The following is a 129807-nucleotide window of genomic DNA, read 5'->3' on the forward strand; positions in this document are numbered from 1 at the left end:
GGGACGGATTGGCAATCTGTGCATTCTGGAAAAGTCCAGAACGGCCGTTCAACGGAGGGCCGTAACCCGGCCGACGGCAAAAAAGTCTAACAACGCAATATGAACAGCCAACAGCAGAGGCACTAATACAATCACTTATATGCTGCTACGTGTAAAAAAAAACAAGGAAGAAGAGTCGGCCTACTAGCCGTGATTGGTCCATGGATTCCCAGAATTCGCGAGCGTCTATATGGTCTATATGTTCACGAGCCTGCCCTGAGTATCCACAGCCTGGTCATGATGAGGGACAGACCGAGTTAACTTCACATCAGCAAGAGCTAAGTGCCAGTAGTAGCAGGACATGTGACATTTTTATAATATACACAATATAAATAAAACTTGCGTGAAAATTAATGTAATGCGCAACTACTGTTAGAGAGAGACGTGATGTGTGTGTCTGTGTGTGTGAGAGTGTGAGAGAGAGAGAGAGAGAGAGAGAGAGAGAGAGGGAGAGAGAGAGAAAGAGAGAGAGGCGCGGGCACGATTGAACAGAGGAAACGTAAAAACAATGCATAATCCGTCATTTTGTTCATATGGGACATCATTCAAACTGCAAAGTGTTTGCTTATATTTGTGTGCAGTCGCAATAAAACAAAACCTTGTGCTTTTGTCAAACTGTAAACTCTTGTCAAACTGTAACTTACAACTGTCATCTAAACAAAATCACACATACCAAAGCAAAAAATATTAATCCAACCCCATATAAAAACAGTCTGTGGGTGGACATCATCGTATTGCATTGGTTTTCATTTCTTTCATTGACTTTATTGTATATGATAGGTTGTAGTGAGCTCACATTTTCTGCAACAATGAAGACTAAATGGATGCTACCACTCTAAACGTGCTAATATACAAAACAGGGGGCTAAATAATTGACCAAATATTAGTTTAATCAAAAAATCCTAGCTTGCACTTTCTGTCTGAGTGCAGTTTTTCCTTTTCTTTTTTTTGTCTTTAGTATTGTGGAATTGACAAAGACCTGGTGGTTGTTTGTGAAAGTGCCCGTATTATGAAAAACTCACTTTTTCTGGGTTTTGGGGTGTTCATTTGTGTCTCTGATGCTCCCACACGCATACAAACTTGGAAAAAAATCCATCCATGCTGTTTTGAGTGAGATACAGGTTTCTGAATGTCCTCTGCCTTGAGTCTCAGATTGCGCGAGTTAAAACTCAGCTCCGTTGTGACGTAACAAAAAGTTTCGTCACATTCAGTTTGAATTTTCCCGCCCACAACCCCACTCGCAGGTCTCCACCCACCAGGTAGCTAGAGAGCATAAAGCAGTCACTTGAATGATACCCTCTGTGCTGTTATCATGTCTCACGGAAATAACAGCGCTATTTGGATATTATGGATTATACTCCCGCCTACTTTTAAAAACAAAGTTTTAACGCGTGATTATTGGAACCCGGAGTATCTTATATACAGTGTGTTACGACGCAAACAGTCCTCAGATTGTAGGCGATAAGACCTTCATGCGAAATCTGATGTAAACAACAGACTATGTATCTATATTTCACGGATTATACGCATTTGTGGACAAAAATGGTCATTGGATGTATTTTATTGGACTTTCATGGATCATTCACACATCTGAAACAGACTGGATTCGATTCGCGATCGCGTTGTTTCATCACAAAAGGTAATAAGTCACGTTATATTTTGCATGTTGTCATCTTCTGTCACAAAATACTACATTTATGATGCTAGAGCTAAAAGCTTTTTGCCAAACTAACTGAGACCGTACGCCCCGGCTTTTCTGACGAGGCGAGCCTCTAATAACTTTACGGTCCGCATAGATATATACACGGTCCGGACCTCCCGCTAGCTTCTAGCAATTAGCATGCGGTCCACAAGCAGTATACATCCCCCACCGGGTCTTAATTTCTGTAATTTGCGAAAATAATGCGTTTGAAAATGTTTATAACGGGAATATGTTAGTATTGTCCAGGGAAAATGAGTGTATTGTTGAGACTGCTACATCACAATTTACGCTGGAATCTTTGTGTGTCATGATGAGTTTGACACACCGAGACCGGGCCTTACAGCCCCGGCTTTTCTGACGATGCTAACCCCCGAGCCTCTTATAACTTTACGGTCCGGACCTCCCGCAAGCTTCTAGCAATTAGCACGCAGTCCACAAGCAGTATACATCCCCCGCCGGGTCTTAATTTATGTAATTTGCGAAAATAATGTGTTTGAAAATGTTTTATAATGGGAATATGTTAGCATTGTCCAGGGAAAACGTGTTTGTTGTTGTGACTGCTAACGTAACATCACAATTTACTCTGGAATCATTGTGTGTCATGAGTTTCTTCTCCTGTAGTGTACTTATTAGTGATACTTTTCTGTATGATTTGTCTGTTGGCAACATAAACCGTTAATAATAATAATAATAATATATAAAATAATAACACAGTATGGTCTGTACTGCTCACAAGACCACTGAGCATGCCCACGGGCACATGACGTAAGTAGTGGGGCGTGATCAAAGGAGCAGCAGCTCATAAATATGTAATGACTAGCTCAAAACGGCACAATCTGAAATGCCCTGAAACAGAGGCTCCTAGAGATGGGTAACAATCTTTTCCTACAAGTTATTTCGAGCAAACAACTTTTGAAACATGCTTTATGGAACTCATACACCTATATAACTTGTGGAAAAGCAGTCATAAGATGGACACTTGAAAGCTTTACATACAAAATTAATAGGGCCTAGCAATTTTTATTATTCCACAGCCTTATTATACATCAAAGTGTAATATGACATTGACAAAATATTAAATAACCTTGTCTGATAGTCTGACAGTATTTTGGCAGTATCAGGACATCCTTGTGTCAGTTGCGAAAGGCCGGATGATGGGCCTATTTGGGAAAAAGTCCAGGGCTGTTTTCAGCACCAGTCCGTCCCTGCTCTCAGAGATTTAAATTTTAAACATGAGGGATGTTTTGCTACAACTCCTTGAAATGCATATCATAAACAGGATTACTACCTAGTGATCTGACTTCAGACAGAGCGCAGCTCTCTGCATGTGCGCGAGAGTGAGAGAGGCGCCAATATGCAGCGGGTTATATTTTAAACAAAAGGGATAGTTTGCCTCAGCTCGAATGAAACGCATAAAACTGAACAAATAAGTAAGGATTACTACTTTAGTTTATGCTTAGACTTCGGCAGATGCGAGTCTATAGCATTTTTTGTTTTTCAAAAAAAAAAGATTAAAAATTGAGAGTCGATTGAATTGTGACCTTAAAATCGAAAATGTAATCGAATCAAGGATTTGGAGAATCGTGACACCCCTTCACACTACACAAGCTACACAATACCATACCAACTTTATTTGTTAAAGGGATAGTTCACCCAAAAAGGAAAATTCTGTCATCATTCACTCACTCATGTTGTTACAAACCTGAATAAATTTCTTTGTTCTGATGAACACAAAGGAAGATATTTTGAGAAATGTTTGTAACCAATCCGTTGGTGGACCCCATTCACTTCTATAGTATTCGTTTTTCCTATTATGGAAGTGAATGGGGTCCACAAACAGTTTGGTTACAAAAAAATTCTCAAAATATCTTCCTTCATGTTTATCAGAACAAAGATATTTATGTGGGTTTGTAACAACATGAGAGAGTGTAAATGACAGAATTTTCATTTTTGGGTGAACTATCCCTTTAAGCACTTTACAAAAAACAGAGTTGACCAAAGTGCAGTACAGAAGAAATATACATATTAAGACCACACAATAAAAACATTCTTAGAAACAGGTTAAATCAATAAAATCACTTACTGGGTGTCAAAGGTCTAGGAGAAAAGATGAGTTTTAAGAAGGGTTTTAAAAACAGATAAGAGGCCTGCTTAACATGCAAAGGCAGATCATATAGCTTAGGGGCAGACACAGCGAAGGCACGATCTCCTCTGAGCTTACGCTTAATTTTGGGCACAGTCAGGAGTAGCTGATCATCTGACCTGAGAGAGCGGGCGGATTTATAAGAATGTAGGAGCTCAGAGAGGTATGGTGGTGCAAGACCATTTAGTGATTTAAAAACAAATAACAGAATTTTAAAATGTATCCTAAATTGAATAGGCAGCCAGTGCAAAGAAGCTAAAATTGGGGAAATGTGCTTGTGTTTACGTGTGCCCGTTAAAAGATGTGCTGCTGCATTTTGTACCATCTGAAGACGGGTGATGGAGGACCCACTAACCCCACATATAGTGAATTACAATAGTCCAGCCGTGTAGTTACAAAAGCATGGATTACAGTTTCAAAATGCTGTCTTGACAAAATTGGCTTTATTTTTTATTTAATATAGTTGCGAAACAACATCTAAAGTGCATTACAACACCAAATAGTTCAGAATAAACCTATATTAGTCCATTCTAATATTGTTAAGATGTTTTATAATAAACGGAGTATTTAGATTTATTACATCAGCTTTAGTAAACTTAAGCTGGGCGTATACGGTGCGAATTCTGACAGTCTGAACGCCAGAGCTCTCACACACAACACGAGTGAGTTTATGCGAAAATAATTCGGAAGCAGTAACACACGACAAGATTTTACTGTAGCCTACTACTTCAATTCTGACATAAGCATTTTAGGTGTGTGTGGATGAACTAGGCTACTTTTCGTTGTGGCAGAAATAAAACAAGAATACGGCAAAGATATTGGCTTAAGTGCAGAGAACAGCATGTTCTTTTGCATTTCGGTTTATGCATTTCGACATTGCAATAGGTCTAGAGGGCTGAGGAGGTGAAGGAATTTCCTTGCCAGCGATTTTTCGTGACTAACTAGCACAGTTTACCAACTTAATAATAGCAATATATTTACTTTGCACTATACAATCATGATAAATTATGTAACATTGTTGCTTTTTTGATAAATATGATAGTTTAAAAACAAATTAAGTGGGCATAATTATTTATTTGTAAATGCAGGAAGAGCAATGTAAGGTACGCTAACGTTACACGTCTTTTCCCTTTATGATTAAAGTATTTAGACAAGAAATCTAAAGCCAAATATTATTTTACAAAAATAATTTAATATAATATAATGCACATTGTTAAGGCTTGTTAGCTCCAAATGTATGGACCGTCGGTCAATACGGTGTCATAATATTAAGCCGTATTTGTTCACCTGTAAATGCACAAAATAAATGCCACATAAACATCGCATATTAATATAGGGCATTTTTCATAGTATATAAATTAACTATACATATTTTAGTTACAACTATAATTATACAAATATAGTATGAAAACAAATTAATCATTATTTAAATGAAGTTTCAGGGATAGCCTATACATTTTTAGTCATTTGAATTTTGTCAGAAATTCTCAAATTTCATTTCAGAACAAGCTAAGGCTACCATAACAATTTACATTATGCTATATAATGTGTTCTTTGGTCGAAAATATGTATCACACACACGTAAAAAAATACCTAATATAAACGTTTAATATAGTCAAATCTATTAATATAACATCTTAACTCTTGTGTTCGTTGACAATTTATTTCACATTATTATACGTGTATAAAGTGTAAAACAAAGGCATAGCTTTAATTAAACATGGACATTTTTATTCTCTGTCGACAGCCCTTTTACCATCTATTTATTTATGAAACTGTTTACTGTACAGCGACTTTGGCACAGTCTGGATTACACAAAAACTCCGACATTCTTTGTACAACCTGTAATGTATATCCCATGGGTCTCCGCACGAAGTCTAAGAATTTTAATACGTATTACATATCTTTAGTTGGCTTTTTTATGCATGTTTACATTGCAATGATAAAACATTAAAACAAAAGTTTTGATATCAAAAAGTAGCCCTCAGTTTTATGCATTGTGGTAGCCCTCGCTCGCCAAAAGTATATAATCAGAACAGCAGTAAAAACAACACTTTTTCTCGCACATACAGCTGTGACCAGACATCCCAAAAACACAGGTTTTTCAGGCAAAGAAGAGGTCGTCCGATAAATCACAAGGAGAACATAAAACACGTTAAGTTTTAATACCGTTGTTAATACCCGTCGGCAAATCAAACAACGTATAACTCCCAAAACTGAACACCTACAAAACTGAAACTTTCATCATTTTGTCCAGCTTTATTTGTGATTTTTTCACAGTACAGTTTTTCACCGTAACTTTTACGTTTAATGGGAAAAAACACCTTTCAACGTCTTCTTTAAAAGAATACGCAGTCAGAAATCATGCCAATTTACTTTAAGCTACTTGAATTTTGAGATAGCCAAGATTACTCTATACTCCAAATATATTTTAATATATACAAAAAAGGCCCAAATATATATTTGCTGAAATTTATTTTGGAATGTTTACAAAAACGTATTTTTCATCGATATATTTTTTGGCCATTTTTGTAAATGTTTAAATATTTTAAAAATAAATACATTTTAAAGCATTAAATATTTTTAACCCTCCATATATTTCAATCCAAGGAAATATATTTATGTCCATTCAAAAAAAAATGTTACGAACCTGTAAACGTTTTAAAAAGGTTTAAATTAAATATTTTCAACTTCAAAAATATACTTTATAAAATTAACTTGTATTTATACTTAAAATATATTTTGGCAAAGAATACATTTTGTATACAAATGTATTTGCTTACCTTGGAAAACCTATATTTTGAAATATATGTTGATATATGAAGGTTAAAACTACATGGGCTATATTTCCAAATTAAAAAAATATATTAAACTGACCATTACTTTCTACAAAATGTATTTAGCATACATTTAAAATATATATTTTGGCCACAGAAAGGTTTTTGTTTTTTTGCCGTATGGGTGTAATGGATCCATCTACACACTCAGACCATTTAAATGAGAGTTTACTCGTCTGTGACTCGTAGAAATGTTTTGTCCGTTTGGAAATATTGCCTTGTGAATGCGAACCGAACGCAAACACAAACATGCCTTGTTTTCAATCCAATGTTAGTGATGGTCGTTTTCGAAGCACTGCTTCATGAGGCTTCGTAACATTTACGAATCTTTTGTTTCGAATCAGTGGTTCGGAGCTTGTTTCAAACTGGCCCAAGCACGTGATTTTTCGAAACGTTTCGAAAAACCAATGGTTCACCACTAGGTGGAGTTGATCACATGACCAGTGTCTAATATGTTTAGGTGAACTCGGGTCAGTTCATAAAAAATGTATCCTTCTAATAACACTGCCATTTTGTCTACTTTTTGTTTATATACAGATTTAATGACAAAAACGTGCATAATTAAAAGGGTAGTTAGTTTTAATGATTTGTTTGCCCTAAATAAAACTAAAAACACATAATAGACTTTTAGCTATGTCTTAATTAAGTTAAATATTTTTTAAAACATATTTTAATACAAATCTTGCTATTATTTTGTAAAAAAAAAAAAAGTGTAAAATGGACATATCTGCTTTTACACTATTTTGACCAGCAGCAATTGGTTCAATTGATTCGAAGCTTCGAAAAGCTTCAATTCTCCCATCACTACCCAATGTCTTCTTTCCGAGTTTATTGGCCGTCGGCAAATCAAACTTAAATTGTGCACCGGAGTTGTTCTGTGAAATAAAAAAAAACAAACTGAACATAAAACACGTTATGTATAAATACCTGTATTAAGCGTTTGTTGGCGTCTGTTCAGTTGGTCTTTCGGACGTGTTTCCTCTTCGGCTGACCAAACACGACTGCGATCAGCGGCCCGGCTAAATAATGCCAGTGTCGTTTCACGCAGGCGCAAAGCAGGTGCAAACCGACGAGTCTATTTTTTTGTCATAGGTGGGGGGGTACAAAACTGTAGATTACTTAAAATAATCCTACTTCTTTGGACCCTTTTAGACGTAACTTTATAGAATATTTAATCCCTTCAATTTTATATGACTCCATCATTCAAAATAATCTCACCTCTGTGCTACAAGACCTACCTTTTGCGAGTGCTACCTTTTGCAAGCAGACGTCACACTTATGTCAGTTGGTAAACATTGTGACGTATTTGTGTGGGCGGGGCTTAGCTGGAGGCAGAAAGAGCCACAGAGGCAATGTTGACAAGCTTAAACTAGCATGTTTTAGGAGGGATTTATTAAACATGGATGCAGAAGAAGTTTCGAATCTGTCCGAATATGTACAGTCACTGATTCTGCGGGACCGTGACAGCTATTTTTGTAAATTAACTCTCAAGATTTTAACCAGGTTTTGGATATTTCCTAGACAACATATGAATTACTTTCGGGTGGTTTCGGGAATTTTGTCAAGGCTTATTCTTATTGTCTAATGTCACCTATCGCTGGGCTAACTATGATTAGCAATTGAGATTATTTTAAGAGATCATTCAAACGATGGCACACACATCTATCGCTGTGTATGTTTGTTTAACATTTAAGCTAAACAATAGCGCGGTTGGTGACTTTTCGCCTATAAAACAGAAACATGCTGATTTGTACTACATAACCAGTACATATGCATAGATTATATTACCTGATATGAAGTGTGCACTGCAAACACAAGCATTATTTATAATCGTCTCCGTCCAGTCTGTACGCCGTATTGCATTCAACCACAATTGTCTTCTTGATTTCTGTAAAGGAATGTCTGCCGGGATCCGGTAAAACTTTAGTTTTGAACCAAAAGTGCTGTTCCTTCTATTCTGGCAGCCAAAAACACATCAAGATAACATTTTAAAGTCAAAACCTCAAACTTTTAGCGTGCCGGCTATGAGTTCCTACTTATTTTTTTTAATATTTTTTTTTATTCAAACAATTAGATGAGATTTACAATCACCTTCAGGAGAACATTGTCAAATAAAAGAAGATATGAGTTCCTACTTATTTTTTGCCTCCAGCTAGAGCGATGACTTCACAGTGACGTGGGCGATTAAGGGGTCTATACAAGCTCCGCTTGCAATGTGGTGGCAGAAAAACCTGGAAATGAATTATACACGAGTAAAGGAGCATGATAACTCACTAGAAAATGTATTGTTGTGCTGTCCAGTGTCAGAATAGGAATGCCAATATAATATTATTTTATAGAATATGGTAGTCGAAGACACCATTTAAAGATAATGGTTGCAATACGCCCTTAAACGGGCAGACTGGAGTGATGAAATCATCTGGAAATCTTTTAATAATTAAAATAGAAAATAATTAGAGAACCTGTCCAGTGTTCTGTCGAAGTCTGTTCCCTATGTGTGTTTCTTATAGCGTTTTCATCGCGTTATGTTTATTTAGAAAGATTTGAATGGCCCTTACAAAAAAGAGTGGTAATTAAATATGACAGGATTACAACAGCACTTTTTGTTGTACTGTATCACACGAATTTACCATTAGATGCCATATGTGTTTTTTTTCTGTTGTTTTTGTGTGATAAAACCATAGCGTTTGGACAGAGCTAAATATGACAGAAGGTTCCCCTAAACTTAAGCCATCATTCTTTTTGTTTGTTGTTTTCAGGTCTCTCTCCCTCTCTTATGAATGCTAATTAGCAGAAAAGCTCATTTAAAAGAATCTCTTAATAAAACTTTGCTTTCTGCTTAAATCTACGTGAAGTGGTTGTTTTCACTGTGGGACAGTGGTTAGAAGTGTGTCAATTTTCGGTTTTCCTTTACAAAAACCTTTGTCATTTTCCCCTCCTGACCCCTAGACTAAAAAGGGCGAAAATGTAACAGCTGCTTTACATACATTCTAAATCAAAATCCTCTTGCAGACGTCTTCAATATGTCTATATGACATCTTTCAGGAAACGTCTCAGAGACGTATTGCAGATGAGCAAACAATCTAAATAATACGTCTTGCAGATGTAAACACAGACATCAAATAGACGTCTCCGAGATGTACGTGTGCTATCAGGGTTAGAATTATTTAAATGACAGTATAATATGTCCAGTTTAAAATGAATATAATATGACAGTATAATACAGATTAAGCATAATTTCTTACTGCTAATGCCTAATTTTAAATATCCTACCTTGTTATAATTTCAATCTCATCATGGTCCCCTCAGCGCTCCTGACCTGCATCTATCACAGTCACATCACTGCCAAACAGCACCCACTGCTATCATGTTAGGTTACTTATAAGCATAAAATGTAGTTAAAAATGGTTAGCATCATCAGGTCTATAACATAAAGTAACTTAGTATGATACCGTTTTTGTATAATGATTCACCATTTGCCTATTCTATTTGTCCATCTGCTTGCTCATTTTAACTTTTTTTACTTCGTTTTTTTAGTCTGACTCAGGTCCATCAACTTCTTTGTCATCAATCCAAAAATCAGTGTATCAAAGAATAATGCAGACAGGTAATAGTCTACAGAATCATAAAGTCTAGAACACTCATTTATGCTTAAATATACACACAGCGGTGGTTTCCCGGACAGGGATTAGCTTAAACCAGGACTAGGCCTTAGTTTAATTAAGAAACGGAGTTGATGTAACTCTCTCTCTCTCTTTGGCTCTGGCAGCTGCTTGCTGCTGAACCGCGTCATAGCTCATTACCATAAAGTTAAGCTTCTCTCAACTTTCTGATTGACACTCTGGTCGCTCAAGACTCCCAAAACGCGACGCCGATGGATTTTACCCTCCTTGCAGCTGAGAGAATTAGTGAAGGCAAAATGAGACTTCTCACGAAGCTACATTCAACATTGCTCCCTAGTGACATCTAGCGACTGTTTAAAGAAATAGCAGATGAATAAAATGCATTTATTCACTGACCTAAGCAGAAATTTGTTCATTATCTGGTTATATAATAAAAAACAATTATATTTTTCTGTGTCAATTTTCCTGAGATGTCATAGACACAGTTACAGTAAGTATTCATTTAATTGTTTGAAGAATGACAGTATAACCTATACCAGTATGACTTTGTTTAGTACAGTAGTCTGGGGTGGGAAAAGTGTGTGTGTGTGTGTGTGTGTGTGTGTGTGTGTGTGTGTGTGTGTGTGTGTGTGTGTGTGTGTGTGTGTGTGTGTGTGTGTGTGTGTGTGTGTGTGAAAAATGTGGAACCATTTGTAGTTTTAGTGCTGTAGTGCTTATGGGACTGAGGGTACAATGACGAAAATTGTGGTGTTTTATATCGAGTTATTTTTAGTTTGTACTATGAGGCCTAATGGTAATTGTTTTGTGCATTGTCTTTATGCAGAAGTGATTTTAATTCTCCATGCTGTTTCCCTTATTTCAATGTGCTCTCCATTGTGCAGGTATGTTGTAAGATGTGTTGTTTTAATGTGTTTAATGTATTGTTTAATTGTTTAAATGTAATTGCATATTTTCACCACTAGGTAGGGATGTTTACCCTCCAATCCAATTTGATCTAATAGAATTGTTAAGTTTTTTTATTGATTTGTGATCAATTCATTGAAAATGTCTATTGAAATTGTCAAATTGATAATGAGATAAAAAGTCAAAGAGATAATGAGACATGCTGTGGAAGTGATTTTTAAACCATGCTGTTTCCCTTATTTCAATGTGTTCTCCATTGTGCAGATCAGCAGAAAGGACCGCCCAGGCAAAATCATCCTGTGCTTTGCAAGACCCCAGTATTTACCAGGCATTGCTTATTCAAGCAGGGACTATCACGGTTAATCTGTGTTCTGTTTGTCTCTGATTGTTGTCATATGGACATTTCTACTGATCATCATCACCACCTGTGCATCGTTAGCCTGTTTGTATATATACCCCTGTCTGTTTTATGTCCAGTGCTGGATCATTGTCTCGGTTATGTCTCTGTACAAGTGTATGTCTTAGTTCCTGCTTGCCTGTTTTTTTTGGGTCTCGTGTTTTTGTTAAATACATGTTATTTATAAAGAACTTGCATTTGCATCCTCCTTTCCTATTTCCCGAATATGACAGAATGATCCAGCCACATTTTCTGTCACCCTGGGGATGGAGTCTAGAAGCGGATCTCATCCTAGTATTTTTTGGGGGGAGCGGGGAGTAGTGAGAACCAAGCTCTGCAGGCTGTAGGCCCTCTGTTCCCTTATGAGCTGACCAAGGGCGAACGCTCTAAACTCCTGGGCTGGCACAGGATGGCCACTGCTAGGCCTGATTCAGTTCCCCGAGATGGTCGCCGCCATACACGAGTTTGTTCCCCCGAGGTGATCAGAGTCTGTTCCCGTGATAGTCGAATCTGAGTCGGTTCCTGGGATGACCGCCACCATTAGGGCTGCAGCTATCGATTCTTTTTGTAATCGATTAATCTAGCGCTGAATCGATCGATTAATCGAGTAATCGGATAAAAATTTTGTGTGTGTTTTTAAACAACCAAAACAAATAATGCACAACGAGAATGACGTGGCTGTAAAATGTTCAAGCATTTGGCTTTTATTTCTAAAAAAAAAACAGAGGTATTTGGCTCCAATAAATAAGCCTATTTATTTCAATTTTTACCCATTTAGTGTTTATAAGTGCCAGTGCCAACAATTAAGCACTTTAATTTATTAATATGCACAACAGGTTTCATGCTGTAATCTAGCCCTGACATCAAAGTAAATATCTGGTTTATGTACATTTCTACACCTGCAGCATTTACCATTAGGCTACTAACAAATAATATCATTTCTGGGGTGAGCCTATTTGCTATGGTAACAACCTGTGTGTGTGTGCGCACGTGCACCTGTGTTTGTGTGTCTGTGCGTGAGGAAGAGTGACACCCCAGTCAGACGTTCAGTTGCTTCATTGCATTTGGGTATGGCAGAAATACATACATTCATTTTCAATAGAACGCTGCATTTGGTTTGCATCACTTGCATTGCGGTGCATTTTAGGTTAAGAATCCGTTCGAAAAATCACATCATCACGTCCCGCTGTATACAGTGAATGCATGCAGCTGAAATTATTGTTGCGTGGCTACATAAAAGTTTAAGCATATGCAGGGCCGCATTAACACTGTAAGGGGCCCCTGGGCTTTACCCTTTTGTGGGGCCCTTCATCCACCAGAATTACAGCCTACATTCACACAATCTTTATAATAACCCTGCTGATAAAAACAGAATCAAACCAGCATGGACCAGCATGGGAATTATGCTGGTCTATGCTGGTTTAGCTGGTGGTCACCAGCATACCAGCACCAAAACACAACATATGCCGGTCTTGCTGGTATGACCAGCTGGTGCTAATGCTGGTTTGGTGCTGGTGCTAATGCTGGTTTGGTCCTTGTTTAGCTGGTGCTAATGCTGGTGCTGATGCTGGTTTAGCTGGTGTTGACTAGCAAACCAGCACCAAAACACAACATATGCTGGTCTTGCTGGTGCGCTGTTTTTTTTAGCAGGGCACTAAGTGCAAGTTGTCAGGCTTTTATTTTGCTGGAAAAAATGCAATAACAAAATATTAAAACCATATCAGAATGCCCACAATATACACAAATATCACTGCATAACATATGCACATAGTCCTATAGGGTGACCCGAATAGTCTAAGATTCGATGCTTTGACAGGAGAAGCTAGCTTCGACTACTGCACATTTGAATCGTCGCAAATGTGTTATAAAATGAGGATCATTTAATTTTGACTGTATAAGAGTTTCACATATAACAGCTTTCTCCCAATATAAAAAATATACAGCCTATTATGATAATACTAAGTAAATAATATGTGAAAAAGTATCTTTTAATAAATATTTTTAAAGTCTGTTAATTGCCTAAATCCCGTGACAGGGCTACACGTCCATATCCAGAAACCATTGCAAAGTCTCTTTGTTTCTGCAATTTAAAAGACAAAACAGGCAATTCTATACTTTCGTTATTTTAAAATTTATTTTAATATTTCTTTGTTTTTATTTAATTTATAGATTATTTAGTGTTATCTGATTAAACTATTTGTGGCTTGTGTTTTATTCCCCTGCGCATTTAGGCATTTGCACCCATTCTGCACCTTATTGATTCTGACTTCATATTGTTTATATTTTTTATTAATTATAAAGGTAAATTCTGATCTGATTTAAGTTCTGTAAGTTTTGGATTGCTTTCCGTTGTGTCGATGTTACGCTGTTGCATGCTGTCACATTCAATTTAGCCGAACGTGCTAGGTGCTCTGCGTGATCATATTTAGGCGTTCATCAAACTAAACATAAAAAAACAGATTTTTTCGACAAGTACAAGTTTTAAAATGTATTTAAAAAGGTTGCTTAACTTGTCAAAAGTTGAGCTACAAAACAGGTAAGCCGTTTTCATTTCGGTGATGACACCGAATATAAATATCTCTACCGAATCTGACACAATTGTCTCTCTTGTGATTTAATAATATGGTCGGTGTTAACTTTCAAATGATAGAAAAGAGATTCCTGAAACAAATGTTATAAGAAACATCAGATGTTTCAAGTTAATACAGAGATGATCAAAGTGAAAGTAAGCAATCAGAAATTTCTGTGCAAAATAATAAAGCATATATCTATGAAATGATTAATTTCAGTGTTTTCTTGTTATAAATGAACCGTTTAAGGAATTGTATATAAAGCTTGTTTTTTATAATTTACAGTAACAAATTATATGTAATTTCTCGTCTTTTATTTCCTTGCCACGCTAAATCTCAAAATGAAATAAGATCGCTGAACTTAGCCGTGGCTTCCAAGGCAGAATCTAATTTGTTATTTATTAGATTTAGTTATCAAAAATGTTTTGTGTAATATCTTTGTGTGCTGTTCTGTACATCTTGGCTTTAAAATGTTACGAGGAATCATCTAATGAATGTTTACACGTTGTCTTTCATATTAAGATAAAAACGCGTCCTCAGTTTCGTCTTTGTTCATCAGAAATGGAATAATGGATATTTCAGACAGAAACTTTAAAAAGCTCACTAATGATTGCAGGGTAGCCTACAGTAAGTGAGAGATTTTCTTGCGCAGGAACTGCATTCACGCACGGACATTCAAAGCAAAGCGATTAAGCATCATTTTAAAGGGAGTATCAACTTTTTATAAAATGCGGTTGTTATTTTTTTCCGGCATCTCGGGGCCCTTTCCAGCCCGAGGCCCTGGGCTTAAGCCCAGGTAAGCCCATGCATTAATGCGGCCCTGAGCATATGTGATGCATTACGCGATCGGTCTGACTCGCGTGAGAGAGACGAGGGTGCACGCCTTTGTGTGAAGGGGTTCTTTTTTAAGCTATACTCTCTTGCAATTGAACGTGAATACGTTTACTACTTAAAAACATCAAAGCTAAACATCATATCTAGTCAAACCGCATAACGACATCGCTACAAATACAGTATGGGATTAAAATCAGCGAAAGCTACGTTACCTTGTTTCATCGAGGCTTGGTGAAACAGCAGTGGATGTTTTCGGTTCAGATGCTGAATGTAATGTAATGATAAGAATGTAATGATCCCAAACTTTAGACATTCTCTCTCTGCCGTTTATGGACATATTTACTCTCCGCCATCGCGCCAACGAAATTCAAAATGTATCACGCGCTATGATGTGCTACATTGAACAACGGTCCGTGTAAATCAGATCTCGGCGCGTATAGTGCGCGTCATAGGAATTTAACGAGGATTTGAGGCAGAATTTTTGCCTCAAGGTATTTTTTGAATCGAGTTAATCGAGTAACTCGATGAATCGTTTCAGCCCTAGCCACCATGTTCGATTCAGTTCTCAAGATGGTCGCCACCATACTGTGTGAGTCTGTTCCCCCGAGGTGGTCAGAGTCTTGCATATAAAGAACTTGCATTTGCATCCTCCTTTCCTTTTTCCCGGACATGATAGGGACTCACCTCTGATTAAGTCTGTAGAGGACACATTGGGTTCCAAGTTATGGGTGTGGTCACTAAGCTCTGCAACGGAGAGTTGGCCAGAAGGGATGCTTGCACCACTGAGCTGTGTCTAAACAAGTTAAACAGAAAAATGCACATGTGAACTTGGACATCACCTACAAAATTGTGTTACTGTACAGTTGAACTGACTAAAGTCACACTGTTGTAAAACAGACAGCTGTATTCAAGCAGAACTGCCTGATGTTATATTGCAGAACTGGACTTCTGGTCTCGAGGAATGCCAGGGAAGATTGGGTTGTGCATCACTTTAGAAGCCACCACACCGTCACTGGTTCACATCCTTGTCACAATATGTTTATATGAAAACCGGATTGAATACCACCAAGAAGTGACTTTTTAAAACTGTTGGCACTAACAAGCAATGGGTATTTTGTTATATCTGTGGCATCATGAAACTGACACAGCTTAACAAACAGTAGCTTTAAAGATGGAGATGATTTCATTGTTATCAAGACATCTAGATGTATAGGCTTTAAACATTGACATCAATTCATAGGGAAAAAATCTAAATGACCCACCTCTTTACACCAGGGCCATTCTTTCCCACCATAGTCATAAGTTATTTCAGTTCCTGCCGTAATTTCCTTCAGTGCATAAAGGCAGAGATGTGGCTTCTCTTCTGCTTCGATCAACTTCATTCTGCAATTTGGTGCTTTGCGCTCATCGTTTACCAGTCGCCCAAATAACCTATCTTCAAGTGCTCCATCAATACTGCAAATTTACAAACATTATGCATACTTTTGAATTGCACTTTAATTTGTGGGCAACTACACTAATGCCAACATCCAATACAAGTATAGTTGATAAGTTAAAGAGCAGCATGAGATCTTTACTTCAGAAATCCTGACTTCTCACTATAGAAATCGAAACATATAAGTCACTCTGAACTTACCACCATGTCTTCCGCTTCCATATGAAGTCAAACATGAAGATCGAACATGCATTGTGGTACAGTTTACGTCTATGTTTAGCTTCAGCTGCATCAATGAGTTTCCCTTTATACTCCACCACAAAGTCTCCTTGATTGAAAGCAGCTAAAGTGAAGATATTACGACCTGCAGACACAACCTTATTAGAGACACAGCAGACAATCCACTGGATACAACTCAGCACTGCAAATAATCACATCAAATTTAATTATACCTATAAATTGTTACTATGCAACTTTGTTTTTTTTTTCAATTTTACATGTAGAATGATGAATACATGTCCAAGCGTAGAAAACGGCAACAGACAGTGCCACTATTAACTAAAAAATTATTAAAATACTATTAACCACTTTAAAGAGTAACTAAACCAACTTTATTTAGTTAATGATCTGTAAGAATGATGCTTTATTAGTGCTGTTCATTGATGAGGAACTTTTTTGACATTTGGATATAAAGTGTTTCAATACTACAATCTATGGTGTAAAAACGTCTGAGTGCTGCCCTCTTCAGGTTGAACGGTGGCTACTGCAGTTGAATTTTCCTATTGGATGATGGGTCCAAAAAATAACTCGAGGTTCAAGCTCACCACGCCCTTGTTACGATGTCACCACACACTTTCTACGAGCTTAGTTCGTCCCCTCTATCTCCGTTGGGATCTGCCCACTTTTCTTGCATTTTTTAAATATTGCCAGTGGGTGGAGTCAGACTGACCAGGGGTTTAGTTACATTTTAATTTATATTGATGGTTGCACAATTAATAGCCATAGACTGAAAACCACTAGTCATAATATCAACTTAAGAACCAGTGACGTGTAACCCCTGCAGTGTGTCAAAGTCACTCACCTTTAACTGGATTAATATATTTGATTTCTAACATTAAATTATTGTCTCTTCCTGGAAGGATGTGATGAATGGCATCCTGAAAGGGATTAGATATTGTTTTACTACAGAAAAAGTGCAACCATGTTTTTTGCCACAAATCATGGTAATTTTAGTGTGGAATGTAGTGTACCGAGTTGTTTCTGAAATCTGGTAAAGGTACTGTTTGACAATTGTAAAAATGAACCCAGAGTTAGTTTTTGGTTGGCCAGCTAGAGTTTTACTTTTGTGCAGTATAAAGCAGAAAAGATGAACTTCCTATCATTGTCTGGACTCTTATTTGTGTTTTTGTTATCATAGTAGAAGGGACGAGAGTGTACAACTTATAAATGTTTACATATGCCATTAATCCACCACATGTTAATTGTGAAAGCAGCACAATGTGTGATCCTGTGTTTAAAGCAGGGGTGTCAAACTCATTTTAGGCAGTGGGCCGGATGATAAATAACGCCATGAAGTGCGGGCCGGATAATTTTTTTAAACCTTAGTGTGCTGATAAATGTGTTAAAATTAACTTAACAAACCAATTAATTAGTTTGTTTAGCAAAAAAAACCAGAGAAACACACAGCTCTGTGAAAACTACATTTCATAAGGTCACACTCATACTGTACATACTATACACACAAATTTACATCTGAACAAAACCCACTGGCCTTATAGGTTGAAAAGCTTTAATTTAACTTCTTTTGCCTTAATGCCAAAATTATTTATAAACCATTCACTTTTCTTTGGAATATATTTGTAATGAGAACAGTAGCATCAACTTAGACAAGTGATTATAATGGGAAATATAATAAGAATTAAAGTGTGACAATCTGCTAAATATTCAATATGATTTACCTGCTGGCTTGATGGAGCTTTGAATCCATGTTTGCAATGTTGAACTGCTGCTAAAAGCCTCTCTTTCCGTTCTCTGTCGTTATTTTGTGAAGGCATTGGTGTTTTTTGTATTTTTTGTCTAAGTAAGTGTGCCAACAACAGCAAATTTAGTGTTTATATTAACTTAGATCTGATCAGGAACATTAAATCGATTAGACAAGCATTGTAACGTAAATAAGAATGTGGATATTTTGTTTTTGTTAGCTTGCTAAGTTGTTAGAACTTTTAGAACACTGACAGCAAATCATTACCGAAAGAAATACATAAACAAACTTACAAGTTACTAATTCTGCGGTTTAACAACTGATATAATGTAATGAATCTACCTGTTAATGCAACGAACTTTGGAAACTGTCGTCTTCGCTCTCCAGGCAGAGAGTGGACACAGAGATGCTGCGGAGCGGGCGAGAAAACACGAAGTGGATTACCAGAATCAGTGGATCTTTAGCGGAGCGGTAACAATAAAACGGCAAGATTTTTGGGCACCGTGTTTAGTCTATGTTCCGCGTTTTGCTGCTTTCCGCAGGTCTCTCATATTAAAAACGAACTAGACACCCGCCTAAAAGGGTTTTTAAAATATGTATTTAATATTTAATAATACTGTATAAATCATCACGCGGGCCAGATTGGACACCTTTGCGGGCCGTATCCGGCCCGCGGGCCGCATGTTTGACACCCCTGGTTTAAAGGAATAGTTCACTTTTAAATGAAAATTTTGTCATCACTTTCTCATCCTCATGTTGTTCTAAACCTGTATGAATTTCTTTTTTCTGATGAACACAAAAGAAGATATTTTGAGAAATGATGGTAAACACACAGCAGTAAGTGACCATAGACTTACATAGTAGGAAAAAAATATTTTGGAAGTATTGTGATAAATTACTAAGAAAATATTTTGATAAATGATGGTAAGCACACAGTTGACGGTAGCCATTAAATTCCATCATATTTTTTTATTCCTACTATGGAAGTCTATTGGCAATTACTGCTGTGTGTTTACCATCATTTCTCATACCATCTTCTTTTGTGTTCATCAGAAAAAAGAAATTTATATAGGTTTAGAACAATATAAGGATGAGTAAATGATGACAGAATTTTCATTTTAAAGTGAACTATCCCTTTAATAAACTTGCGGATATATACACATAGATGCAAGTAAATAAGTATTAAGATTTGCTGTTTGCAATCATGTATTTTATAAGAATACAAAAAAGTGCGTCAAATTTCATGCCTTGTGTGCTTGTGTATGTACTGTTTCATGGAAGGACAAAGAAAACATGCATCTGAAGTTTGCGTCTGGCATACATACACAAGTATATAAGGATTTATATGTCAATATTTGTATATTTAAAAGTGTACATTTTGAGGTTGAAATTATCACGACTTGGAACAGGAGTAAGGACACAAGTGCAGAGTTCACAAAACATAAGCACATTTAATGATAAAACATGAAATAAAACACGGGAATAAAACAACGGACAGGTGAATAACAGGTAAAATGAAGTGCAGGTACAAACATGGTAGAAGCAACAAAGATCCAGCAACGAGTCAAGGCAGAGACAAGGGTATACATACACAACATTATTCATAGCTTTCTCGTCTTTTTTAACAGGGACCAAGGAACAAAGGGAGACTTGACAAAACCTCCAGCTTCATGTCAAACAAAATCATCCAAAACCTCCAAACTTCAAGGTCATCCAAAATCGTCCAAAACCTCCAAACTTCAGGTTGCCAGTCAAAATCGTCCAAAACCTCCAAACTTCAGGTTGTCGGTCAAAATCATCAAAAACTCCAAACTTCAGGTTGTCGGTCAAAATCGTCCAAAACATCCAAACTTCATGTCGTTGTCCAAAACCTATTAACTTCAGGTAATCCAAAATCGTCCAAAAGCTCCAAACTTCCGGTTGTCGATCAAAATCGTCCAAAACCTCCAAACTTCAGGTTGTCGGTCAAAATCGTCCAAACTTCAGGTTGTCATCCAAAATCGTCCAAAACCTGCTAACAGTAATATTTACCCATCAGTTTTGCTTTATGTGTGTTCCGTGGACAATATATGCTAACAGTTGTTTATAACTTTCTTACAGGTCTGCATCATCAGTACAAAACCATGAAATGGAAAGACACAGTTTCAGTTTAGCATTGCTTGTATAAAGACTTTGGAAATGTGTCCCTACAAAAGATTGTGTAGACTGCAAACACACATGCTTTAACATTTGTGAGTGTTTTATTTATGTTATATGTATCAGAGTCACAGGATGTGAAGGGTTAAACATATTTTAAAACAAAGCCATATAGAACAGATTCATAATTAACAACCGGTTTCTTCTTTTTATAAAATAAAAGTGAATATACATTTGATGTTGTGTATCCAAACAGTTTTTTTCTTCACAAAACCTATGTAAACCGGTGTAAAATATAAACCGAAATCTGTTTCTGAATGTGTGTGTGTGTTAATAGTTACAATCTTTGGGCTTTAAAGTTTTAAACAATATTGCTTGGGTCGATAGATTAACAGATTAACTTTGCATGTAACATCCAATAACAGCATCTTGTTTATATTATTCAGAACCTACATTTCAGTGAAACCAAGATTTTGTTGTGAAAGTTTTAAAAAACGACAAATGTTGTTGTGATCAGCCTCTGGGGTAACACATTTTCACGAAGCCATGTGTTGTCTTCTCAGCAAAAAAACCCACAGGTGAAATATAATATAACAAGACGATACAGTGTTACGGAACATTAAGTAGAGGTTCTCCTTTTAAGCGGCATCAGTGCAACAACAAGCATTTTGCACTGGGCAGCTGCTGATGGTCTGGCCCTTTCGTCTTCCAAGGATGTAAAATGTACAATAGACAGGACAGGTGAACAAACACACCTCTGCCGATTCCAGGGCGCACACGCCCAACTACTGGAAGACCGAAGACATTGACCTGGAGTCGGGCGCTTCCCCGTTCTTTTTTGTTCCGCTGTTTTCCAGGAGCTTTTCAGGAGTTGCGTCTGGCCCCTCCAGCGCCACCTCAAATTATTTCCTGTGGTCCCATGCTTGCTTAGCTTAACTGTTGCGCACATAGAACTTATCGGCCGTCATGGCACATTCTGAAATCTGAATCACAACATGGTCAGACATTGTTTACCTATATGGTGTCCCCATGTGTTTGACATAGTGAATTTTATTCAAAGAAATCGGAAGTAATTTCATGTATATTTTACCATGTTTTACTCTGTTCCTTCCTATACTACTATTTAAAGTTGTTTTGACTATTGGGCAACAATATGTCAAGTGTCTATAGCAGTTGGTCACGCTGAAAATAGTTTCAAACAAGATTAGAATTATGTAAAAGACTCTGTAGTATCCACTGAATCAATCTTAACAGGGAATTTTGGCCATTGTTCAGGATCAGCATAAAGGAAGGAAGGACCTTGACTCCAACGATTTTGCTTGGCTAGCTCAGCAAGACACTTGCCCCTAGTAATATCATCAGCTGGATTGCGGTTCGTCTCAACATATCGCCACTGTTCAGGAGTAGATGTTTCAAGGATTTCAGTAATACGATTAGCAACGAATACTTTGTAGCGACATGTCTCAGATTGTATCCAATTCAGTACAGTCGTGGAATCAGACCAAAAGATTGTTTGATGAATGAGCAGGTCCAGTTCGGTGTGTAATAAATGGGCCAGCTGAGCACCAGTAAGGGCAGCACATAATTCAAGACGTGGTATAGAAATTGGCTTACGAGGGGCAACTCTTGATCGGGCCATCATGAAGGAAACAAGAATTTCATTCTTGTTGTTAACAATTCTCAGATACGCTACTGACCCATAGGCTTGTTCAGAGGCATCACAAAATACATGCAACTCTCTCCTAATAGAGTTCCCCTCCTTTTCAGTAGGTCCATAAGATCTTACCAGTTCAATTGAGGTAATGGCAGGTAATTCACTTTCCCATGCAGCCCATGCTTTCTTAATCCCTTCAGGTAAAACTGGATCATCCCATTGCCTTTCTTTATTCCACAGTTGTTGAAGGAGGACTTTGGCTCGTGTAGTGAAGGGTGTAAGAAATCCTATAGGGTCATACTGACTTGCAAGGACCCTATATACATTACGCAAGGTAAGAATCTTATAGTCCACAGGACGATGTCTATAGCCTAGAGTATCCTTGCACAGTGCCAGACTAATCCCAAAGTCCCTTCACTTGGATCCACACAGTCCTGGCTCAACCATAACTCAGTGCTATTAGATTTAGCATCAGCAGGAAGCTCTTCAACCACTGCTGGCACATTACTTGCCCATTGTCGGATTTCAAAGCCTCCATCTTGCAAATGGGACCGTAGCTTCAGAACAAGCTCCTTTGCTTTCTGAATATCTGGGACACTTTGTAGACAGTTATCAACATAGAAAGCCCTAGTAACAGATTCTCTGATATCCACACAATCATCTGGCAAGTCTCTTGTATGCTTCTGTAATGCATAATACAAGTTGTTCCAAAAGGTAAAACTTGCCATTCATATACATCAGCCAGTTCATTCCTTCTCATATTTCTCCACAAGAAACGCAAGAGGGGTTTATCTGAAGGAAGCAGTCTGACTTGGTGGAACATAGACTTGATATCTCCACTAATGGCCACAGAATACTGTCTGAAGCGAAGGAGGACACCAAGCAAAGATGAGCCTATGGTAGGGCCAGGTAACAGGTGACTATTCAGGGAATCTCCTTTGAAGGTATAGGAACAGTTGAATACTAACCGGTGCTTCCCATTGTGTTCAACTAAATGGTGAGGTACAAACCAGGATTCACGACTTTGGGAAACTTCCTCAGAACTCAGCTTTCTAACATAGCCAGCTTCAATTAATTTCTGGATCTCAGCTTCATATATCATGGTGTGCTCAGGGTTATGAGTCAGTTGACGTTCTGTTCTTCGGAGAGATGGCATAACAGCCTCCTTAGGAGCATCAAACAAGGGTGCATTCTTTGAACGAAGGAGGGGGGTAACATACCTGTTAACATTATCCACAAGCTCTCTTGTTGTCAACTGTTCAAGACAGTTTAGGGCATACTGATCTTGTTTAGAACGGATTTTGGCCTTCTCACTCCTATAGGGGAACACATCCACTTGCCATAACCATTCCACATCCTGTTGTAGCTGTGTTGAGGGAAGAGCTCCAGAAAGGAAGAGGCACTGCGTTTCAGTCTTAGTTGACTGATTGAATGGTATTGGCCCTTGTAGAGCCCATCCTAATGGGGTATGAACTGCAGCTGGTCCCTTCTGTGAGCCAAAACGTACTTTCTCTACTGGAGCCAGAAGATAAGGATTATCAGCACCAATCAGAAGCATAGGCTGAACTTTGCTAAAGTTCTCCAGTGGTAGTCCTTGTAAATGATTAAACTGTCTCAGAAGGCTGGAAATGGGATATGACTGCTCAGGAAGTGCTAGTCGGTGAGCTGTAAAGGCTCCTTGAATCTGATAGTTCTTCTGGGAACTTACTGCAGAAATGGTGAAATTAACATTGGCCCCTTTAAGGATCTCTGTATCTTGGCGGACAGTTCTAAGGACCAGTGATTCAGCAGTTCCTTTCAATCCTAATCGCTGAGCTGCCAGGGGTAAAAGCATTGTTCTTTCAGAGCCATCATCCAAAATAGCATAAGTCTCCATACATTTACCATTATGACTTAGTTTGACTTTCACAACTTTCAGAAGGACTTTAGGTGAGCAGCTACCAAGCTGCTACCGACTTAATAGGAAAACACCAGAATCTGATTTCTGATTTACTTCATGTAGAACTCCCAAATGTTTACCCTTGCATTAAGGACAGCCTTTCTTCAGATCACACTGAGAAGCATGATGACCTCTACCACATCTCCAGCAGCACTGTTTCTCCCTAATCCACTTCCGCATAGTCTCCAAATCAAGCTGGCTGAATTCTTGACATCTACTGAGATGATGGTCATTACTATTACAAAATGGACATAGAGCTTTCCAGAAATCCTTTGCCTTCTATGAACTGGAATACTGACTAGTGTTAGGAGGACAATGAGCAGTTTTCACTTGGTCAGTACTTACTCCATGAAGAATAGTAGTAGTTGGTAGATACGGTCTTGTTAGCTTTCTTTCCCTCATAGGCTGGTCACAATTTCTTTTAGCAGCACCAACCTGCACCACTATAGCTTGACAATCTGCTTCCTCTTGAAGCCAGGAAGAAAAGCTCACCAGATCATAAAATTCCCTGTTAAGATTGATTCAGTGGATACTACAGAGTTGAGGAAGACATTGTTTTGTGGTCTTAATAATACCAAGAACAAACCTTTAGCCTTGGATGTTCAGCAATATAGATCATGGAATGAGCTCATTAAAGCTATGGCAGCCTACCCAGAAAATTCCTCCCTTGATAGAGCTCAGATTGAAATCCTTTTGTTGCAGCAGGCCCAAATGAAAGATTTTCCAGAGGAGTATGCTGCACTGAAGGCGAGTAAGAGCATTCCATCTAGTAGTCGACTATATAACCTTGCACCTGAATTCGATTCTATTGCTGGAGTTATTAGAGTTGGTGGACGACTTCGACACAGTAAAGATTTGGCCTTTGATGTTATCCATCCATAATCCTTGATTCTAAGAATGAGATCACTCAACTCCTTATTGCTGATGTTGATGCTAAATTGGGTCATCCGGGAGAGGACAGAGTTTATGCTCATCTCAGGTGCTATTATTGGATTTTAGCAGGAAGACAAGCTGTGAAAAAGTATCAAAGGACTAAGTGTCTTGAGTGTGCTAAATGGAAAGGTAAACCTTTAACACCTAGGATGGCTGATCTCCCCCCCTCTAAGCTCAATCTATTTAAACCTCCATTTTGGTCTACAGGGATGGATTGTTTCGGACCACTTATGATCAAATCTGGTCGTAAGACTGAAAAAAGATGGGGATTGCTTTTCAAATGTCAAACAACTAGATGTGTTCATTTAGAATTGTTAACCAGAATTGATTCTGACAGTTTCTTGATGGCATTACGTCGCTTTGTTGCTCGTCGAGGAAAACCATATGAAGTGATCAGTGATCAAGGAACTAATTTTCATGGGGGTGAAAGTGAATTGAGAAGTGCTTTTGACCAGTTATGTCCAGATGTACAGGAAAGATTGTGGGATCATCAGATCAAATTAATTTACAATCCCCCTTATTCACCCCATTTTGGAGGAACATGGGAGAGGGAAATTCGATCTATCAAATTTGCTCTTCGAGCTACTTTGGGAAGTCAAGTGGTTATGGAAGAGGTTTTGCACACAGTACTGGTCGAAGTTGAAGAAATGTTGAATTCTAAACCTCTGGGATATGTTTCTTCTAGTCCTGATACCATGGATCCTGTCACTCCTAATTTGCTCCTCATGGGGCGGCGAGATGCTTCCTTACCCCAGGTTATTTATGCAGATTCTAACGTGTTGACTCAAAGAAGATGGAGACACAGCCAAGTCCTGGCAGATCAATTCTGGAACAGTTTTATTAAGAACTACTTACCAAATTTACAAGTTCGCCAGAAGTGGCAGAAAGATCAAGATAATTTGCAGCGTTCAACTGTTGTCATGGTCTTAGACCCTCAACTACCTCGTGCATTATGGCCCATTGGTAAAGTACAGAAGACATTCCTGGGCAAAGATGGCCGTGTAAGAGTTGCTGAAATTGAGATCAAAGGCAAATCATATGTACGACCTGTTCACCGCCTTATACCTTTACCACTTATTGAAGATTGAATTTGTCATGTCATTGGAAATTTCTTGTTTGAACATATGATATCATATTTTGGGGCGGCTATGTAGAAAATTAGATGAGATCTTTTTAGGTCATTGGAAGCTCCTCCCACCAAGGACAGCTGTAGCCTATATAAACTCATCTAATTTTCTACAAATTATGAATATAGACAATAGGGTCTAAGAGCTGCAGAGGTTTTAGTTTGGGTTTGTCATTTAGAAAATAATCAAAAATAGGGATGTCAGTATAACGGGTCTGTTCTTCGTACGTCACTTAATACATCTGAGATCAAATGAGACATCCGATATGTTCATATGTTTTTAAATTTTGAATTGTAGTTTATTATAAGATGGTGTTTCCTCTCTTTTGTGAAGTTGTAGATAATACACCAACACTTTCAGCTGTTCCCAAGAATGTGGTAAATAAATCAAATTATAAAGTGCAACTGTTTCTGATAACTATTTATCTTAATACACAGGAGAGTAAAGAAATCCTCTCAGATGACAGAGAAACTGCAAGTGCCTAAATAAGTTTACTTTAATTGCATTATTCTCATATAACTGATTTCTGACTGCAACAGGAGTCCACATTAACTGAAAGTCCTGCATCTGCGGAGTCCTTACAGAAAAGTGCAGTAAAGAAAATAAAGATATTTGAAAATACGTGCAAAAAATATATTTGGTTATTGCCATTTTTTGTCACAGGAAAGAGACAGGGTAACATCTTTGTAAAAACGGTTCTAAAGAATAGATAGAAATTTCCAAGTATATAAAAATTTATGTATGACATTGTACTTGACAATCTAAACTAAAACTGGAGAGTTGATTCAAAGAAAACATATTTCAGTATTTTTTTATGTAGATCACATCTAGTACTGCTGGGTAAAGATGACTGATTGCTATTTTTATACAGGAAAATTAAAATGTAAAATGAATGCGTTTATAAGCGTGTTTGTCTTGTCATTCATTAAGAATAATAATCGAAACACCTGCTCCACAAAAACAAGTTGCACAAGTACAAACAATTATATATATTTTTATTTTAGATATTTTTTAATAACATGGCTAAAAGATTCAATCAATCCTTTTTATTAAGTTGTTTTCCTTTTTATTTTATTTGTTAAAAGATAGTTTATAAAGCTGACATAAATGGGGGGAAAAGTATCCTCAGGGGACCATGCCTTTGAACCCCTAGATTTGGGCTAAGCCCCAAATGTCTACAATATCAGATCAATAAGCAATAGTTAACTTTATGAAGTAGGATCATTACAAATAAAGCGTTCATCTACCTAATGTGCCATTAAACTTTATATACAATATTTTAAAGAATATAACGAGTCATAGTTTTACATTTATATAAAATAATCTTATTTCAAAATATGCACGTGTGTCTAAATATGTAATGTTAAGTTTGTAATTATAGTTCTATAGCGATGTAAACATACTTACACATTATAAGAGGTGTGATATCTTTAATCATGAAAACGTTAATAGTTGAGCATCACATGAAACACAAGGTAACTGTCTAATAGCTATTTCAATAATGTGTCAATCAATAAATACTTTTGTCTATAAAGAACTGCCTCGAATAGCTGAATAAGACTGAAAATCACTTTACTTGCATCTCAAAACGTTTGAGAAATCATTAGAAAATGTACTCGTTAAGAATCAACTCTGAATATACACAAGTATTTAAAAAGCTATGTTACAGTGGTTAAGTTAATGATGGTTATATTTAACATTTTGTTGCATAGCATTTCTATGTTTCAGATGTGATCCTTATTAAGCAATCATTTTCAATAAACTGACAAGCAGCCGTAGTAATAATAGCGCGGTACTTTATTTACATATGAAGTTTATATCAGTGCACAAACAGGTGTATTTAAAGACATCTCCTCCGGACGGATTTTAAGATCCATGGCTCCTGTCGTCTCATCATCATCTTCTTCGTTTCATCTCCTGCTCTTGCATCTGTTGCTGTGTCATCTCTCATATACAAAATAAAAACTCCTGGATGACAAATTGAAAGCTTTACGTTGGCATTTTTCTGTAAAACGGACACAAAAGAAAGCAGCACATGTGATGTTTTGTATAAATGGTTTGTAAATACACATACAGTATACCCACATAAGTTTGCTACATTCATATAAGAGTCAAAATAATCTCCAAAATACCAGAAAGCATGGCTATGACTAATATAATAAAACCATGGTTACTTTTTCTAAGGGCTGACTTAAATATTCTACAGAGATGACAATATAACACAAAAAACACAACAAACACCCATGTAAGACACTTATGCAATCGTTAATTGTATTGTATTTTAAGTGTTTTGTATGCAAACGTTATGTGTTAACTCACCGACTGTAGATACCATCGTGACTCGAGTGATCGCTTCTTTAATACATGGACGATGAAATGATGATCCAACACACATCCTTAATTTCTCAGCACTGTTGCACTTTAAACACTTTGTTCTGTGCCCGAAACTTTATAAACTTCTCCCGAACCGGTAGCGGTGTGCGCCGGGTCCTTAGCATGGCGAGTTCGGCGTCTTAACGCGTCTTTTGTTTTTTACATATGCAGATAATTTTCTTCAGTCCGAAGTACAAACATAGCAGGCATCTTCCGTTAAACAGTAAATTACTGGTGATCACGATTATTTTTAAAGTTTTAAATCTGCAGACAGATGGTTGCGCATCTTGCCAGAGACTCAGATAAACTCCGCCTTTGACCTTTACCACTCCCCTAGCCCCGAGAAGCCCGCTCTGGCCCAAGGAATTCGGCGGGCCAGAAAAGCCGGGCCTTAAGCCCCAACGAAGCACCAGTGAAGCACGATCATGCCCCGGAAGTGACAATGCAAACGCCACAGGCCTCCGCAGGCACTGGCACGCCCGCTTGAAGCCCGATAGTGCAAACACGGCTACTGTCTGGCTCCGCCCCTCTCTAAAAAAATGATTTGGAATATTGTGATATTTTTTACAAATGAGCTTCATTATTTAAAAAAAATTCATGTGAACTCATAATCTTTTATCAAAATGCAAATCTCCTCTCCTCCTCAAAGCGATCTCTCTTTACCTTCGATGATATGGTTTGGCAGGTGGGCGGGCCCAGAAAAGATTGCAGAGATTAGATATACGACCCAACTTCAAACGATCCAATCAGTTCTGGAAGCACAGATTTAAGCCTTATTTCATTTCAGAAGCCGGGTTCACTCAGATATACGTAACCACGGCGAAAAAAGACAATCGCTACTTCAGTTTCATGGGGACTTTAAAACATTTAAAAACATGTTCCCTGATAAGGAAATATTCTGTGGATGAATCTTTTTCAGGAATTTTGCCCATGTCACATCGTTTTTTTTATTTTATTTTCATGCGTATTGACGTTTAATGTTCCTGACGTATTTAATTTCAGGCTTAAAATTTTTATCAAGTGTTTACAAAACCAACACCTTTAGGCTAAATCTTTAATGCACCACAGTCAGCATTGACAAGTCCCTTGCTTATGACAGTAAAAACTGGGAGCTAGTTTTTGGAATTTTTTTGAGACTGGGCAAACGAGGTCTTTTCAGTGCAGTACGTACAACACCAAGACTGCTGCCTGCGAGAGAGATGTTTCTTTCTATTCGTTCAGGTAAACAATCACATGCCATGGCAAACAAGATTAAGTCACGTAGTGAATTAAAATCATCAACTTTGCTAGCAATACACCATTTGTCAAAAATAATTCCCTTTTCTCTGGTAAATTCCACAAAAGTTTGATTCATTTTTCTGTGATTTCTAAAAGATAAGGAAAATATGACAGCTTTATTAAAAGATGTTGAAATACAGACAGTGAACAAAGATCTCAGTAACATTTCAGGATTTGCAAAAAAGCACTACATTCTGAACTTGATGGACACAGAACCAAACATATATTGACAAAAGCGTCAAAACCTACAGATGAAATATTGTAACATAGATCACAATTCTACAGCAGTATTTGACTTGCACGATTCAGTACACAATATGAACATGCATCATTGAATACAACAATTCAAATCTATTAACTAAGATATATTACATTTAATCTCTTTTATATTTACTTTAAATTTCATTTTTTGTAACTCATTAAAACAGGCAGGCAGTGTTAACATAAATTATATGGTTTAACCTATTCTAGGCAACTTCGTTGCAAAGATCATTTTCTGTTCCAGCATGACAATGTCCTTGTGCAGAAAGTAAAGTCCATATACAAATGTGTTCCTGGAGCAATGGTGGAGCATTGCATTAGCATTACAAGGTTTGAATCCCCTAGGATTAGGGATATGCAAGTGAAAAAAAAAAGTATATATCTTCCACATACTGTAAGTTGGTTTGGATAAACAAAAATCCCAGACCTGAGCCCGGTTGCATGAAAATCCTTAAGTGAGGGTTTTCTGAGGGGGGAAAAATTCCTGAGGCAAACAATTTCTTTAAGATTGTTGCAACAAACGTTTTAACTCTCACCCTTACCCAAGTGTTTATACTAAGCATTTTGCGGTAGTTTCTGTCAAAACACAACAATGGAAAAGTGGTTTCTCTAGTTACCAAACCTCAGAGTGTAAACAAATCAACGCACGCAGCTCAACAAACGGCGGATTTGTGTACAATGAAAAGTCGCAAATAACCGACTGTAAAGTACTGCATGTATAAAACATCAAAGTAATTAAAACTTGAAGCACTTTTGATTGACTGACGATCAAACCAATTTTCTCCTAATAAACATGCATAACTTTTCTCGAAGGGATTATATTGATCATTAGAAATGTGTGTTACTTCTTAATTTTCTTAAATAACCATAAAATCAGACATCGCGTGTGACGTTAAGGGACCTGTTATAGTCCCTTCATTTTTTAAGGTAAAATGGGTACTAGGACTTTGTAGCAACGCATAGCAGAACGTATGGTTCTTTAAGTGAACACTTAGTTTTTTTTCTTGCAACCCATTTTTTATTGAGGTGTAGGGGATTTACAGTTAAGCAGGAGCGGATCTACGGGATACAGTCTTGCCACCCCTGTTGCCATTTATAAATCAGATAATATTTTTTAAATATATTTTATGTTCATAGCCTACACGTTGAAGGCCACTGAGACTCGCAAGTTCAACAAACTCCTTTCAAACAGAAATGGCCCTCCGGCCCCTCAAAATGGTTTTACCCATCACCAGCATGGCAGGGACGCCTACAAAATTTCACTAGTGTGGCAGCAGGGCAGTCTGGGGAGGCTGCACAGTGCATCTGTCTGCAGTACGAATGCAGTGTCTTGAAGAAGAGAGGCTGATAAGCAGTTAGCAGTGAGTTTAGAGGTAAGTTTGAAAAAGTCCATAAGCAGACCCTGCAACAACCACACGTTATTTACATCCGCAATACTTTGTTGTCTCATCGAATTTTTCTATTTTTTTTATTGTCAGGTCAGATAAGGGTCTATCGTTACGTTAGTCTAGCTCCTTGTGTGTGTTTAAGCTACTGCTGTCACAAAATTGACATGCATCCACTTTCCCAGCATCTATGAGTATGACTATTCATTTTTGAAAAATGGTCGACATGCCAAATTAAACTGAGATATCTAGGCGGTGTCATAAGTAGGGCTGTTCGAAAATCGATTGGACAATCGATCGGGACCAACCAACACAAGTTTCGAAAACAAAAATAAGGAATCGATTTTAACTGATTTTCTCCCAAGGGCGGAGCGCGTCCAATATGTCACGATACGCCCGCAGCGAACGCGCGTCCACCGCAAATGCAGCTTCTGACTTACACTCTATTTCTGCATAAAATATCGCTTTTTACAAGATAGTGTGTTTGAGAGATTATGAAAAACATTCTTTTTTAAGTTTTAAATCTCCTGGGGAGCATACCCCCAAACCCCCCAAGAATTGCTTTTTCACGCAGTACAATTTAGGTATAGACTACACAGACTGTTGATAGTGATTACACAGAGAAAGGGTCCACAATTCACAAATTAAGACCCACACCATCCAAAAACCCAGCTACATCTCTGATTTGACTCCCACTCCGTGTAATGTTGTGTAGACAACAAAACACATTCAATGAAAACCGTAACTTTGTAAATTATTTTACATGAGCAAAAATCTCTAGATCCGCCAACGCAGTTAAGACCCGTTGATCAGTGATTATAAACGAAGACATTTCGCCCTCAGTCCACAGTAACATCATTACTCATGTGAACTCCTGCTCTCGCTCAAACTTCTGTCAATATTACTGCACCGACAATGCATACACAATATTTCGTTTGTTTGAGTTCTGACTACAGTTTTCATTAGATTTTTAACTCTTTCGCCGCTATTGACGAGATATCTCGCCAATCAAGAGAAAACGTTTCCCTGCCAATGACGAATATTTCTGGCTTACCGCAATACCGCTATTATCCACCATGTGGCGCCCTTCCGCAACTTTTTAAACCTGGAAGTATTGCCCCTTGGCAAGCGGCTGCATGTCCGTGTCTGTTTTAAAGATCGCTCTGAATGGGATCTCTATGAAAAGGAATGGAATTATCTCTGCCATATTCAAAAGCTGATTACAAAAGAACTACTGAAGGTAGGATGAAATGGGGGGGGGGGTTGTTTGAAAGCAGAGGGTCTGTTCTTTCATTTGGTATATTGTATGTTTATATAGTTAAAGAAGAACATTTTCTGGAAGGCATTAAACTTTTGTGAAAATCATGAAAAACGCTGGCGCTGGCTAGCAACCTTTTTAAAAAATGCTGGCGGCGAAAGAGTTAAAGTTAATTCTTCCTGATCCCATTTTTTAAACCCTAGTTAGTGTGTAATGTTGCTATAATAGCATAAATAATACCTGTAAAATGATAAAGCTCAAAGTTCACTGCCAGGCGATATATTTTCTTTAACAGAATCCCTCTTTAAAAGCCAACAGCGAACGGCCGGTTTGGACTACAGCCCTCCATTTCCTGCTTTAATGATGTCAGAAGAGTAGTTTTTTTTGACTAAACTCCGCCCCCAGGAATACATCAGTCGCCAGCTTTGGCTCAAACAGCTCTGCTAAACTAAGCTGCTATTGAATCACAACACACTAAACAAACTACACAATCAGATTTTGTGCGTGAAATGAGTTATTCTAAGCTCAAAAAAGCTATTTTGACTAATTTGGGGTCAAGCCTAGAGAAACATTACTTTCTCAGCTTTGATCATTTTAAAGCTCCACTGTGTACTTTTTTGAGTTAATTCTTAGCAAAAACCCATGTTTTCTTTCAAAAGTATGTGCTCATTCATGTGTAATTACTTCCACCCCACTAATCAAAGTATTCTCGTAAGTGTAGAATCTGCTATTTAAAATACATACGGTCGAATCGCTCGACTGGCGCATCCATGTTGTGCCTCCATCTTTGAAATACATTCGCCGACGAGGGACATTCCTGAAATTCAAGCTCCGCCTTTCGCGCTTTCAGACTACACTCACACTGGCCGCTAGCTGAAGCCTCCCAAGGCGGTATACGTCATCAAGACAGTCTTATTTCAGAATATTAACAATTATAAAGCTGACAATTATTCTTAGTTAATTGTAAATTGATGTAATATGCTTATGACTTGCGAATGTAATGCTCAGTTGATTTAAATAAACCAGGCTTGATGACGTATCCAGCCTGTGACCTGCGTAGCTGAATCCTTCGGATTTTACAACAGCCGCACACCGCGATGAACCTGCAATCTAATGCTTTGATTTGAAAGCCTGTTGAAGACATATTCTCGAGGACATTAAAACAAGTCGCCAAGGAAGCGAAACGGGGATTTTAAACGACAACGCGACAGGAAAAACATCAAGACCAAAGTCACTATTGGAGTTAGTTTTCCAAGATGTGGCTCAAGGGACAATGAAGTTGCTACTTTCTATATTCTCCACAGGTAATTCAGCATATTCGTTTACATCTATACAGTCTATGTTGTAAACTTGAAGTTTTATAGTTCCTTGGTTATGCAGTTCAGTGTTTCCCATACATAGGCTCTACTTGGGCGCTGCGCCCAGGTAAATTGCGATGCGCCCAGGTAAAAAAAAAATCACTTTACGAATTTCCGTATTTTCTGAACTCGACTGGATGACCCGTGTTTTGGAGAGAGAGAGAGAGAGAGAGAGCGCGAGAGAGAGAGCGCGAGAGAGAGAGCGCGACAGAGAGGTGGGGGTCGGGTGACCGTGAAGATGATGCACGCGTCATAAACTCATCATCCAGCGCGGCAAACTGGATCAACTGCAGCAGCACATACGGAGCAGCCAGGGAACACACTGCGACCAAAATGGTCGCATATGCTTATGTGCATATGTGTTTATAGCATCTAAGTTGGCTTCATTTTGCGTGCAAGCACGTTGTGTCTCTCCGGTTGAGTGTCCGTTCACGTGCTCTCTGTTTCTCAATGAATTGGGCGCGACGCGAAGCAACCTCAGTGTCACATTGTATCCTTTCATGTTTCTGAACTTGAGCAGAGTTTTACCATTAGAGGTCTTTTTTCACTGAGGACGCGGGACCCGTACGGTTCTGGGTTTATATTTTAAATGGTCAGATGGGTCCGGGTCGGTCCTAGTTCATTACTTCGGGTCCCAAGTCTGATTAATATTGTGTGTAAACCCGAGTCGATCGGAGAACGGCCGTGAGCGCTACCGCGCTAAAGCTCGAGTGCTGTTTTAGCGTGCCTCCGGTTTCTATGGCGATAGCAACTGGCTCTTGTCACGACCACGCGCCGCTTCATTTTCTTTATCCCATTTTTTAATCTTACTATTAATAGACAATATCTTTACTAAAATCTAAACAGTTTGCACAGAGATTGTAGCAAAAAGCAGTGCTAATACTGAATGAGCAAAGCTCTAGCTGACTCAGGATATAAAAAACGCAAAGCTGTAATGTAAAGTCTGTCATCGGGACAGCAAGTAGACTTTTAAATCTGAAATAATTAGTGGATTAAGCTTTTTTAATCGGCAAAAGAGAAATAGAAAGCAGAAGCAGTAAAAGTGCCTGTCTAATAGAAATTATTACCATTATAACATCAGTCACATTTATAATCTATAGACCTGCACTGTCTATATAGGCTATAGTATACATAGTATTGTATATAATTGAGTTTGATAATAGGGGTCATCAAATTGCTTCATATATCAGTGCAAAAACATAAAGTGTTTTCGTGGTGCTTTGACAAACAGTGTCAGCTTTGTTTATGGCAAAAAAAGTTTGGGGTGGTTGGATTAATGAACTATAATGTGAAATTAATATGAATGTTTTATAAATCAAAGTATTGTGTTGTGTCACACATTATTAGTTCTTTGTTACATGTATAGTAGACCATTTTTTGTTGGTGGATAATAATGATTGCCCTTTTCACCAGCTACCACCACAAGTAAATTTCAGATCTGTGGGAAACACTGCAGTTAGTGTAAAAACGCATGTGGTTTAATGTGTTCGAACAGCCACACGCCGTCTCTCCGCCCATTTATGTAATCTGAGGTACTGAGATAAATGTTTTTCATCTTCTCTGACCTTTAGCACAAACACATGGTGACAGCCCTATTTTTAGCCTTTCATTGATAAAACTGATCTGCGCGTCTTTCGTTTCATATTACAAGCGTGTGAAAGTTGAGCGGTCTTATTTCACCAATATCAGAGAAAGCTCTTACATATACAGGGACATGTAACGTTTACTTAAAACATAAGCATTGGACTCTGACATAATATTAGTTTGCGTCCATTTAAACCCGTCATTACTCCGGCTCATGATTAAATGACAGGAGAGGGACTCGTCCACAGACCATCCCCTCAGTAATCTCGAGAGAAGCGGTCGAAAATGGACAAAAAGAGACGGATTAAAACACCAAGTGTAAACGTGATGTGTCTCTCTCATCCACTTGTGATCCGATCGACGAAAACACATCTTAATACCAAGTGTAACAGCCCCTGGGATATTTTTCCTCGCGTTGATGAAAAAGGAGTGTCTAAGCTACGTTTATGGTTGCTTTTTGTATGTGATTTTAAGCGGACATATCATGACAATCAGACTTTTTCCATGTTTAACATAAATCTGTGCGCTTTGATGGATAACAGGCAAAGGACATTGCAAATTGTTCATTTTTTTTCATTGCTTTTGCTTTGTAGCTACTGGAAGCCATGTTAACCTTGGCATGACACGGACACCGTACGAGTTAAAACGCATTCCGAATGGGGGGGGGCTAGAAAGTATATTCAGTTGGTTGTCATATAGAATTTCACCGCTAGATGGGAGTAGATCTTACACAGTGGAGCTTTAAATTTCTTGTACAAATGTTTGCAAATGACTCCGTACACTTGAACTCCGTCCAGCTTTTTCCACTTTTTCATGCATTTCAAGAATCATATACAACTTTAAACCAAGCACAAATCCTTTCCAGTGACTTCAGTTCTTGTTGTTTCAGGCCAAAATCCAGTGTTACGACTAATATCCAGTGATGAAAAAGGAAAGGAATGTGCAATACCTAACCTGCCGCTCCAGAAATGCAGACAAGTTGATGTTGTCCTTATAAATCTGAAAGTCTAAAAAAGGTATCCTACCATCAAGATTTCAACTGCATGAACGCATGACAGGAATTTCAGTCAATCTTCCAATGCTGCATACACAGATCAAGAGTAACCACAGAGAATGAGTCACACCCAGACGTCACAGCCATTCTGAGATTTCATTGGGAATTGATGCCATGAGCGGGGCATTGTCCAGTCTCCAGCAAACTCTCTTTCACAGTCATCCTTCAAAACAGAAATAGAAGAAGAGCAGGTGTGTTAAAACACAGCAGAACAAACCAAACACCTGTTGAGATCATCATCAGACATTTACACAAACACAAATCACTGAATGAATGGAGTTATTCGTTACATACAATAATGTGTAGATTCAAGGACTTTTCTGGGTTTAGTTTCAGCTTTATGGATCACATGCTAGTATGTTACTGTAAACACCAAAATGCATCACTTTTTAGTATCCCTGCACATGTCAGGTAATAGTAACCATGTTTCCCATTATTTGTATAGAACTTCAAACGATCAGCATAAGTAAGTGATGCGATCACATGTTTACACAAATATAGTATGATGTAAGAGAGCAATGTTTACTCTTAGCCCAGAACGGGAGCGCATAACATTCTCAAGTCTACAGTACATGATCCTGAGATAATAACAGTCAGTATACCTTAACCTCCTAAAACCCAAGCTTTGGTTTGGCTTGCATTTTAGATTTCTTCAAGCTATTTGGTGTTAGGAAGAACCAATAAATATGTGTGGTGCAGTGTAGGTGTCCACATTTGTGTACAACTAGGGTTGTAACGGTATGAGATTTCCACAGTATGATAATCGCGGTTTAACGGTTTGCCGGTATTAAACACATTATTGTTATTATTATTAGGGCCCGAGCGCTGAGGAGCAGGCCAGAATGGCCTGCACCGAATGGTGCGAAGCCCTATTGTACGGTGGCCTCGGGGTGCAAAAATGAATTACAATGGTAAATTACGTATTTACACGTTTTTTTAACAAATTTACAAGTTTTTTAACAAATTTACAAGTTTTTTAACAAATTTACAATGAGAGAACAAATGTACAAGTTTTTTAACAAATGTACAATGAGTGAACAAATGTACAAGTTTTTTAACAAATTTACAATGAGTGAACAAATGTACAAGCTTTTTAAAAGATTTACAATGAGTGAACAAATTTACTAGTTTTTTAACAAATTTACAATGAGTGAACAAAATTACAAGTTTTAAAACAAATGTACATTTTTTACGGAAAGGATAGGTACAATGCGCTGATGTCATGCATCCGAGCCTCCGGTGGGAAGGAACCCAGAAGTATAAAATCCTAATCTTTTAAAAATTATTCAGATCATATCATCGAACAAGTTATTCCTCTGAAGTGTCCTCCTGGGTTGGAGCTTACAGCACCATGTAAACAAACTCGTCACGCTGCCCCGTTTCAGTCTATGTAACCCCGGAAGCGAACGAACAATGCAGTCCTGATTAAAAAGTTTGGAGCCCCCTCTCCTGTTGTCAGTAAATGAGAAAGTCAGTAAATTATTTTGATAACTGCCATCCAAAACGTGTGCAACTTGGAAAGCTACACTGTTAGATGTCGCTGTAGATTTAGCAGTACATTACTGTAAAAATCCACAGTACTATACTGTATGTATACATTACAGTACAGTACTGCAGTTCATAATGCATTCTGGGTAAATTTGTTTGAGCGGGAAAATTTTACAGTATATTTTGGTCTTGATGTAACCTTGCTGTAGCCATTGCTGTAATGTGCCAGGTGTACTTGCAATAATCAGAGAAAGTGCGCCAGAGTCAAATCACACAGAGGGAGAGAGAGCACAACTCCTGGCTGCAGCTGAAGGAGGATGATTGATTTCTGGCAGTTCGGTAAGTTTGAAATATTTCTGTTTCATGAAAACTTAATTTTTAGTTTAAGAATGTTGTCAATAGTTTGTCACAATATTGTTTTAAACGTGCAATGAGAGAAAAAAACGGTCGCCAACAAAGTTTCAATCTCCCTCAGAAAGTAAGCTAACGTTACACACAGATGTCTACCGCTGCTTTAACTCGCTTTACACCTTTTTTAATGAATATAGGGTTGTTTTAACTAAATTATGAGGGTTTTGGTGAGTTTATATTGTGATGAAAGTGTGGTGACAATGAAACTATTTTTAACGAAATGGACAAAGACAACCCGCCAGCGCGGTCTTGCGGTCCCAGCATAACGGTCGTTTATCTCGGCGTTTCATCCGTTCAGTTAGCGTCAGAGAAAAGTATTAAGTTCGACTGTTTGGCAAGGCTGACTCGTGGTTGTAAACAGACAGGACTTGACACGCCGTACACAGCATACCGAACTCCTCCACAGAAGTGAAAACAAGAAACCTCATATTTAACTGGATACATGCATCGAACTCATCGCAGCTTTAACTTCGACCAAATATCATTCAGACCTGGGCTCATCTTAATATCAGATGAACGAAAGGGATTGCCGCGCGTATTGTTGTTGTTATTATATTACGGTATTTCCGCAAAAGCAGAGAATATCTTCTCTAAAGCGTTTTACACGTCCAGTAAGTTGTCCAATACATTTTTATGGCATATTGTTTCCACCACTTCAGATGCATTACATGCAGTATATATAAGTTTCCAAAACACATCAAATCAATGCACGAAAAGAGAATGGGCTCCGCATTTACGTACCTTTGTCTTCTCGTCTCTGTCATCTGATCCTTCATCTCTGGATGTAAAATAGTCCATAATAACATCGTGTAGGAAACTGGCATCACCAGGATTGCTCAGATTTAGGCGATCATGTTTATCTTTAAAGTGAGCAGCTAGCTACTAACTTGTTAAAAAACTTTGCGTGAAATAGCGTGTTACACCGCAGCCGGTCCGGGTAAAACATTAAAGGGACAGTCTTTTTACCTTGTCACTATAAATCGCTATTTTCTGCACTAAACGAGACATTTTCAGAGATTTTCTGTAGACAAGATGTTATAATTAAAAAAAGACTTATTTAGATATTTAGATATAATATATAATATAACAACTAATAAATTATATATATATATATATATATATATATATATATATATATATATATATATATATATATATATATATATTTGTTTTACAACTGACTAAACACTTACAGAAAGGTTTTATTTGTTAGCATAGCATGATATTAGATTTAAACACTTAATACATTTTTAAATCAATCACTTTGTCTCTGCACAATGAACATTATCAAATATTATTAATGTTGTAAAATATATTGTTCATTGTTAGTTCATATTAGCTAAGGCATTACCAAATGTTAAGGAATAAACTCTTATAGTAAAGTGTTACTAAATTTTCTTTTACCATTTCCTTCACAATGTCTACTTATTTCTATGGCTAACAGATTTTGTAACATTTGTCTTTTTTACAGTCTTACCATTGCTTGTAAGCTGGATTGGGTAAGATGGATCATCTTTAAAGGCACCAGGCAAGTACATGATGTACAGTTACAAGTCATGTATTTTTTCGACTGCAATATTAAATGCTTTCACATCACATGCAAAATTACACAGGAATGTGGCTGACTTTTTATTTGTAGTTTACATGAGTGTCATTGCACTTTTCAGGAGTTAAGGCAGATGTGGAGGCACAACGGGTGATAACAGACACACACCAATCACATTATGTTCGGTAAGTTTGCACTTTACCACTACAGCTTCTTTTAATACCCAAGTATACACTCATTCACAATTCCCACACACAACACTGTAACACGACCATACACAACATGTACACAATTGTCTTAGTTTGCCATGTAGAAATATACAAACAGAAATATTCAGACTTTGGTTATAAGAAATTTAATTTAATAATTGTATTTATTTAGCAGAGGTGTCCCTGGACTTTATTGACAACAGATTTTGTTTTCAGAATAAAAAGTTGTGTCCAAATCAGTAACAATTGTACTTTCTGTTCAGGACATTCAATCATGACATGATCCATGTGGATGCTGTCCATTGAGGAAAGAGTTTGTTCAGCGGTAAGTCAATCTTCTGTATTTTAGTGAAATTAGGTGTGGAACAGTAGTATAAGAGCAAAAGGTTTCAGAATAGGAGTAAATTCAAGGCTGAGTTTAATTTTTTAAGAATCTTTTTCTATCTTATATTTGTTGACTTAATGTTTATGATATTTCTAACAGGTTTCTGGATAGAATTAATTCCAAAGATGGGAAAAAGTGCACATCCAGACAAGGAGCAAGCAAAAAGACAAGGAACTTGGTGCAGAGAAAAGCTGTGGCCATTAACCCCCATGTGAACAGCTTCATGCAGTCCCTGATTGAGTTCGAATGGACGACTTCAAAGTAAAGGCCACTGTGGTCTGTCTGCCACAGTTTAATGCATTTATTTTTAGTGTTAAATGAAATTCAAGTAGAATATTTAAAACTATGGGCCAGTGTTCTTTTTACCACAGTGAAATGTTACCTTTTAGTCGATGATGGACTTTAAACTGAAAACTTCAAACTATGGAACAGTGTTCTATTTGCCAGAGTTAAATATGTTACAGCAGGGGTCTCCAAACTTGTTTATACTTGTTGATTTTATTTTGTTACTTGATTATATGTTTATTATTGTTTAAAATCTTGTTTTAAATATGTTTGTTTCAATTAAATGTTTTTTTAAATAAAATTTTGATACATACATTGCTTGGATTGCCTTTTAATTCATTATGTTTTAATTTAGCATTTTTACCATATTAATAACTATAGATTTAAACCTAAATCTCTAGCTATTTTATATAATATTATTGTATTAACTGTAATAAGTAATAAATAGTATTTATGGGTCAATATAGACATTACAGTAAATTACTGTAAAAATAGACTACTGTAATAAAATATTGTAAAATTACAGTACAGTACTGCTTTGTAACTATACAGTACTAGTTTGTGTACTGTAAAATGGTATTACAGTACAGTACTGTAAAACCAAAATACAGTAACTTACTGGCAACCGTGCTGCCAGTACCGTACTGTAAAAATACAGGGAAATCGTTAACAGTGTAGCGTTAGCTAACTAAAACTATTTTACTTACCTGAAAATAAGGTCCAATATCCCTTTGAGTCACTCGGGAATCGATGAAAGGTTATATATTATCACTCCCTTTCCGTTAATAGGATGTACAGCCTAATACACAACATCCCATTCGCAACTCTCATGAGATTCACGGTGATACTTCCGGGTTTCTTCCCACCGGAGGCTCAGATGCGTGACGTCAGCGGAAGGTACCTATCCTTTCCGTAAAAAACGTAAATTTGTTTTAAAACTTGTAATTTTATTCGCTCATTGTAAATTTGTTTAAACACTTGTAAATTTGTTAAAAAACTTGTACTTTTGTTCGCTCATTGTAAATTTGTTAAAAAACTTGTAAATTTGTTCACTCATTGTAAATTTGTTCACTCATTGTAAATTTGTTAAAAAACTTGTAAATTTGTTAAAAAAAACTTGTACATTTGTTAAAAAACTTGTAAGTTTGTTAAAAAAATTGTACATTTGTTTTTAATCTTGTAAATAAGTAATTTACCATTGTAATTTATTTTTGCCTTTCAAGGCCACGGAACTATTGTTTTTGATCGGATTTGTTTTTTTTTTTTTTACATTTTGGGGCATTTTGGGTGCCTTAACATACTCAAAAACTCTTGGAATTTTGCACAGACGTCAGAGTCGTCGGCCATTAGGACCGGGCAAAGGCTGGAACTCGGGCGTGGCAGGGGGGCTCTGTAGCGCCCCCTGTAATGCAAAAACAAACATTGTTGCACAGATCGGGCAAACATGTACGCACATGTACGAGAGTTGGTACGCATATAGTTCTCATCAACCCGAACAACTTTCGCCCTCTAACATTTAAGCTCCGCCCAACAGGAAGTCGGCTATTTTGGATTGTTTAAAAAATGCATGCGGTGAACTTTTAAATACTCCTCCAAGGGGATTCATGCAAATGACACCAAACGTGGTGATCATGATGCCGAGACATTGTACTTGATAAATTGCGAAGGGATTTTTGATATCTCGAACGGTCTATCCATGGCGAGACGACAAATTTATGGCGAAATCAGAGAAACAGGAAGTGTCTAATATCTAAGGCAAAAAATATCTTATTGTGATGCCATGCGGGGTGTTTGTTCGTCTGAAGATTCCGATCGCATCGATGTGCCTATTGTGACTCCCGGGTATAGCGCCACCACCAGGCGCCAGGAAGTGTGTCAGTCACAAAGCTGGATTTTTCTAACAGTTCCATGCGATGTTCTTTTAAATTCTCCTCCTAGGATTTTCATGGGATTGACACCAAAAGTGGTCAACATGATGCCGAGACATTGTAGATGATAAATTGCGAAGGGATTTTTGATATCTCAAACGCTGTTCCCATGGCAACGCGTCAAACTTTACTTTCATTTTAAAGGCATATTTAAGCCTTTCAGTTGCATGCAGTTAACTTTTAAATACTCCTTCTAGGATTTTCATGCGATTGAAACAAGAAGTGGTCAACATGATGCCGAGACAGTGTAGATCAGTGGTTTTCAAACTTTTTTAGGAGCGACCCTAATTTAAAAAAAAAAATTATGCGACCCACACTCTAACCCCCCCCTCTTAGTAGCATGAAGCAGGGCGGGGCCAAAAGCAGTCAGAGTGGAGTGAGCCCGGTGAAACATGCAAGCGCGCATCTGTATGTATGTATAACTTACCTAATGAGCAGACCTGACGCCAGACACAAATTCACGGACCGGCATTTCATTTTTTCAGGGGGCACAAATGAGATCAACCTCACTGCAATTCATAATATCATTAATTATGATAATGGACAAAAAACGAGGAAGAAGTTGACATACGCAACACAACGGAGGAGTCGTAAAGATTGGACCTAGCCTACTGAAGCAGTCTAAAAACACATCGCAGGGCTCTACATCAACACTTGTCCGCTTATCAGGGACAAGTAATGTTAGATTAAAACAATCACCAAAACAGAACACGCTAATGATTCTGCATCCTTTAGTCTCAATGGCAACCGAAAGTGCATAATGTTATAACGCTAAGTTAAACAAATAAGCACAGCAAACACAAAGTGAGCTAACAGTGTGTTAACAAAGTGGGTTAAACTAACATACTGCGGTAAAAAATGTGAGGTTTTTAATAACACGATACAGTTAAGCAGCATCACATCACGGTTGAAAATTTACATATTTCATATGACAGTTCACTAAACAAGTAATTAATATTTAGTCACTTACATTTCAGACGCAATGTTGACTGTTTTTGTTGTTTCACCAGCGAAAATAGTTCAAAGATAACAGCAGAACCATAACGTGTCAGTCTCACTGCAGGCAGCACTCAACGTGTCTTAACGGTGGCGCTATGTTTAGCAAACAACTAAACATTTCCGCGCTCACTATCAACAAACCAATCAAATACATTTAAAATATATATATGTGTGTGTGTGTGTGTGTGTGTGTGTGTGTGTGTGTGTGTGTGTGTGTGTGTGTGTGTGTGTGTGTGTGTGTGTGTGTGTGTGTGTGTATATATATATATATATATATATATATATGTGTATATATATAAATATTTTGAAATCTTTCTGCGAGGGCCCGCCATCGCTGCTTGCAGCTATATTTATTATTATTATCATTAGCTACAATGTTCCCTAAATTAATAAAAACAGATAGGGGTTTTGGGTTGAACATATGGTTTATTATATTAAACTTATTTGGAAAAAAATACACTTTCGAAAAAAAGTAAACTTTGATTCTCAATCTTTTTTTGATTCTTTTAATTTTATTCTTTTAAATAAAATGATAAAATACTCATTAAATTCTCTCAGATCTGGTCTGGATATATTCATTTGTTCACATCGTCATATAGTGAGTGAAATGTATAGTTTTTATTATATAGCCTAAGTATAATAAACTTAAATTGATCTGTAATTTAAATGACTTAAATGGGCTTTAGTGCCTCTTTTTGCAGACACTCTTCGTACACATTTCTTGCAAACTGGATATCCATTCTTCAAGGACAACCTCGCATTAGTTTTTCGTATACCCAAAGTATTCCCATACTGTAGATTTTAACTTTTTTCTGGTGGGGGATAGAAGTTAGAATTTGTAGTCTCTGGCTCTGACATTTTCTCTGCTGTACATAAACGTGTGGAGTCTAGCAGTCACGCCGAATGAAGTTGCATGTGCGTAGTAGCGCAGGTGAGATCTGCTTTATTTTTTTCCAAAACCGTGTATAAGCAAATGTTTACGGTAGGACAATCGTAAAGTTAATATCAAGGTATACCACCATACCGGTATACCGTTACAACCCTATGTACAACAGGTTCCAGTTAGACAGAATTAAGTATTATGATGCAAACAACAAAAAATGTGATGTCCACTTATGTGGACACACCAGGTCTTAAGAGGTTAAATAGGCTTAGTTCACACTGCAGGTCTTAATGCTCAGTTTGGATTTTGTGCGGTTGTTTACATTATCATTTGCCATCAGTGAACCGTACACGGCCCTAAAGTAACACGCATGTGCTGAAGAAGACGTGACATCAGATGCAGCGCACCGTGTTGTGGATGCTGCTCGTAAAAGTCGGATGAAATGCAACATGGCCGTTAAAGGTATACGTAGAATTCGCCACTAGAGGGCGCCAAAACAATCAAAATAATAACAATGATGTAGAATAATGATGCTGTGAAGCAGCGTGGAATTATGGGATTTGTAGTGGCGGTGGTGATGGCGCAGTGGATAAGACACTCGCCTTTGGTGTGAGAGACCCGGGTTCGAATCCACTGTGACACACAGAGGTGTCAAGTAACGAAGTACAAATACTTTGTTACCTTACTTAAGTAGATATTTTGGGTATCTATACTTAAGTAATTATTTTTCAGACGACTTTTTACTTCTACTCCTTACATTTTCTTGCAATTATCTGTACTTTCTACTCCTTACATTTTAAAAATCGCTCGTTACTTCTATTAATTTCGGCTTGTTTTCTTTTTTTTACATTCCGGTTTGTTTATCTTGATAAATTGCATCATCCGGATGAATGCGAATGTGGTTGGATGAGAAGTATAAACATACACAATTCCGACACCCTATTGGTTTGTACGCAATCCCCGCCCCCCAGCTGACTGCAGATGATCAAAAGTTTGTTCGATAGCCCTGCAAAGATAAGCATAAAAGAACCGCGAGAGCGATTAGAAAGCATGCGGAGCAGTTTGCTCTCGCGATGCTTTGATATCATCCGCCATCCGTTTGTACGGTAACAGAATGCGGCATTCTGTCTTCAAATGGAAAAGTACGAAATAAAACTCGTGCATCACTTTCAGGTCAGTTCACATTCACAAGCCTGTGTAAATGTATAGCTGGGTGCTGACACCAACTCATCTGTGTGATTAAAATAGTGTAACAATACCAATTTATATCAGGTAACTTCAGTTGTAATATGTAAGTATACTGACATGTAAGATCAGCTCACATTAGATTAAGCTAAAGTCCATTAGCTAACACAAGCACAGATACAGGAATATAGGCTATAATATATAATTGCATATTTGTAGTTTGTGTTGCTGTCAAAATAAAATTATAAATGATAACAATAGCATATTTCTATTCTCACACATACTATAGTTGTGTGTGATTTTGTTGTTCTTTAACTAAAGAGGGCACCACTGTAAAAGTTTTGCCAGCAGCGGCCCTGCTCTGAAGTTTGACTTTTTGCACCATTACAATATTTATAGGCAACTAGTCATCATATCTTCTTCTCTATGGAACACATGTTAATGCTCAGTAGTACACATATATGGTTCTTTAATGCAGTGGTTATCAAACCTTTTTTTTGCGGCCTCCCTTGTGTACAGTGGATTCCTTCGCGGCCCCCAAAAGAAAATGTATGACATAAACATTCTAAAACTTAAAATTTGAATTAAACAAAACATATTAAATTATACAATGTATTGCTTTTGTTTAGTAGCCTTATTTTTCTGAGGTTTAATTACAAAGAATTTATAATAAAGTAATGTATTTCATAAAATATTATAAAAAAACTGGGGCCCCTGGCACCATCTCGCAGTCTTCAGTTTGAGAACCACTGATTTAATGTATTTGTTTGCATTGTACTAAAATGCGTTCATTTTTAATGGGCATATACCATATGTGGTTGAAACAGATGGCCTAGTGCAGGGGTAGGCAACTCCTGCAGTGTTTAGCTCCAGGTCTAATCAAGCAGACCTGAACAAACTAATCAAGGTCTAAAAAGTCACCTGAAACTACAGGTAGTATAATATCTTACAAATTGCACCTTTAAGACTAAAGTCGCACTCCAACACATTAGATATATATCCGATTTAGGACCACATATGAAAGCAGCCTGGGTCCGATTTGAAATTTTTTTTTGGATTTGTCAAAAGAAAATCAGATGTGGCCAAAAAATTGATTTGGCCCACTTTAGCCTGCTGTGTGAACATAGCCAAAGACTCCAAGTCACTTGACTTCAAAGAACGTGTCAAGTGAATTAAAGTAAAGGTTTATATACACCAAGTAAAAACTGTTAGTGATGCTATTGCCAGTTGAGATACTCTTCTACTGGAATTAATTAAACAAAGATGCTACAACATCAAATAAATCAATTCAGTTTCATATAAGAACCTGCGGAGGCTTTCGGCGTGACTGATGATGTGACTGGAACCGCATCTCTCGGCCGGCGTCGGCTCGGCACGTTCTCTTGCAGACGTCTCGGAGGAATGATGGCGATCTGAGAGGTTCTGGCTGATGGCCGCAGACACTACTGTGTTGTCATGGTTACTGGCCACAGGCGTATGAACGCCTGTGCTGGTGCCCATGGACTTGGAGATGACCTTGAGTTTATGCGAGGATGGCTTGTAGTGCTTTGATTTGTGTTGCACGCGGCTGTTGTGTTTGAGGAAAAACTCGCAGGACTCTTGCAGAACACGACGACTCTCGCTAATGGGACTGAAGCACAAAAAACAAAACTATTACACATTTTCCATTTTCAACATGTTTAAGAAATGCTTAAAGGTACAGTTCACTATAAAATGAAAATTCTGTCATCATTTACTTGTTGTTTTAAACCTGTATGAATTTATTTTTTCTGATCAACACAAAAGAAAATATTTTGATAAATGATGGCAAGCACACAGTTGACAGTACCTATTAAAGCAGACATATCATGCTTTTAAATCTGTCCTTTTTACATATAAATCATCTATTTGTGGTCTATATGAAGCGGAACTGCAATGCTTGGGTCTGAATTCCTCATTATTATAGCCCCACAGGCCCCCTTTCTACCCCTTTTCTGATGTGCATCTGAGAGCAACTCGTTTTGGTGCTGTCTTTTTAAATGCACGTCATATCCTGCCCCCTCCCCAGGTTGCAGAGGTGACACACGGTTAAACTCCACCCCGTTCGGCCATTTTTGTAGTTTTATAGCAGAGATACGATTATCTAGCAGCACAGAAACTTTTTATTCACTCGTTATTCACAAAATGTCAACAACGGAAGACTTGTCCATCCAGCCTTACATGTTCGAGCCAGAGTCGGAAATGGAGCGAGATGAAAATGAAGAAGACGAACCTGCAGAACAACGTCTTCATATGGAGGTATCGCAATGGTGTGTTACTGCCATTTGTCAATGCGCAGGCTGCAGCCTCCGGAGGTCGCACATCTAGGCTGCATACGTCATCAAGACGGTCTTATTTCAGAATATTAACAATTATAAAGTTGACTATTATTCTTAGTTAATCTTAAGTTGTTGTAATATGCTCATGACTTGCAAATGTAATGCTCAGTTAACTTTAACCAGGCTTGATCATGACCATGACCAAAAGCGATCTCCGCAGGCTGCAGCCTTCGGAGGGAGAAACGGCACTGCTAAACCATGACCAACGTGTACTTTACTTTTTTTAAAAGTTATTTAAACCTTACTGAAGTGCTCTGCTCGTCGTCTCCAAAGATAGAAGTAATTGACCCCTCAATCAGATGAAGTCTATCGGCAAATCCTTCTTTATACTGGCGGAGATTGGTGAAGTAGTTATCCTTGAAGTGCTTCGGACACACAAAAATGACTATCGTAACTTCTGCATCCTTGAGCTTGGACTACAATATCGCAGCGAGAAATTGAAAATGGCGGATTGCTCATAGTGTTGGGCAGGGAGTCGATGTCCTTATTTGGCAGTTCCGCTGCAAATACTGTGACATAATTGTTCAAAAAACGTAATAGATAATAGAAAAATCAGAACAGGTTGGAAAATATGACCAAAAAAGAATATAAAGATATCAACAAAGCACCTGAAGAGACTAATTTCAACTTTTATGTACTTCTAAACACTACAAATATACAACAAAATGCATTTAAGAGCTAAGAAAGTGGATTTAGCATGATATGTCTCCTTTAAATTCCATCATATATTTTTATTCCTACTATGGAGGTCTATGGTCACTATCTGCTGTGGGTTACCATCATTTCTCAAAATATCTTCTTTTGTGTTCATCAGAAAAAAGAAATTCATACAGGTTTAGAACAACATGAGGATGAAGAAATGATGACAACATTTTCATTTTAAAGTGAACTATCACTTTAACCTACTAAGACCCGAGCTTTGGTTCGTCTTTTTTACAGTAGCGCCTCACTGCAGAACATGACATCCAGGGGATGGGGTTGGATTTAGATCCAGGGGCGGAGCTGGATCCCGATCCAGAGATCCCATTGGTCGGCAGTTTTACCACAAGACAAGTCATACACGTGTTGCTGCGTTACCATTTCCGCATTAAGTTGTAACTAAATTAAGTTATTATTTTGACATAAAAACTAACTAACACCTACTATGAGTAATCTTACCACATGCAGTTTAAGACCTATTAATGGATACAGTATAAATATGCATAATTATTAAAATATATAGGCTATGGCATGTTATTTAGAAATTAATAATTGAATGTTTATCTTGTATGGACTTTGAACTTGTTTTAACGCATCTTTGCTTACAGCCATTAGGATACAGGTTTCCCTCGTAGATGGTTTACTTTTTTTTTTATTTGCTAATAAAAGATATCAAATAAATTTGTTTTTATATTTACTCGTGTAGGAATAGCTGTGTTATAAGTGGGATAATGTACAAATAAATCCCTTCAGTGATATCAAACTGTCGGGAACGTGTCCGTACCTCTCCTTACACCTAACTGTGATACTTTCTAAATTATTAATCTTTCTCAACTATATTATTAATCAAACGTACACTTAAATTGATAAGAGCAAACGTTGGCGGCCACAGGTTGCAACTAATTGCGGGCTGCAACAACGCAAATATACTGCTTCATTTGGCTGAACAAAGTATATAAAGTGGGAGGAGTTGGATCTAGATCCAACCCCGCCCCCTGGATGTTGTGTTCCGCAGTGAGGACCATCTCCTTTAAGATTTCTTCCAGCTATTTTTGGGTTAGGAGGACCAATAAACCAAATATTTTTCTGTGAACATGAAGCAGTGTAATTGTTTGTGTACAATAGGTTCCAGTTACACAGAATTAAGTATTATGGTGCAAACAACAAGAAAATGTTATGTGGACATCCAGGTCTTAAAAGGTTAATATCTTTGCCAGTGATTTTTGCTGCCTTCTGTGTATGTACTGTGTCCCAGGATCAGTGGGAATACAATACAGACAACATGTTTGCTATTTTTAGTTTAAACAGCACACACAGATTTCTAAAGTAGCAAGCTATCATCTTACGCATCAATTCTACTGTAGACTATAATGATATAATATGGGATGTGTTATAACCCTAACACATGGGTCTTACTCTTTTTTGCGAGTTCTGGTGAAGAATGATGCCCACTCTGAGCAGGTTTTCTTACTGCTCACCCAAAACACCGCTGATATTCCCACAATCAGCGTCATGAGATACTTCATAAGAAGCAGCGAGAGCTCAGGACGGTCCACATCAGTCCTCTACAAACAAAACAGAAAGAACATTTAACAAAGAACTAGATGCTTGGACATATCCAGCATCTGTGAGGCAGCTTGAATATCTTACACTGTAGGAGCAGGGAATGCCGTATTCCTGGCAGCGCTCGTTGATCCAGGTATTCTCCCAGGTGCCACGGCGAGCCTGTTCGTACAGGTAGCAGCCGAGCAGCGTTAGCAGAGGCAGAAGATACAGACCGCTGAACACTCCAATGCGGATCATGAACTTCTTCAGTTTCTCCTGGTTCCGTTCGTCGTGCTGGATCACCTGACGCACGTGGTTGAGAGACACGATTCCCGCCAGTAGCAGCGAGAGGCCGGCCAGCACCCCCACTGCCAGAGGAGCCACAACAAACCAGCGCAGCGCCGGCAGGTCGTACAAGCCGACGAAACACACGCCGCTGATGCTGTCTCCCTCGACTTTGTTCAGCGCCAACAGGGCGATCGTGAGTGCTCCAGGAAGTCCCCAGGCAACCGTGTGGAACCACACTGCTTTTTTCTCAATGGCTTCGCAACTCCACTTGGGCCCCGCCGCTAGAAACCACGTGATGGTCAGAATGACCCACCACACCATTCCTGCGGTTGAGAAGAAATACAGCAGCATAAAGAGTAGCGAGCAGCCGCGGTTCTGGGTGCCCAGTACCACAGTCGACACGCGCCCTGGTGAGCTAGGCTTGTTACAGGCGGCCTGGTTACCCAACAGAAAACCGACGAAATAGATTAAAGAGACGAAACTGTAGCAAACGGCGTAGAAGATAATGGGCCGCTCTGGGTAGCGAAATCTCTTCACATCAATGAGGAAGGTTAAAAAAGTAAAGAGGGTCGCACACAAGCACACAGCAGAGCACACGCCAATGAAGGTCTTAGCAAAGTGAACTTCATGTGCTTTCAGGTACATGTTGTCACATGGAGGCGCGCAGTCTTGAGCCCCGAGAAAAGAGCCGCCCTGACTGGGGCGAGTCTTCAGTTGAAGAGGGCACCAGAAACCCAGGTCCCGATTGGCAGTGAGAGAGTTTCTGGGCATGGTTGCGTCTTCGATAGGCGAAACGGCAGAACCAGCAGGAGAAAAGTGGCATGATTCCAATCTGTAAAACCAAAGACAAAACAACACCCAAATCGGAGTGATTAAAGAAATACCAGCCATCAAAAGATTGAAATGAAGATATTACCGTCGACAGTTCCACACACATAAACATACAGTATTAGTTCTAATGAATCTGTTCCAGATCATACTTTAAGACAACATGCTGTTTGAGATCATAAACAGAAACAAATTTAACATTAGGCCTGCTCATCAGATAATTCATCAAAAACATCTTAAATAAACCAAATCTTATTCCACATATCAAACAGGCCAACACGCAGGCTACACATTTGAGTGAAGGAGTGGGCATATCACGATCTTTATAAACTAAAATCACCATCCATGATCTGAATTAAGATCTTTCCCATTTTAAGATCCAAACTGAGCATTATTATTTATAAAATTTACACTTGAACAGTACAATTTTAGCAACAATTTTTAGTCTGGACGACTTGATGACAATTTCGGCAGAAAATCTGAGCCAGTCTGCAGATTTTGGGCAGTCTGCATTGTCAGATTTGACTTAAAATCAGATAGTGTATGATCAGCACAACCTCAGGTTTTTACATTCAGACTATGATACAACTTTATCGCTTTATGAGCCTTGCCCAGAAAAAAAAAACGGTTTTAATACCTGAAGCATGGCAACACAGTAATAGAGCGCTGTGCAAGTCAGCTTCACAAACATATAAAGCACACAATGCCCCTGAAGACGGTGGATTTCTTAAAATTACAAAACAAAACGAGTCTTTAGTTGCTTTAATACTACTTTGGTCAAAAGAGTGGATGATAAACACATGCACAACTTGTTGTCAATAATACCATATTTAAACATGCATCAGGGACAAAACATCTCTCTTTTCTGTATGCGTGGTGCAGAAAACTAGCCTGGCTCCGCCCTCCTACGTGCTTCCGCTTAATTTTCATTTTGCTTCAGCAGTACGTCTGGGATGGCTCAATAGAGTTTAGTTTTCTCCTGCAAAAATCTGCAGGACCAATCCGCGTACAGATGGGGGTGGCTAAGAACGATGACGTTTAGGTCGTGCGTCAGTTTGAGTTGTAGTTCAGTAATGGCAGCAAAGAAAGACGTGAGAAAAGCTATTCGGTCCGTTGTTGCAAAACTGCCGAATATACAGAAGTTAAAGCCGGAGCAAGAACCAGGTTTGCTAAGTTTTGTTTGTCTGATTATTCTGACTTGTTGTTTCCGTCCGGTATCGGTGCATGATATACGTCACGACCACACGTTAGCGATTGGCTTTGGCAGATCCTGAGTGACTCTGGGCAGATCCAATAGTTTTAAACTTCAAAAATGGACCCTCCTTAATGGAAGTAACGCTTTGCAATGGAGTGTGGCCAGACTCTCTGTACAAATGAAATGAATGTACGAGAGTCTGGTTGGACCAGGCTAGCAGAAAACCAATGTGAAAGAGGTACAAGCTCTTGCTCACGTTGCCAGATCTCGCAAAAATAAACAAGAACAAGCCCAGAATTTGTGTTGTCAACAGTACAGGGTCTTCGTTAGCAAGTTTTTCTACAAACATTTTTTGCTTTAAAGCAACGCCTCTGTAAACAGTTCTTTATTAAAAATGCAGAAAATAACATTTTAATATTATTTTGAAATAAAATAGCTAATGCTAAGGACGCTAGATGAGACAACATTGCTATGGTTACGTCGATGTCAATCATCGAAGTTTCAGGAGGGAGTATTATTCCGTACACATATGGAACAATCATCTTGCGGGTTTACTCTCCAAACTTTGCAATTTGTACAGAGCCAAAGAATAAAAATTATGAGGATTATTTAACTACAGTTGCCACTCCTGAAACGGCATGAGTAGTGAATGAGGTCAGTGATTCTGTAGCTATTAGGGATGCAAAAACAATACAGTTTGTCCATGGTTCAATGCGATTTTCGGTTCGGTTTTGATGGCTTGGCCTATTAAAGTGTTTTAAAATTATTATATGCTTAGATAACAGGAACAGTGAAATGTTAAGAAGCAAAAAAACATGTTTTACCTGTAATTCTCTTTATTTTATGTAAATGCAAAAATCATATTACACATTTCTAGTTTATTGAATAATATATATATAAATAAGATATAATGAAATAAAGATATATAAAAATTATATCCCATTCAAACTGGGGAACACGTGAATTCTTGCATTTTACAAAAATAAACACATGTAAACATAAATTGGCCATTTAATATACTAAATTAAACTTTACATTGTTAATGAAGGCTATACCTTACTGCACTACTGTTAAGTTCAAAATCTTCTATGCTGTGCAGAAACCAAAAAAGCGTTCCTCAATCAAGATTACTGGTGGGATTTACCTTAGCATCATGCGAATTCTCTTCTTGATTTAAACTTTTTCAACTTGCGAAGAAGACATGTCTGAGGCAAATTGTGCAAATAACAAAGCCCAATTTGTGTAATTCGCATTACCCCATCCACGAATCTTTACATTGATGTTGTATGTAATCTATTCGTGCAAATAATTAATACACACCACAGATTTAAAAGACAGTGGTGCTGCCTCTTTTTGTTGTCAGACTTCTCTGCTCGAGATCACCGTGTTGTGTGTGCGCGCGAATGAAATCTGACACCAGCATTGCAAGCAGAGTTAAAGCAGCTAGTGCATAGTGACTGGAGATCAACTCGTAGGCTTTGAGTTTTATATCCCAGCGCGCAGATCATGCGGGCGCGCACACAGTAACCGAAGTGCAGGGAATATAAAACAGACAGATTTGGATGGATAAACCGAACACCCGCAATTCACATGCGCGCATTGGACCGTGGGGGTCGAACCGAACGGTTCAATATTATTTTGAGAATTGTGGCATCCCTAGTAGCTATGTATACATGAAGCCAGATAATTCATTTGCAATCGGATTCATGGATTAGTCGGACTGAAAAGCCTTCAGGTAAACACCGTTATTCATCTGACTGACTTCGATCCTATTGAACTTTTGATCGGATTGAAAGGGGTGACGATCAGTAATACGATCAACAGGAGAAAATTAGGCATGTAAACTCGTTAATTGTAGTATTTTCTCAGTCAGATCCAAAAATTACCTTGTGCACATGCGCATACTGCACAGTAGAAGCATACTGCTTATAGTATATATATTAACCACTTATTAATGTATCATGCATAAAACCGCTAATGTAATGTTCTGAATATGTTCTGTGTGTGTTTACATGAGAGTACCTGTCCAATCAACTCGAAGTATGCAAATCTGTTGCCAACCTCACAGTTCCTCCTCACGTGTTGGTGTGTGGAGTGTGTTGCGGCCCTTAAAAGTGGCAAGTGAAGGACAAAAGCCGCTAAGAGCCACCACCAGCTTTATTTAAGTCTACTGCAGCAGCGATGGTCAAAAAACTGTCACAGTGTGTAAAATCTGCACAGCGTGAGTGCCATATGCTCAAGGCAATAACTTACATATAATATGACGAGTCACTTATTGCGCTGTCATCAGTGTTGTTGATAGCACGCGATCGCAGCTTAGACCCAAACAGCACACATTGCCCTCTGTGTTTAAATGTTAACAAAACTGATCTTCTTGTGAAAAAACTTGAAGATAGCGGACTAGAATCTAAAAAGTAACTCAATGTTCTATGCTATTTTATGTTCATTTTGAAGTGCACTGTGTGTTGGTACATAGAGTATAATAATACAAATACTCTTAAGTAAAAATGCTGATTTTGGCAGAGGTTAAAAACACACACACCGAAACGTACCGTAACCGCAACCCTAAAACCTTGACACACCGAACCGTGAGTAATTTGAACCGTTACACCCCTAGTTTTCACTGCACATCTGATCTCCACCAAAACTCTGACTTTCATCCAAGGATGAAGCACAAACTCAACGATGCACCCAGGGCTGTGTCGTTTGGATTATATGAATGGACACCTAAAGCAACATTTGAATCGGATTGCAATGTTTAGGGTACTTCTGGGTTATCTGCACCCAGATTGAATTTAGTCGGATTGAGGAAAAATGCATGCATGGAACAATTCGAAAGTCAAGTAGTGTATGATGCTCAGTTTTTCTCTGTAACAAATTTACAAAGTCTGCAAGTGCATGATGTCTACCGTTTTAAAATCTGCTGAGATTAAAAAAGCGGTGTATAGTGAATTCCAGGTATTATAGGTGTTGTACTCGCCTGTCACACTGCAATTCTGAAGGCCAGCTGATTCCAAACGTGAGCATATCCCTGCTGCAGTCAGACACCACGCGCTCGCACAGCTCTCTACACGGACGCAGGACATGCGTGTGTTCTGTGCACTCAGGAACAAATGATTGACAGAGGAAGAGATGCACGTCAGGGGAACACCGCAGGTTAGCCAAGGGCATGAAGGGCTAGACAAAGACAAATGAGAAACATTTTTATTATGACATTAATTCCCACTGTCTTTTATTTGCCAGAATATGCTGAACAGAAATGAAATCCGACATGTGTATGAAATATATACTACAACAACTGATTAAAAGGCACTTCTTCTGGTACAAAAAAAAAAAAAAAAAAACTTCAATCACATAGTGGTTATTCAGACAAAAAGATGTACATAAAATAACTTAGACCATTTAATAATTTAATAATTTTACACCATGCATACGCACACCTGTAGGCAATGTTTCCTTTATAAATCACAGATCACTTGCAAGTGTGCATACATTAACCAGCCTCATATCCCTCGCATTTTTAACCATAAATAGTTAATGCAAATCAACTCCTGAATGCTGATCCGCATAATAATGAGACTGGAATGCAATTATTTGTTTGCAAGATGGTATGTGGTCCCCCAACAAATGCAAGCCATTGGCGTTATCATCCAGTAGTGCAATCATGCAGCATTTACATGTTTACAGCAGTTTGACTCATCGTCAAAGCTCACATAACACACGCTGTTTCAGCATTTCTGATGTTAATCTGGAGTACCTATAGAGTAATATTACATCCTTTATATTTCTGAAGTGTCTTTAGTTTAATCAGATTTATTAAAAAAAAGATTAGCTTTACCGATTCTTTCCGATAACGTACAAAAAAATTCAGAAGGAGGAGTAACTACCACAGGAGGAGCGAGTACAAGGAGTCATGCAACACTATACAACACTGTTTAACTTATGATTCACTAACTTACATGTTCGTGTCATTTATACAATATGCACGCAACTATTTCCAACATAAGACAGAAGTCTTACCACATGCAACTCATGACTAGTGTTGTCACGGTACCAAAAATATTGTTTCGGTGCCGATACCAAGTCAAGAATCGCGGTTCCGATACTTTTCATGAAAAGGGAGAAACGCTCTCAAATCTCATTGCTGTGCTTTATTTTAAAACCAGGACAACATTCTAATAATATAACACACTAATAAATGAACATATGAACAGTAGGGCTGTGTATCGCCAACAATTCCCGATACGATACGTATCCCGATACAAGGGTCCCGATACGATGCGCATCACGATACAAGACTATTTTGAATTACATTTTTGTTCAGAATTTAGTAACATTATTATTATTATTTTTATTATCATTATGTGTTTATTGTACATTGAATAAGCAGTGTTGTAACAGTTGTGTTTTTGCCATTCATTTATTAGCTATTAGAAATATTTAAAAACCCAGAGTTAGTACTTAACTTATGTTTTTTTAAAAGCAGTTTTACAAAGATGGTGCCTTACTCTTGTCTCTCATTATTCTACATCTATGAATATATCTATAAACATGCAGTCAGACTTAATACTATTTAATAGAAATCAGATTATTAATGTGACAGTTATAGTTTGAAGTAGCTCTGTATCTCTCCTCTAGACATACACTTTTCACATGCAAATCTTTGTCGTGTTTCTTCTCAAATCCGTTAGTACTGTTTTATAAGAGCATGGCTAATAAAGCCCTTTGCAGTAGTATAGGCTAAGATATCTACGCTTTCATACTGAACTCATTGACTTTAATGCGCGCGCGAGAGAGAGAGAGCGCGAGTACGCGGCTCACAATGCAGACACGTGCGCCATCGAAAGTGAAAGTATACCTCGCCACCTTTAACTCTACGTACTCCACGGGACACATGCGTCCTTTCCATATGGATCACGGATCAACAGCAATTCGTCACGTTACTTTCAAAAGTACATCCGAATCGATACGGAAGGTGCTGTATCGATGCGCGCATCGTCAGGCGTCCATGACGAAGTATCGTCGTATCGATATTTTGAACACAGCACTAATGAACAGCAGATATATTTGAACAAAATATGAAAAATATCTCTATATGCAGTGGTTATAGTGAGAACTGCTAACATTCACTTAACCATAACATTACCATAATTAAAGCAACACTATGTAGTTTCCATGTAAAAATGACTTACAGCTCTCCCATGTGGTTGAAAAGCGCAACAGTGCCTGGTATCAGACACTCTTCTGCAGGCAGGGGGAGGGGCGGGGCTGTGTGCTCTACCAGTGTTAATTTCGTTGACGAAGACGATGACGAAAAATATTCGTCAACGAACCTTCTTTCACGGACGAAGACTAAATAAAAACTAAATAAAAGTCAGATATGATTACGAAGACTGTAACGAAATATAACTGACACTTTAGTCAACGAATAAAAATAAGATGAAAATGTTGGGGAGGGACGAATGGAGAAGAGATCCAATCAGAGCTACTCATTTTGTGGGGAAAGTTTTGTGGGATCCAATCAGAGCGAATCTTTGAGGGTAGGTTGATCTACGCAGGCAGTAGAGGCATTTTAAAAACCCGCGGCAAAGTTCGTTTTCACAACAGGTTATTTACATTATATTTAGTTGTACAGTCTTCGTTACCCAGCTTTGGCTGATTTCAGTTGACTTCGCTCGTTAGCAACACGCTAACGTTTTGCGGTGCACCCGGTCTGAAGACATGTCTCATTAACAACAACAATGTCAGAGCTAGCGTCTAATCTGATCACACTTCAAATATGACAAGACGACAGCCTGTAAAAATGACTCATCCAGAAATACATGCAAAGGTAAACATGCACGCTAAGGTTATTTTATAAGATAAACCACCGTGTTTTCGCTAATCTTGGAATAACATAGAAACAAATGGAATACACATCTGAACTGTATTGATTGTATTGGATTGTCTGAATTAATACGGAGTATAAATATTCAGTGTCCTCAAATTGAATGAAATGTGTAACGTTACTATCATAGTATATGTTGTGGTTTTACATGACTGGACAAAGTGCGTGTGTAAGTGCGTGTGTGTGTATCTGTCTGTGTGTCTGCGCGCGTGTGTATCTGTGTGCATGTCATTTAGGGAGAAGGCATATCTTTTTCAGGGACCATGTATATTTTTTAGGTAGAGCGGGCCTTATGCTTATTTTATGTGATATTATCTTTTGTGAAAAAGCAACGGTCAGTTTTTTGACATTAAGAATAAAATAAAATACGTGTTTTCTTTAACAACCATTAAATCTGTCTCTGTATTGCATATTCAAACCTTAATACTAGTGGTGCAACGGATCGCAGTTGATCCGTGATCCGTACGGATCACGACCCACGGTTCGGCTCGCATGTGATTCGCGGATTAATACGCAAATTTAAATAGGGAAAGTTTATAATTTGTAAGTGTTATAAAGGTTTGCAAATGTTAACATTCAAGTGATTTTAAACAGTTTAACTGCAAAACGGCGCTAAAGTGATCAGTTTACTTTACGCACAAACGCACGCGTGCGGTTAAATGTGTCCGGTCCAGCCCGAGTCAGACGTAATCATCCTTCAAAGATCAGAACTCTTGATGTTTAAATTTCAGAGAGTTGCGCTACTCTCTCTCATACTGTAGTGTATTAAAATACATTTGGCTAATAGAGCAATGAAAAACAACGTAACGTTTTTATGTGGGACGACTGTAATGCTGCGCCGTCTGTAATTCACCCTTTGTCTGTGTCTGTGCGCTCGTTTAAGGGGACTCGGTAGTGCACAAACAGAGAGATGCAGTCTGTGCACATTTGGTCTTAAAGAGACAGTAAGCTCAATTGACCTACTTAAGTATGTGTCATTAATGTTAATCAAACAACCCAAGACAAAGAGAAAATCACTTCTGAAGCTTTAAAAAAATAATAATTACATTTAATTAATACAATAAATGCAGTGTTATTATTCATTTGATTTCTGTAACTAATGATTTTAGACCTTACTTAATGTGCAACCTTGTTCTTTTTATAAATGTTTGTAATTTCTTGATTTGTTATTAGAATTTTCCCATACTTTTTTTTTTGCTGATCCGAAAAATGATCCGATCCGTGCCTCAAAATCCGTAATGTGATCCGAACCGTGAGTTTTGTGACCCGTTGCACCCCTACTTAATACCATTCCATAACAGACTAAAAAACTTAAGAATAGACTAAGACTAAAACTCTTATGATATTTCGTCGACTAAAACTAGACTAAGACTAAAATATTTCAGATGACTAAAATAAGACTAAAACTAAATGGTGTGTTATTCAAAAGACTAAGACTAAGACCAGTGTTAATTTCGTTGACGAAGACGATGACGAAAAATATTCGTCAACGAACCTTTTTCACGGACGAAAACTAAATAAAAACTAAATAAAATCATATATGATGACGAAGACTGTAACGAAATATAACTGACACTTTAGTCAACGAATAAAAATAAGACGAAAATGTTAGGGAGGGACGAATGGAGAAGAGATCCAATCAGAGCTACTCATTTTGTGGGACAGTTGGGAAGAAATCCAATCAGAGCGAATCTTTGAGGGTAGGTTGATCTACACAGGCAGCAGTCGGCAGAGTCATTTTGAAAACCCGCGGCAAAGTTTGTTTTCACAATAGGTTGTTTACATTATATTTAGTTGTACAGTCTTAGTTCCCAGCTTTGGCTGATTTCAGTTGACTTCGCAAGTTAGCAACACGCTAACGTTTTGCGGTGCACCCGGTCTGAAGACATGTCTCATTAACAACAAAAATGTCAGAGCTAGCGTCTAATCTGGTCACACTACAAATATGACAAGACGACAGCCTGTAAAGACGACTCATCCAGAAATACATGCGAAGGTAAGCATACACGCTAAGGTTATTTTATCAGATAAACCACAGTGTTTTCGCTAAACTTGGTATAACATAGAAACGAAAGGAATACACATCTGAACTGTATTGATTGTATTGGGTTGTCTGAATTAATACTGAGTATAAATATTCAATTCAATTCAATTCAATTTTATTTATATAGCGCTTTTCACAATTGTTAATTGTTGCAAAGCAGCTTTACATGAGTAGATGTAGAGGAGAACATTGAAAATCAATACATAGTATAAGAAGTAGAATATAGCGGCTAAGGATAAAAAACCGTGTAAGCGAGCATATTAATAATGTAACGTATACAGTAAAGTGCTAAGTTAAGCCAAAGTTGGCTGACTCTCCCTGGGACTAAAAAAACCCCTAGGAGAAAACCCAATGGGAAAAAATCCTAGAAGGACAAAAAACCCTAGGGAGAAATTAATATTTATATTTATAATATATAGACACGGTAGGGATAGGAAGCGTGTAAGCGGATTAAACTGGTTCAGCCGGTGGCCGTCAGTGTCCTCAAATTGAATGAAATGTGTAACGTTACTATTATAGTAGATGTTGTGGTTTTACATGACTGGACAAAGTGCGTGCGTAAGTGCGTGTGTCTTTGTCTGTGTGTCTGCGTGCGTCTGTGTGTGCATGTCATTTAGGGACAATGCATATCTTTTTCAGGGACCATGTATATTTTTAGGTAGAGCGGGCCTTATGCTTATTTTATGTGATTTTTTTTTGGTGAAAAAGCCCCGGTCAGTTTTTTTGACATTAAGAATAAAATAAAATACGTGTTTTCTATAACAACCATTAAATCTGTGTCTGTATTGCATATTCAAACCTTAATACCATTCCATAACAGACTAAAAAACTTAAGACTAGACTAAAACTCTTATGATATTTCGTCGACTAAAACTAGACTAAAACTAAAAGATTTCAGATGACTAAAATAAGACTAAAACTAAATGGTGTGTTACTCAAAAGACTAAGACTAAGACTAAATCAGAATTTGCTGCTAAAATTAACACTGACTAAGACTACATCAGAATTTGCTGCCAAAATTAACACTGTGCTCTACCCTCCACTGCCACTTTCAGATTGTGATTGTAGCAGCTAGGAGGCTGCTCAGGTTGCAGCAACAGTACAATTTGTCCAGTTAAAAGTTGTTCTATCACTGAAATAATTTTAGAGACATTATTTAAAGGTAAAAAAACTACATAGTGTTGCTTTAATAGGAAATAATGAGCCTAAATAATAACCATATGTTATTTAAGCTGTGATATATGGATTTATATAGGCTAATGTTTCCTGTACTTCAATGTCTGATTTATCTGTGGTTAACTCAGTGGCGGTTCTAGACAAATTTCACTAGGGGGGCCAAGGAGGGGCCAGTGTTATACGAGAGGGGCACATAAAAAATGGCAAGAAATTATCTTTAAAGATTATAGGGGTGGTTACAGGAATTAGTTTAAGACAGGACTAGGCCTTAGTTTAATTAGGAAATATAACTAGTTTTAACAAACATGCCTTACTAAATACATTACTTGTGTGCATTTTGAATCAAAACAAAGGGCACTGGTGTATTCCCTGCTGAAAAAAAAACAGCATACCAGCAAGACCAGCATATGTTGTGTTTTGGTGCTGGTTTGCTAATGAACACCAGCTAAACCAACACCAGCATTAGCACCAGCTAAACCAGCACCAAACCAGCATTAGCACCAGCTAAACCAGCACCAAACCCGCATTAGCACCAGCATCCTATGCTGGTCATACCAGCAAGACCAGCATATGTTGTGTTTTGGTGCTGGTATGCTGGTGACCACCAGCTAAACCAGCATCAAACCAGCAAAGACCAGCATAATTCCCATGGTGGTCCATGCTGGTTTGATGCTGTTTTTTTCAGCAGGGTTTTAAGATATGGCATTGCAAGTTGTTTTCCGTTTGGACAGCTCTTACATTTATTTTAGTCTAGGACTAGTCTAATCCCTTTCCGGGAAACTGCCCCATAAACTTTATTTTACTTTACAATCATATAAATATTTATTTAATAAAAGAGTGAGTGCAGGTGCAAAAGGGGAGCTGGGCTCTTTTCTAAAGCCCCCCAACCGAAAATCATGCGAGCCTACTCAATAAGCTTTATGAAATTCAAACTTTTATAAAGACAAACGATTGTTTTAGTTTACATATAAACACACATTGCTAGACAGTTAGGGACCACAATCTAATCAGTATTTAAAATAATATTTATCTTGAATTGTAAACATTTTCATATGTAACATTTAATTATATTCCTCCAATTTTATGCACGTATATGTAAGAGCATCATTACAGCGCTTTTTACAATGTGTAAACTTTAAAAAGTTAGCGAGATGTTGGTTTTGCCGGTTGTTGATGAGTAACAGCTGTGAATGATCACCGCGCTTAAGCAGCCACGTCACAGGAGAACAAGTGAACAGTATCCCAATGTGAAGTGAGCTAGAGTCCTTACCAGTGCCCAAACCTGCATACACATTCTCAACATCGGGCGATTGAAAACGAATTGAGACACTCGCTGAGCAGCACCTGCAGCCAGCTACAGTGGTTGGGTGCGCCGCTCTAATTTGCCCCTGTAGAACGTTGCGTTAGTGATGTTACCAGTGACACCGAAGCTCCGAAGCGTGTGTCAAAAAAACGAACCGATTTTCATTGAAGCTTTGTATCGAAGCTTGATTCGTTCTGGCAAAATCACGTGACCAATGACGTCCGAAGCTTCGTTTCACACACACCCACGTGACTGCTTCGTTATCTGATTCAAAGGTTTAGAATTGTGCGATGCGCGGCGCGCCCTCATGGGTTGTATTGGAGTATTGCATTACACGGAATCGATTACTGTATAGTGAGTTTATGATATATATAGAATATATTAGTAGTAAAAAGCCTTTTCTGCACCACTTAATACCATGATATATTTTTTAATAGGTTCACACTTTATACTTTTGAGACAAGGTCTATCCTTAATTTGTTTTTTTTTTGTTTGGAGTACCATTCGCATGAAATGGAACATGCTTTGGTCATGTATTTAATATAGTGTTACATTTATTTATGAATATATCCTTAATTTGTCAATCCATTAAGTTTTGCTTTTATAATTAAATTAATACGTTGTTTGGTTGTGGAACATGTTGTGAAACAGCACTTTCACCAGCAGAGGTCCTCATTGAGCTCTGATTTGAAAAGCTTCGAGTAATGAACCTTTTTCCGATACAATTGGGTTGAAAGCTTCACTGCTTCAAGAAAGCTTCACTTCGCCATCACTACGTTGCGTCGCATTAGTTCCGCTTTTGGCGCTCGCGTGTAAAATCTAAATAAATTTATACTTTTTTATTTGGTCAGCACGGGGTGGCCACAGGGGTGGCCAGGGACATGTCTACAGAGGCACGGGCCACCCTTGGCCTCCGTGTAGAAACGCCACTGGGTTAACTTTATATTTGAGTCCATAATTTCTTACAATGCTTTTCACAAATGAAATACACCTCCTTTGTGTAGGTCTGTGCTCTTTAAATGCTTTAATATAATAACCTAATATAAATAAATCACTGAAAAACATGCACATGCTCTGATTATAATTATATAGCCTATATATCATTTTAGCTGATGTTTTGTATGCTTTATTTTAGCAGCTTGCAAATTATTAATGTTATTTATGAAGGTTGCGTTTTTAGAGATGTTGAATTAGCCGTTGACTAATTACTCCATTCTTTTAGAGGAGTTTAAAAAAATCATTGAGTGAATGTTGAGTATTCATTAAAATAGCGGAGATACGGTTTAGTGAAACAAAATGAAAGAAAATGACAACAGTATATCAGAAGCATATACGAGCTCCGCTGCCTATCGCTCGCGCACCGTGCACATGGATCATCTCTTTATGACGCACACGCGATTACCAGAAGCTCGCGTTGCGGACCAAAGCGCGAAAATAAACAAACCTTTAGGCAAAAGAACGCATCCTGTTGAATTTCAGAAGTCAGACTGAGCTGCAGCGGGCAGTATCACTTAGTGCTCGCACATGCAGCCATCTCGCTGTTCTGTTTGTCACATGACAGCTGCAGTTTTGGCTGCGTGTGTGAGGAGAAAAAAAACAGACGCCCACAGGGAGGCAATGGAAACGTGCGTTGCATGCACAAACATGAAATGTGTCACTTACAAATCTGGGACGTGTTCATTCTTATAAGTATCGATACTAATACATTTAGGAACCGTGACGTTATTTATTTTCGAGAATCGCGGTACTTTTGAAGTATCGATGCATCGTGCAACACTACTCATGACCCGGTTGGGACTTTTCAATGAAATCCAGCGCATCAAACACACACACAAAACTCCGCTGCTGCCCCGGATAATAAACTATATCCATTGTTTCCATAAGGCTGACTTTCTTCTCCTTACATCCAAAACACACTTCTTCATTCATGCCATTGTTGAGTTTTGAAATTAAACAAAGCTGTCACGTGATATGATGTTTGTAAGTTCTAGTGTCTCCCGCTGATTGACGAGTGGGCAGGGTTTTCCGCGGGAAGTGCCCATTAAAAGAAGCGATACATATAGAAATCCCTGAAACGTCAGCTGAGCCCGTAAGCAAAAAAAACTATCCGAAACTTGTACGAACCCTGGCGCAGTACTTTGCGTACGTTTAGCATGAGGAAACAACTCTATAACTGTGTTAATAAGTCAGAATGCATGAAATACCATTGAACCACCCCTTTAACACATTGCTAAATCACAATCACTGAAATGAAATTAATGTTTTATGTTTCTTTAGAGCGTGCGTCTGAAATGCGCATTCTTCTCCAGGAACATGGGCGCTTTCCCCTGCTCTACAAAGTGCAGAAATATAAAAATTAATAATTTTAATGTACAAACATAAATAGTCATTAATATACGTTGATATTCAAAGGAACTTTGATGTTCGACATCTCGTAAATGCAGCAGGTGGCCCTATGACTGTAGCTGATTGTTGTTATATTGATGTGTTCAGGCCAGGAACCTTGTCAAACATCTGAAGTGTGTGAAAAGTCAGACATTGTATGCCTGAGTTACAACAGCTTTCTCATTGTGAAACACAGAAATTTGTCAGGACACCACGGACACAACCTCCAACGAAAAGTCAAGATCTCATCAATTTAGCATTGCAAAGGCCTTTAAATGACACAGCCCAAATATGATGATGATCTGATCAAATTTCATTCAAGTACGAAGCCCAGAAATGGCAAAATTTGCACTCAAATTACAGAGAAAATTCAAATTGGCGACTTCCTGTGGGGTTTAGAGCTTGGCTCCAAGAGACTTTTTATGTAGGTGTTGGAGTGATACATGATCATACCGCATTTCGTATCTGTACGTTTACTGTAGCGGGGGAGTTGCTCTTTTGAATTTTTGTAGGTGGCGCTATAGAGCCATTTTAACACCAAAGTTCTGATATCAAATGAAAATTTTCGCCACATTTTAGACATGTGCAACGTTTCATGACTTTTTGAGCTTGTTTAGGCTGCCAAAAATGCGATTCATTTAGCAATATTTTGTGAGGCCACTACGTACACGCCCTTTAAATGAAAAGTCAAGGTCATCTCTATTTATCATCACAAAATGTCTTGAGATTAGACTGATGAAATATGATGTTGATATGGTTAAATGTCTAAGAGCAGTAAGTCACAGCGTAAAACATGGTATTTCCTGCTGCCTCTAGGTGGCGCGATGTCTGTTACTGAATTATACCATGTTGATGTGTTCAGGCCGGGACCCTTATCAAATGTGTGAAGAGGCTATTAACCCAAGATCTTCTGAGCATTACTTTAGCATTATTTATAATTTAAAAAACACGCCCAAACAACCATTGCTTTTAATGTGAAACTTTTATCAATTTTCAGATACATTTTTTTTTTAATTGCTCAGTGGAACGCATGTGTTTTCACGTATGAGGATATAAATCAGAAGTAACTAAATCAACAGCAGAGATTTTCTTTTTTTCTTTTTTCAAAGTTACAGTAACAGTGAAGAAAAACACAAGAGGACTGTGTGAATGTGTGTACATGGACTGGACTGTAGTCAGGGTTTTTCTCCCTGGAGTTTCCTTCCTTCCTGATCTCCTGTTTAAAGGTTTGAACAATAGAGCCAAGGGCTTCTCTCTTATGTGTTACACGAGGCAGCGTATTTGATACGTCTACAAAAGCACCTTAATCCTTCAGTGAAACCTCAATGAGACAACTGCAGGAATGTGCTCCGTTTCACACAGAAATACTATCTTTACTGAACCCAACCATTCTCATACAAATACCTGAGAGTTTACATTGACAATGAGCTCATCTGGACTCAGAATACAAAGGCAATATACAGGAAGGGACAAATTTGACTGTATTTCATAAGGCAGGGCTCAAAATTTACTTTTTTATTTGGTAGCACTGGTGCTCCCAACTTTAAAGAGTTAGGAGCACCAGCAAAAATTTAGGCGCATCCATCCAAAATTTAAAAGGCACCAAAACTACAATGTATATGTTAATAGATTTCTTTTATTAAAAATAAAATGCCACCATGGCCAGCATTTAAAATTTGGTTTTCTATTTATTTTATTTTATTGTTTGCTGCATAGATTCCAAAATTAATACCCAAATTCTGTTGAAATAGTATAGCAATAATAATTTAACAATTACAGGTAAAATTATTAAGATTACAATAGAAAATCTAGCAAACACGTAAAACACTGATTAATTGGGACATAGAAGGCTAATATATATATTGGTATTGATAACTGCATTACCAGGATGCTATTACTACTAAATAGGCAATTTAAAAAAAAAAACCTATATAAACATACAATCATTGTCGTGTTCCACATCAACATGGACCACAAGGATGTTTGTTGGATGTCCATTCACCAGCGCATGCGCAAATACACTATCAAACACTCTTTGACAGACAGGTCGGTGTCTCCATCAATAATGAACACATTTGTCATGACACTACTTGTGTTTTTGGCACTTTCGCCATGTTTAAGCAAGGTCTGGCGCTTAAAATGTTTTGATTCCGCCACCAACGCCGTTTTATAGGATTTACAGTAAACACATTAAGTTACATCGAGCCATTCTCATAGCGGAGACACTCGAAATCTTTAAGCCACTCTCTCCGAAAGGTTTAACGTCAAGTCTTATTTTCCAGTGGTGGAGTGGCATTTGAATCCGGATCGTCGTCATTAATTACAGTAGTTACATTGGCTGTAATCGGCTCGTTCTCGTCATTCTCGTAGTTCGTCTTTCACATTTTTCGCGCTTCACGTACCAACGTAGCACGGCAACAAGGAATGACTGACGCTCATATTAGCCAATCTGCGGTCTTTGATTGGTTATGTAACGTTGGAGAGAACACTGAACCTGGGACAGCAGCACGCAGCATCACAATCTAAATCAAGTCGCACCACACAACAAAATGGGCAGTCGCACAAATGCTCCCAAATATATTTTAAGGTCGCACAGATTAAATTTCGGTCGCATATGCGACCAAAATAGTCGCAATTTCGAGCCCTGTAAGGAGACTAAAGTAATTTAATGTACGCATCAAAATTATTGACTTGTTTACCAATACTAGTGAAATAAACTTATCAGGAAAGCAAGATCTGTTATACTCTGGAGGTGGTTACAGAAAAGAGAACAATGTCTAAACTCCTAACCCATTCTGGACAACACCGCTCTCCCTCTTCATGATATGTTTGTTAGCTTGATGAGTAATATTAGCTGGAGACTGATCCCACCTCAACACAGAAAATCATTTGTTCCCACTGCAATAAGACTGCATGTACAATGCATCCATAATACTCATAATATAATACAAATGTAAAACCATACACACGACACCCTTGGCTTTAAAGCTTCATAAAGCTCTCTAGTCACTCTTTGTTGTACATATTCTGTGTATATTTTGTGTACTGCTGTATATTGTAAATTCTAATTATTGTCTAGCATATCAGTACTTTTGTATTGTTGGGTTCTGTTTGGCTGTTGCTCATGTAAACCGATTTCCCAGTGGGGATTAATAAAGTATCTTTCTCTCATGAGCACGTGCTTCAGAAATTATGAAGCCTCAAAATTAAAGGGGTCATATTATGAGATTTTCAAAAGGGTTAGGTCCTCACTGCCTTGATTTTTCGGACGCAGCGAGCCAGTGTTGTGGACAAATGCGGAACTATGCGATAGCGCCTGTCGGGCTACGCGCTTGCTTATGAACTTATGGATATCTCTGTACCGTCTGCCTCTGGTTGTGTCAGCTCCTGTAAGCGTACGGGCCAACCAAACGACCCAGAAAGAGTTTGGAACAAAACGAGGGAGGATCAATTTGTTGTTGCATTATCTGGATGGAGAGAGCTTCACGACAACATTTAACTAGACCGAGATTCTGATCCTGCTTGTGTTTTACGCGATGGGTGAGTTGTTTTGATTCGTAACCCTTCAAAAAACGTATGCTATTATATTGATCACAACATTAGTGTGTAGATTGTAATCAGCGCGTCTTCCCGCGGACGATATGCACATCAAAGGTATTGTACAGCAATATAAATGGTCATTTTAAGACACTTCACAATAAGATTTGTACTGTCAATACATTATGTGAAAAATCATTGTAGATTGTAAGTTGAAAACTTAATTCTGTGCTGTGTTTACCATCGAATTTGGACTAATACTGTAATATCAATATGACTAACAATTTCGTTTTGAACATCACATATAAACTTACATAATGAATTAAACAATGTCATCAAACGCAACATTTATAAGACTTGATTACCTTACGTGATTTCTCGTTCGCGTCTGATTGATGGCCATCAGTGGTTGAGTTAAAGACTACAAAATCCCATAATTCCACGCTGCTTCAGAGCATCAGTAAACAACATCATTGTTATTGTTCGATCTGGTGCCATCTAGCGCGCGAAAATAATACAAACTGCATCTTTAATATTTAAGCACATTAAACATCTAGTACTTTCTTACTTTTACTCAAGTAAAAAGTAATTACTTAAGTACTTAGTGTAATTAGGTATTAAATACATTTTAATATGCAATATTAAAGAATACACAGTATGATTATATGCTTTAGAATGTAGTGAAGTAAAACATTTCCCAAGACAAACAACGTAATAAAGCACAGATGCTTGGATAATGTATCTAATGTAACTAAGTATTGTCCACCTCTATCAAGTGCAACTAAATTCAATTTAAGCTGATAATAGTCAATTTTACTGGCATTTTGGCAGTAGCTGCTATGAAAACCAGCCATTTTGTTGAACGTTTGCCACTCAACAGGACGTGCTCCGGCGTGGTCATGTGGAAAAGTTACATCAATGCATAACCTCTATTGAAACTTAATTGCGCTGTCAATTATTTTTTTTCTTTCTCTCTCTTTCTCTCTGCATTAAATGGCAGTGCTGTGGTTGGATAGCGCAGGTTAAGGGCCGGTATTATTGTAATTTGCCTTGCTACCTACCTCACAAAACAAGCAAAATCTGAACGGCCTAATTTTTCACAAAATTGCAAAGAATGGTTTACCCAAACAAAGTTACTGGGTTGTTCTTTTTTACGTTTTCTAGGTAGATAAAAGCCCTGGCGACCCAATTTTAGCCCTTGACCATGGAAAAGGTCAGATTTTCATGCTATGAACCCTTTAAATACAAGTGAATCTGTCATGATTTTTGAATGTTGAGACTAGTTATTTATATGAAATGTGTTTTTTTCCTTTACTTCTTGCCCTCCTAGAAAAAAACAAAGAATTGTATGGTGAGCTGCAGTTTCAAGGATGACCTTCATCAAACCTCACCTCCATCATACTGGCAGCGATGTCCTGGTCATAATGTTCAAGCATATTGGGGAAAAACGTGCTGTTGTAAGGCATGCCATGACACCACTGCACACGCACTGGCTCACATGTGAACGAACTGTGGCTCGTGCAAGAGTCTGTCATGACTGAAATGAAGCTCAAACACAGCAGGATCCACATGATCGACAACAGCAGTCTGGAGATTCAGGAGGATCTTCAGTCAGATATCAGTCATCTACACAAATATCAGATCCAGGTGAGCTGCAAGACAGAAACACGCGGACATACACACACACAAACATGATCTCAACAGTCATGTTAAATCTTTCATTACTAAAAGAAAAACTGTCATTTTAGACATTGAGTTAAATGAGCCGAAGGGACTGTAATGCGTTCACGGATCCCCTAACGAAAATTAGCCATGGCTTTACTACAGTTAACCAAAAAAAACATGGTAACTGTAGTAAAACCATGGTAACCACAAAATAATCATAGTTTTGACAAACATGGTTTTTAAAAACTATAGTTAAACCATGGTAAGTGTAGTAAAACCATGGTTTGCTTATAGTAAGTTAATCAATCCACCAAAAAACAGAGTTACTACACTTTTACCACAATAGAACCATGGTAATTTTCTTAAGGGTCGCGTCTTCATGAGCGATTAAATCCTTGTTTTGATTGTGTTATGTTTTAACCCTGCCAAAATTATTAACTTTGTAATGTTTTTCAAGGCGATAGTTACGTTGTCTTATCTCTATTAACGATCACAAACAGCCAAGAGTTAACTAAAGTTAGTGAAAAACATTTGTGTTGTATAAAGCTCACTCACCAGAAGAAGTATATCGCTCTTTAACATTGCAGTTTGGGTCTTATTACAAGTAACGTTACACGATGCTCTTCTTTGTTCTCAAAATGTGAGATTTGTAATGAAATTCTTCATTTAACGATCCGTAAATATTCCTACAGGCCAGAAGGGAAAAGTCGCTTCGCCAGAGTTTCTGACTTCCTAAAAACAGGAGTTTTAGCATGCGCATGCGCAGATCGTTAGTTCATAGTGTTAAACGTACGATAGCATTAATAAACAGTTATTTTATGTTTGTAATAATATTCAATTAATATTTAATCGAAATTTGAATTAATATTAGCTGTCTGTATACCAATGTTCTGCTAGCATGTTTGAAAATCCCTGGTAAAAAAAAACAATAGACACCATCACAGAAATTCTATTGGTTTTATTGGGATTTTTATTGGTTCTAATGGAATATGGCCCAAAACACACTACAGTGTAGTGGTTTTAATGGTAAAATCTAATGGTTCCTATTGGTATTTAAATGGAAACCATTAGAATTTTCTGTAATGGTTTTATTGTTTTATTTTCAGCAGGGATTTAACAGAGTCAACAAAACACTTTTTGGGAATAAAACTGTGATCAAAATTAGAAACCAGTAAACATGGTAACATTGTAGCTTTATTTTTTTATTTTGAAACATTAGGATGGAAATTTCCAACTTATTTGCACTTGAGCAAGCATGATACATGTGCCCACAATATCTGATAAACTCCATAGGGTTTGTACCAGATCCCCAGATTAGAATCACATTAGGAACTTTAGTTGGAGCAGATTGTAAATTCAAGACATTACTCATTTGCATGAGGAACATTTAGTAAAGTGAAAGTCCCAAATACAGATACAAGAATTATCTTAACAACTACTTCACCTCAGCAAACAGTACGAGATGGGCCTTAAATTAGCCTGACACTTAAGTGTTATAGGTTCATTTTTCTCTACCAAAATATATCTTATACTAAACTACTGTGACTTGTTAATAACTAAGTTTAGCCAAAAGAGACCCCACACCCAAATTTACATATTATGGAATAATTTTCTGTAAAGGTACAATGAAACAATGTGTTGTAAAATATATATATTTTTGTAATTGATTTTAAATACAGTAGCTGTTCTTACAACTATTAACAATGTAAAAGTGACAATAGGAATACTAACTGAAATCTTGAAAGATTACTCCCTCATCTGTCAGCATTATATGACAGTGATGAAAACACTGAAGATCAGAGAGTCCAGACAGACAGAAGCTGTAGAGAAAACATTGATTCAATCTTAAAGGTTCCTCTTTTCTTGACCTCCAGCAGTTTTGTTACGGACACAGAACGATGTGACCTCTCCATTAGGCTCAGACATACTTCTGATGATGTCATCAACCTGGGGGTGAAATGGTTATATTTTTACCAAATTAAGTTTCTCTTTTTGAATTAAAAAATTAGGAAAACCTTTCATGACCTTATTTTAATCGTATTACAGATCTTGACTCTAAACACAAGCGGCAACTTAATAAAAGGATACAATCATATTAAGTCAATTATGAGTAGTCATACAATGTGCAACTTCAATTAAATTGTTGCACAAATACTAAGAAATGATGTTAAAAGTTTTCAATAAATGATTCCAAATTCACCAAACAGGACTTTCCAAAAGAATACTGTCTTTATGTTTGTAATGTCATCGCTGAGACACTGACAGAATTTCTTAACATTTCATAGGTATTAAAATTTAGCAGGGCAGGCAGAAAGAAGGACGGGCAGCGGATCAGGTGTCACCAGCAGTGCAGGATGAGAACAGATGAAACACTACAGGTCTGATCTGCAGTCTCATGCTGATGTGTTTATCTAGCGAATCTCTAGCCCTGATCAGACCACTGACAGATCCACCAGGCGAGAATGATTCGCAGCTGAGCTATGTTGCAACAACAATGACACTTACCAAGACCAACACAAGCTTCAAGTGCATCTCTAGTGAGATCAGCACACTGTGAAAACAAAAGTACAAACATCATTCAATACGTTTGTGAATGTTTTTATATAATCTTTTATTTCTACATGGTTAACCAAATGCAAAACAATGAGATTTAAAAACAGCAGCACCATCCGATACACTATTTATTTCAGTACACTTGGTAAATGCAGTACTAATTTAACGCACTAATTTTAAACTCGGTTAACGTTACAAAAGTTTTGTCTCGAGTACTATTTAAGATAAACATAAGTGTACCAACTGGGCTAAAATCAGACGCCATTTATTTCAATACAGAAAAATCTATTTAAGTTTGGTTATACCCAACCTAACGCTTATATATTAGTAACTTTTCCGAAGTACTACTAAAGTAGAACTATACTTTTATTTAGTATACAAGTATTAGGTTTGCACAAAAAATTAACAATGTACTGGCTGGTAGTTGTAGCTGCTTTCGAAACAACTACTTCTTCTTCGGTTGTTTAAATGGCGGTTGGCAAACCAACTAGCGGTGCATTTTCCACCTGCACCTACTGGATTGGAGTATGGAGCACTACTTGGTTGAATACATTTAGTGAGAAAAAAAATAATAATAACCAGTTTCGTGTTTTCCTATTTTCATATAAACTTTGATGTACACATGCTGTCTGGGTGTTTCCTACCTGTACTTTTAGATTTTCATTGATTATTTCCAGATTAATTTCCTCTATTTCCAAATACTATTCAGCAGCTCACTATGATTTTAATTCTCTCCGTCTGATTTTTCGTTTGTGCTGAGCAGTTAACCACTTCAACTATAAATGCTACTAAAGACATTTTGTCAATCTCCATTGGATCCTTCTGAGTCTCCTCTATACTTTTTGTTAATTTTCTGAGGTTCAGCTTTTTTCATTTCTTTTTGTTTCTTGTTCCACTTTCTTCAGGGCCTCAGCATATGTTAACCCATTTTCCACTCTTACATTTTGTTTTTTCAAGACTTTTTGTCTCGCTTGACATCCTCCGTACGCTATGCTCTACCCCACAGTTACAGCATTTAGGATTTACTATAATCTTGCTCTCCTCCACATCTTTGTTTCCCTGCCGCAACATGGCCAAATCTTTGACATTTATAACATCTTAATGGGGGAGGTACATAAGGTCTAACCATATAACTTAAGTATCCTAAATATACCCTTTCAGGTAATTTATTCTCATCAAAAAGTAACATCACAGATAAACTATCCTTCTTTTCTTTGTCTTTGACAGAAGTCTTCTTACTTCCTTCACTTCTGCTTCAGAAATATTCTTTTTGATTCTTTCTGTCAATCTTGATTCCTATTATTATTCCTCCTACCAAATTTCTCTTTTCTGGAATTTGACTAATTACCTTTTCCCCAGTAATGTCTTCATTCCAATTGCCTTTTTCTGATGCTCATTATCTTTGCAAAGTAATAGCAGTTTACCACCCCTTACCATTTTTGCCTTATCAATCGGCCCTATCTTGTCATTAATCAGGGCTCGAAATTGCGACTATTTTGGTCGCATATGCGACCGAAATTTAATCTGTGCGACCTTAAAATATATTTGGGAGCATTTGTGCGACTGCCCATTTTGTTGTGTGGTGCGACTTGATTTAGATTGTGATGCTGCGTGCTGCTGTCCCAGGTTCAGTGTTCTCTCCAACGTTACATAACCAATCAAAGACCGCAGATTGGCTAATATGAGCGTCAGTCATTCCTTGTTGCCGTGCTACGTTGGTACGTGAAGCGTGAAAAATGTGAAAGACGAACTACGAGAATGACGAGAACGAGCCGATTACAGCCAATGTAACTACTGTAATTAATGACGACGATCCGGATTCAAATGCGACTCCACCACTGGAAAATAAGACTTGACGTTAAACCTTTCGGAGAGAGTGGCTTAAAGATTTCGAGTGTCTCCGCTATGAGAATGGCTCGATGTAACTTAATGTGTTTACTGTATCCTATAAAACGGCGTTGGTGGCGGAATCAAAACATTTTAAGCGCCAGACCTTGCTTAAACATGGCGAAAGTGCCAAAAACACAAGTAGTGTCATGACAAATGTGTTCATTATTGATGGAGACACCGACCTGTCTGTCAAAGAGTGTTTGATAGTGTATTTGCGCATGCGCTGGTGAATGGACATCCAACAAACATCCTTGTGGTCCATGTTGATGTGGAACACGACAATGATGGTATGTTTATATAGTTTTTTTTTTTTAAATTGCCTATTTAGTAGTAATAGCATCCTGGTAATGCAGTTATCAATACCAATATATATATTAGCCTTCTATGTCCCAATTAATCAGTGTTTTACGTGTTTGCTAGATTTTCTATTGTAATCTTAATAATTTAACCTGTAATTGTTAAATTATTATTGCTATACTATTTCAACAGAATTTGGGTATTAATTTTGGAATCTATGCAGCAAAAAATAAAATAAAATAAATAGAAAACCAAATTTTAAATGCTGGCCATGGTGGCATTTTATTTTTAATAAAAGAAATCTATTAACATATACATTGTAGTTTAGGTGCCTTTTAAATTTTGGATGGATGCGCCTAAATTTTTGCTGGTGCTCCTAACTCTTTAAAGTTGGGAGCACCAGTGCTACCAAATAAAAAAGTTAATTTTGAGCCCTGCATTAATTGCTTTACGTTAGTTAATTTCAGCGGATTTATTGCAGATTCAGGTTCAGATTCGAATTGCATCATTAGAAATTAAAAGTACACAATTTTTATGTAATTAGGTATTAAATCATTTTTAATATGCAATATAAAAGGAATACACAGTAAGATTCTATACTTTAGAATGTAGTGAACATTTTTTAGACAAGTTAAGTAAATTTTTCCCCAAGACAAACACTCTGATAAAGCACAGATGCTTGGAAAATGTAACTGAAATACTTAAAGGAATAGTCTACTCATTTTCAATATTAAAATATGTTATTACCTTAACTAAGAACTGTTGAATCATCCCTCTATCATCTGTGTGTGTGCACGTAAGCGCTGGAGCGCGCTGCGACGCTACGATAGCATTTAGCTTAGCCCCATTCATTCAATGGTACCATTTAGAGATAAAGTTAGAAGTGACCAAACACATCAACGTTTTTCCTATTTAAGACGAGTAGTTATACGAGCAAGTTTGGTGGTACAAAATAAAACATAGCGCTTTTCTAAGCGGATTTAAAAGAGTAACTATATTTTATGGCGTAATAGCACTTTTGGGAGTACTTCGACTTGGCGCAGTAACACCCTCCCTCTCCCATTATGAGAGTGAGAAGGGGAGCGGACTTTTCAGGCGAGTCGAAGTACTCCCAAAAGTGCTATTACGCCATAAAATATAGTTACTCTTTTAAATCCGCTTAGAAAAGCGCTACGTTTTATTTTGTACCACCAAACTTGCTCGTATAACTACTCGTCTTAAATAGGAAAAACGTTGATGTGTTTGGTCACTTCTAACTTTATCTCTAAATGGCAGCATTGAATAGAGACAGAGCGCCGCGCGTCATAACCTGAAAACCACGCCCACCGGGGGGGAAAACAATCCAACCGTCTCCATTGACTTTGTATTGCGAGAGGCTGCCTCCTTGTCATTTCTGGCTTATAACAAAAAACAGAATAATGCCTAAAAACTGCTGTGTGACAGTATGTACAGCTAACAAGCCAAAGAACCCAGAAATAAGTTTTTATAAGCTGTCGAGCCGTAAAACCCTGTCTTTAACCCTCTGGGGTCTAAGGGGTTTTTAGGGCCCTGGGGAAGTTTTGACATGCACTGACATTTGTGCTTTTTTCAGTTGCTTAAAAACATATTAATGGCAAAAGTCTCATAACACTGTGTTCATCACAAACTGGGCTACAATATCATATAATCAACATGTATGTACATGTTTGTATTTTTGAGAGAAAAATGTTTATGCGTGGTTTTTGAAAAAGCAAAATTTTTAAGTCACTGATATAACTCCACAAAACTCATTCTTAACATGTTTCCCAAGACTTTCCAAACTGGATCTAGTAGTCTAGAGTTTTTTCTTCAAAATGATGTGAAAATCATATGGCCTACTCAATCACATAAAGCAAGATATTGATTTACAATTTCTAAGACACTTTTGCTTGAGAGAGGCTGTATGCGTGGAGGCGGGAAAGCTCCTGAATAATCAGTGATTGACAGCTGAGAGACAAAAGAATTGAATAATGAGCCTTGTGGGGATGTTCAATAGGAATGTAACTACCTCTGTAGTAAAACCATGATAAGGTTTACTTTTCAATATAATGTAAATACACACACACATTATATATATATATATATATATATATATATATATATATATATATATATATATATATATATATATATATATATATATATATATATATATTTCTATTGAAATATTTTCTATTCATTTCACAAGTATAAGTTACCTTTTAAAATCCATGGTAGCCTAATCCTGGTAAAGATACTGTTTGGCCATCGTAAAATGAACACACTTCAACTCAGGGTTAGTGTTTGGTTGGCCAGCGAGAGGTTTACTTTTGTGCAGTAAAAAGCTCAAAAGAACAACTGCCTATCGTTGTCTGGACTCCTATTTGTGTTTTTGTAATCACTATAGTAGAAACACAACCAGGGACACGCGTGATAAACTTATCAATGTTTGTTTACAGCCGCCGCCATTACCTCACGTGTTGATCATGAAAGCAGTGAATGTGTGCACATGCGAGTGATCCTGTGTTTAATAAACTTGCTGTGCGGAGATATGACGCAAATAAATAAGGATTGTACTGTTTGCAATTGCGTATTTTATAAGAATACCAAAAAGCGCGTCGAGTTTCCTGACTCGCGTGTTTGTGTATGTGCGTTCCCGTCGCCTCAGCTGTTTGACGGAAGACAAAGAAAACACTCGCGTCTGGAGAAACTGACACACATCCGCAAGTAAATAAGGATTTATATGTCGGACATCGATCCCGTCACACTGACGAAGCACACACACTCGCGTCTGTCTGGAGATTTAGGCGCGAGTAAACAAGTATGTGATGTGTGCAATCGCATCTTTTATAATGATACCACAAAGCGCTTCAAATATGAGGCATTGTGTGTTTGTGTGTGCGTTTGGACGTCGATCGAGTCACACTCGCGTCTGGAGATAACTTTAGTTACAGTCACGAGTAAACAAGTAGATGTCATGTTTCCAGCACTCGGATTAAAACTCAACACAGCAGTGAATGGCTGCAGAGACGGAATGTCCATTGACTGTGGGGTTGACTAATGAATATGGATTATCTCTGCTCTTTTCTTCAATGGAGCGGGGCGTGGCTCATTATAGATAATGAAGCAACAGAAGAAAGACGGTACATCTCTCTCTTCTAATACAGTTAACAACGAATTACAATATTTGTTTTCGATTTCACTTACATCATTTAAAAGCAGACATTCGAAGCATTATGTAGACATTTATCTTTTGTTTATATGACAAATATTCGTTAAGTTACAGTTCATTTTTCTGACGTGTTTCTGAAAGGACTTCACTGAGGGAGAGAGAACAAAACGCGCATCATGTTTATTTTCTTAATTTTGCGAAAAGCACAACATGCTGTTTTTATTGGGAGTGGACAGAAAAAAACTAGACACTTCAACGGTTTAAATGATGTATAAATCATATCTGTATGTCAAAAATCAGCAGAGTTATCTAAGTCTCTTTGGGGAGTGATCGAAATATAAAGAGTTTGCGGCGCCCGCGCCGCAGCCGACCCCAGAGTGTTAAGGAGAATAAAGTGGATCGCCGACTACGTTTCCCCCTATTGGACGCAGTTCTACTAATAGTATTACTATGAAAAGTTGCCTGTTTCCACTTTTGTGTCTTTAAACGCTCGTTTTTGGGGTCGACAGCTTATAAAAACTTATTTACAGATGCTGTGTGACAAGGTGTACAGCTAAAAAGCCAAAAATAAGTTTTTTTTAAGCTGTCGACCTCATAAAACGAGCGTTTAAAGAAACAAAAGTGGAAACAGGCAACTTTTCATAGTACTTCTATTAGTAGAACTGCGTCCACTAGGGGGAAACGTAGTCGGCGATCCACTTTATTCTCCTTAAAAGCTGGGTTTTACGGCTCGACAGCTTATAAAAACTTATTTCTGGGTTCTTTGGCTTGTTAGCTGTACATATTGTCACACAGCAGCTTTTAGGCATTATTCTGTTTTTTGTTATAAGCCAGAAATGACAAGGAGGCAGCCTCTCGCAATACAAAGTCAATGGAGACGGTTGGATTGTTTTCCCCCCCGGTGGGCGTGGTTTTCAAATTTGCATATCGGCGCTCTGTCTCTATAAATGGGGCTAAGCTAAATGCTATCGTAGCGTCGCAGCGCGCTCCACGCTTACGTGCACACACACAGATGATAGAGGGATGATTCAACAGTTCTTAGTTAAGGTAATAACATATTTTAATATTGAAAATGAGTAGACTATTCCTTTAAGTATTATACATCTGTGATTTTCAACTACCTTCCATACATTACCTCCGCACCTAACACTTCCTCCTCCATTTCCAGATCGCTTCCAGAATCACCTAACTGTTATGTTTCCTACCATGCGGTGTTGCAAACCGCTGACCGAGCCTGTGTTTGTCCCTTCCATCGAAACTTCACAACAACTTTCCTTCTTCCGAGTTACGTCTTCACAGAGGATCTTTTTAGTGCATCTGTCTGTCACCTTCTTCTTCTTCTTTCTTTTTTACCGGCGGTTGGCAACCAGCTTAATGGACCATTACCGCCCCCTCTGTTCCGGAATATGGACCTGATAATAGGTCTACTCTCTACTTTTCAATGACATATATTAAAAAAAAATTTAATAAACACATTTCCTATCCTACATTACCTCCTCCTTTCCCCCCTATAACTATCTCAAATCCTATTATATAGCCCTGTCTCCTTCAGAAAAGTCATCAGTACCCTAAAATGTGCCCTATCATTATCACCCAGTAAACTTTTTAAAGTGAATTCCTGTTCTCCTAACTCCCTAAAATCACTACTCAATTTGTCTCTTTGTTCTATATATCTCTGACAGTCTAATAATTCGTGTTTTACTGATTCCTCCACTCGACATTCTTCACACAATCCTGTTTGATGTTTGCCTATCATCTTAAAGAGTTTTATTTAACATACAATGACCCAACCTTAACCTTGTTATCACTATTTCCTCTCTTCGATTACCACCTACCAACCTATTTCCTTTGACACTATTCTGAATTTGATATAACTTTCTCCCCCTCTCCTCTCTATCCCACCTTACCTGCCACATTTGATTTATTTTCTCCCATACTATGCTCTTAACCTCTGATTTACTAAGGCTAATTTGCATTTCTATAGTATCTTTCAATAATGCCATTTTTGCTAGTTTATCTGCCCTCTCATTACCCCTGATCTCCACATGTGCTGGAACCCACATAAACTTGACCTGACTGCCCTTACTGACTATATTTGTGCTTAACTGCAATACATCATACAGAATATCTTGTCTACTTTTTGATAGAAACGATCTTAAGCTTCCTAAAACTGAAGACGTGTCCGAGCAAATCAACGCCTTTACCTGTCCCTTCTTCTCCAGCCACCGCAATGCCTCCAAAATTGCCAACATTTCTACAGTGTAAACCCCTAACTTGTCCGATGTTCTTCTACTAATTTCAATCTGTTGCCCTGGTATTGCTAGTCCTAATCCTGTAACTTCTGTCTCAGGATCCTTTGCCCCATCTGTATAGATTTGAATAAAATTACCATATTCTTCTCCTACTCGATTCTTAAATACCCTCACTAAATTAATTTCCTCCCTCGCTTTCCTTTTTTCTTCTAAAACAAACCAGTCTACCTCTGGCCACATCATCTTCCATGGAGCTAATGCTGGGAAAACTACTGTAGGACTTAGTCTCACATTAAGTATACCTGTCTGTCACCTTTCCCTGATGCCCCTTTCGAAACATCCAGTAGCAGTTTTAACATAAAGTGGCATGGCATCTTACGCAAAGAAGCCACTGGCACGTGCCACTATGTTTAGTGGCACTTCCGGTTTCAATTGGCTCGTACCAGTGGCTCATCGAGTGGCACTTCCGGTGTCCAGTGGCTCATGCCACTTTTTAGTGGCTCGTCGAGTGGCACTTCCGCTGTCCAGTGGCTCATATCACTCCGTTTGGTTGCTCGTACACTGACACATGTCAGTAAAACTTAGGTCTGTTGGATTGAGGCATGTGGCACTGAAGTCACCGATCGATCATTACAGATCCGAGCGTAACTTACGCGTGCTGCTGCTATGTTCATTTAATTGTGACACAATTATTTTGTGTGTCCTTTTTGACTCTGGTGTTTCAGGTAACCGAATGCGTAAAATGAATCGAGAGCTATATATATCATCTTGACACTCGTTCATAAGGGATTGGATGATCACAATATTTAAATTTTAAATGGAAATGCATAATATTTTGAGTGTTTTAATTTAATAAAGCACAGTATTTGTCTGAGCCATGGTCGTGTGAACATTATGCATTTTCTTTATATTAATCTGTAGTATAGTATAGGCCTAATTTAAGTGAGTCTACTAGATATTCACAAGACGAGATCGAAGTAAAAAAACCTGCCCCTTTTCTTAAAGCATACTTTAGGCAACATTTATATATTGAAATGCATAAAATAACTGTGTTTTATTTAATCATTTGTAAAGTGTTTCTGTCGGCGCTTATTTAAAATCTTTTTTGCTTTGAAATAATTTTAAAATGTATTTAAAATAATTACTAATTCTTTTAAATATTGTGAAATAATAATTTGTTCAAATTAACAACCCTTACTTCTTATGGATAACAATCTATATAAAATGTAATTTTGAAGGGCAAGTGACGTATCTGCACTGTCAACACCGTGTAAATATCATGTTGTAAAATATGTAATAGGACATTGCTTTTAAACATAGGATGTAAACTACCAACATGGTTGGACTGACACCTTTTGTTTTGGCGTGCATTTGTGTAAATGCGGTACTTTGCAGAAAAATATTATAATATTCTGCAAGATTCTTATAAATGACACTTTTTATTAAATACAACACATTGGCACTGGTTAAAAAACATGCCACTCACAGACTAGATTTTCACAATTAATACATTTAGAAAAATTATATTAAAAACTAACAGTATTATAAAATATACAATATTGCTCAGATGCAATCAAAATCAAATGCTGTGCTTTATTAAATATATAAAATATTTGCCTTCCCATTTTAAATATTTAAATTTTTTAATACTTAAATTGTGAATAATGATCATCATACAATCCCTTGTTGAACGATCAATATGTCCTATTTAGCTCTCGATGCATTTCACGCATTCGGTTACCCGAAACAACAGAGTCAAAAAGGACACACACAATCATTGTGTCACAATTAAATGAACATAGCAGCAGCACGAGAAAGTTACTCTCGGATCTGTAATGATCGATCGGTGACTATCAGTGCCACATGCCTCAATCCAACAAACCTAAGTTTTACTGACATGTGTCAGTAGACAAGCCACTAAACGGAGTGGTATGAGCCACTGGACATCGGAAGTGCCACTCGACAAGCCACTGGTACGAGCCAATTGAAACCGGAAGTGCCACAAAACGTAGTGACACGTGCCACTGGCTTCTATGCGTAAGATGCCATGCCACTTAAAGGCCCTGTCCCAAATGGCACACTCCGGACTTGTGGTCCTCCTTAGAGTCCACACTTTGATGACATCACGTAGTCCAGACTTTAGGGACCCTTGATGTGAGTCCACGTGGGTGCACCGGAGTCGTATTTTGGGACAGACTCGAGCATCACACCGGAAATAGGTAGAGAAGTTGCCCGTCAGTGTGAACTCCTCCCTTCCGTCGTCTGATTGGTCTGATTGCCCTTTCGCAAGGACTTCTGGGTTGGCAAAGTGCGCGAAGCCTGCTGCAGTGCGGGCTTCACTGAAGACCGCATCAAGGGGGCAAAGGAGGCGCTGATGAGCACACTTCAAAGCGAAAAGATGGGACACCCTACGGACTCGTAGACTAAGCGAGAACGCGCAATTTAAGGCCACAAGACCGAAAGTCCACATGAAGTGCGCCATTTGGGACAGGGCCAATGTTAAAACCCCTCAACACTGCTGCTTGCTTTTCTTCTTCTTGAGTTTACTGACGGTTGGCAAACAACTTTTAGGTGCATTACCGCCACCTACTGATTAGGAGTGTGGGTCAGATCAGGACCATCTGTATCATTTAAATACTGCAACAATAATCTAAGACTCTTAACCTCTCCCTTTTCCTCAAAAGTGCTTATCAAGTTCATTTTTTCAAGTCCAGGGCTAGACACCAAACTTTTCCTCTCATTAACATATTTAGGATACTTTATTATAACATTGTTCCAAATTTTCCGCCTGACTGCAATGTTCACATTTGATGTCTCCCTATTTACATTTTATTTTTAATCATTACACCTATTGTCTTTTACCGATTTTTGTTTGTTTTATTTTGTCTGACAGTTAATTTTGTTTTTAGATTTTACAATCTCATGGATGGAAGGTTTTCAGGGAGCCCTTGACATTTAGGGTTGGTTTCCCGCACAGGGATGATCTTAAACCAGGTCTAGACCTTAGTTTAATTAGGAAGTATAACTAGTTTTAATAAACGTGCCTTACTAAAAACATTACTCGTGTGCATTTTGAGGCAAAACAAAGGGCACTGATGTATTTTAAGATATGTCAGTACAAGTTGTTTTCAGTTTGGACAATTCTTACATTTATTTTAGTCTAGGACTAGTCTAATCCCTGTCCGGGAAACTGCCCCTTAATATTTTTTTTTATTCCAGGACAACATGGAATCTTTTTTTGTGAATTCAGTTAATGTTCTTTTCAAGAGTTGCAGTATTGCTATTTGTTATTTTTACTGTAATAATACATTCAAATTAAACTTTACCTGTGTTTTTTGTGTTGAAATGTTTGTTCATATGTAAAGTACAAGTATCACTTTGTTAATGTTTATCTGAATTCTAAAAATAAAGTTTGACGTTAAACTTTTATACCCTGTGTGTCTTTAAGTATTTGTTACCTAATGAACATTAACTAGATACTGATGATGATCATGAAGTAAATATTTTATCTCAATAGTCAAATGGAAAACAATGATGTTGCATCAGTTAACTACATAAGAACACGGCATGAGACGGGTGTCCTGGATTGTGTGGCCTGAAATGTGGGATTTTCCCCCATTTAAAATTATTATTCTCCAATGAAAGGTTGGATTTTTGTAGATTTTTGAAATTAAGAATCAAAAGTATTATCGATGCAGATTTATTTTCACAGCCGTCTTTGGTCATATTTACAAAGGGTATGAATAATTTTGAGCACGACTGTATCTCCGTGGCCGTGCTGCTTTAACAATGTTTCTTTTTCACCAGCAGGTGTCGACGTCATTATATTTGTAGTCAACGCTTCGCAACGGGGAATCACGTTCGATTGATTATTAAAACTTTTCACAAATTTGCAGATCATCTTCTGACAGTAGAAAACACATATTGCTTGACATTGTGTGTGACAACTTAAAGGGTTTGTGTTACTATAAGCCTGGTGTTTATTTTATTTTATTTGTATTTAACTGGACTTCATTTCCCATCAGCCTTGAACCTTCAGAGCCGGAAGTGAGTTCATATCGCGCACGTGTGTTGTGAAAAGGCACGGGCTGCAACGAAACTCTCACGAACTGTGAGGTGCTTTACAAATATTACACGGATATTTCATCGCATTTAAGGTAAATTCTGTATGTGCTGTTACAATCCTCATGCTATTTAATTAATATTCTTTCAAACGTTTAACCTTTCGTTTAATAATAAATCTCTCTGTATAAAACTAAGCGTCTGTCAAATGCCTTAATGTCAATAAATAACGAAAGCCTGTATATATAGTTTGTTAAATATGAAGAGGTTGTTTTGTTTTGTTTATTCTGACTGTTATTCAGATGACTGGAGCAAAAGATCGAATGAGACAGAAAAAGATGAAAAATCAGCCGAGAAATGTGACGTACAGCGGCACAGGTGATGGTTTTGTATTTGTTTCTGTTTCTCATCGCTGAAATGATTTTGATGGTAATCGAGTTTTTGTCATTTGCAGGTCGCGGTGTGGAAAGAGGACAAGGGTCACAGGTCGGTGGCTGGGTCAGAGGTCATCAGGATGGTGGTCAGGGTTACAGTCAGGATCTGCCCAAATACATCACAGGTGATCAATCTCATTACCCAGATATCTGTCTTCATTTATTCACACTGATATTGTTCCTAACCTGTGACACACAAACACATTTCTCTTTTCCATAAATTAAGACCCATAAGTGCTCCCCGAGTAAGTTTTCTTGTGAACACTTAGGGGCAGTTTCCCAGAAAGGGATTAGCTTAATCGAGGACTAGGCCTTAGTTTAATTAGGAAATATAACTAGTTTAAACAAACATGCCTTACTAAAAATATTACCTGTGTGCAATTTGAGGCAAAACAAAGGGCACTGATGTATTTTAAGATATGTCAGTGCAAGTTGTTTTCAGTTTGGACAGCTCTTAAAAATATTTTAGTCTAGGACTAGTCTAATCCCTGTCCGGGAAACCGCCCCTATAAATTAAGTCTCATTTATTTGCACTTTATTACAACATTTCATTGTTTCAAATAGGGCTGCACGATTACAGGAAAAATTTTGATCACGATTGTTTTGCTCAAACTTTTGATCACGATTAAAAATACGATCATTCTTTTAGTGAAGAACTTCTATTTACTTCAGTATTTTTATTACACTTTACAGCCATTTATATAATATTATATACATTTTATAGGCCTATATTATAAAATATTTTATTGTTTTGTAATATCCACAGCTCCCATTCTCTTAGATCTTTTTAAAACATGTAAAATAATTCCGCAAAATTCCGCATAGATTTTGCAAAAGAAATCCGCAGAAATAACAAAAATAACTCCTTACACAGATTCCTTACAGCTGTACGACTATTGCAGCAATTAAAGCAGTTCAGTTTTAACTGTCAAAATTATAAAATATCTTTTATTTATTTTAGAGCCTTTTTTGTTTGTTAAATTAAGGTTTTTGATAATGACCAAGCGGATAGCGGCCGACAGCTAACGTCATGTTGACGACTTGTTTGATCAAATGAGCCTCTCAAATCAACAATTAACTTGCCTACAATAACGTCTATATAATATATATATTTTCAGCATATAACAATGTTAGTTTAAATGTTTATTATCAACACACTATTTTTTTTAAAGCGGAGGGGGGCTGCTTTGTTGCTCGCAGACGGCGGGGTGCAGAAAAATAATGAATCAAAACAAAACTAAATAAACATGAAACGAAATAAACATGCAGGTTGCCTTACCTTACACATTCGCTATGCATCAATTAAAATTCAAGGCTTTACACCGCATTTTTACATGACTACCGAAAGAAGTCTTTTATAGATTATGCACAGTATTTAAGGTTTTTATTCAGTTCTCCATATTCCCCGATGCGCTGAAGGTCCTGCTGCTGGCGGAGACGCTAAACACCGTTGTAACAGGTGCATTGTAAATGTGCGTGGTGGACTCGTGCGATAGGTTAAACGTCTTTCTTTTATAATTTATCATTGTCTCAACGTTTCTTTTAATTAAATTATTATATATAAAGGTGGAGAAGCCTAAAAAATCCAGAGGCCTGGCCGCATATCAACTGTGATGTTAAAATTGGTCCGAAACCCGACCCAATGGGCGTAAAAAGGCTGAAATGCAGGGCTCTAATATATATTTATATCAAATTAAAATTAAATAAAAACAAAACATTTTTGAATAAAAAATGCCTATGATATGCCTTTTATGTGGCAATATTTTTTTTTAAACCCCTTGCTGCTCAAGGTGCTTATTGGACACATATCCTTGGCTAACTTACATGATACACGATCCGTTATTGTTGTCTGTGTCGTGGATGGTCGGGGATTTTTTATGGTTGCGGCTTGTGTCTTCAGCTTTTGAAACTCTTGATCTTTCACGTTTGGACGGAACAAGAGCACAGTTTGTACAAGTCTCGTGACTTACCTGATCAACATCACTTTCCTCAAATCCGAAATATCCAAACAATGGAGTAGGCCTATTTGATGTATGAAGTATGACCCTTTTTGAGGAATTAAACATACATATTTCTGCACTTTCTTCTTGTTGCTCTGCCATTATGTTCGAATGACTGTAAATCTCGTGATGCTAACGTATTTCTACCTTAACACAGACTGCACTTGCAAAGAAACACTCCGTTTACTCTGACTCCGCCCATAACAAAAACTTTGCTCGATTCTAGACCGTGTGTTTTGTGCTTGGTCTTTGCACATTAATCGCGACGATTGTCATTAATTAATCGTGGGGCACGCATATCGTTATCATGATAAAAATACGATTAATCGTGCAGCCCTAGTTTCAAAGCAGCTTTACAAGAAAGTCGTAAAAAGTAAAACTGATATTAATTTTCTAATTTATACTATATATTATTATTACAAATGTATTGTCCTTTTAAATAGCTTATAATCTAATATAATTTTATATACTTTTTCATGGATTATAAAGCACATCAATTAATATAAAGAAAAAGGGAATATTTTAAACTAGACATTTATTTCGATCTTACATTGCAACAGAAGAAACAAATGATACAAGAGCAGAAGTTTTACATAAAGAATTGCATTAATACCATGAACAGCAGTGTAAAAAAGCATAGAGAAGTTATATCAACATCATCAAAGTCCCGCTGTAGTCAATAATTTTATCACTTAAAACTTCATCATAATAGCATATGTAAAAGTCAATTGTGCAGCTTGGACCATAGATATGAATATGCAAATTAGTCCTTGTCTACACCCCTGCACCACCTTGGATATATATATATATTAGACAGACAGACAGACAGACAGACAGATAATGGTAACTGCTACACTGGGCAGTTTCAGACACTTTTCAAACTTTTAAAGCCCAGAGTATAGTCTCTTTTTATGTCTATTGCCAAGGTGGAATGCACAGCCTTGCCAAGCATATTTTATTTGACTTATTTGCAGTCTCTTAACATTTAAAATTTCAATCACGTTTTACAAAGTCATGGCTTTTTTACGTATTAAGACTTTATTCATCAAAGTCAGATATGAGAATCAAACCGGAAGTGTACTTGACAAGACAAGTTTGATTTGTAGGCAACAGGAAAGAAGTTTTACATTTTCAGGCTCTACCTGATTCCCACATTTTGTTAATTGGTGTTCCACTGAAGATGGTCTGCTGTGCAGGTTTAGAAGAATGTGAGGATTAGTCAATGATTTCATTTAGGAATCAATTTATTTCCAGCATTGCAGTGTGTATGCGTGTGTGTGTGTGTTAACAGTAGCAATGTTATGTTTCCTGCAGCTTCTCACTTTGCCAACGCTCGTGCAGCTGAAGTCAACGCCATGCTTAAGGCCGTCAGTAAACCTGCAGGCAGCTGTCACGTATTCAACGCGCTTCCAAAACACATGCGCAGAAGAGCAATGAGCCACAACACCAAGAGACTGCCGATTCGTCTGCGAGAGGGTGCTCAGAAACTGGTAATGCACACGCTAGACCCCTACATGCTTAATGACACCGTGATCGCAGAAGCGTTTGTTAAAGTTGCTGTGGTTTGTGTGAAGTGAAATTCTGGGATTCTTATTGTCGTATCTATGTCGGTTTTGTTCCCCTATATTTAGATGGAACGCAGTCAACAAACGGCAGAAAAAGAGAAGAAACAGACGCCCAAATGCAAGAGTCGTAAGGCTCGTCGTCGTCATGGCAACCTACTTCTGGAGTTTAATCGCAGACAGAGGAAGAATAAGTGGCTTGAGACGCATATTTGGCATGCCAAACGTTTCCACATGCTGAAAAGATGGAGCTACTGTCTGCCTCACAAACCCACCGCAAAGACCTTTAGATCCAGTTACAGAGCCATGAACACGCATGCCTTACTACAGGTTACAAACACACAAACACTCGCTGTAAAGCTCAAGTAGATCTTGGTTTAATAACCTGTGTTAGCACAGCACTGCTTTTAATTCCAAACACTCTTAACAGGTGCCTTAACAGGGAGCTACACTGCGACCAAAATGGTCGCATATGCGACCTTTTGAACTGCCGTTGCGACCCTAATTTTTAATGGGTCGCAAATGTGCTACCTAATGTTTTAGACAATATGCTATGATTTACTATGAGCATTTATTAAAACAGAAATGTGGATCTTAAGAATACGTTTTATAACATGCTCTGAGCCATCAACACGTTGGCTTCATTTTGGGTGAAAGCACGTCGTGTCTCTCCCTATCAGTGTGCGTAGCGTGCTCAGCTGTTTCTCAATGAATTGGTGTGGGACGCAAGCGCAGTGTCTTCCATGTTTCTGAACTTGAGCAGAGGTCTTTCTTCACAGAGGACGCGGGACTCGTATCGTTCCGGGTTTATGTTTTAAATGGTCTGTCGGGTCCGGTTACGTCCTAGTTTAATTACTTTGGGTCCCAAGTCTGATTAATGTTGTGTTTATAACCCGAGTCGATCGGAAAACGGCCATGAGCGCTACCGCGCTAAAGCTCGAGTGCAGTTTCAGCGTGCCTCCGGTTTCTATGGCGATGGTTCTTGTTACGACCACGCGCTGCATTTTCTTTCTCACATTTTTTTAATAATCTTATTATTAATTAACCATATATTTTCTAAAACCATATCCATATTAAGTTTGGACAGAGATTGTAGCAAAAAGCAATGCTAATGTCAAGCCAATTGCACTGAACGAGCAAAGCAATGTAAAGTCTGTCACCGGGACAGCAAGTAGACTTTTAAATCTGAAATAATGAGTGGATTAAGCTTTTTAAATCGGCAAGAGAGAAATAGAAAGATAGAGCAAAAGCAGTAAAAGTGCCTTTCTAATAGAAATTATTAGCATTATAACATCAGTCATAACATCAGTCACATTTATAATCTATAGACCTGCACTGTCTATTAATATACTATACATAGTATTGTATTAATTAAATTGAGTTTGATAAAAGGGGTCTAATTGCTTCATATATCAGTGCAAAAACAGTAAGTCTTTTCGTGGTGCTTTGACAAACAGTGTCAGCTTTGTTAATGGCAAAGAAAGTTTGGGGTGGTTAGATTGATGAAATATAATGTGAAATTAATATTAATTTTCAATGAATCAAAGTATTGTGTTGTGTCACACATTATTAGTTCTACATCACATGTATAGTAGACCATTATTTGTCAGTGGGTAATAATTGCCCTTTTCACCGGCTACCACCACCAAGTAAATTTCAGATCTGTGGGAAACACTGCAACGTTTAAGAAAACAAGGCGGCATGTGGTTTAAAAGATGGCAAGTAAAATAAAAAGCATATCTGTGCAATACAGTTTCATTATTGTTCATTATTATCCAGAGCGCCTTAATATAACTTGAAAAAAATATGTGCGACCAAATCATATTTTGCACCAGTAACTGAAAAAGTTGGTAGCGCAAGTGCCACCAGTGGAAAAGGTTAGTGTAGTTCCCTGCCTTAAGCCAGTGGTTCTCAAACTGGGGGCCGCGAGATGGTGCCAGGGGGGCCCCAGTTTTATGACATTTTATAAAATACATTCATTCATCATGAATTCTGTGTAATCAAACCTAAAAAAATAAGGCTGCTAACCAACAGCACTACTTTGTAAAACTTAAAGGTATAGCGGAAGATTTTCCCGAATTATTTAAAAGAACTGCCCCTCAATATTTAAAAAAAAATGCTCCCGAGAGGGAACGCCTGTTAAACGCGTGCACGAGACAGAGAGAGAGCGTGCAGGAGCTCAGTTCTTCTCTTCGCTCTGTTTACAAGTTTCTGTCGGCATGTTTACCGTGTCTGTGCGGTTCGTGACTTGTGCCAGGGCTAGCATCGCAAATCATAGCTTACATCAACTTTTACTAGCAGTGATTTTAAATGGATTTCTCCAAATAGCATGACAAAATGTTCCTTTCCAGTAGAAACTTCGCGTGGGAAGCCCAACCTGTCCTTTTAGCTCACGCCAGCGTGTGAAATAGTCTCCCATAAACGTTCTGGTCTTGTTTCTTTATTTATAGTCCTTTCTCTTCTTGTCATACAATTCGTAGACACTTTTTCTCTTGCGACCCTCAGACATTTTGAAAAAAACACAGTGAGAACGCGACCTTCAATGAATGGTTGAAACCGTAGCACAACACACATACACGTGAAAGTGCGCATGTGCAGAAAACGAATGTAGAGGCGAGCACGTACGACGGTTATACGTCAACATATAATCAGAATGATTGACATCTGGGATGACCAATAACAGTGGTGATCCACCCGGAAAACGAAAATCTTCCGCTATACCTTTAATATGTTTTGTTTAATTAAAATGTTACATTTTAGAACAGTTTTTGTCATAAATTTTCTTTGGGGGGGGCCGCGAAGGAATGCACCGTACACAAGGGGGGCCGCATGCTGAAAAAGTTTGAGAACCACTGCCTTAAGCAAACAACACTAGCATACACTCGCAGTGTGCTGTAAAACTACTCAAATATCATGATCCTAAGTTAACCTCTATCTCCATACTGAAATTCCTGATGACCAGACAGTCATCTTTAATGAGTTGGTTAGGTATTGGTATCTGGGATGCCGTCAGCCTGAAGAAAGTTGTGTACACTGTGAGTTTATAAAAGCTTAATTTAGCTTTAATGCATGATGTGTGAGTTCTCATAAACAAACCACTGTTGAGATTGTAGTTTCACTTGAAATTAGCAGAGGCTTAGACCTGGAAATGGTGTTTTCCTTACGTCACGACTGAACGAACAAGAATAATTTTGACAATTTTGTGCTTTTAATAGTTCAATATACACAGTGTTTCAGCTTTAAGGTGTTTGCAAGACACATGCACAGTTGTTTGTGCAGTTGTTTTGACCAAAGCATTTGCTGCTGAGTTAGGGTTAAAACAGCTAAAAGTGTTTGATTACTAAAAATAAGCACAATATAGAGTGTAAAAAGATAACAGGCAATATTAAATCAAATGAAAGACAAAGATTCAAATGCTCAGAAATATCAAGTTTACTGCTGGAGACACAGTCACTTGAATGCTTCTTAGGTTTTTCTCTGTCAGGGTTTGAAATGTCTAGTTTGTATATGGACTCTCTCGTGATGTCTTTTTCAGGATTTGTCATATTTCTGTTGTTTGGAGCTTCAAGGTCCTGAAGAACAAATACTGAGAGCTCTCGGACGACTCGCCAGCAAACACACAGGTTTGTTTGTTTGGGCGTTCGTGTCAGCACAGGCCGTGTAGTTCAAGAATCATGTAGTCTCTGACCTGTGTGTGTTTTGTTTTTTCTAGGTCCCACGTTTGCTGCCGAGTTGTTTCTTTCAGGTGCGCGTCAAGGCAACCTTCACCTCTACAGAGCGGACCAGTTTCCCCATGGTTCTCTGGGACCGGCTGAGTTCCTGTGGAGGCCCCGGGTTCCTAATACATCAGACAGACAGCTGTGGATCTGGGTCCATCCAGCCCTTAAACCGGTGAAACATTTGTTTATCATCCGTGACAGATGAGTGAAGTAATGTTATGAACTACAAACTGCTGCTTGATGATAGGAGCAGAAGAAATCTGCATTTACTCTTGCTCTATTTAAATAGTTAGATTAGTAGAAACGTTTGCTCAAACTTTATCACAGCAATCCTATGTGATTGCGAGAGAGAGCGGCACGGTACAATAGTCAAAAAAATGATCAAGGTTATCCAAAGTCATCTCTAAAAGGAAAAATCACCCAATAAAGCTATTACATAGCTGTTTTCAGGACATTCTTATAACCCAGTGGCAACTCATCCACAGTCCGGTACTGGATCGCGACCCTGTGGTTGGGGACTCTGTCTTTACTCTTTCCCTGCCAGCATTAAAAAAAAAAAGTTGTAAGCAAGTCTCTGACTTCAAACAAAAAATAACCCGTTTCATCTTAACTTGATTAATTCTCTTTTTTTTATCAGCCCTGCATTCTGCACAACAAACTTGGTCAGACATTCATCACCAGATCACAATGAGTATCAAAAGTCTGTTAATTTCAGATGGTTACAGTTATTGTTTTCAATAGCCAACCCCTAGTTAAGCCTGTTAAATACCAAATTAACATCTTGTTTATGTATACTTTCATTCCTTCTTTTTGATGCTTGATAAGAATAAAAAACGGAATCGGCCAATTTGTTTGTAAAAAATCGGTATCAAAATCGGCCATGAAAATCCCTGCATTCGTGCATCCCTAGTTTTTTCTGCAGTTGAAAATAAAAAAGGTATTTTGTACCTGTATATAGTGAAACTAAAGGGTTAATAAACACAAACTGATGGGCTTTCTATATGATGCACTCGATATAATATTAAGCCTTATATACAACATAAATGTATTATACAACGTGCATATATCTGCACAAAATGCAAGACTTAAACTAAGTTATGTACTAGTAAAGTTTAACGCCCGGTGTGGATGTGCACAATAAAAGCACGCTTTGAAACACCTTCAGTCAAAGCACAAGCTTCATAACATTAAGCAGCTTTAAGTCTTTTGCTATCATTTTAGTGATAAGCTGTGTTGGGTCGTCCTCTCAACTGTTCTTAGTAGGGGTGTGACGAGATCTCGCGAGATTAAATGTGTTTCGCGAGATTACTCAAATAAAAGACTGCATCCTTCGGAGGTCGAATTTTTAAACTGCATTTACTTCATCACTGTCTTATTAGAGACCATTAACAATTATAAAGTTTACTAATTATTTAGTTAATCACAAATTGTTGTAATATGCTCACGACTTGCAAATGTAATGCTCAGTTAATGATCTGAAATAAACCTCGATGACGTATGCAGCTTCTCTTTAAACCTTTTACAGTGCATGCATTATATTCTGTCTATTACTGCGTGTGCTCTTTTGTTTGGGTTTCCAATAATGTTCGTTTGGCAACTCGCATGAAGGCGTGAGACGCGTTGTGTTTGTCTGTTGATCAGTTTCAGATGTGAAGTCTCAGCAGATTAAACCCTCACTCAGAGTTTACATGATTTAATGTGTGGCTGTATTTAAAAATGAAGGTGGCTGTATCATTTCTATTGTAAAGAAATGGACATATATTAAATATTCAAATGGATTTAAAAATTGTTTGGCTAAAAATAAGCGTTTCTCTCCATCTAAAGTGAAAGTGAAAGTGAAGAATGCGTCCACAAGACGAGTCCACTATCACCCCCTGCAGGCATTTGTTACAATACATACATAATCATTTTATTTATAGGGCACAAATGTAATGTTTGTTAATGTTGTTTAATGTAACTTGGTTTTAATACTTTATTTGAACCAATTGCATCTTCGTTATTATGCAATTTTAAATGCTACTGCTCACTTGGGTCTATTTTTATTACCCCAAAATAACAAATTACTTCATTATCAGTTAGCAAAATAATTGTTAGAGCCAGTCCTTGATTAGTTAAAACATTTAAAAAATAATGTGATTTCAGTTTCTTATTCATTTATTTTATCATTGAGGGTTTCTTAAAAAGTGTAAAAATATTGTCTCGTCTCGTTCTCGTGAACCCAATCTCGTGTTTGGTCTCGTCTCGTGGATTAAGTGTCTCGTCACACCCCTAGTTCTTAGTCAAGATTTAATGCTTGTATGGCTCTCTGGTATCTCTTGATGTTTAAATATGAGATGATATTTGCATCACAACATCCTTTTAAACTATAATGCCTCAGTGATGTGCGGTGTGTTCGGCTCCACAGCATTGCGTGGTCGATGGGTTGCCGCGGCGCGGGTGAGCGGACTTTATCTGTTTGTTTTTTTAATCATGCATGTTAACGTTATTGATGTCATACGCCGGTCTGCGTAGCTCAACACAACGTCAAACACGCACTCAGTCTTTACTACCACAGGCGCTTGTAATGCTAACCAGACATCCAAATGCCGCCATAACTACAAAAAAATAAATGAACATGATCATTGTTTTCGTGATCGAACATTGATGCCACGTTCGAGTACTTAAGCAATCGAGTACCCGTGCCCATCCCTAATACCCATTGACTTCCACTGTAAAAAAAAACAAATACTGTGGAAGGCAATGGGTACCATCCACTGTGTGCTTACCATCGACTATCAACGTACCTTTTTTTGTGTTCAACTGAAGAAAGAAACTCCTACAGGTTAAGAACAACATATGGGTCAATGTTCTTGGGTGACCTTTCCCTTTATGGGACTTCAGTATGTGTGTGAGAGCCATATTCTGCTGCTGTGTGGACCTAACCGTGTTTTATGTTTAGATTCTGCATGATTAGGATTTGTCAAAGTCTTTCTCTGACACTGTGTGTGTGTGTGTGTGTGTGTGTGTGTGTGTGTGTGTGTGTGTGTGTGTGTGTGTGTGTGTGTGTGTGTGTGTGTGTGTGTGTGTGCGCATGTTAGGATGTCCTCTCTGAACTGCTGTTGGTATGTCAGTGTTCTGACGTCTCGTCGACCTCTGAGGAGATTTGTACTGTTGAAGAGACACTTACAGGAAGGAAGAGGAAGAGAGACGATGAAGATGGCATTGATTCTCCCTCTAAAAAGCTTTTGGGCGACGGGATGCGGGCCGCTGGGACACCTGTGTGTTGGCGGTCCGCTGATACTGCTATCACAATCAGGTAAATGCAAAACATTGATGTTGCTTGATGCTGTGAATATTAATGAAGGTTTTTCCTGGCTGAAGATAAGGTGGAGGTGGTGCTATCCTGATGAACATGTGCATGTGTACCGTGGCTCAACAACACACTTAACACTAAAATGTTTCATGTATAATATTTAAAGGATTGAAGAAAATGACAGTTATTAACTTTTTGTTTTATAAAACATTCAATTATTTTAAAACAACATAGCAGCAGTGTTGTTACATTTACAGCTGTTAAAAATGAAATGAAATATAAATTTAGCAGTGTTTGGCAGTCTTTGGTGATAGCTGATGTACATGGTCATAAACATCGTCTGTCACCTCTGTCATCCTTTCATCCACTCTTGACAAAGAAAACTAATTTTTCTGCATCCATTGCTTAATATTATAAAAAAGTATTGTTAAGATCCTATCCTTTGCTTGAACTAATAATAGTGTTATATTTAATAATCATAATGAAGCACTTATAGTTTCTTCTACTATAGCTAAATTCTCTGACTTCTATCATTGCTGTTATATGAATATATTCCCTCATGCCAGTCAAAATGACTTAACTAACTTATATCGCAAATAATGCAAATTAAAAAATTGTTGAAAAGCTAACGTTTAAAAACACCAAAGCACCAGAACTTATCTCTTTCCCCGCCAACGAGGAGTTATCTCGTCAATTAAGAGAAAATATTTCCCTGCCAATGACGCTTTCCTGACTAGTTTTTACAGTAATCTGTTATTGTGCTATTACCCAGTTTATAAAAAAAAACTGAAGCGAAAACGAATAAAATTAATTTTAAACTCTGTATATGTTTTGATAACTGTTCTGAATCTGATCTCTAACAAAATTCCTTTACAAAAATGCTATTATTTCAGCGTTTGCCCAAAATGTGGTATTTTTGAAGAAACCTACCCATATTTTAAAGGTTATGAAAAGAGAACACATGAAGATAGGATTTGTTTGTTTAAAAGCAGAGGATCTGCTCTTTCATTTGGTATATTTGTATGTTTATATATTTATAGAAAAAAAAATTTACTGGAAGGCATTTTGTGAAACTTGTGAAAATCACAAAACTTTTTAAAAACAATGTAAGGTCTTGTGTTTAAATATGTTCTTATCATCTAAACATTTATAACAGCTCCATTAATGTAAAATTTTTCAGGGCTGCTTCTGTAATTTTCTCTATTAGACAAAAGTGAACTCAACAGCATGACAGATTCTGGCTAAATGCAGTCATGATCAAATCATACAGACGGTTGTTTCCCAGGCTCTGGATTTTTTTCACTCCACCTTTAATCATAATATTCTGTTTAGCGACCTCACCATGGAGATTGTGCGTTATCGTCTGATCGGTCCTCTGGCTCACTTGGTGCTCACAGACACACTTCAGCCAGCCAATGAGGTAAGAGCTCAGTGATGACTTTTCACACTCATGTCAGCGCGTCATTTACATGCAGGTATTCTCATTTTTTTTTACAGGATAAAGAGACGGCCGAGCCGTCTGGTTTCTGGTGGTCAAATTACAGTAAAGATCAGACTAACATGAGCGTCCATCAACAACAGAGAGGCACATTTCATCTTCTGAGAGGTGATGATGATTAATATCACATGATAGTCCAAGTGTCTGTTTAGGTGCCCTATACTTTATTAACACAGTTCAACAGGCCTGTTCACGTGTTCGGACCAAGTGTGAATATTTTTTATTTCAATCAGACTAACGGCAACTTTGCAACAAAACACATTTGGGATGCATTCTGGGAAAGCCTTTCGGATGTCACGCTGAAACATTTTCAGAAAAAAAGTCAAATGTCCGTTTTTTTGGTCAAATATAGGTTTTTATAAAATTGTTATTCTGTAACATCCTGTCTATCTTCTCTGAAAATATCTAGGCATAATTCACTTTTGCTACAAAATATGTTTTTGGTCTATAGGGCTATAGCTAATTTTGCCCTTCATGACAGCTGTGCGGGGGGTGAATTTTTTTATAACTAATCCGTTTATATTTAGCCTTAAAGTTCTGCAGGGAAGGAGACCAGAAGCCGTTTTAATAAACGGATTAAAATGTAATCTTAAATTCTGGCATTAAACTGTAAAATGTGAACTGTGACTGACTGTCGTAACACTTCGAGTCTGAACGCCCGCAACGTATTTCACTGATCATTATTGACTGGCTGAGGCGCTACCCGCTAGCCAAGTTGACTCTTGCGTGTTTTTTAATGGAAGGTTGCCATCTCCGTAATATAAGCATCTTTGCTGAAAGTACGCCGCAGGTCTATGCTTGGAAATTATTACAACAAACAGTGTATCAACGACTCGGAACGCGAGGTGAACAACTAGAAAAATAACACTTGATGATAGTGAAACTTGTATTTTGACATGGACTTTCATGCGACTGTTGCAGAGTGCCCGTGTGAAGTTATACACTGTGTCTATTAGTCATTATATTTCATTACGAGAAAAATTATCAAAACACCAACTATATTGACTCATTTTACAATCCAACTAGCATGTTATTTAGACAACATTAAACCTTTTAATTTGCGTGAGGATGCTGGCGTTTTTATGCACACTTCATGTCATTGGCTATATAACACTGCAGCAAAGGCTTATTGCACTGTAAGAGTTAACAATTATTAGATTGATTGATTGTTAATTTAAACGATCATCGAATATGGGAAATTGCATAAATTGACATCCATAGTTTACAATAATGTTCAAAACAAGTGTGTTTCTTGTGTTCAAAGTGACCATTTTGTATCTTTAACAACATGTATAGTGAATAAAATAAATCTTTCACCACATTAAAGTGAGTTTAAATACTTGATTGTTGTGCTCTTATTTTCATTGTCTCTCTTTAAACCCATTTTTCCAAAAATTCCAACTTTAAATAACCGTAACATTTGCTATGAAGGAAACAAAAACCCATTTGAAAAAGCCTTTCTAATGGTATTAAAACAAATTTCATCATGTGATGGGTTTTCCCAGGACAATTTTAAAAATGGCATTTTTGTTTGCTAACCCTAACATTATGTGAATGTCTGTGATGTATCATCATTTGCATAACTGAATGTGTGTGTGTGTGTGTGTGTGTGTGTGTGTGTGTGTGTGTGTGTGTGTGTGTGTGTGTGTGTGTGTGTGTGTGTGTGTGTGTTTCAGGACTTTGCTCAACTGGAGAGCTTCCAGCAGGCTGTGTGTTGGGACTGACTGTAGAAGACCCAAGACTCACTTTACCTAAGAGATGTGGTAAACCTGTTCCTGACCTACAGCAGAGCCCAGGTACGTGCTCTGTGTGTGTGTGTGTCTGCGTGCGTGCGTGTGTGTCTGCGTGCGTGCGTGTGTGTCTGCGTGCGTGCGTGTGTGTCTGCGTGCGTGTGTGTGTGTCTGCGTGCGTGCGTGTGTGTATCTGTTAGACCCTGAGCTCTGGGAGCCTCTGCGTTTCCATGCAGATGAACCAGGTTCAAATCCTGGCAGGATCTGATCTGAGGTCTGTCTGTCTCACACACGCTCAGCACTCAGTCTCACTGCAGCAGTGCAAGGAAAAATTATGAATACTATGAGTATTTGTCAATGTGTTTGCAAGCGTTTGTGTGTTTGTGTTTGTGTGTTTGTGTTTGTTTGTTAGATGATGACCTGGTGAGAGATTTGGTTCTTAGAGGAGTTGCAGCTCATTGCAGTGATAGCGTGTTGTGGGATGCATCTGTTAGACACAACGTGACACACAACCGAATGTCCGAACAGGTAATTAAACATGCGTGTGAACTCGCACACTAACTCATGCTACAGAACAAACAAGGGTTTTTCCGATTTTGTTACCAGTTTCAGAAATGGGGCCAATACCACAAAAAATTCTGTCATCAGAAACCGCAAGTACTTGAACCCATGTACCGTTCCAATACTAAGACCTAGTTATGCTCGCTGCAAAGCAAAACTCATTTCTTCTTCACTGCTCTGAATCCAAGCACAGGAAGTTGCCACATATGACCACTGTTTAGAGCGGTGAAAAAATGAAAACGTGCAGCCGTATGCCCGCTGTTTGGCAGTATTAAAGACTAGTAAAACGGTGACGTGTCTCATATGCCATGCTGCAATTTTGATGGGTGGCATCTCCGCCGAAGAACAAGAATGGTACACTCAAGTCTCTGTCTGTACTTAGTGTTTTTTAAGGAACTCTTTTTGCTTTTGTATTTAAAAAATGAAATACCTTTTTATATTTTACAAAATTGTTTCTGGGATTTATGTTTTAGAGAGATTATTTTGTAAAATATCCTCCAACTCAAATACCCTTTCAGTTTACAGTGATAAATTTGTGGCTGCATTTGAAGTTTCACTTAGGAAAATAAATATTATAAAACGGGCAGTTCTGGTTCTTCATTCTGATTGGTTGAAACGCGTTCTGAACTGTAATAAAGTACCCCCAACGGTTCGGACCGCATTACATAGACTACAGCAGCAGTGGCAGTGATACTATGATTAATGAAAATAAACACCTCATTCTTTAATCATATTAATTTGTCAATAATCTTACAATTAATGACGATATCCAGATAAGTGTCAATAAATATTGTTGTTTCCCGGGGGGTATTAATTCAATCCGCTATTATCCACTAGGTGGCGCTTTTACACAAGTTAAACACTGAAGTGGTGATACAGTGCATTAGGGAAGCTAAGGGGGCTTCGTCCCTAACAACGCCCCTTAGCTGTTATAAAGCACTTTAACCCACTGCTTCTTGGGGCTTATTGCTTTAATGTTACTATCAATAATAATAAAACTGCTCTAGTTCACTGCATGTATTTGTTCATGTTTATTAAAGGAGCATTTCACCCGTAGAAACATTAATCTTTATTGAAAGTATGTCATATTTCTAGTCGAAATGTAACATACATTTAGAATTTGGTGCCTATTTGACAGAGAAAATTTTTTGTTTGCAGTCTCACTCCCTCAACAAAGACATTGCACTTCCTTCTTTCAATGATGCAAAATGATGATTATTACATCATTGAAAGAAGGAAGTGCAACACTGAAATCTGTATTTCTCCTGTCTCAGCGGCAACTGCAGCAATGATGCACGACCATTCAAAAACATGACTGGGGTTTTAACTAGACAAAGCTTAATGCAAATGGGTGAAGTGTCCCTTTAAGGAATAAGTCTAAAGCACACCATAAAAAAATTATATCTGTTCATACAGGGCTAGTAATATATACAGATACACACCCAGGTATCTGATTAGTACTGTGTATCGGGAAGAGAAAAATGGTATCATCTCTAAAATTAATGCCTGTAGATTTTAGCGCCCGTCATTGACAAGCATACATGTGCGTGTGTTTGTGAGCAGTAGGGATCAGTGCTGTTTGTTGTGAGCATCAGGATTATTTAACTTCTCTTTTAATGAGAGAGAGCACAACCCATTTGTGATATCTAAAATAAAACTTACTGCGGAGGAGTAAAGGAAACTTCTCTTGTCTCTGTCAACTTCACGACGTGACAGACGACACTTTGTGTACACATTGTGTATCTTGATACCCGCTATTCATCATGAGAACATCTAGACCCTTTTACAGCTCATGTGATCAAATAGCCTGCGTGCGCATTTTGGCAATAGAAGTGGTGTTATTCCCCATTGGTTCTAAAGTGTTAGCAACTCGTTTCCCAGCATTAAAATGTCTGGTTGTTGCATTTGGTTGCACTTATATAATGTACGTATATTTGTATCTGGCAAGTGGCAACTTTATTTTTGGCCATCTGCTAACATCTTTTATCCACTCCACTATAGTACACGGATCTGCAGCTGTGTTGAAAAATGTAATAAGTCAACTTTTTAAATTAACTTTCTCTGTCTGTGTTGCTTCACTGCTGATTCTTACCATACTTCCGTTGCCAAACTGTCCACGCATACACTGCCACGTCATCTTTGTGTACAAACAGTAAAAGGGTCTATTAACACACGCTTTTTTATTTTGCTATAATATATAACACTTTAAACAACAGTTCTTTCTGGTTCTTGAATTTGATTGGCTGAGAGGCGTTTCCATGCAGTTATGCGAAATTCCCACTGTATCATTATGGGAACGGCTTCACCGTTTATATCGTTTCACCACAAGTCGTATTTGTGATTGGATAAAGCTGCCACCAGAGCAGACGGTCACACATTCACCTGCACAAACGCTCTTTCTTAGCACTTTCTGTGTTTATTCCTGTCATAGCCAATAAAGTAAATACTACAACAAATAAGAACATCTAAAGCGCCGTTATTGATCACCAACTTCGCCTCTATCTTTTCGGCTGTATAAGTCACAGAGCGCCATTTTAACCCTTTTACAAATTTGTTTTTAACACCTAACCCTAACACGCTCTACACGCTTTCATCACATGCAATAAAAACTCACACCTGGTAGTCAAAACAAACGTCTGAAAGGGTTACTCGTCACCCCGAGCTTAAAATCTGTGGTGAAAGGAAGCAGTTCTGGCTTTAAAAGACTCTGGTGTTGATTTTGCTTTATCTGCACACTTTTGCTGTCGAGCTGTTGTATAAACACAACATGGCTCTTGTAGTCGCGTGATGTGGCTCTATATCAACATGGCTGTGATTGAATCGTGCCTCTGGCCTAATCACAGCTGTGTTGATAAAGAGCTGTATCACACTTCAGCTCCAGCCATGTTGCTTAAATAAACTGTAATGCATGTTATTATGTGTACAAAATATACATCTATGGTCCTGACCTGCACTTTATCTATTGGTTCAGTTTAATTCATAAGAAATGCCAAAAAGTCTGCAGATTCTGTCTGGCCTTTCTCATTAGTTTTTTTGGCGTGCTTCATACTTATTTATGATTATTCATATATTATATCTGTGTGTGTGTGTGTGTCAGGAGCTCAACAGGATGAGGAGTGAGATGTTGGTTCCAGGTTCGAGGCTGAAGGCTCCTCCGCAGGCTCGTGTTCCAGTACTGTTGGTTCATCAGTCAGGTCGTGTGCATGGTGAGGATCGGAGACATTGGGGATCTGGCTGGGATCTCCTGCTTCCGAAGGGCTGGGGCATGGCATTCTGGATCCCTCTGGTAAAGATTTTACATCTAATCTTTCATGACTGATTTCTCTGAACAGAGATTTTTCTGCTGAAATAGTTCTTATTTTGACATAAATAATCAGTTTGTAAACCCTAACTCATAATGATATTGTTTTTTTTCTGTCTCTTTACCTGTAAATAAAGGCATTTAATTTTAAAGAAACGTTTCAAGAGTCTGTTGTTTCACTGATGTCTGTTGCAGGTATATCGCGGCGTTCGTGTTGGTGGCCTGCACATGAGTGTCATGCATTCTCAGTTTAAAGGTCAACCTCATTTCCCCCACGATTACCCAGATTGCCCTGCAGGGACCCTGTTCCAATCAGAGCAGGAGGCGGAGCTTATAGACAAGTTTAAAAGGTGAGGAAAACCTTTTGTATAAACATAATGAAAGTGTTTTGATCATGTATATTTACTCGAGTGTTTCACCGCTAGGCGTCCTCCATCGAAGCGGACTAACTACATTAAACATGGATGCCTTGCGCCGTTCCGTTGTCCCTGGCAACAGCTGACGGAGGAGTGGGAGGAGCTTGTAAAGCTGAGCGCAGAGACCACGAGCAGCTGCAGAACCGGACCACCAGAATTCACAGTACTGAGGTCAGACTCTAGATTTATGATGTTGACACCAAGGCTTTGAACCGGTTCACAGAACGAAAACCAGAAACTTTCAAAAAATATGTTCCAGAACAGAAACGTTTATTTAAAATAGTGGTAACCGGTTAATACCGTTATTTTTTCCGTTCTTTGACAAGATTTCTGTCTAAAATGACTCGGTGAAGTTCACTTCCGGTAGTCGTTGACTCATCAGAGAAATGAGAAGCTTGCCACTAGCAAGAAGCCTACTCAAGCCTAAGTCTCTAATGCTCAATCATAAGAGGGAAATATTCTAGGCTACCAAGTATCTCAATATGTTTGTTTTTTACTAATTAGTGGTGAAACGGATCACAGTTGATCCATGATCCGAACATATCACGACCCACGGTTTGGCTCGCATGCCATTCGCGGATTAATACGCAAATTTAAATAAGGGTGAAAGTTGATCATTTGCACATGTTTCAAGGCTTGCAAATGTTAACATTTAAGTGATTTTAAAAATGTACTCCCTAAAAGACGCTAAAGTGAGCAATTTTCTGTACACACATGCGGTTGAATGTGTCCGGTCCAACTCTGCCCTTCAAAGATCAGAACTTTTGATGTATAAACTTGAGAGAGAGTTGTGCTACTGTGTCTCATACTGTAGCCCATTAAAACCCATCTGGTGAATAAAGCACTGAAAACCAACATAATTTTCACTTTATGTGGAGCGACTGTTTATGCTGCATCTTCTTCCCGAAGCACTGTTTGGAATTCGTCCTCAATCTGTGTGTGTGTGTGTGTGTGTGTGTGTGTGTAAGTGCACTTAACAAATTAAGACATGTCAGAATTACAGTTATGCCGCTTACATAAAGCTGGGCGTACACGGTGCGAATTCTGACGGTCGGAACGTCGTGAGCTCTCGCACACGACACGAGTGAGTTTATACGAAAATAATTCGGACGCAGTCACACACGACAAGATTTTACTGTACGACTTGACGAATTCTGATGTAAGCATTTTCACACCTGTGAGGATGAAAGGGGGTTCCTTTCGTTGTGGCAGAATGTACAAAAAAATAAAACAAAAAGAATAGGTTTAAGATATTGGCTTAGTATATAAAACAGCCTGGAATTTCTGTTCTTTTGTATTTCTATTTATGCATTCCGAAATTGCAATATAGGTCTAGTTCTGTGGCGGTGAAGGAATTTCTCTGGCAGTGATTGTTCGTGCTAGCACATATGCGGTTTTACCGTCTTAATACATCATGTTTGTGGTGCCAAGTAAATATGCTATTATTAATGTTACATATATTGTTGCTTTTTTATAAATATGACCGTTCAAAAAACACATTCAGTGGGCCTATTTATTTATTTGTAAATGCAGAATGAGGAGCAATGAGGTAAAACGCAAGCTAACGTTACACGTCTTTTCCTTTATAATTAAATTATTAAGACAACACATCTATAGCCAAATATTAATTTGTAAAACGAAAATAATTTAATTTAATATAAAGCACATTGTCTAGGCTTGTTATGTGCAAATGTTCGGTCAATGCGGTGTCTTGAAGTAAAAGTGAGACCGCAGCATTTATGCTCCTGTAACTGCACAAAATAAATGCCATACAGAAGGCATTGCATATTAATATAGGGCATTTTCACAGTAGGCCTATATGTTAATTAATATATAGCAATACAAATATAGTATGAAAACAAATTAATCATTATTTAAATAAAGTTTCAGAGATAGCCTACATTTTTAGTCATTTAAATGTTCTCATCATTTCAAAACAAGCTAAGGCTACCATATAACTTACACTGGGCTATATCATTCATTCCTTTGGTCGAAAATATGTAAAAGAATATATATGTGGGTAAAAATACCGAACAAGCTCAGTTGTTAAAGCAGAAGCTCCATAATAAGATGGGAAACATCGTCTCCGCATATGATCATCATGTTTATGTACTCTCTCAATAAATGCATATCTTATAGCCTATTAAACATGGACATTCCGTTGCTTTTTTCTGTCGCGACAGCCCTTTTAATATCCAATCATTTATGAAACTACAGCAACTTTGGCACAGCTTGGATTACACAAAAATTGCGACATTCTTTGTACATCCTGTACTATTTAAACCAGTGGTCTCTGCACGGAGTCTAATAATTTTTAAATGTATTTATTACATAATTTAGTTGGCTTATTTTATGTTTACATTGTAAATAATGATAAGACATATTAACAAGTAAAGAAAAATCAACAAGTAAAACAAAAAAGTTTTAATATCATCAGCCTCGTTTAATGCATTGTGGTAGCACTTATCAGAACAGCGGTATAGCCTAAAACAACTACACTCTCTCCTGTTTCCACACACATCCAAAGCTGTGACCCGACATCACAAAAACACATATGACAGGTTTTTTTCAGGCAAATAAGCTGATCAAGAGGTCGTCACTGAAAGGACCTGTACATATTTGTCATGATGTCCGGTCACCGGAGTGTGTATGTGCGCGAAACATAGTCAGCTATAGAGTAGTCATCAAGATTTGAGGTAGCAGTGCTACATTTGTCTTTCTTCTTCTGCGTTTTGTACATTCTGATTGGTCAACTTCAAGTGCTTTGCCAGATCGTCTCGTACACCCGCACCAACACTACGAATTTATACCGACAGCTCCCGAACTTTTTTGACATGTTTAAAAATTATCGGGAGGTCGTAAGGTGCTCGTAACCTGCTCGGCTCCGCTCGTAATTCCTCTCACACGGTGCGAGCCGCGACCATACGAGCATGAACGATTTGCTCCCGAGGAAAAAAAATCGCATGCGAGCCCCTACGACAGCAAAAATCGCACCGTGTACGCCTGCCTTAAGGTAACCTTTTTTAAAGGGATAGTTCACCCAAAAATGAAAATTCTGTCATCATTTACTCACTCTCAGGTTGTTACAAATCCACATAAATTTCTTTGTTCTGATGAACAGAAAGGAAGATATTTTGAGAAATGTTTGTAACCAAACCATTTGTGGACCGCATTCACTTCCATAGTAAGATAAAAGAATACTATGGAAGTAAATGGGGTCCACAAACAGTTTAGTTACAGACGTTTCTCAAAATATCTTCCTTTCTGTTCATCAGAACAAAGAAATTTGTATAGGTTTGTAACAACATGAGGGTGAGTAAATGATGACAGAATTTTCATTTTTGGGTGAACTATCCCTTTAATGTTTGATGACAAAATAGAGACTTAAGGAAAATAATGTAGACTAATAATTTAAGTTTAATTTCCTAATGATCAGCCTACTTATTTATATGTCCCATAGCTGACATGGAACGTTATTAACCGGTTCGGGAACCCATTTTTTTTATTGTTCTAACCAGTTCAGGAACGTCAATTTTAGGGTTGAACCGAAAACCGGAAACGTTAAAATACAGTTTCTGTTCGGAATGAACCAATTGGGAAAAAATTCTGGTTCAAAGCCCTGGTTGACACACAATCAACACCAAATTTACATCAAACTTAAAATCACATTTAGTCATTTAGCAGAAGACGCTTTTGTCCAAAGCTACTTACAAATGAGGTAAACAATAGAAAAAATACAATGTGATCAAACTGAATCTTTCTGTATTTGCTCACTAACCCAACTGGATGTTGTCTTTGTTGTAAAGAAGTGGGTAACTTTTGTATTACGCTGTTGGCCAAAATTTCTGATGTAGGGTGTAATTGTTTATAGTTCTAGAACTTGATATGCTTTAAGACAGGTAAGGTCGTCTCCTTTCCCATGTAAATGTACATGTAGTAAATGTAGATGTGTGTGTGTGTCTGAGAAAAGAATACTGACCGATGACTTTGATAGCTTATGAAGAACAAATCTGTGTAATTTACTAAAGCAACATCATTACTTTCATTTGTGCTTTTCAATGGATGACATTTTTGTGCACAGCGGAGTGCCTTGCTAGGCTGAAGTTTTTCATGTACTACAGTGACATCACAACATGTCCGTCCACTCCAAATCCATGTGACGTTGTAGCCTGCATGCATCTCTGTTGTGCTGAAAGAAATACATTTGACCACAAGAGTGTTTTTCTAAACCAACTAGATTTGTTCAAGTCTGCTGTAACGTCACGCTAATCGTGTGTTTCAGGAGTCGGACTGCTTTGAGGCAGCTGTCGGCGTGGTGTCGTCCTTGCTCTCGGGGTCGGCAAGCGACCCGTTCGGTGCTAACGCCTGAGGCGGCCGCAGCTCTGCAGAGGGAATGGGGCCAGAGTCTGATTTGGGTGCGATTACGTTTGTTGTGTAAGGGACAGCCAGCTCTACATGCCACGGTTTGCGTCCCCACAATCTCTGATCTTCAGCTTCTGCTTAAAGACAGTCGAAGCGGCGGCGCCCTGGAGCCCCTGCACAAAGACCACATCAAAAACATGCTGAAACACAAGACCAGGCCCACGTCTAAAGACTTCACCTCAGATCTACCCAAGGACGGCAACGAGGGTTTGCCCGTCAGGCTTATGAGGGGCGTTTGGCCACAGCCTCTGCCCAGCGTGTTGTCTCACTGCAGTCGGCTGACGCTGGGCTGGGTTCAGAAAGGTGATTTCTCTCTGGCAGCCGGTTGTGGTGAAGCTCTGGCCTTTATCAGCGTGTCGGGGCTCCTTCACATGCTGTTGCAGCAGCCGCAGGAGCAGCGGGGCATAGTTCTCCTGCGAAATCCCTCATCCCTGCAATATCGTTACGCTCAGATCAACATCGATATTTAAACAAGAGACTAAGCATCACGTGACAGAACTGCACTCTTTACGGTCAGTGTGATATTCTGAGATCAATTAATAAGTTGCCGTTTTGTGGACTTTGTTAATTCAGCACCTTGAACTCTTTGATGTGTATTGGTGATGAGTTATTTAGTTATCAGGTTTAAGTACTGACCGTTCATTTACTTTCAGTGTGCATATTTTTGAATTTAATTTTGATAAAACTCTTCTGTTTCAGCTAATGTACAAATACATTTTGGTTAATTAATAAATCTTCCAGTAATGTGTGCATGTTATTGATTCTGTTCCCACTAAGCTAGGCTGTTGTAAATGTCCTTTGTGTTGCCCTCAGATAACAAGTCACCAAATATGGAACTCTTACAATAGTTTATTAGATCTTTAAAAAAAGTAAAAAACAACAACACAATACTCCCATAACATTTAGACTGTTATCTATTCACAAATAAAACATTTTCAGATGTTCTCAAACATAAGAATTAGTTGGACATGCTTTCAAACATACACACGTACAGACACACACACACACACTGATGTTAGTGCGGTTCTCTGTTCCTCCCACTGAATGTGGTGCTGTGATTCTACGGCTCGTCCGTCTGAATTCCGCTGTTGCACGTGAATTTGGACGCTAGAGTCCCAAATTTTCTGTCATCTGACTGCGGCTGCACTTTATCTGTACAACTTTTGCCTAAAACACAAACAGAGTCACTTTGCAACTCAAACTTTGCACAGCTCAATATGTAGACCGCTGTCAGTCGCTACCTGGAATTTGGCCCATTGAAATAAACACGCTGTCCATCTTGATTCTGGGTCGAGCTCTCGCAATTAGAAACACTCCAGTAAATGCCAGCAGACATCTGAATCATCACACACACACAAAATCTTAATCACACACAGGAGTGCTCTGTGTTAATAGTAAAAGATATTAATAATTCGGACGATCTTAGAGAAGTGCTCACCCAACTATAAACATGATTACGTGAATCAAAGACAATCCATAGAATTCTTCGTAAAATAAAATCCCTGGAAATGGAAAAGAATCTGTTATGCGTTGTTTTTGTTGTGTGGAAGTAGAAACAAAGCCTGATGAAGTCTAACCTGCAACAACAGCGCTGGCAGTAAAGAAAACGTAATTGATGGGAACAATCTCAGTGGCATCAAACATCTTCATGGCTTCATTCAGAAACCTGAGGAAAACAACCACAAATGAACAACGTTCTTCTGATAATGGTTAATGAAAAGCATGTTTTTTGTAAGTAGTCGTACGCACTTGATCTGAAAGGCACAGGATGTGACCATAATGATGAACATAATGTAGAAGATGGGATAGGTCAACTGCAGGTGACTTCCACGGACCGTCTCCGTGATCATTCCTGATACGGCTTTCACCGAGATGACCGTCAATGAAGCTGAAATAAAAACACCTTCAGTTAAACTCTCTTCGCTTTATAGACAAATGGATTTAGGCCAAAACATTGAAGATTGAGAAGAGTGGACATACATTAATAAAAATAAAGGTGCTTCGCAATGCCGTAAAGAAAAGATCATTTATTGCCTAGTGGTTCCATCAAACCTTTAACTCTTTCGCAAAAGGCTCTTTGTAATGGAAAAAAAGGTTATTTATAAAACAAAAGAAATCATTCCTTTAAGAACTTTGACTAAATGAATCTTTGAGGAATCAAAAATGTTTCTTTTATGGCATCACCGGGAAAAACTTTTGATCATGGATGGGCCACTGTCCTGCAGAGTTTAGTTTCAACCCTGATAGGTTACAGTAGATGTCAAACGTCACCGACCAAACCGGAAAACTGGGTTAATCACTTCCACTTACTAGCATGTGCTATGTTATTTGTAGTAGTATTATTTGTGTTATGTTAGTTTTTTTCTTTTTGTTCGGTATGTGAGAAGAAAATGCCTTTGTCAAAAGCTGCAAGTAGAAAAAAAAGTTAGTACATTTTCTTTTACTTGGGTTAGGGATGTTAAAGAGCATATCCAATGGACATTGGTTATTCTCATCTTTGGTAGCTCCTGAAGGCTTCATGTATGAAAACAGGCAGCACCATGTCAGCGTAGATCATACAGAACCAGAAGCGATGTACTATTGTTTACAGGAATACGGAAGTAAGTTGCGTGAATACCCCGTTAAACACCTGAAAACCCAAATCGAAGTCTTCAGCATTACCAACGAAATGAAATGCAGGTGTGTTTGATTAGGGTTGGAACTAAAATCTGCAGGATCCATGATTCTCCACTCCTGTTGTATAAACATGAATAGCAGCTGTTATGCTGCGTACACACCAAACGCGAATCATCATCATGCTCCTCGGTCTAGATTACTCGCGGGATTTAACTTTGTGTTATGCAAATTGTTTAATATTTTCAACTTGCGCGAAGACACGTTTGAGACAAATAGCGCGTCACCCTTTTGCTTAATTCACATCACCCCGCACAAGTTTGTGTATGTTCATGTCTTTGCATTGAATTAAATGAAGTATACTCACTGACCGTTAAAACAATATGTATTATATAGTATGAATATGGATAGTATGAATGAATTTGGATGTACTACATATCCGCCATGGTGAAACATCACGTGATATACATCGTCATAACAAGAAGTCGTTAACTGGAATGGCATTAAACTAGATCAATTTAACCATAAGAGACAGCTGTCTAATACTTGTATTTGCATTTGAATAGAGCCGTGTTACTGCTTTTGGACATTTTTGAATAAAACAACATCTCTTTTTCTTCGTTGAATTACTTCTTCCGGGGGCTTACGGGATAGTAAAGTATCCATCGAATGAACACTTCAGGATATTGGCGGAAGAAGGAGGTCATCCAGGTACTTTTCGCCTACTGTTTTTTGAATCATATGAATTCAGACATACTTCTGGCCTCGCATACTGCTTTTCGAACGCAGCCCTTATATGTAATCTACTCACACAAATCATTAAATTCGTGTTTTGTGTGTACGCTCCATTAGGCACAATATGTCATTTTCACCACTAGAGGTCGCTAAACAACAACAACATGATGATGATGCTTTGAAAGAAAACTGGTTGATGGGAGTTGTAGTCTTCACCTTCAGTGGTTAAAACTGCAAATTCTCTAAATTCTAACATTGTTGAAAATATTTGGGATAATTTAAGTAAACAAAATATATAACAGTGTGGATATTTTAAGGCAAAAGTCTTACATGGAGTGCCTTTAATTGTTATTTAACTGAATGTGGTTATGAAATGATTGCATTTGTAATCTTCTCTTACCAAGTAATGCCACCAGGAGCATCATAATTATGATGTGATTTATGTTCCTACATTTATACAAATACATCAGGACAGCAAAGAGAATCGCCTCAAACATCTGCAGACAGACAGACAGATTCATTGTAAAATACTGCAAAGCCCAAACACTGACAGTGTGACCGCAGCCATAGTGTGATTGTATAAATGTAAAGTAATGGCTTCAAACTGTACGACAAACTTACAAAATAAATAAGGAACTGCCAGCTGACCAGCGATCGCTCCACCATATTTGCTGTTACATGTGGGGATGAATGAGGAGCAAATGTGACCAGGAAATAAGTGCCTGTCAGTGCTAAAACGACACCTTAAAAAAAAGAAAAACAGCATTTCATTAAGACTGACAGAACAGGTCAGCTTCCCAGACAGGGTTAAGATTAATCCAGGACTAGGCTTTAGTTATTTTTAGTAGTTTTTACAAACAAACTTTACAGAAACATTACTGGTGTGCATCTGGAGTCAAAACAATGGCACTGATACTGTATGTGTTAAATTATAATAGTACAAGGTGTTTTTAGGCTATGGCTAGGGTTAGGGTTGCAACTCAAACATGCATTTTTGTCTGGGACTAGGATTAGACCTGTCAAGGAAACCACCCCCTTAATCTGAACACTCTTGATCCAAAAAAAAAGCTGTGTTGTGTTTTGGTAATGTAATCACACCTATTAAAGAATAATTCCGGTATTTAACACTTTGAGTCTCATTTCTGGTTTGTTTTGGATGAACTACAGTGATGGACACTGAAATTTTGACAATGGGTCGTGTCTTGACTTTTTGACTTGTTTAGAAGTGTCTCTTGACTGCTTCAGAATGGAAGTCAATGGCCATGCACAAACATGTCATTAAAACAACACTTAACGTTCATTTTCAAAACTGTACTACTCACCGAGTGGTTCGTGGTGTTCGTTGATGATTAAAAACAAATATATTGGCGCAATGAATGATTTCAATCCGTGTTATTTGCTATAGTGGAACAATTTTTTCAGATACCTCACAACCGCGTATATACTTCGCTCTATATTTGAGTCTGAAGCGTTAGCACATTCCCGACCACTTGATGGCGACAACCACTTTGCCATACAAGTACGCTCGGTGTCTAGAGTATAGACAGTCACAATTGAGCTCAACTTCAAACCTAAAGCTGGTCACTGAGCCATCAAATATGGGAAAAATTTCTTCTGAGAGAAACCGAGCGAAAAAAATTCCAACCACATGTAAACAGACCCCTTTTCCGTTTCCAGTGGCGGAGTGATATATCAGCGAGCAATGAGTCTTCCAAGAGAAGTCAATGGAATTTTACAAAATGCCAAATAAAACACGACAGAAACTGTTTTTCGCTACACAACTTGTTTTTAATCATCAACGAACACCACAAACCACTCGGTGAGTAGTACAGTTTTGAAAATGAGGGTTATGTGTTGTTTTAATGACATGTTTGTGCATGATCATTGACTTCCATTCTGAAGCAGTCAAGAGACGCTTCCAAACGAGTCAAAAAGTCAAGACACGACCCATTGTCAAAATGTCTGTGTCCATCACTGTAGTTCATCCAAAACAAACAAGAAATGAGACTCAAAGTGTTAAATACCAGAATTATCCTTTAACTAATGGATAATCAACAGCTTAACATGCATTAAAGGGTTTAAGTGCATGACAAGTAGGCAGATAAACACCCGATGCGCAATATTTGACAGAATGGGTAAAAATAATTGTTATTTTTGTTAGTTACGGCACATAGATCTGCCCACTTTAAATCAGACATAAGGTAGGACGATAAGATTGCATTTATTTTAATGAATAATTTCTTTTTTAAGAGAGATACAGATGGTGTGTGTAATATATGCCACTGGCATTTCTAATTGCCCAAGTTTACTTCACTTAAAAACAGGCACAGGAATGAAGCAGTGCTTTCATTTAAATTATATTTAATGAAATGCATTAAAGGAGTAGTCCACTTAAAAGATGGGGTCCATTGACTTTTTATAGTAGGAAAAAAATACTATGGTAAGTCAATAGGCCCCATCTATAGAGTGGACTACTCCTTTAATGCAGTTCAAACCTGTAGTCCATAATTTGATCATTTAAGCGCAGCACTTGCATTGGAAACAACTGAAAACCGCTCAAAGAAAAAAATGCCTGTGTGTACACGCCCTCGTAATTTGGGTCTGGTGACCTTTATGGAGCGCTCACACTAGACTTTTCGTTTTTATTGAATTCCATTCATACGCATGCAAATGCGTCAGCCCGGAAACGCAAGCTCATGCCTACGAAAGTTCAAGTCTGGTGAACTCTGACCTGCAAATTCGTATCACGTGGTCACATTTGACCATTAGAAAACCGGTATGTCACGGCGTGACCTTTCTCTTTACTATAAAGCAAAGATGGACGTAAAGCTTACCGCCCATATTCGCAGTTACGTCCTTAAAATGTTTGCATGCTCAAAATGTCTATGGTGACTGCCCCATTTAGTCAGCAAACATAGAGGGTAAATTAATTTGACCTTTCAGAATCTGTAAGAGGAATCATTAACATACTAACCCTTCACCCCGAACCACAGCCCTGAACTTATTGGGGCGGTTTCGCGGACAGGTCTTATCCTAGTCCCAGACTAAAATGCGAGTTTGAGCTGCCTTAATTTAAAAACACCTTGTCCTGACTAATTTTAACATATATCGGTGCCATTGTTTTGTCTCAAGAGGCCCACATGTAGTGTTTTTTTTTAGGTGTGTTTGTAAAAACTTCTTAAATGACCTAATTTAAATAAGGCCTAGTCCTGGATTATCTCATTGAATTAATGTGAACTTTACCGAGAATATCAGAGGCACGTATCGTTTCCTTGAGAAACACCACAGAAATGAAAGCACTTGCTGAAAGAGAAAAACAACCCTATAAACATCATTCCAAGAAGAAATAATGAAGAACTGTTTAATAATGTGATATCCTTTCGGAAGGGGCTTACCGATGACAGACACGCAGCCGAGGGGCGCGATAAGAGATGCAGGTGCAAACCCATAAGCAGCAAAATTCCCCAGTTCACCCAAACCCATCAGTAAGATCCCACACCACCACAACCGACTGGTGTAGTACGGCCGCGTTCCTCGCTGTGACTGTCGCACGTGTGTGTATTTCTGCACAGCAAACACCAATGAAACTAAAGACAAGAGTCTGGCAAAGGTGACCACCAAACACTAAAGCACTGAAGTGTGTGTGTGTGTGTGTGTGTGTGTGTGTGTGTGTGTGTGTGTGTGTGTGTGTGTGTGTGTGTGTGTGTGTGTGTGTGTGTGTGTCATGTGTTACCTGGATATTCAAGGAGATGCTGATTAAAAAGTTGCCACATACAGCGATACAGATGCCCACAATATAAACCTACAAACAATAAGATGACAGAAACCACTACAATTAAAATAATCATCATGTCACTGCATCTATATGATTTGTTGGTCCTCAAGCTTCAGTTGTTAATCTAAACCCTAACCCATCCTTAATGCATTGTGAGTTTATCTTCAGATTAATGGCCTGTTCCTGGAGATCTACTGTCCTGCAGAGTTCAGCTCCAACCCCAATTAAATCCCCCTGAACTCCTGCTAATCAAACTGTTCATGGTTACCCTAAACTTACAGGTAGGGTTGAAATGAAAGTATGCAGGGGGTTAGATGTCCTCGGTGAGCTCTGCTGTAGAGTTGATTTACTTTAGATGAATAACTCAACGTTACTGCAGCGTCTTTAAATGAACAACTATGTGTTCGGGGTTAATGAGTTTATCTTCAGATTAATGTTAGCAGGTCACTGTTGTTGTGGTGTTCATTTATCTTTAAATATGAAATATTGTTAAGTGTAGGGGCTTTTTTGTACCTCCATGTTGGATCTTCACGTGTTGTAACCCAGAAGGCATGTGAAGAGAACAGAGAGTATCATGCTAAAAACACAGCAAAAGTATCAAGTAAACAGCAACACAAATTCAATGCATTCATGTGTAAATTCACATTTCAGATTTCATGTTAGACCTTTGTTAATACTCCAGAATAAAAGTCTTTAACAGAAATGTAGAAGTTGATTCTTCTGCAGGCCACAAACGATGCAAATGACGTGAAACTGTTTTTGCTCTCTGTTACTCTCTGAGATAAAAGCTAAATAAAAAAAACTCATGAGATCTGTGACAAAAAGTCAGACGTTTAGCATTCTATAAAATCATGTGATGGTAAAGGAGTTTGAGTTTGTATTTTATTGATATGGTTTGATATCTTGATATCTACATCATCTGAACAACATTTCCTTCACCATTAACAACAGATAATCTGTTGAACTAAAAACCAAATACAATTAATAATAAAGTTAAAAATGTCCTCATGCTTTAAAGAATTAGTTTATCTAAATAATATAATCTGCTTTTGCAATAATGTTTAAACACATTGACACATTGAATCTACTTACATGCCATTTATAGGAAAATGTTAAACACGTAAAACCCAAATTTCGTTTAGCATATAAATATCTGTATGTAGAGATGTTATTCAGCACTTTTGTCATCATTTTTGCAATATGGCTCAATATGACTTATGTCAAACTCTGACACTGTTAATGTAGTAAAGGCTGAAGTAATTTTACAGTTTAATGATAAACATCCACACAAATAGTCAGTAAGGGTTAATCTACATACATCTAGGGGTGGTTTTCCGGACAGGAATTAGACTAGTCCTAGACTAAAATTAATGTAACAAAACTGGAAACAACTTGCACTGACATATCTATAAATACATAAGTCCCCAAAATGCACACAAGTAATGTTTTTAGTAAGGCATGTTTCTTAAAACAATTTATATTTCATAATTAAACTGAGGCCTAATTCTGGCCTTGTAAAGATAATCCCTGTCCGGGAAACCACCCCATATAGAGATTAATAAAAACATTATCCTCAACAAATACTTACAGATCCTTTTGGAATAAGCGTCAGTGTTGGGCTCCTCTGTAAAACTGTGTGTTTGTGTATGTGTGTGTTTGTGTGTTACAGGACTCTTTGTGCAGAGAAGGACAATAGTGTGTGTGTGTGTGTGTGTAAGGGAGAGTTGCAGGAGGGGTTAGTAATGTGTTGGATGGACAGTAGATCTATTCTTTTACATTACACCACATTCTTGCATAATGACGTGTGTCTGCATATTAATAAAAAAGCCCCTGCAGGCCAGACTCAAATTAAAACTGTTCATAAAATATCATCATAATCAAAATTATTGTAAGCATCTATAAATCATATTCTTCTAAATTAAAATGAAAATTCTGTCATTATTTTCTCATCCTCATCAACACAAAAGAAGATATTTTGATAAATGATGGTAAGCACACAGCTGATTGTAATATTTGTTTTCCTTTTAAGTCAATATGTGCTTACTATCGTTTATCAAAATATCTTTTTTTGTGTTCATCAGAAAAATAAAACAACTTACACCGGTTTACAACAACAAAGGGATGAGAAAATGATGACAGAATTTCATTTTTTGGTAAACTTTATCACTTTAATCTGCTGTTTGAACTCTTCATGAAGCTGTTGAGAGCTGTTGGCACCTCCGGTTCTGAACCAACATTTATCAGTGTCTCTTACTTTCTAAGAGCAAATGCCCTCACCCAGACTTACTTAACTAGATAAAAAACAAAACAAATATACTGACATTACAGCTGACGATCATGAAATATGTTATATTCTACATTTACACACTGATGATGAAATCACTTTTGACTGTTGTTAACATCATTAAATACAAGGCAATGATCTTTAAAGCATTTGAAGTACATCAAATATGCCAATGAAAGACACGCGTAACGTTAGCAAATCTTGAGAAAATCGCCATTTCATTCTTCTCTCGTGATATCGCTTTCATTCTTCAGCGGAGTGACTCGTGCGCGCTCCCGCGGCGCGCGTGTCCTGAGCATCACGCGAGAACATCGCGGTGAATTTTTATCGCTGTAAATCTCCTCACATTTGTAAAAGCGACATGTAAAAGAGCACGGATTAAAGCAGCTGAAAGGGAGGAACCGCTGATCTGTAGACGTGAGCGTTTTTCTGCTTTCACTGTGAGGAAATCTGCTGTCTGTGTTAAGTCTAGGGCGTGTTTACAGTAGAACGACGTCATATGTAAAGGTCTTTCTCTGATGCCAGGGCATTTGTTTTCAAGAGTCAGCACAACAGAGTCATGATGCTCTCGCAGAAACGTGTTTTTACTGCAGATGTTTACTGAGGCTCAGTTATGACTGGACAGGGCGCATGCGCTCCAGACGAGGGCTCTATAATATGCATTAATGTCGGAGGCTTCAGGCGACGACTTCTATCCACGCGTCTGTCTCGGTTTCCAGAGACGAGACTTGCCCGGCTACTGCACTGTCGGTCCAAAGAATCCATCCTCGAACTGTGTGATGACTACGATGACCTCGAGAAGGAGTTTTACTTTGACCGCAATCCTGCGCTCTTTCCTTACGTTTTGCATTTCTATAACACGGGAAGACTGCACGTTATGGGTGAACTCTGTATTTTTTCCTTCAGTCAAGAAATCGAGTACTGGGGAATCAACGAGTTCTTCATTGACTCTTGTTGCAGCAGCACCTACCATTGCCGCAAGATGGAACCAGAGGAGACGGACTGGGACGACAAGAGCGAAGACGGCAGCACGGCATCGTCCTTCGACGAGATCCTCGAGTTCTATAACGATGCCGGAAAGTTTGACAAGCAGCTTCTGGGTAGCGTCCGACGCAGAGTCTGGTTAATGTTGGACAATCCAGGGTATTCCCTGCCTAGCCGGGTCATCAGTGTTTTCTCTATCCTGGTCGTGCTGAGTTCCATAGCCACCATGTGTATGAACAGCATGAGTGAGTTCACTTTCCTGGACAGCGACGGCAGACCCCGCGAGGATCCGCGCTTCGAGGCCGTGGAGCATTTTGGAATCGCATGGTTCACATTTGAACTGGCGGCCAGATTTGCTGTAGCACCAGACCTTCTTCACTTCTTTAGACACCCGCTGAACCTTATCGACCTGGTGTCCATCTTACCTTTCTATCTCACTTTGATCATTAACCTGGTTGCGGAGAGCAGCCCGGCGCTAGTCAACCTGGGTCGAATGGCACAGGTTCTGCGGCTGATGAGGGTCTTCCGCATCCTAAAACTGGCCCGTCACTCCACCGGCCTGCGCTCTCTCGGCGCCACGCTCAAAAACAGCTATAGGGAAATCGGGCTGCTGCTGCTGTACTTGGCCGTCGGTGTGTCGTTTTTCTCCGTCATGGCGTACACGGCGGAGAAGGAAGACAACGAAGGCTTGAGCACCATTCCGGCCAGCTGGTGGTGGGCTACGGTGAGCATGACCACCGTGGGCTACGGGGACGTGGTTCCTGCTTCGGTCGCAGGAAAATTGATGGCCTCAGCTTGCATCCTGGCAGGAATACTAGTTGTCGTGCTTCCAATCACTTTGATATTTAATAAGTTTTCTCTGTTTTATAAGAGACAGAAACAGCTGGAGGCCATCATGAGGAGCTGTGACTTCGACGCGGGAATTAAAGAGGTTCCTTCCGCCAATCTGAGGAATTATTACGCTCGTAAAGTGAAAACGCTCATGGCCAGTCTGTCCAACATGAGTCGCAGTTCAGCCAGCGATCACAGTTTAACCGAGTCTTTGCATTAGACTAGAAATGAGTTGTGACTTGATAGTGCGATTGTTTTTTCCAGGATGTCAAACATAAGGCTGCTCCTCAGCTAGATTAATAATGTGTCTCGCTGTAAGGGCTGCGTAATGTTATGTTGGCTGTCTGTGATGTTTCTGGGTTCAGAGCTGCATGTCACTCTATATGAAGCTTTGACAATGTTTCTGTCACACACCAAACACATGCAGTAGTCCAGGGTTCCCCAAATTTTACCCTGGAGGGCCGGAGCACTGCAGAGTTTAGCTCCAATCCTAATCAAACTTACCCACCTGTGATTGTCTAGAGATCATGAAGACCTTGATTAGCGTGCTCAGGTGTGTTTGATCAGGGTTGAAGGGGTTGAAGCTAAACTCTGCAGTGCTCGGCCCTCCAGGGTAAGATTTGGAGAACCCTGCAGTAGTCCCTAGGTTCAATCTTTACCATTGAACTTGAAGCATTTCCAACAAATTGTTTTCAATTCTGTTCCAAATTTTCCTGTTTTGAACACATTTTTATCTTTAAGGTTCCTAAAGGTTCTGCATTCTTTGCTTCAATATATATTATGCATTAATCTTCAATAAATCAACGAGATTTTTTTTATACTGAGCTTTATTCATGCATTTATGACCTAACAAATTGACTCTTGTAACTCATTGCTGGGTGGGTGTCCTGCAAGTTAAGTAAATAAGCTTCAGCTGGTTCAAAACACAGCAGCTTGAGTGTTTACTAGATCAAAGAATACGATCATGTAAGCCCAATTTTGCACTGGATCCCTATTAAAGTCGCCATGAAACGGAAGTATCAATTGCCAAATTTTCCCCGTGGTGACGTGTATCCGAGTAAAACCGGCCTCTGAAATGAAATAAGGCAGGGCTGGATTTGAATTTGTCTATCGAGATCTGATTGGATCATTTGAAGTTGGGTCGTGTTGCTAATTGCCAATCGCAGCGATATTCTCCCGGACCCCTCCCACCTGAAATACATTAGGTGTGTTCGACTTCATGCGGCGCTGCGCAGACCGATCGGCGGCTGACTTGAAGCAGTGCATTCCGGTTAGTAAGTTTGTCCGACTTCAGCTGGCGCTGCATGCACGTGACTGTGTCATATGGTTTTTAAGTACCGCGAGAGCGTTTCGAGAGTAGCCGGCTAGCTCAGCCGGTGCAGCTTCTCCAGAGCGGCTGCCCGGAGTTGTGATGACGTAACAGCTTTACGTGATTGGTCGCCTCATTGATGACAACGATCACGTGCGTTTCAAGTTTAATCCAACCTAGTTCCACTAATAAACATTATAAATTCATGTTTTAAAACAGGAAAAAACACTTTAATATGCTTAAATATGTTATATTATGTCGTGTAATAAAATAAAAAGGAAAATAACAAACTCTATTGGTATTTTAATAATATAGGCTTGTTTCCCGATATTTTCGGGTATACAGTATAAGCAGCAATTAAAATATTCGATATAAAATGTTTCTGGTTGCAACTTTTTATTAAAAGGTTTGTTTTTATCAAATTCAGCATCTAATTCACTTCATTCGCGATTAATAACAAGGAAACACGGCGCACACGTCACTACGGCAAGCAGCAGGTGTCCGGCTTCACAGCTCCGTCTTCAGTTCCTCCCTCGACTGCAAGCGGCAAACCTCGCCGATCGGTCTGCGCAGCGCCGGATGATCTCGAACACACCTATCATGACCGGAGGTAAAGAGAGATCGTTTTTTGGAGGGGAGGAGATTTGCATTTTTGATTAAAGATTATGAAGGCACATGAATTTTTAAAAATTAATGAAGCTCACAGATAAATAATTTGTAAAAAAAAAAAAACACAATATTACCAAACAAATTACAGTTTTTTATTTTACTTTCATTGCGACTTTAAATACCGCATACACTTTAAAATCTAGCTGATAATTTATGCTGGGTACACACAAATTTTTTTTTACATCTTATAAGATATCCAGAATGTGATATAGACACAAACATGAGGATAAAAAGTTGTAGATTTAACTGTTTTGCTCCTATTGTGTGTGGTGTGCCATGATGTGTCAAAGACAGCACACCACACACAAACAGATTATCAACCAGAGTCTCGACTGTGAACACATGAAATGTCACGGAGATCTCGCAAGACTTCAGAATAAGAATGGCGGACAGTATGCAGAAAGAAATTTCAATGATAGTGTTTGGAATGATTTTCAGAGACAATTCAATGAAAAAAGAAAAGGGTTTGGGTGAAGTCATGGAGACAGCAGGAACAACAGGTCTGTAGAAGTTCACTTTGCATCAGCTTCACTTTGTGCTGCACCATGACTGCTTCTGTCTTCCATCATCTTGCTTTCTGATTGGATATTTGTTTTTTTGTAAAAAAAATTCACGTTTGTGCTCGGGGTTCCCCGCACACATCAGGATTTCTGAAAGATGTTTAATATTGATGATCTGATGATAAGATAATCTTAAGGACCATCAAGATAATCAGGACATAGCTTGGATTGTTGGAAGGGGGGAAATCGGCCCAAAATCAGTCCGATTCTCTTTTGGTGTGTACCCATCAGCATTATAAAGCTTTATACCACAGGTCTGTTTTTGATTGGCTGAGAAATGTCCTACAGGTGTTGATTATTTTTCTTTAAACCACATACCTGACCTTTTAAATGTCTTAAAAATAGGCACCAGAGCAATGTTTATGATAACCGTGGTATAAGCGAAATAATTGACTCCGGACCTTTGAATTATTTAAATAATCGACTCCCAAGGTGTTGCAAATAATTCAACTGGCCGTCATCAATTATTTCTTACTTAAATGGTCTAGCATCTCTGTATCTTTGTTAATTACTACACTCTAAAAACAAACGGGGTTATATAGCACCAAAAGTGGTTCTTTGCTCGTAATCATAGAAGAACCGTTTTTAGTGCCATATAGCACCGGTGAAGTACCTGTGTAGAACCATATAGTGCTATGTAGAACCAAATGTGGTGCTATATGGCCCCTATATGGTTCTACACAGGCGCTTCACCGGTTCTTCACCGGTGCTTTATGGCACTAAAAACGGTTCTTCTATGGTTACAATTCAAATCAACAGTTTTGGTGCTATATAGCACCGTTTGTTTTTTTAGAGTGTATCAGAATAAAATCCATTACGTACATTGCTAATGCACAATTTAAGTCTAATAATTCCTAGAATATCAAAATCATCAGGTGGTCAATCCTTTTCCTACTTCCTAGCCATGTTCAGGATTTAGATCTCAAAGCCTAAACTAAAGACTCCTCTATTTAGCCAAGCATTCATCCACTTCAATTCCTCAACCTTGTAATGCCGCATTAGTAAGCTTGACCAGAACTGAACTCACACATTCATTGATCCGTATGGCTGTAACATTACACGCTAATAGCAACTTGTTTTGTCACAGGGGACACCGACAGATTCACTTCTGGTTAGGCCTGATATTCATCACAGTTTCTGACCGATGCTCTTTCTCGTGATGCTGAACTGATGACTACAATCAATAGCTTGGCTGGTCACCCAGACCAATATGAGATGGATGTCTCTATTAATATCTCCACAATCTGCTTATTTTACCAGTTTATCTGCCTGGTTGCCTCTGCTTTTTGTGTATATGTCCAGCCCAGTTAGATGATTTTGTAACAGCCGTGATATTAAAGCTGGATTCAGCAACATTATGCCTGCTGGTTTAAAACAGTCTTTACATTTGCCTCAGAATGGACATTTTTAATCTTTTACATAATTATAACTCTCATTATCATTACTGATGGCTTTTTGTTTAACTAAAAAGGCCCCATATTGCGATTTGTGTTAAGAGCTTTGTCACCCTATTGGCTTACATATCAAGAGACTGCTGACATTAGCTTGCTTGGTGTTTTGTAAATTCTGCAGATTATCTTGTACATCACAGTTTTGTAGGTGTGTGGTGCTGAGACCACTTCAAGATCATTTTCTAAATGTACTATTTAAAGGTTAGGGTTTAGGTAAAATTTTCATATTTGTTTAATTCTGTCAACGTTTCTTCCAAATTCCTTACAAAAATAATGTTTAAATTTGCATGTATTTGCAGAAAACTGAAACCGAACAAACTAACAAAAAGATGTTTTCAGATATTGAATACTGCAAAAAAAACACGTTTTTATTCACATCTTGGCATGCTCACAGCCATTACATTACATTATTGTTGTGTGACCTTATGTCACTCCTGAAATTCAACAGACACTAGACTGAAATGGCCACATTACATGTAAAAAAATAATTGTTAAAGGCAAAACTAGATGAATGGAATCATTTATAGGTTTGTATTAATCATTTTTTAAATTAATATTTCTCAAAAAGCTGCTTTGAAGCAATTAAACATTAATAAATGTGACTTGCCTTAAAATGTGACTTTTAAATTGTGCTGGTTTTGTTAAGAGATCTGGCAACCCTGGCTGTGTTCTTGCACAGAAGTTTGGTTCGCATATACTATAGAATGTGTATGTCAATGGACATTTTAATCGATTTTCAATGGTTAGGGTACATATAAACGGGTACTGTTGTAATCTGCAATCGGATTGAATTGGTGAACATCCAGTGAGTGGACTGTCATCAAGTTCTGGCTGTGTGATTTTAATACAACAAACAGCACAAGCTGTATGGATGTGATGCTCACTCTTCTTCTGTTGTGCCATCGTTTCCACCCGCAGTATCCCATGGGAGCGTTGTCACGACGATGTGCTCTGTTTCCTTGGAAACAGGTTGTCTGATTCTTCTGCTTTTAGTGTCTTTGTCACACACTTGGAGAAAAGGAGAACCTGCAGAAAAACAGTCATGGGGCGTTTCTTTTTCTTTTGCATATTGTGTGTTAGTTCAATTTAGTCACTGTTAAAGGAAAAGATTCTGTTTGTGTTGAAATTAGCATGAATGGGTTACAGTGCACGATAGGTAACTCATCAGTGTCCAGACAGAGCAGTGCAGTGTTGTGATGTGTTACCCATCATCAGGCTTGTGATTGGCCAAGGACAAAAAAGAAGGAAGGAACCCAACATCCCCCTGCGAACAAGTTAACAATTCATTTTGCAACAGTCAATGATGGGTAACACATCAGTGTCCAGACAGAGCAGTGCACAATCATGGCAATGCATCATGGGTAATCCTGCAATCACAGTAGACTTTAAGCATGCGAATATTTGTCAGATGTTACTGCAAATATGGGCGGAGAACGGTTCGTCAATATAAGATCTCTGCCTTTGTCCATTTATGCTTTTGAGGATAGAGAAAGGTCCCACCATAATCTACTGTTATTTACTGCTCACATATTTCATTATTATTACTCTTTAAATGTTTGCGCTGCTATGACGAGGTATGTTGCGTGGTGTATTAACATGGTGGTTATAGGAATTCCTTCATACTATATTCATGTTAGGCAAAAGAAACACAGAGAGATCCCAGTGCAGATGAACAGAAATGTTTATTAAATAATATAAATATGAGGGTCAGCAGCACGTCTGGGCACAAAGGCCACACTGAGGCAGACGGCGAAATGGCGATGAGAACACACACACTGGGTCAGAGTGAGAACCACACACGACTCAACATGTACATGGACCAACACACAATCGTAGACACACGCTAGATTTAATTATCAGTAAGGGTGTAAACATTTCATCAATTGTTATTAAGGATGTAGCACTGTCTGACCATTTCTGTATTTTCTTTGATATATTAATCTCTCCTACTATTGAAACTAGATCTGTGTCTGTCAAAAAGAGATGCTTAAATGAGAACACCAGTGTGCTGTTTATGAAGGCTATATCTTTAACACCTAGCATATCTGCAGACTCTGTTGATTTTCTCCTTAATTCCTTTAATTCGAAAGTTAAGAGTGCAATCGATGATATTGCTCCTGTGAAAGTCAGGAAGAAGAATGGCAGGCAAAAATCACCTTGGAGAAACTCAACAGAGGTGCAGAATATGAAAAGACAATGCAGAAAAGCTGAGCGCATGTGGCGGAAGACAAAACTTGTAATTCACTATAATATCTATAAAGACAGCCTTCGTGCTTTCAGTGTAGAACTAGGCAAAGCTAGACAGACTTTCTTTTCAAATATTATAAACAACAACATAAATAACACACGCACTCTTTTTGCTACTATAGAGAGACTAACAACCCCCCCAAGTCACATTTCAAGTGAAATGCTCTCAGACAGCAAATGCAGTGAGTTTGCTTACTTCTTCTCTGAGAAAATCAATAATATCAGAAAGGTGATCAGCACATCCTTGAGCTGCGCAGGGGTCAGACAAATCAGACCACAACATCAGAAAGTAGTTACGATGTCTGATTTCGAAGCAGTTGATGGTAAAATTTTGGAAGAAACAGTACAGCATCTTAAGACATCAACCTGTGCCCTTAACACACTCCCAACATCTTTTTTCAAAATTGTCTTTAACTGTTTAGAAGCAGATCTCCTAAAAGTGGTAAATTCATCACTTATCTCCAGGACTTTTCCAAAGTCCCTTAAAACTGCAGTTGTTAAGCCCCTCCTGAAAAAGAGCAACCTAGATAACACTGTATTGAGCAACTACAGACCAATCTCAAATCTTCCTTTCATAGGCAAGATCATTGAAAGAGTTGTTTTCAATCAGCTGAACAAATTCTTAATTTCTAATGGTTACTTTGACATCTGGTTGCAGACCACACCACAGTACAGAGACAGCGCTCATAAAGATAATAAATTATATTCGCCTCAATACAGACACAGGCAAACTATCAGTGCTGGTGCTACTCGACCTCAGTGCTGCTTTTGACACTGTCGATCACAACATACTTCTTGACAGGCTGGAAAACTGGGTCGGGCTTTCTGGGGTGGTCCTGAAATGGTTCAAGTCATACTTAGAAGGGAGAGGTTATTATGTAAGTATAGGTGGCCATAAATCTGAGTGGACATCCAAGACATGTGGAGTCCCGCAAGGCTCAATTCTAGCACCACTCCTGTTCAACCTGTATATGCTCCCACTAAGCCAAATAATAAGAGAGAACCAAATTGCTTACCACAGTTATGCAGACGACACTCAGATCTACTTAGCTCTATCCCCTAACGACTACAGCCCCATTGACTCCCTGTGCAAATGCATTGATGAAGTTAACAGTTGGATGTGCAAAAACTTTCTTCAGTTAAACAAAGAGAAAACTGAAGTCATTGCGTTTGGAAACAAAGATGAAGTTCTCAAGGTGAATGCATACCTTGACGCTAGAGGTCAAACAACTAAAAATCAAGTCAGGAATCTTGGTGTGATTCTGGAGTCTGACCTTAGTTTCAGTAGTCATGTCAAAGCAATAACTAAATCAGCATACTATCATCTCAATAATATCGCAAGAATTAGATGCTTTGTTTCCAGACAAGACTTAGAGAAACTTGTGCATGCTTTCATCACCAGCAGGGTGGATTATTGTAATGGCCTCCTCACTGGCCTTCCCAAAATGACCATTAGACAGCTCCAGCTCATTCAGAACGCTGCTGCCAGGATTCTGAGCAGAACCAGAAAATATGAACATATCACACCAGTCCTCAGGTCTCTACACTGGCTACCAGTTACATTTAGGATTGATTTTAAAGTATTATTAATGGTTTATAAATCACTCAGTGGACTAGGACCTCAATACATTGCTGATATGCTCATTGAATATAAACCCAACAGATCACTCAGATCATTAGGATCACATCAGCTAGATTTACCAAGGGTTCACTCAAAGCAAGGAGAGTCAGCTTTTAGCTGTTATGCCAGTCGCAGCTGGAACCAGCTTCCAGATGAGATCAAATGTGCTCCAACAGTAGTCACATTCAAATCCAGACTCAAAACACATCTGTTTAGCTATGCATTTACTGAATGAGCACTATGCTGCGTCCGAACTGATTGCACTATATTTTATATGCACTATTTTAATTCTTTTTATTTCTCTTGTTTTTATTCTTATTTTGAACTGTTTTATACTTTAATTCCCGTTTTATTCTTTTTCACACATTTAAACAATTTTTATTAAAATCACATTTATTTTATTTTAATTGATATTTTAAATTCATGTATCTTTGATTTTTTTGTTTTCTCATTTCTATGTAAAACACTTTGAATGACCTCTGTGTATGAAATGTGCTATACAAATAAACTTGCCTTGCCTTGCCTTGCCTTGAGCGGCAAGTTGTTCCATAGACGGACGGGGCCCTACCACCGAAAAGGCTCGATCCCCTCTACGTTTTAATTTTGAGGGAGGAATTAGAAGGAGATGCTAATCACTGGATCTGAGGTTTCTGGCGGGAGTGTAAAGGTGAACCAGCTCAGATAAATAACTTGGGGCAAGGTTGTGTAACGATTTGTATACCAGTAAAAGGATTTTAAAATCAATTCTGAGTTGGATAGGTAACCAATGCAGGGATCTCAGGACGGGAGTGATATGGTCGCTTTTGCGACTGTTAAAAAGAAGCGGGCAGCGGCATTTTGGACAAGTTGAAGACGTGTAATTTGTGCTTTGGAGATACCGCTATAGAGTGAGTTGCAGTAGTCCAGGCGAGAGGTAATAAAAGCGTGCACGGCCATTTCGAGCGTTTTGTGATTTAAAAAATGTTTAACCTTAGATAGTAGGCGTAATTTTAACTCGTGCCAATAACAGAGGAGATATGTTTGTCCAGTTTTAGGGACTCATCCAAAAGGACCCCCAGATTTCGCACGTGGGTGGATCTGAAAACTGAAAGGCTTCCCAGATCTACAGTGGAAGCCTGTGGGTGGTCAGTAGGATTAAAAACAATCACCTCTGTTTTGTCTTCATTTAACGTTAAAAAGTTTTGGGCGAGCCAGATTTTAATCTCATCTAGACATTTTAAAAGCGTTCTAAGAGCAGACGAGTCATTTTTCTTAATGGGAAGATAGATCTGTGTATCGTCTGCATAGAGATGGAAGCGTACACCGTGCCTTCTCAAGATAGAGCCCAAAGGAAGCATGTACAAGGAGAAAAGTATTGGCGCTAGTATCGACCCTTGAGGGACGCCACACGAGAGAGGAGCAACAGAAGAGGAAAACTCATCTAATTTGATAAAAAATTGTCTATCAGTTAGAAATGACTGAAACCATTTAAGGATTGTGCCTTTAAGACCCACGTCGGACTCTAATCTAAGTAACAAAGTGAAGTGGTCCACAGCATCAAAGGCTGCAGAGAGATCTAGGAGAACCAAGACCACCGAGTCACCAGAGTCAGAGGCTAAGAAGATGTCATTTAAAACTCTAAGGAGGGCCGTTTCTGTGCTATGAGCAGATTTAAAACCAGACTGGAAGGTTTCAGGTCTACCATTAAGATGTAGAAAGGACTGTAGTTGGGCGAAAATTATTTAAAATAGAGGGGTGAACTCAGGATGTCTCAGATTACATAGACTTTGTAGATGAAATCCTGTGTCTTCTCATTCTCTCTCTTCAGAGGCAGTCAGACTGTGTCTCCATCTAATGGTCAGAAGATGCAGTCCAGCAGCTGTATGAAGAGTAGAAAGGTTTCGTTCACTCCACACAAGTGCAATGGCACTGTATTTGTATTTAGGCTTCTTTACAGGTACATAACACTGTATTAAAATTCAACATAATTTCAATTTAACATAAAAAAAAATGTAGGCCAGGATTGCATAAATGGAAAACTGATAAAAAAGTTTTTTGCAGAAAGATTATTGAAACATATCATGGATTTTTGACGAAACAACAAATTTCTTCGTAAAAGTCATTGCCTCATGAGGCAGCGAGGTAACAAGTCAATTTAATTCGATTCAATTCAATTTTATTTATATAGCGCTTTTCACAATTGGTTATTGTTTCAAAGCAGCTTTACATTAATAGAAGCAGTGAAAAGCACAGAAAATTGACAGATAGCACAACATAATACACGATTTTATAAGCAGCTAAATTTGCTGCGGCTATGAATCAACATTATAAGCGAGCGTATTACAGCTGTTGTATTGGAGTATTTTTCCGTTTTAACTGCATCTGTCATTCTTGACAGACACAAAAAATAATAAAGAAATAAAATATACTCGAGAGCAATGATCAGACATGAGATCATACTGAGATCATGGAACCTTTAACACACCAAGGCACAGATTTCTCAAATGCACAATTGTTTCTTTCTATACTTTTTATGATATTTACCTGACATTTAAACCT

The 129807-nt window shown here is 38.1% G+C and overlaps 4 protein-coding genes and 1 long non-coding RNA gene across 9 annotated transcripts; 2 read left to right on the forward strand and 3 right to left on the reverse strand.

Annotated features, from left to right (window-relative positions):
* Nucleotides 1-30001: 30001 nt before the first annotated feature.
* fzd6 (frizzled class receptor 6) lies at nucleotides 30002-71806 on the reverse strand. 2 transcript variants are annotated; one of them, XM_073811513.1, is made up of 7 exons: nucleotides 71588-71806; nucleotides 70759-70993; nucleotides 56016-56212; nucleotides 50830-51844; nucleotides 50596-50744; nucleotides 47430-47753; nucleotides 30002-36967 (listed from the first exon to the last, which is right to left on the reverse strand). In XM_073811513.1, the coding sequence occupies exons 2-7, from the start codon at nucleotides 70936-70938 to the stop codon at nucleotides 36901-36903; spliced, it is 1932 nt and encodes a 643-aa protein (XP_073667614.1). In that variant the 5' UTR covers nucleotides 70939-70993; nucleotides 71588-71806; the 3' UTR covers nucleotides 30002-36900. The 2 variants fall into 2 exon arrangements, with proteins under 2 accessions (XP_073667614.1, XP_065126658.1); XM_065270586.2 differs by having other exon boundaries at nucleotides 70759-71019; nucleotides 71588-71804.
* A 402-nt stretch (nucleotides 71807-72208) lies between these two features.
* Nucleotides 72209-81532, reverse strand: LOC135752168 (uncharacterized). Of its 2 annotated transcripts, XR_012334764.1 has the most exons (4): nucleotides 81496-81532; nucleotides 80077-80258; nucleotides 73538-73583; nucleotides 72209-72979 (listed from the first exon to the last, which is right to left on the reverse strand). It is a non-coding gene; the product is annotated as an uncharacterized lncRNA (long non-coding RNA). The 2 variants fall into 2 exon arrangements; XR_010533122.2 differs by lacking the exon at nucleotides 81496-81532 and having other exon boundaries at nucleotides 80077-80309.
* A 3660-nt stretch (nucleotides 81533-85192) lies between these two features.
* pop1 (POP1 homolog, ribonuclease P/MRP subunit) lies at nucleotides 85193-108940 on the forward strand. The gene is made up of 16 exons (XM_065270612.1): nucleotides 85193-85350; nucleotides 85558-85633; nucleotides 85710-85814; nucleotides 89004-89179; nucleotides 89321-89581; nucleotides 92787-92874; nucleotides 92964-93142; nucleotides 96048-96265; nucleotides 97595-97682; nucleotides 97760-97868; nucleotides 99437-99556; nucleotides 99903-100018; nucleotides 103149-103337; nucleotides 103548-103702; nucleotides 103778-103939; nucleotides 108051-108940. Exons 2-16 carry the CDS (start codon nucleotides 85558-85560, stop codon nucleotides 108658-108660), a joined length of 2652 nt encoding a protein of 883 aa, XP_065126684.1. The 5' UTR covers nucleotides 85193-85350; the 3' UTR covers nucleotides 108661-108940.
* A 79-nt stretch (nucleotides 108941-109019) lies between these two features.
* LOC135752207 (NIPA-like protein 2) lies at nucleotides 109020-117004 on the reverse strand. Of its 3 annotated transcripts, none has more exons than XM_065270616.1 (12): nucleotides 116902-117004; nucleotides 115827-115839; nucleotides 115272-115340; nucleotides 114934-115102; nucleotides 114782-114841; nucleotides 112160-112281; nucleotides 111939-112035; nucleotides 109940-110078; nucleotides 109768-109856; nucleotides 109629-109692; nucleotides 109432-109526; nucleotides 109020-109357 (listed from the first exon to the last, which is right to left on the reverse strand). In XM_065270616.1, the coding sequence occupies exons 2-12, from the start codon at nucleotides 115830-115832 to the stop codon at nucleotides 109251-109253; spliced, it is 1017 nt and encodes a 338-aa protein (XP_065126688.1). In that variant the 5' UTR covers nucleotides 115833-115839; nucleotides 116902-117004; the 3' UTR covers nucleotides 109020-109250. The 3 variants fall into 3 exon arrangements, with proteins under 3 accessions (XP_065126688.1, XP_065126687.1, XP_065126689.1); XM_065270615.2 differs by having other exon boundaries at nucleotides 115827-115890; nucleotides 116902-116983; XM_065270617.2 differs by lacking the exons at nucleotides 114782-114841; nucleotides 114934-115102 and having other exon boundaries at nucleotides 115827-115890; nucleotides 116902-116994.
* A 100-nt stretch (nucleotides 117005-117104) lies between these two features.
* On the forward strand, nucleotides 117105-120610 carry LOC135752206 (delayed-rectifier potassium channel regulatory subunit KCNS2-like). The gene has a single exon (XM_065270613.1). The coding sequence runs from the start codon at nucleotides 118211-118213 to the stop codon at nucleotides 119630-119632; it is 1422 nt and encodes a 473-aa protein (XP_065126685.1). The 5' UTR covers nucleotides 117105-118210; the 3' UTR covers nucleotides 119633-120610.
* The last annotated feature ends 9197 nt before the right edge of the window (nucleotides 120611-129807 follow it).

The sequence above is a fragment of the Paramisgurnus dabryanus genome, chromosome 13, assembly GCF_030506205.2.
Source record: "Paramisgurnus dabryanus chromosome 13, PD_genome_1.1, whole genome shotgun sequence".
Classification (NCBI taxonomy): domain Eukaryota; kingdom Metazoa; phylum Chordata; class Actinopteri; order Cypriniformes; family Cobitidae; genus Paramisgurnus; species Paramisgurnus dabryanus.

Bases quoted from the DNA above. Each gene is read 5' to 3' on its own strand.
- fzd6 (XM_073811513.1), bottom strand. From the start codon at position 70,938: ATGTGGATCCTGCTGTGTTTGAGCTTCATTTCAGTCATGACAGACTCT. The intron at 56,213-70,758 runs GTGAGGTTTGAT...GTCTTTGTCTAG, and splicing joins TCGCTGCCAGTATGATGGAG to CCCTTCATGCCCTTGGCTAA. The intron at 36,968-47,429 runs GTTCTTATATGA...TCTGTTTTGAAG, and splicing joins CACGCCGAAAGCCTCCGCAG to GATGACTGTGAAAGAGAGTT.
- pop1 (XM_065270612.1), top strand. From the start codon at position 85,558: ATGACTGGAGCAAAAGATCGAATGAGACAGAAAAAGATGAAAAATCAG. The intron at 92,875-92,963 runs GTTTGTTTGTTT...TGTTTTTTCTAG, and splicing joins ACTCGCCAGCAAACACACAG to GTCCCACGTTTGCTGCCGAG. The intron at 96,266-97,594 runs GTAAATGCAAAA...TATTCTGTTTAG, and splicing joins GATACTGCTATCACAATCAG to CGACCTCACCATGGAGATTG.
- LOC135752207 (XM_065270616.1), bottom strand. The intron at 114,842-114,933 runs GTAAGCCCCTTC...TTTCTCTTTCAG, and splicing joins CGGCTGCGTGTCTGTCATCG to CAAGTGCTTTCATTTCTGTG. The intron at 112,282-114,781 runs GTAAAGTTCACA...CTTTTTTTTAAG, and splicing joins ACGTGCCTCTGATATTCTCG to GTGTCGTTTTAGCACTGACA.
- LOC135752206 (XM_065270613.1), top strand. From the start codon at position 118,211: ATGACTGGACAGGGCGCATGCGCTCCAGACGAGGGCTCTATAATATGC.